General features: G+C 49.8%; 5 protein-coding genes and 1 pseudogene across 7 annotated transcripts in view; 4 read left to right on the top strand and 2 right to left on the bottom strand.

The window, feature by feature from the left end:
• The window catches only part of Rpl3 (ribosomal protein L3), a 5,936-nt gene extending 5,746 nt beyond the window's left edge, over positions 1-190 (bottom strand). The window contains exon 1 of the mRNA XM_057792632.1: positions 104-190. Coding sequence (XP_057648615.1) covers positions 104-106 — 3 coding nt within the window. The 5' untranslated portion in view covers positions 107-190. The remainder of the gene's footprint in view (positions 1-103) is intronic.
• Positions 191-3,651: 3,461 nt separating this feature from the next.
• Positions 3,652-4,250, top strand: LOC130889054 (NEDD8-like; annotated as a pseudogene).
• Positions 4,251-7,086: 2,836 nt separating this feature from the next.
• LOC130889025 (protein transport protein Sec61 subunit gamma) lies at positions 7,087-7,506 on the bottom strand. Its single transcript, XM_057792476.1, has one exon. The coding sequence runs from the start codon at positions 7,451-7,453 to the stop codon at positions 7,247-7,249; it is 207 nt and encodes a 68-aa protein (XP_057648459.1). The 5' UTR covers positions 7,454-7,506; the 3' UTR covers positions 7,087-7,246.
• A 5,192-nt stretch (positions 7,507-12,698) lies between these two features.
• Positions 12,699-41,966, top strand: Syngr1 (synaptogyrin 1). 2 transcript variants are annotated; one of them, XM_057792475.1, is made up of 4 exons: positions 12,699-12,870; positions 33,294-33,531; positions 34,473-34,618; positions 35,920-36,604. In XM_057792475.1, the coding sequence occupies exons 1-4, from the start codon at positions 12,772-12,774 to the stop codon at positions 36,010-36,012; spliced, it is 576 nt and encodes a 191-aa protein (XP_057648458.1). In that variant the 5' UTR covers positions 12,699-12,771; the 3' UTR covers positions 36,013-36,604. The 2 variants fall into 2 exon arrangements, with proteins under 2 accessions (XP_057648458.1, XP_057648457.1); XM_057792474.1 differs by lacking the exon at positions 35,920-36,604 and adding an exon at positions 38,530-41,966 and having other exon boundaries at positions 12,709-12,870.
• A 9,050-nt stretch (positions 41,967-51,016) lies between these two features.
• Tab1 (TGF-beta activated kinase 1 (MAP3K7) binding protein 1) lies at positions 51,017-78,675 on the top strand. The gene is made up of 11 exons (XM_057792473.1): positions 51,017-51,068; positions 63,621-63,757; positions 64,093-64,246; positions 64,988-65,074; positions 65,506-65,644; positions 67,771-67,884; positions 68,821-68,932; positions 71,016-71,160; positions 73,162-73,384; positions 74,366-74,522; positions 76,517-78,675. Exons 1-11 carry the CDS (start codon positions 51,036-51,038, stop codon positions 76,722-76,724), a joined length of 1,509 nt encoding a protein of 502 aa, XP_057648456.1. The 5' UTR covers positions 51,017-51,035; the 3' UTR covers positions 76,725-78,675.
• Positions 78,676-94,858: 16,183 nt separating this feature from the next.
• On the top strand, positions 94,859-138,913 carry Mgat3 (beta-1,4-mannosyl-glycoprotein 4-beta-N-acetylglucosaminyltransferase). Of its 2 annotated transcripts, XM_057792478.1 has the most exons (3): positions 94,859-95,384; positions 102,537-102,633; positions 134,298-138,913. In XM_057792478.1, the coding sequence occupies exon 3, from the start codon at positions 134,299-134,301 to the stop codon at positions 135,910-135,912; it is 1,614 nt and encodes a 537-aa protein (XP_057648461.1). In that variant the 5' UTR covers positions 94,859-95,384; positions 102,537-102,633; position 134,298; the 3' UTR covers positions 135,913-138,913. The 2 variants fall into 2 exon arrangements, with proteins under 2 accessions (XP_057648461.1, XP_057648460.1); XM_057792477.1 differs by lacking the exon at positions 102,537-102,633.
• Positions 138,914-139,883: the final 970 nt, after the last annotated feature.

Genomic DNA, 139,883 nt, shown 5'->3' with positions numbered 1-139,883 from the left:
CTGTGCTCCGAAAACACCTTCTCAGTGATGATGAGACCACGATGGCGCCCACTGAACCACGCTAACAGAGAACCAAGTGGCCACCCGCCATTGACACACGTACCATATCTCGTCACACGCCGCCGCCGATAGAGGACGGCCAGGCCGTGGGGCAGACTATATAAAGCCTCCTGATGGCTCCGCCCACTCAGCGTGCGAGCGTGATGCCGCAGAGGACGTCGGATCGAAGTTCGCACAAGGAACGTCCCTTTCCCGCCCACTCCGGATTGACAAGTAGCGTCGGTACGGCAAGTGGTTGGGTTCAAACGTTGCAGAAAGCCTCATAGACGCTGCAATTTCTAATGTAATGAATCTACGGCGTTCTGCAGCAGCCAAAATTGATGGTAATGAAGCAAAATGGCTGCATTGTTTGTGTCGGTGTGCTACGCTGTCACCTCTAGAATTCAGTCTTCAGGTGCTGTCCCTTATAACTACAAAATGTCGAAAGTGACGTCGTTGAGGCAGGCTTTCGTTAGATGGAACTGGATGAAACTCGTTTGCTCTCTGACTAGCTAGCGATTTTAATGCAACAACGACCTGCCTTTAATACGCCATGATTTCGGGCACACCTCTTTCAAGTTCGGTCTCTGCCATTCCAATACCTAGATGTCATGTCCCGTTCACATTTTGTTTTCTTTCCTTTCCTTTCCTTTCCTTTTTTTTTTAAACGTGTATTGGTGTTTTGCCTGTATGTCCGCCTGTCTGTCCTTGTGAGGGTGTTAAATCCCCTGGAACTGGAGTTACAGACCCTTGTGAGCCGCCGCGTGGGTGCTGGACTTGAACCTCTGGTCCGGAAGAGCAGTCAGTAATCTTAACTGCTGAGCCATGGGTCCAGCCCCATATTTTGTTCTTAATTTTTAGATTTATTCATGTTATGTGAGTGTATGAGTATTTTGCCAAGGTGTATGTATGTGTACCATGTGTGTGCCTGACGTCTTCAGAAGTCAGAAGAGGGTGTCAGACCCTGGAACTGGAGCTACAGACAGTTGCGAGTGCTGTAAACCAAACACCGGGCCCCTGGGATAGCAGCAAGTTTCCTTTACGACTGAACCATCTCTCCAGATAAAGAAAAAAAATATTTATTCATTTTTAGGAGCGTGGATATAGCTTTATTTTATTTTTAGGAGCGTGAATATAGCTTTATTAAAGAAAAGTAAGAAAGACATTGTGAAAGTAGGGGTACTGAGTGCAGAATATCCACTAAGCCGTTATCTAGCACAGGACTTCAATCCCAGCACTTGGGAGGCAAAGGCAGGCAGATTGCAAGCCAACCAAGGCTATGTGGTGAGACTCTGTCACAAAATAATAAAATAAAGGGCTGGAAAGATGGCTCAGAGGTTAAGAGCACTGACTACTGTTCCAGAGGTCCTGAGTTCAATTCCCAGCAACCAAATGGTGGCTCACAACCATCTGTAATGAGATCTGGTGCCCTCTTCTGGCCTGAGGGCATACATGGAGGCTGAACACTGTGTATACAATAAATAAATAAATCTTTAAAAAAATAAATAAATAGCACTCGGGAGGCAGAGGCAGGCGGATCTCTGTGAGTTCGAGACCAGCCTGGTCTACGGAGCTAGTTCCAGGACAGGCTCCAAAGCCACAGAGAAACCCTGTCTCAAAAAACCAAAATAAATAAATAAATAAATAAATAAATAAATAAAAATAAAATAAAAAATTAACACTTAAGAAACGTAGAGCTTCTGGGTTAGAAATTGTGCTTCAGCCGGGCGGTGGTGGCGCACGACTTTAATCCCAGCACTCGGGAGGCAGAGGCAGGTGGATCTCTGTGAGTTCGAGACCAGCCTGGTCTACAAGAGCTAGTTCCAGGACAGGCTCCAAAACCACAGAGAAACCCTGTCTCGAAAAAAACCAAAAAAAAAAAAAAAAAAAAAAAAAAAAAAGAAATTGTGCTTCAGTTGGTAGAGTCTTTGCCTAGAATACATGAAACAAGTACAGGGTAAAAACAGGCATGGTGTTCATGTCTGTAATCCTAGTACTTGACAGATAAGAGCCGGAGAATCAGTATTTGTAGGTTGTTCTTGGCTACATATTGAGTCTGAAGCTAACCTGGAATACGAAAGACCCTGTTTCAGAAACTAAAATACAGGCTCGACAGATGGCTTGTTGATTAAAACTGTGTATTGCTTTTCCAGATGACTCCAGCTACCGTGAATCAGACATCTTCTGGCACTCTCAGGCACCTGTGCAAGCATGCACACATGGAGACACAAAAATAAAATCTAACCCGGTATGGGGACACACAGTGCAAGGCCAGCCTGGTGTACCCAGTGAGACTCTGTATCAAAACGAACAAGACAAGGTTTCCCTGTGTAACCTGGACTGTCCTGGAACTCCGTAGCCCAGATTGGCCTTGAACTCACAGAGATCCACCTCCCTCTGCCTCCTGGGATTAAAGACCTTAAAGGCGTGCTGTTGCCTGCCTGGCCACCTGGCCAAAAATCTCTTAAACACAAGAAAACAGAACTTTTTTTGGAAGAGATCTGAATGTGAGACAAGCGCTCTCCCATTAAGCTACATCCTTAGCCCTTGGCTATTTGGTTTTTTGGGTTTTTTGTTGTTGTTGTCATCCCTCCCCCCCCCCCACAGGGTTTCTCTAAACCTTTGGAGCCTGTCCTGGAACTAGCCCTTGTAGACCAGGCTGGCCTCAAACTCACAGACGTCCACCGGCCTCTGCCTCCCGAGTGCTAGGATTAAAGGCGTGTGCCACCACCACCACCACCGCCTGGCTTGTCTATTTGTTTTTGTTTTGTGGCATGGCCTTGAACCCTCTGTGCAGCCTAAGGTCCCCACAAACTCTAGGTCTTCCTAAAATGTCTCCCAAGTGCTGAATTCCAGGCTTTATATCGCCACATCCAGTCCCAGCTTCAGACATTTTTGAAAACACCAAGTCAAGCTGGAGACTTGCTTTACCAAAAATAGTAAACATATTACAAATTCACAGTAGTGAAAACAATGTGGCAGGGGAAAAGAAAGAAAAAAGGAATCGAATATAGACATCAGAAGTGTCAAGTGTCAATTTTTGTTTGCTTTTGTTTTTGTTTTTCCAGATAGGATTTCTGTGTGTAGCCCTGGATGTCCTGGAATTCACTTTGTATACCAGTCTGGCCTTGAATTTTTGTGTGCACACACGCATGGATGCACATAGTGAACAACAATGCTAACACACATTGAAAAAGATTTTTCAAAAAAATTGTTATTTTTATGTGTATTGGTGTTTTGCCTACATGTATGCCCGTATACCACATGCATGCAATGTCTCCAGATACCCTGGAACTGGAATTATAGCTGGTTGTGAGCCTTCATGTGGATGCTGGAATTGAATTCCTGTCTTCTGCAAGAGCAGCTAATGTTCTTAACCACTGACCCAGTTCTCCAGCCCCCACCACCAACAGATACTTTTGACCCCAGAACCTTAGAAACACAAGCCATGCCGGGCAGTGGTGGCGCACGCCTTTAATCCCAGCACTCGGGAGGCAGAGGCAGGTGGATCTCTGTGAGTTTGAGACCAGCCTGGTCTACAAGAGCTAGTTCCAGGACAGGCTCCAAAACCACAGAGAAACCCTGTCTCGAAAAACAAAAAAAAAGAGAAGTGTCCCTAGCCGTGGAGTGCTGGGAAGCGGCAGCGGTGACCACAGCAGGAGAAGCAGCACTACAGCCGCCTGCAGCCCCAACCTGGGAGGAAGATGCTAATTAAAGTGAAGACGCTGACTGGAAAGGAGATTGAGATCGACATTGAACCCACAGACAAGGTGGAGCGAATCAAGGAGAGTGTGGAAGAGAAAGAGGGCATCCCCCCACAACAGCAGAGGCTCATCTACAGTGGCAAACGAATGATGAGAAGACAGCAGCTGATTACAAGATCCTAGGTGGTTCAGTCCTCCACCTGGTGTTGGCTCTTAGAGGAGGAGGTGGTCTTGGGCAGTGATGAACCTCGGTTCCGTTTTACCTCCTTGCCCTGTCGCTCATAATGAAGCATCACATATCCTCTCACACTCTGGGACACCAGAACTTCTGCCCCCTCCCTTGGATGCCCAGTCTTGTGTGTCTACTGGTGGGAGAATGTGAGGACACCAGGGTGCAGTGCTCCTGGCCCAAATGACCATTACTGGCTGTTGGGTTTTAGTTTGCAGTCCTGTGTGCTTCCCTCTCTTATGGCTATAACCTTGGTTGTCAATAAAATATTTCCTGGCCAAAAAAAAAAAAAAGAAAGAAAAACAAAAAAAAACCAACAACAGCAAAAAAAACACAAGCCATAAAGAATAAAGTAATTAATTATATTTGGTTATGTCAAAATTAAGGGTTTGTTTTGTTTTTCGAGATAGGGTTTCTCTGCATAACAGTCCTGGCTGGCCTAGAACTCACTTTATAGACCATGCTTGCCTTGAACTCACAGACATCTGAAGTCTCAGCCTCCCTAGTGCTGATATTAAAGGTGTACATCGCTATGCTTGGCTTTTATTTTTCTTTTGTATCAGACAGATGCTGTACCACATACTTTATAAATATTAACTCTAGCAGGTTGGTATGTTTTACATCCTCTGTAAATGTGTAAATGGATCCACAGAGAGGCAATATAGAGAGCCATACCAAGTCCAAGTCCGGCAAAACCCAGGCTGTCAGCCAAGCAAATGCTCTTCGCTTTCTTTGAACGATCAGCCAGAAATGACCATTTTTGAACATACAGTGGCAGAAACATTCAGCTAAAATCATCTGGACAGGTTCTGCAAGGTGGCTGAGCCTGTGAAGGAGCTTGCAGACACTCTGGAAGACCCGAGTTCTATCCTAGGGACTCAGAACCAACGCCCAAAGGAAGTCCTAAGCGCTGTGACACACACAGATACTTTTCTGAAAATCTGAACAGACACTACTTGCAGGAGAAAGACAAAATAAAAACCCAAAGTGTAAAACGTCATCTAGACTTCTCAGCTGATTCAAACAGAAACTGGTAAAGGATGTCACATGACTCCCCTCTCTCTGGGGTGCTGATAGCCCGTGAGATGAGGAATGCTTCTCTTTTCAGGTCACTTTTGAAAAGCCTGTCAGTAGCATGTGCTAGTTACACGTAATAGTGGTTTTCTCTGTGACTCCTTTGCGCATGTGTATAACACACTGCAATCGAGCTTACCCCTTATTGCCCTCTTTCATCCCCTCCCACTCTTGCCGCTCACCTTTCTCTTCCCAAATAGTTGTTTCCACGTTCATGTCTTTCCTGTTCTAATTGTTAGTGGTCCAGTGAGTTTTATCAGAATTACTTCCGGGGTCATGGGTAGTAATTTATATATGGGCGAAGCATGAGTATCTTAGCAGTGGCTACACCACTGAAGAAAGTGTCCCTCTCCTAGCAACCATTTAGCGGTCTTTAAATCTTCTTGGAGAGATGGGTGAAGTCTTCTACTCTTCTTTTTTTTTTTTTTTTTTTTGGTTTTTTCGAGACAGGGTTTCTCTGCAGCTTTGGAGCCTGTCCTGGAACTCCCTTTGTAGACCAGGCTGGCCTCGAACTCACAGAAATCCACCTGCCTCTGCCTCCCGAGTGCTGGGATTAAAGGCGTGCGCCACCAACGCCCGGCGTCTTCTACTCTTCTTGTAATTGGATGGTGACAGGTCAGATCTTGTGCAGGCAATCACAGAGAATTCAAGACTGCAGTGGCCTCATCATTCCCGGAGGACCACATTCTGCTACTCCACCACCGTGTTTGTTGTTGTTGTGTGTGTCTATGTGTGCTGTATGTGTGTGTTTATGTATCTTTGTGTGGTGTGTGTGTGTTTATTTTTGAGGCAGTCTCATTTAGCCCAGGCTGGTCTCAAGATCATTACTTTTATAGCTAAGGATGGCTATTCCTGATCCTTCTGCTTCTACCTAAGAGAGCTAGATTACATACATATATGTGCCTTCACACTTATTTTTGGGGTAGTGCTTGGGATTAAACCCAGGATTTTGTGCTTGATATGGAAGCCAGAAGAGCTATATATCTGTCCAATTCACATTTGTTTTTATTATTGCATTTATTTAGTATATAAGTGTTTTGCTTTTGTATGTATGTGTGTGCCTGGAGCCCATGAAGGCCTGTAAAAGGTATCTGGAGTTACAGAGTATTGTGAGCAACTATATGGGTGTTAGGAATTGAACCTAGGTCCTCTGGAAGAAGACCCAGTGTTTTTAACTACTGAGCCATCTTTCTAGTCCCTTATTTATTTTGTTTGGTTATTTAGATTTATTTATTATAGTGTTCTGTCTGCATGTATGCCTGCGGGCCAGAAGAGGGCACCAGATCTCATAATGGTTGGTTGTGAACATCCTGGTAGCTGGGAATTGAACCTCTGGAAGAGTAGCCAGGTCTCTTAACTTCTAAGCCATCTCTCCAGCCACCCCCAAGATATGGTTTCTCTGTGTAGCCCTGGCTGTCCTGGAATTAGTTCTGTAGATCAGGTTGGCCTTGCACTCACAGAGATCCTCCTACCTCTGCCTCCCTGGGATTAAAAGAATGTGCCACCACTGCCTGGCTTAGTTGTTTTTTTAATTTTACTCCTTCCCCTCTCTATATATTGTTATTATTAGTGTGTATGTATGTATTTATGGTGTGTGTGTGTGTGTGTTGCTTTCAAGGAGATCAAAAGGGGATCGAATCTTCTGGAATTGGAATTACTAAATGGCAATGGTTGTGAGTCACAGTACAGGAACTGAACTAAGGTCCTCTGCAGGAGCAGCAAGTCATCTCTCTTGACTGCTGAGCCCACTCTCCAGCCCTTCTTTTAATTTTTTATCTTTTGAACCGAGGGCTCACCAGGTAGCTGCACTCTGTGTGTACGCTAGGCTATTCTGAAACTCACTCAGCTCCACCAGTCTCTGCCTCCACAGCACTGTTTGTTTCCGCCTTATTTGTTTATTTTGTTTTTTTCTAGATAGGGTCTCTGTTAGGTAGTCCTGGCTATCCTGGTACTCACTTTGTAGACCAGGCTGGCCTTGAATTCTGAGACCTGCCTTCCTCTTGCTTCCTCTTTATTTTTTTTATTTATTTATTTTTTTTGTCATGGGAAAAATGTTTATTTTGAAATTATTTTAGTTTAGAAATACAAAACCTCTTGGGGAGGGAAAAAGGAAAGGAAAACACAAAGTATACAGGCAACTTTTTACTTCATAAGCTTCTCACACCCTTATTTGCTCCTAGTTCCCGCGAAGAGAAAGCATTCAGCCACCCACAATAATGTTATTAATAGGGATATGGATCAGTTTCACAAAGAATCCAATGAATCCCATGATAGCAAATCCTATGGCTGTGGCCATGGCAATCTTCTGGAATTCTTTTCTGTCGGGCTTGGTGCATCTTTTAACCAGCCGAATTGAGTCCTTTACGAACTGCCGACTTGGCTCAACAAACTGCATTACCTGATCCATGACTGATTGCGGGACGGCGGCTTGAGGAGGCAAAGACACGTAGCTTAGGAGAGGACTGATTCCTCTTTATTTTTGACAGAGTCTCTCAAAGAACCTGGAGACAGAAGCCATTTGAGGTAGGGAATATGGCTAGCCAGTAAGTTCTCAAGATTTGTCTGTCTCTACCTCCTAGCTCTGGGATTACAAGTGTGTCCTACCATATATATTTTTTTAATATGAGTGTTTGGGATTGAAACTCAGGTATTCATGCTTGCAATGCAAGCTCTGTACCTATTGAGTCATTTCCCTGACTTGATAGGAAACTTTTTTTTTTTTTTTTTGGTTTTTTTGAGACAGAGTTTCTCTGTGGCTTTGGAGCCTGTCCTGGAACTAGCTCTGCAGACCAGGCTGGTCTCGAACTCACAGAGATCCGCCTGCCTCTGCCTCCCGAGTGCTGGGATTAAAGGCGTGCGCCACCATCGCCCGGCTCTTTTTTCTGGTTTTTCGAGACAGGGTTTCTCTATGGTTTTGGAGCCTGTCCTGGAACTAGCTCTTTTTTTTTTCTTTTTTCGAGACAGGGTTTCTCTGTGGTTTTGGAGCCTGTCTCTGGGAGTTCGAGGCCAGCCTGGTCTACAAGAACTAATTCTGGGACGGGCACCAAAGCTACAGAGAAACCCTGTCTCGAAAAACCAAAAAAAAAAAAAAAAAGAGTTTTAATTAAAAATAAATGGAACAGCTGTTGCTGGACTTTAAGTTCAGCCCAATCCCTTGCTGTTGACATGGCTTACTCCTGAGCCCATTTGCCTCCCCGGCGGTTTGAACCTGGAGTTGTTCCTGTCCTTTTATCCCTGTATATGGCTCCATCTTCACTCTCAATGCTGATCTCCAGTGATCTCTACAGCAATATCCTCTTCCCTGAAGCTGGTTTGGTTCCTTATCTGATTAAGGCTGACTCTATTTGCATTTCTGTCAGGCCTCTTCTGAAACATCTTCAACGACAGCGACGCAGTAGCCTGTTGAACTGCACACTCCTTGTGTACAGCACTTATGTGCAGCTGCTGGCTTGAGTGAGTTACTGTGCAATGTGTGACAAGAGAGTTAATTTTAGTAAGTAAGATTAGAATAAGAGCAGCTGCGTTTACCTTAGCTCAATCACCAAGGTAGGCAGGATTATCTGGCAAACAGGTGCTGTTGAAACTGCTCCACCTTATGAATTTATTGTTATTGAATAAATTCTGATACCAGGGAAAGACAGCAACGTGTTCATCTACGTTGTGGCATAGAACTCGGGACAAGGTCGAGACGGACAAGAGGGAGAATGTTTCAACAACCTTCAAGAATGCGTAGTAAGGGACTGGAGAGATGGCTCAGTGGTTAAGAGCACTGGTTGCACTTCCAGAGGTCCTGAGTTCAATTCCCAGCACCCACATGGTGGCTCACAACCATCCATAATGAGATCTGATGCCCTCTTCTGGCCTGCAAGCAAACATCCAGAAAGAATGCTGTATAAATAATAAATAAACAAATCTCTCCAGCTCCAATAAATAAATCTTAAAAAAAAAGAATTGGCAGAAGAACAGACAGGAGATCAATGGAACCGAACAGAAGACCCGGATATCAATCCACACATCTTCGAACACCTGATCTTTGATAAAGAAGCAAAAAATATCAAATGGAAAAAAGAAAGCATATTTAACAAGTGGTGCTGGCATAACTGAATATAAACATGTAGAAAAATGAAAATAGACCCATATCTATCACCATGCACAAAACTCAAGTCCAAATGGATCAAATACCTCAACATAAAGCCAGTCACACTGAACCTCATAGAAGAGAAAGTGGGAAGTACACTTGAATGCATTCGCACAGGGAACCACTTCCTAAATATGACCCCAGCAGCACAGACACTGAGAGAAACAATTAATAAATGGGACTCCTGAAACTGAAAAGCTTCTGTAAAGCAAATGACACAGTCAACAAGACAAAAACGACAGCCTACAGAATGGGAAAAGATCTCCACTAACCCCACATCAGACAGAGGTCTGATCTCCAAAATATACAAAGAACTCAAGAAATTGGACAACAAAAGATCACATAATCCAATAAAAAAAAAATGGAATACAGACCTAAACAGAGAACTCTCAACAGAGGAATCTAAAATGGCTGAAAGACACTTAAGGAAATGTTCAACATCTTTAGTCATCAGAGAAATGCAAATCAAAACAACTCTGAGATTCCATCTTACACCTGTAAGAATGGCCAAGATCAAAAACACTGATAGGCCTGGAGGGATGGCTCAGCCGTTAAAGGCTAGGCTCACAACCAAAAATATAAGAGTTCGGTTCCCAGCACCCACGGCTGTCCCTCCAGGTATTTTAAAAAAAAAAATAAAAAAAAAATAAAAAAAAAAAAAACAAAAACACTGATGACAACTTATGCTGGAGAGGTTGTGGGGAAAAGGGAACACTTCTGCATTGCTGGTGGGAATGCAAGCTAATACAACCCCTTTGGATGTCAGTGTGACGATTTCTCAGAAAATTAGGAAACAACCTTCCTCCAGACCTGGTAATACCACTTTTGGGTATATATCCAAAGGACGCTCAATTGTACCACAAGGACATGTGCTCATCTATGTTCTTAGCAGCTTTGTTTGTCATAGCAGAACCTGGAAACAACCTAAATGCCCCTCGACCAAAGAATGGATAAGGAAAATGTGGTACATTTACACAATGGAGTACTACACAGCAGAAAAAAATAACAACAGCTTGAATTTTGCAGGACAATGGATGAAGCTAGAAAACATTATTTTGAGTGAGGTAACCCAGATACAGAAAGACAATTATCACATGTACTCACTCATAGGTTTTTTTTTTAAATATTTATTTATTATGTATACAATATTCTGTCTGTGTGTATGCCTGCAGGCCAGAAGAGGGCACCAGACCCCATTACAGATGGTTGTGAGCCACCGTGTGGTTGATGGCATTGAACTCAGGACTTTTGGAAGAGCAGGCAATGCTCTTAACCTCTGAGCCATCTCTCCAGCCCCCTCACGGGTGGTTTCTTAAACATAAAGCAAAGAAAGCTAGCCTACAAACCACAATCCCAGAGAATTTAGACAACAATGAGGACACTAAGAGAGACTTACATAGATCTAATCTACATGGGAAGTAGAAAGTAGAAAAAGACAAGATCTCCTGAGTAAATTGGGAGCATGGAGACCTTGGGGAAGGTGAGAGGCAGGGAGGGGAGCAGAGAAAAACACAGAGCTCAATAAATATCAATAAAATAATTTAAAAAAAAAGAATGTGTAGTAAGCTGGAGTGGTGGTGGCACACACTCCCAGCACTAGGGAGGCAGAGGGAGGCAGATCTCTGTGAGTTCGAGGCCAGGGCTACAAGAGAGAGTTCCAGGACAGACTTCAAAGGTACAGAGAAACCCTGTCTCGAAAAAAAAAAAAAATACGGGTTGGCTGCTCAGTCCAGGAACCCTCCTGGCCACACACAGCTTTGTGCTTCTGAGCAAATGCTGAGCCAGGTGTGGTAGCTCATGACTGAGATCTCAGCTCACAAGATTGCCCCAAGTTTTTTTTTTGTTTGTTTGTTTGTTTTTTTGTTTTTCGAGACAGGGTTTCTCTGTGGGTTTGGAGCCTGTCCTGGAACTAGCTCTTGTAGACCAGGCTGGTCTCGAACTCACAGAGATCCACCTGCCTCTGCCTCCCGAGTTCTGGGATTAAAGGCGTGTGCCACCACCGCCCGGCGATTGCCCCAAGTTTGAGCTGAGCATGGGCTACATAGTGAGTCTGATGACAGTGTGAGACCTTGTTATAAAACAAAAGAGCTGGAGAGCATTTGTTGCTCTTGTGGTGGACCAGAGTTTGGCTCCCAGCACCCACAAAAGGTAACATCAGTTCTAGGGGATCCCAGCCCTCTTCTGGCCTCCCCAGGCATTGCATTTATATGATTCACATACAAACATGAAGGCAAATGTTAATGCAAAATAAATGAGCTGGGTGGTGTTAGCACCCAACTTTTGGGAGGCAGAGGCAGGCAGATCTCAGTGAGTTCGAGGCCAGCCTGGTCTACCAAGCAAGTTCCTGGACAGCCAGGACTGTTACATAGAGAAATCCTGTCTCAAAAAATGAATAAATAAATAAATGAAGGAAGAAAAAAGACAAAAATTCTGCCTATCCACAAAGTTACAAAGATTTTCTCTTGCTTTCTTCTAGAAGTTTATATATATAAACTTATATATATATATGTATATATACACTTTATATATAGCATAGTATAACAGCTGCCTCAAAGATTTCTCATTGCAGATGTATATGGTAACACAGGCCTGAAACACCGTAGCTGGAATGAAGAAGCAAGAGGATTGAAGTTCAAAATCATCCCCCTCCATACGGCATGGTGAGCTCCAGAAGTCAGCCTAGACTACAAGAGATGCTGTCTCAAAAACAAACTCTGGAGCCCTTAGGTCAAATTGTGTTGGGATAGGTGGGGGGTTCGGGGGAGAAGGGTAGGACGATGATGAGGGCTAGGGTGTATTTATTGACCACCCATTGTTTGTGAGGACTTTGGATATAGCAAACAAGACATAACTTGGCCAGATGCGCAGCCCACAGACACGCAGAGGAGACAATGGAAGAAATAATTACATAATTAATTACTTGATTAAGGAAAGAAGCAGGGAGCTGTGGTGTAGGGGAAGGGAATCTCACAAGATCTGTGGTTTCCCGCTTCCCCAGCTTTTGCCTCCCTTACGGGTCCCACTAGACGGGGGTGGGGGGTTGGGGGGGTGCGCAAGTATGACGTCATCGGTGGAGCTAGGAGGCAAGGGGGTTCTGGGGGCCAGAGGTTCTGCAGGTCTCTTAGAGCGGGTCATTCCTGAAGCCAGCGATTTACCGGCGCGTTCATTGAGCCACGTACTGTCAAACAGAGCCCCTTCACTCTATTTGAGGAAGACAGCGACAGGAAAGGCAAATAAACAACAAGCAAACAAACAAATAACGAAGAGGGTTTCCTGGAGAGCTACAGCTTGGAGTGCTCCCGAAGGCGGGGACGCGTCTGCATTTTCTGTCCACACCCCGACCCAGCACCACCTTGCAGACAGATCATCCCGCTGACGAGGAGCTAGCCGGGCACCGAGACCCCCACAGCAGCACGCGCTCCTTAAGCGCGCGCTTCCGAGAGCCTCTCCTGCCCTGCACGAACGCCCCCTAGCGGGAGCCCTGAACAACAACACCAGCCGCGCACAGGAGAGGGGGCGGGGGCGCCGCGCACGCGCACGGGTTGGCGGCGCGCGCCGAGCGGGGGGCGCCGCGCGGTGCAGCCACGATGGAAGGGGGTGCGTACGGAGCGGGCAAAGCCGGGGGCGCCTTCGACCCTTACACCCTGGTGCGGCAGCCACACACGATCCTGCGTGTCGTGTCTTGGGTAAGGACGTAGTAAGGCGGGCTCGGGCTCTGGGCGCCGGCGAGCGGCGCGACCTCACCTGGCCGGGCCGGCCCTGCCGGTGCAGCGGATCCCGGCCGCACGCTGCTTCCCCGGCCATCGCCGCCGAGTTCCTCAGCCCTATCGCCGTGACCTCCAAGCTGTCGCTGCTTTGCGGCTAGCAGCGCGGCTCGCGCGAGTCCGTGGGAACGGAGCGCGAGTTCAAGGCCGCTTTTGGGGGGCGCGGATCAGGGCGTAGATCTTCTTGGTAGGGCGCACGCCGCACCTGCCGCTCGCGTTCGGGGCGAGGACCGCGAACCAGGTTTTGTTGCTCACCCCACACGCTGCAGAGTCCTTCCTGAGTGTGGTGCTGGATACCGGGGTTCCTCCAAGACCCGCATCTGCTAAGCCGCGTGACCTTGGGCAGGGAACCACCCTAGAAAACGGGGAAACGAGGGATTCAGTTCCGAGCTGGGTGGGGAGCGTCACCTCTTCTGTCATGCTTTAGTGTCTGGATTTATAGGGGTGGGAGGAGCCTCTTTGAGGCCCCCTTGGGCTCTGACATTTTGTGAATCAGCGATACTCCCACCCCCATCCGCAGCATACACCTGAGTGGCGCCTAGGTGTTGTCTGGAGAAAGGTCCCTTCCACGCAATGGACAGCAGGGAGGGCGGTCTGTTCGCAACCTTCTGCTCAGCTAATCGGTGCAGGACCCCCAGAGCTGAGTGGGGCTCAGCTCAGACCTGGGGTGTGGGGCAAAAACAGCTTGAAGGGAGAGGCTCTGGGGCTTTGCACCGGAGGGAGAGGAGGTCTGTGGGCTGTGGTGCCCTTTGGGGTTGGCTGGCTTCGTGGAGGAGGGTTTTGCTACTGCAAGTCTGGGGCTCGCTCCTGAAGGGCTAAGACCGGAACAACCTGGATTGGTGACATAGGTTAGGGACCCTTGAGGTTGTGATTGAAGTCAGCTGTGACCTAGGCTTGCTGAGGTGCCCTTCTCTCCTGGTTTTCAGGGCCATGTCAGGGTCTGATGGGTGCAATGGCTTGGGATTTATTCTGATCTTAGAGAATGTTTAAATGTCCTCCTTATGGGGAGCCTTATTTCTGGCACTCTTTATGGCCGTACAGCCCAGATATGTCCATGAGGATTTGTGACCCTGAATTTATTTATTCTTGGCACTCCCCATGTTGCAGAAGTCCCTGCAGGCCCTAGGTAAAGTGGGAATCCTGGTCAGGCGGGTTGACTGCTGCTTCTTCTGACCTCTCTGGGGCACCTGGCTGGGAGGGGGAAGCACAAGCTTGGTGAGGGGGTGTGGGCGTTTCTTGTGCTTGGGTCATTTCTCCCCGCGATAGCTTCATTTAGCAAACCTTTATTGAGTCTGCCAGGCCCGAAGGGAAGGCAGCATGACTCAGGCTCAGCCCTGATGCTCAGGGAGCCCACAGTCCTACCGGGGAGGGAGCCAGGACAGGGTGTCCCTGCTGTGGAATTGGGGTGCTTCGTGGAGGTGATGTCGTGTTGGGTCTAGTGGGATGCAGAGGCCATACACTTGTATACACGGGGTAAAAGGAGGACGTGGTGAGCAAGAGGGGGGGAATTAACTAGATCTAGCACCTACTCAGTGATCCTTGAGAATGGCAGGCAAGCATTTGAATCCAAGTCTTGTTGCCAAAGGATTGGGTTTCTGCTGCAGGGGAGATTGCCAGTCCTATAGTTTCCAGGTTGTGAGTGATCAAGTCTAACGCCAGCCCAAAGATCTCCATGATCTCCCAGCCCTGCTCAGGCACCTGGATTCTAGGTGCTTTATACTTTTAGCAAAGGTGTGTACTATAGGCTGGAGAAAAATGTTTTTAAAATCTAGATTAAAAAGCTTTGACCCTGGGTGACGGTGGCACACACCTTTGATTCTGCACTCTGGAGGCAGAGGCAGGTGGATCGTTGAGTTCAAGGCCAGCTTGGTCTACAGAGTGAGTTCCAGGACAGCCAGGGCTGTTACACAGAAACACCCACCCCCCAAAAAGAAAAGCGTTGAGCAATGACCTCTACCTTTAATCCCAGTACTCTGGACTTAGAGGCAGGAGGATCAAGAGTTCAAGGCCAGCCTCAATTACTTAGCAAGTTAGAGCCAGCCTGGGCTACAGGAGATTGTCTAAAAATAAGATGAAGACCTTCCCCCTCTACCTGATCATTAAAGTAATACCTGCTGGTTATTGGAAAGCACAAAAATCGTGCATGGTGATTATAACATGGGATATATAATACCACTGACATACACCTTTAGAAAAGATGAAGATGGGCCTGGGGGTGTGGTTAGTGGCAGACCACTTGCCTAACAAGTGTTAAGGCCCTGGTCTGTAACCTCAGTTCTGGGGTGGAAAAGGGAAAAGAAAGAATGACAGAGAGCGTAAGTTTCATGTCATGCGGTCTTTTTTCCATCCCACCGTATTCCGTCTGTGGTATGTAGAGACATCCTAACAAATTCTGGAGTGGGTCCCCAATGCCCTCAGCAGTCATGGGTGTTATAATTTAAAAACTCGGCATGGAGGGGCTGGAAAGATGGCTCAGAGGTTAAGAGCACAGGCTGCTCTTCCAGAGGTCCTGAGTTCAATTCCCAGCAACCACATGGTGGCCCGCAACCATCTGTACTGAGATCTGGCGCCCTCCCTTGGCGTGTGGGCATACATGGAGGCAGAATGTTGTATACATAATAAATAAATAAATCTTTAAAAAAAAAAAACTCAGCGTGGGAAGATGCCAGGTGGCACAGTTCATGTGGAGGTTTTTTTTTTGTTGTTGTTGTTTGTTTGTTTAATTGGGGGAAGGGAATGGGGAAAGGGGAAGGAGAGGGGAGAGACTGGTCTCTGGGGACAGGAGCAGTGGAAGAGAAGAGAGAGACAGAGAGAGACAGAGAGAAGGGGGAAGAGACAGAGAATAAGAGACACACAGGCCCACCTTTTTTTTTTTTTTTTTTTTTTTTTGGTTTTTCGAGACAGAGTTTCTCTGTAGCTTTGGAGCCTGTCCTGGAACTCCCTTTGTAGACCAGGCTGGTCTCGAACTCACAGAGATCCGCCTGCCTCTGCCTCCCAAGTGCTGGGATTAAAGGCCTGCGCCACCACCGCCCGGTTCAGGCCCACCTTTTAAAAGGGAACGTAGTGAATGTGCACAGGAGCTGCTCTTAGTGGCTGCAGTTGAGTTGAGGATGCATCCTGTCAGAACCCCAAGGGCAGGCCAGTACTGATGCCTGAATACTAACAATGGGGCCACCAATGCCCTCTCTCATCTACTGTGGGGTCTGACAGCCCTAGACTTTCTCCATGGAGTTAAGGGAGCCTGGGTTCTGGGTCTAAGGGCACCGATTTGTTCAGGTTTGCTGTAATTTTCCTGGCTTTAGCATAGCCCCAGATTCCCAGGCCACTTAGTCCTGTACGAACTGGAACCACTGGTACCCACGACTCCACCGCAGCCGCGGTCCCAGCACACTGACTAGTGGGTTTGTAGAAGTTGTACCAGATCTTTTTTTTTTTTTCTGTTTTTACAAAAGATGTCCTTGAGACCCTTATCGTACAAACATTGGGGCCTCGCTCAATGTGGACCTTGAGACCCTGAAGCCCCTTGACTGAAGCTGTCTCACTCCTTCCCCCAGACTGGGCAAGGCCAGACTGCACCTGATGGGGATGGCTGGGTTGGACATCGTCCAGGGCAACTGCAAGCTGTTGTCTCCATCTGCTTTTTAATCCTTCTCTCCTCATCCCCACATTTTTTTTTTTTTTTAAAAAGACAGGATCTTTTATAGCTCAGGCTGGCCTCAAACTTGGTCTGTAACTGAAAATGACCTTGATGACCTTGAATTGATTCTCCTGCCTCCCCCTCTATGGCTAGAATTATAGGCTATGCGGCAACACTTGATTTTGTTAAGTGATGACAATGGAACTCATGGCTTCTTGCATGCCGGGCAAACCCTTTACCAACTAGGTCACATCTTTAGTCCGTTTAAATGTTTTTAAAGTTTATTTTTTAGTTTTAATTTTTTTTTTTTCTGAAACAAGGTTTCTCTATATAACATTCCTGGCAGTCCTGGAACTCGCTCTGTAGACCAGGCTGGCCTTGAACTCACAGAGATCCACCTGCCTCTGACTCCCGAGTGCTGGGATTAAAGGCGCATGCCACCACCGCCAGGCTAAGTTTGTGTTTAAGTGTGCGCACCTTTGTGAGGGGGATTCGGGAGACAAAAGAGATCGTCTGATACGCCGGAGTTGGAATTAGAGGCATTATGAACCTCCTAGGATGCTGGGAACTGGGTACTGGCACTCCAAAGAGCAGCAGGTTGTCCTAACTGCAGAGTGGTCTCTCCAGCACCTTCCACTTTTTGTGGTCATTTTTTTCTTTTTCTTTTTCTTTTTTTTTTTGAGACAGGGTTTCTCTGAACTTTCTTTGTAGACCAGGCTTTATAGACTTTGAACTCAGAGATCCACCTGGATTAAAGGTGTGCGTCAGCCACTACACCCAGATGGACTGATAGACTGATTTTTTTGAGTACTCAGGGAGAATTCAGTAAGTATAGTGGGGCTCCCCCCCCCTCCCGTGACAGGCTTTCTCTGTGTAGCGCTGGCTGTCCTAGAACTCACTTTGTAGCTGAGGCTGGTCTTGAGATCCTCCTGCCTCTGCTGGGATTCAAGGTGTGCATTTCCACACCTGGTTTCTTTCCCCCATTTTTAGTTTAGCAGCAAGCTCAACCAGGTGATTCTCTAGGTCGAGGAACATCCGGGCTGCAGGACTTCATGCTCCTTGCGCTCTCTGCAGATGTCTCCTGGAGTCCTGGGCTCGCAGTTGCATCTGGGGGCAGGTGCCCTGGCTGGAAGTATGTTGTCACATCCAGTCGGCTTTTTCCCTGTTCCAGGCACGCTCTGGCACCTAGACAGGAAGGCTTGACATCTGTGACTGTCCACCCTGAAGCCCTCCTGGCCTCTCTGATGGGGCCAACTCTTGAACTCCTGTGTGTGTCTCGGGTCTAGGGTGTGGTGAGTTGTACACAGGAGGTAAGAGGTTGGGCCCCTAGGTTTCTGATGTGTATTTTGGTACTTTCCTTGGTGTGTAGACAGCTGGAGGCCTGAGGGGCCTGACAGCCTGGATTTTAGCCTCAGCAGCAAGTCTCTTTCCTAGCCTTCATTTGTGGCTTAGGGTTGGGGAACCTGGAAGGTTTGTGGCAGTGGTAAGCTGGTGAACTCTTCCTTGCTTATATCTTTTCTCCATGTTGTTATTATTATTATTATTTTGTTTTTGTAGTTCCGAGCTTCATGCCTGCTAGAAAAGTGCTTTAACACTCATTGCATTATACCTTCAGTCAACAATTTTTGACTTTTTTGTTTGTTTGTTTGTTTTTTGGTTTTTCGAGACAGGTTTTCTCCGTAGCTTTGGAGCCTGTCCTGGAACTAGCTCTTGTAGACCAGGTTGGCCTCGAACTCACAGACCTGCCTCTACCTCCTGAGTGCTGGGATTAAAGGTGTTCACTATCACTTCCTGGCTTTTTTTTCTTTTCTTTTCTTTTTCTTTTTTTTTTTGTTTTTGTTTTTTTTGTTTTTCGAGACAGGGTTTCTCTGTGGTTTTGGAGCCTGTCCTGGAACTAACTCTTATAGACCAGGCTGGTCTCGAACTCACAGAGATCCGCCTGCCTCTGCCTCCCGAGTGCTGGAATTAAAGGCGTGCGCCACCACCGCCCGGCTTCTAAATTTTTAAATTTTTTGTTTGTTTCTTAAGATAGAGTTTCTCTGTGTAGCCCTCGCTGTTCTGGAACTCTGTAGACCAGGCTGGCCTCAAACTCAGAGACCCACCTACCTTTCCCTCCTGTGTGCTGGGATTAAAGTTGTGCACCACCACACCTGGCTAATTTTTAACTTTTTTTTAACACTAATTTTTATTTATGCTTGTTTGTGTGTGCATGCCATGTAAGTGTGGGTGCTTACAGAGGCAGGAAGAAAGAATCAGGTCTCCTGGCCTTCTTATGTGAGCGCTGGGAACTGAACTCGGGTCTTCTGGAAGAGCAGTGAGAGCTCTTCACACTGACCCGTCTTTCCTGCCCCAGTTCTTCACTTTTTAGTTTGAGACAGGGTCTCTTGCTTGTTTTTTGTTTTGTTGTTGTTGTTTTGTTTTTTGTTTTTCGAGACAGGATTTCTCTGTAGCTTTGGAACCTGTCCAGGTTGGCCTCGAACTCACAGAGATCCACCTTCCTCTGCCTCCTGAGTGCTGGGATTAAAGGCGTGTGCCACCACCACTTGTCTGTTTGCTTTTTTTTTTGTTTGTTTGTTTGGAGACAGGATTTCTTTGTGTAGCTCTGACTGGTCAAAGGTGTGCGCCACTGCTGCCCAATTTGAGACAGGGTCTTGATGTTTAGCCCAGGATATCCTGGAACTTCTCACCGTCTCCCAATGAGATTAGAGGTGTGCAGTCCCCACTTCAGATGGCAGCTAAAGCCCAGAGCCAGTAACTGAGGCTGCTGGGATAGGTGAGCCAGTCCTCAGACTAAGAGGAGCAAAACTGAGCATGGGGGGGGGGGGGAAGGCCTGGAGGACAGAGAGGAGAAGCCCGGAGGGAGAAAAGAAGAGGCAGATAACAAGGCAGTTGGAGAAGCCAGGCTTGGAAGCCAGACCTGAAAAACCTGCTGTCCAGTGGGAGAGAAGGTAAGCAGGGCACAGGGCAAGTCTTCAGTGGTGTGGCTAGAGCAAGATGTTCTCTAAGCCTCAGTTTCCCCACTCATTAAATAGGAAAGACAGTGACTTGGATTTTATTTTATTTTATGTGTATGAGTGTTTTTTTTTTTAAATATTTATTTATTATGTATACAATATTCTGTCTGCGTGTTTGCCTGAAGGCCAGTAGAGGGCACCAGACCTCATTACAGATGGTTGTGAGCCACCATGTGGTTGCTGGGAATTGAACTCAGGACCTTTGGAAGAGCAGGCAATGCTCTTAACCGCTGAGCCATCTCTCCAGCCCTGTGTATGAGTGTTTTATCTCTCTTGATGTTTACCCACTACTTGTTTGCCTGGTGTCTGTGGGGGTCAGAAAGACCTAAGGACCTGGATTCGGATCCCTTACACCCTCGTATAAGCCGGATGTAGCAGCATTTGTCCGTAACCCCAGCACTGGGTGTGGGCAGACATAGGCAGGTCCCTGGAACTCTGCCAGCCTAGCTGAATCAACGACCTGCAGGCTCACTGAGAGACCCCGCCTCAAAAAAATAAGATAACAGCAGAGGAGGGTGCCCTGTGCTGACCTTCGGCCTCCACTTGTGTGCATCACACACACTGCAGCAGAGGGAGGCTCCTTGCACACATGTGTGTCGCTGGAGCTTGGCAGGCTGGTCATACCTCCTTATTTCTGGGGGAGCTTCCTTTCCAGGCATGGAGCTTGGCTCATCTCCTCTGAGGAGGCAGGTGCAGGGGAAGTGACTTGGGGGAAGAGATAACTCTTTGGCTGCTACAGTCCCAAGCTGTAAGCCCAGGCTTGGGGGAAGAGTAGCTCTTTGGCTGGTATAGGCCCCAGCTGTCAGCCCAGAACCGTGAAGGACCCCACAAGCCAGATTGCTGAGGTAGCCCACAGTCACAGAGCAGATGGACATGGACTGTGGCCTGAGTTTCTGTCTCTCCTGAAGTCCTAATCCCTGACCTCCTCATGTAAATTCTCTGTAAGGTTACCCAAGCCCTTATACCCTGAAGCCACTCAAGAGTAGTCATTCTCTTCTTCCCACCTTCCCTTTGTCAGGCCTGAGGTGAGCAGGCTCAGGGTCCTTCTGTCCCTGAAGCATCTTGGACTTGAAGGCCTTCCTCCAGCTTGGGCTGCCCAGCAGCCCTGAGATCTCCCTTCCCTTCTGACACACCAGGGCCAGGGTAGCTCCCTTGTCCCTGGCCTCACACCCCTTCCCTGGCTGCAGCTCTTTGGTTCTGGCCACTGTGCCTACCTCTCTCCCCCTGGGCCTGTCCTCCTCCATGTCTCATCCTCGTCTGTGTGCATCCTCATGCCATGTCCAGTTGTCCTCTTGTCTGCCCCCTCACCTGAGCCCTGTGATCTTGTACCTTCACCTTGTCCCCTCTCTGGCACTTCTGCACGGTTGCACTTACCTGCCACCACTGGGTTAAATCCAGTCCTGCTCTCCATCTCTGCCCTGGGCCAGCTCCCTGTTTGGTGGCTCAGCCTCCTGGATATTGGCCCTCTTACCTGCTCAAGTTCCAGTGTCTGCATCTGGAGCTTCCCCCCATTCTCCTATTGCCTCTCCACCTTCAGGTTCCCCTCTCTGCTCCTGGCCTTTCCCCCTCTTCAGCCACTCCCTCCCTGTTTCCCTGGTCTCTTGCAGGGCTGAGAGGGCTCAGTCCAGAATGGCATTCAGCAGGCTCCCTTCCTCCCTCCCTCCCACCTCCCTCTGGTCAGGCTCATCCGTGACCTTCACATTGCCAAATCCTGTGACTGATCCTTATAAATGGATCTCCACGGCGCCCGGCTGGCAGCGAGGTCCTCTGTGCATCCTTCCCCTGAGTCCAGATGCATAGGATGTGGGCACTCTGCGCTTCGATTTCACCTGGACTCTGTGTTCTGCCTGCTTTAGGCAATGAAGTCTTCCACACTAATGCGAGAAATATGGTCCAGAATCTAGTTAAAATATGGTGTTGAGTGTGGAGAACCAGGAGGAAGTGCATACCCTTTGAGACTTTGAGACAGGAATGTGACACTAGAGTTAGCAGGATAAGAACCAACCAGCCAGAAGGAGCTGATGGCATAGACTGAAGGGCATAATAGAACTGAGTTAGGCTGTAAGCCATGGGGACAGGGAATCTGTCAGACCCCCAGCACTGGGGGTGATGGCTAACTGGGGAGGACTCTGAACTGTGGGTGTGTGTGGTGGAACCTGTCCTACTCTGCCCCCTTGTTTTATCAGAACGGTCACCTCCCCTGGGAAGCCTTCCTGGGTTCCCCAGCTCGCTCTCTCCTCATTGCCCTTGTCCACTGGGCAGATAGTTGAGAATTGGCAAGGCTGCAACCTCTTCTACGTTGATTGTCTCCAAAGGGGAGCCAGGCGAGGAGAAGTGGCGGTGTCAGCTTGGGGCTGACATCATCTGGCAAGGCAAGAGGCAGCACCTGAGTGGTGAACCCTGTCCCCACTAGCTGAGGAACTCCAGAGCCTCGGTTGTCCCGTCTCTGAAGTGAATTCACCAATGCCACCTTGCTGGGTGGACTGGGTGCTTGGGTTCAGCAGTGACAGGGTCAGACAGGATGGACATTCTCCACTTCTTCCTTCCAGAGATGGCACTGATGGAGGAGCCCTGGCCAGTCAAGGCAGCCAGCCCTCTGGGTCTCAGTTTCTCCCTTCTTGGTGAGGCTTTCAAGCCCTGTGGTTTTTTTTTTTTTTTTTTTTTGGTTTTTCGAAACAGGATTTCTCTGTGGTTTTGGAGCCTGTCCTGGTAGACCAGGCTGGTCTTGAACTCACAGAGATCCTCCTGCCTCTGCCTCCCAAGTGCTGGGATTAAAGGCATGCGCCACCACCGCCCGGCAAGCCCTGTGTTTTCATAGCCTCAGGAGGGGGTTGTTGGTTTGCATCTCTGCACTCTGTGAGACGTGGTCCGTGTGCCCTGCCCAGCCAGCTCACCCCCACTACTGAGACCACGTGAGGACAGCCTATGGGAAGATTACCACCTAATCCCCAGTGGCTACATCTGAGGCTGCCAGGAGGAGAGGCCCAGGCTCTCTAGGCAGATGAGCTGCTGCTGGGCGCTGTCACGCGTCCCTGTGCTGGCTTCTCTGCTTCCCTCACATGATCTTGTGGGCTGTGGACTTGTCTGTAGTAGGGCCCTTGGCAGCCTGACTCATCTCAGCATGGTTGCCTGTCCCGGGGTGCAGGAGGCAGGATTGGGCTGGGAAGGGGACTGCAGCCCAGATGCTGGCTGGAAGCCAGGCTCAGCTCACAGTCAGTTTAGGGTGTGAGTACCTTGTGTTCAGGGGTGTGCACGTGGTACACTACCGTCCAGGGGTACCGAGTTCTCTCCTGGAGCTTTGCATTGCGTGTGCCTGTCATGCTGGCTCCTGCTCCCCTGCAGGCCTCTCTTGACCTTCCTGCTGGGCTTGGGGAGACTGAACCCAGCTATTGAGTGAGCTATAGGGAACAACTTACGTAATGATGCGACTAAGAGAGCTGATTGGAAGCTGCCCTGGATCTGAGAGTCCTGAGGGCTTCCTGGGGCCCTGTAGTTCCTGTGGAGGTTCAGAAGCTGCCGAGCTGGCCTCCTTGGGAAGATCTGGGGAAAGATCCAAGGGCCAGTCAAGGGTAAAGGCTTTGAGGTTTCATAGCCTCAGGAGGGTGAAGTTGATAAAAGCCAGAGGAAGAGGGTAAGGCCTGGTGGGAAGGGTGAGTTCACTTCCTGAGTGTCAGTTTAGCAGAATAACTAGCATTCCCCTGACTTAGGTTTAATGAAAGCATCTGGTGTGACTGGAAAGATCTGTGGAGGTGGCCTGGGTCCAAGCTGGCAACACGAAGTGCTACAGAATTTTGTGGGGAAGCCGAGGTAACAGGGCCAGGTGGCCAGATTGGTAAGGGTTGAGGTCTGGCCCAGGTCTGGGGTCTGGTAAGTAGATGGGACCCTGTGAATGAGTGGTGGATGGGGTCTTGGAGAAGGCTAGGAGCAAGACCCTTGCTTGCCTCATAATTGTGCTGGGTGATGAAGAGGGTATTTGGGGTTCATGATATTTGCCTAGCTGTTTTCTGGGGCTGGGGGCTCAATTAGAGAAGACCTTGAGGTGGTGAGCAGGCTGTCTGCCTACACCCGTGGAGGGCAATAGGGACCAAGCAGGCTCCTCCCAACCACCCGACTTAGGAATCAATGTCTATGCAGGGCCAGCGGAAGGTATTGTTGGGAACTTAACAGGGGTGTTTAACGGATGCTATCTGCAGCTTAGCTGGGTAAACCTGACATTCATCTACAGACCTTTCCAGACTAGTGTGGTGGCACATGCCTGTAGTTCCAGTATGCAGAAGATTGAGTCATCAGGGGGAGGGACTGTTGCGAGTTCAAGGCCAGACAGGGCTACACAAGCAAGTACCAGACTAACTAAGACTGTCTCAGAAAAAGAAGAAGAGGCTGGAGAAATTATCAGTGGTTAAGAGTACTTGCTGGGAGGGGCTGGAGAGATGGCTCAGTGGTTAAGAGCATTGCCTGCTCTTCCAAAGGTCCTGAGTTCAATTCCCGGCAACCACATGGTGGCTCACAACCATCTGTAAAGAGGTCTGGTGCCCTCTTCCGGCCTGTAGGCATACACACAGACAGAGTATTGTATACATAATAAATAAATAAAATAAATATTTAAAAAAAAAAAAGAGTACTTGCTGGGGGCTGGAGAGATGGCTCAGAGGTTAAGTGCACTGGCTGCTCTTCCTGAGGTCCTGAGTTCAGTTCCCAGCACTCACATGGCAGCTCACAACTGTCTTTAATTCCAGTCCCAGGGGCTCTGACACCTCATACAAACACACACATAGGCCAAACACCAATGCACATAAAATAAATTAATTAAAAAGCATAATAAAAATAGATCTTTAAAAAAAAAAAGAGTACTTCCTCTTCTGGAGAATCCAACCAAGTTCAGTTCCCAGCACTCGAGTTAGGTGGCTCCCAGCTGCCTGTAACCCCTGTTCCAGGGGATCTGATATCATCTTTTGGCTGCTTGCGCGCCCACACACACACGTGGCATACACCAACACCAATAAAAATAAATCTAAACATAAGGATGCAAAGAGAGAGGAAAGTAAAATACCTTACCTTTAATAGCTAGGACTTTAGGAGTTGCTGGTGCCCCTGCTGGCTGAGGGACGGGTTGAGACGGGGAGGTGTTCTTAGAGTCCTGCAGTTGACTCAGGCACAGACCTCCTGGCTCTGTTCTCTAAGAATACTGACCATTTGGTCCCTCGGGAATTACTCAGGGCTGTCTGTCATGGTAGCCTGGAACTGCGGTCTGGAATTTGCCCCTCTTTGGGAGCAGCTATAAGTTGGGTGCTGGTTCTATCCTAGAGTGCTTTGGAGGGACAGGCTGGGTCAGAGGCCATGCCCCACCTTCTGGTGAACCTCAGCTTCCCCGTTGGGTAGCAGCTACTTTGTTGGGATATCTGGGTCTCAATGAAGACTAATGATCAAATCTGTGAGGTACTTTATTTGGCTTCTGACCCTCTGGAATTACAGGCTGGCACAGGGTCTCTTGGGGAGACAGACAGTAAACATCCCAACCCCTGAGATCAGGGTGGGGAGAGTCACTAAGGAGGTGTCCAGAAGGTTGCTGGGGTCGCCACATCTTCATAGGGTCCCCAAGAGTGAAAGGCGTTGCCTCGTTAGATGAAAAAAGGAAGGAAGCAGTGTTCGGAGTGGGAGCTGCATGTGCAGAATTTTGCAGCACCCTGCAGCTGTGCATTCTTCCCCTCCAGATGACTGACAGGGCGCAGAGGCCAAGGGTCCCAGAGGCTCCGGGCTTCTGGGTTGTTGGATGCTCTGCACCTCTGAATTTAGCAGCTCAGTATCCTGAACTTCTCTAATCTGGTTTTTCTTCTTGCTCTGAGTTGGCTGTGGGTCTCCACCAAGCATCATCTGGACTCTATTTCTAAAGACAGGACAGATGGATCCAGAAGCGGGCGGAACCCATGGCAGAGGCACGCTGTCTACCTGGCCATTTCTTTTCTATTTTCTGACTGTATTCTGGAGTGTTCGCCACAGCACACATGTGGAGGTCAGAGGACAGCTTTAGATTTCTCTTTCCCCTGTGTGACTCCCGGGATAGAACTTAGGACTCTATCCAGACTTTGACAGCATGGGCCTTTTACCTGCTGAGCCACCTCACCATCCCTTCCTCGCCATTTTCTCCAGCTAGTTGGACAGAAGGAGATTTCGTTCTGAACCTGCCACAATCAGGCAGCCCCCTTGGGTCCTAGCCTCCTGTCTGGGTCCTCTGCTGTTTTTTGGCCCCTGGTTCTGCCCGTGAGGACCGTTTCCTCTTCCCCGCAGCACAGCCAGCTACCACAATGTGTTTTCCTATATCCTGGCTTCCACTGGATCCATATAGAGTTTCTGTCTGGTTTAGTTTCCGGTTCTCTGGTGTCTGCTTACGTTATGTGTTCCCTGCGGTCTCTGCAGACCTGGCTTTAACAAGCTACCCAGGGAGGCTGCCTGGCACAGGGCACCAGCTCTGGATTCAGAGAGTCTGGCATGCCAGTGCTGGGCTCCACTGCAGCCTGGGTGACCCGCGAGTCCCTAGGCACAGTCCTAAGATAGGAATGAGTATGTTGGTCTGGTGGGTCTGAGCATACCTCAGTACATGCTGTAAGCCCTTCTCTCCATATCTGTGAGAGGCCGAGTGGCGACACATGAGGCCCTGTCCCCTGCTCTGGGGCTTCCCACTCAGATGAGAAATTAGATCATCGCTGCAGGTGAGACTGAGAGAATCCGGTAGGTGGCTCTGGAGACTTGAGAGATGGTAGGTCCTTGAAGGCCGCCTGTTCATGCACAGGCCTGGGCCTGCAGGGTGTAGGTGTGTTCAGGTGCACCTCTGTCTGTTTGTCCTCAGGTCTACCCTTGAGTTCAGTATTCTCCTTCACTGTGTGGGACCTGAGCAGGTCTGCAGGCTGCACCACTCCTGCAGTCCAAGCTCCCCCAGTTTGTTCCCTGGCTCTTTCCAGCCTGGATTCTGCAGTAGCTCCCTGCAGTCTCTCTCCGAGCTGACCAGCTGGTTCTTTGCAAACCCAGGTCAGATCAGGTCAGTTACTGCTTCTGAGTCTGCGTTGGCTGTTAGACCCACCCTGACCCCAGGGGACCAGCCTTTGCTTACCTTGGTGACCTTAATTCCCAGATGTCTTCCTCTGGCTCTGTGTCACTTCCCTTACCTCCCTCTTAACACAATAAGTTTGTTTGCACCCTAGGGACTTTGTGCTTGTTGTTGCTCCTCCCTGGGCCATCATTTTTGAGATACCGATTAGGGCGGGGGTGGGGGGGTGGTGTTTGCTGCTGCCTGACTCAGTGGTCACTTCATCAGCCACCCTGGCTGTCTCCCCTTACGCTAGTTAATGCTTCTTCGTGGTACCTTTCAGAACTTACATGAATACCTGTCTCCTTCGGTGTGAACAGGGACATTGGCTGCCTTGTAGTTTTGGTGTAGGTCACATATGAGGTGCTCAAGAGTTGCTGTTACTGACCTCTAGGAAGAGGCCTCCTGGCCCCCCAGACGCAGTGCAGATCTGTGTGTGACACAGTCAGCTCCCTGAATAATGCACCCCTGCCGTTTGTGTGCTTTCCCTCCACCTGTCACAGAGGCCACCATTAAGTTTGGGGTGGGACCTGTGCTAGGAACAGTCTCCAAGGAAGAAGACCTAGAAAGGGGCTTGGGACAGTGGAAGGGGAGCACATAGCTGAGGGGGAGCAGAGCCCCAGAAGTGAATGGGGCTGGTGCCCAGTTGGCCTCTATACCTAGATACTCAGGATGTATCCAGATGGTAGAGAGGAACCCCAAAAGTGATTTTTCCGTCTTCCATCTTCCCGTGGGGACATCAGAAGGAGCAGGACCAATGGGAAGGGATCTGTGATTCAGGCCTTGTCCCCCAGCTCCTTCAAATCCCATGCTTATTGCACCTGAAGACGGTGGCCACCCCACAGTCCGTCAGGCCTGTACCCCACTGATCACTGCTACTCTCCCTCCCACTCCCCCACCGTATCCTCAGTCCACCTCCTGCCTCTGCTTCCATTCCCCTGCCCGGATTGTGTGCCATCCATGCAGGGCTGCTCTTTCTCAGTCCATCTCAAAGGGCCCAGCTGCAGAGCTCTGCCCTGACCACTGATGCATCCTCTTGACTTTTTCAGAACCTGCCATCACCCTAAGCATCCATTCCTCAGAGTATCTTGGGAGCCCCGGGCTGTTGTTATTCCCTAGACCCAAGGCCAGGCAGGGATTGTACCCCAAGGATCTCTCCCCACTGGAAGGTCCTAGTGTCCTCGGTGGCCCTTTCTGCAGAGTTTCAGGCACCAGGAAGCTTACAATTTGTGGTGAGTGCCTGACCAGAGCTGGAGCCTGCTGCTGTTGTGGGGTCACAGGCCGCCCTGTTCCTGTTTTTGAGGGTGTTTTGATCTTGCTCCTCACCCTCCTGGGGACACATGTCTCCAACACCTTTTTCCTGGCCTCTCCAAGGACCCCCTTCTTGATTCCCCTTAGAGACCCAGTCTTAATGGTTCCTCTTCAGCTTTCCCCAAGGCCCAGATTTCCGCTTGCCTGCTTCCCCTCCCAGCCTTTGGGGAGCCCGTTTTCCTTGCTGTTGACAAGTGGGGCTCACTCTTGTTCTCAGCCCCTGCTGCAGCAGTGTGTTTTCCGGCCACAGGAACAGGCAGTATTGCTCAAGAGAGGCCTCTGGTGTTCCATTTTGCCCAAAGCCTCCAGGGAAAGGAAGCAACCTGAAAGGGCCTCTTTCTTTTTTTTTTTTTTTTTTTGATTTTTCGAGACAGGGTTTCTCCTTGGCTTTTTGGTTCCTGTCCTGGAACTACCTCTTCTAGACCAGGCTGGCTTCGAACTCACAGAGATCCGCCTGCCTCTGCCTCCCAAGTGCTGGGATTAAAGGCGTGTGCCGCCACCGCCCGGCAAGGGCCTCTTTCTTAATCCTGGGAGGCATGCCCTGCTCTGGGTACTGGTGTGCAAACCTCCCCGAGAGGAGAGGTTGGTGTTGTGTTTTTTTAAGTGCCAGGATGGTAAGTGCCTGACCTACCAATGAACTACATCCCCTGTGTATATATGTGTGTGCGTGAGTGTGGCTCTGTGCACCCGCGGAACCAGTGAACTACAACCCCTGTGTATATATGTGTGTGCGTGAGTGTGACTCTGTGCACCCGCGGAACCAGTGAACTACATCCCCCATGTATATGTGTGTGTGCGTGAGTGTGACTCTGCACCTGCGGAAGATAAAAGACAACTTTGCCGAGTTATTTCTCTCCTTCCACTTTTGTGTGGGTCCCAGGAATCGAACTCAGCTCACCAAGCTTGTGCTACAAGTGCTTTTATCCACTGAGTCTTCTCACTAGATGATTATTTTTCTAGAAGCCCATTGTATGGGGCTGCACCTAGCAAGCTCCAGATTTGAATGGAGCAGGCCTGTCTGACCCCAGGGTCTGAAATCTCTCTAATCAAGAGACTTTTCCATTCTGTATGTTTGGTGGCATCTGGGGATATGAAGGACTGCTGGGTGTAGTTGACCGGTAAGCTAGAATTAACCAGACAAGCTCAATACAACAGATCTAGTTTAATAATTGGAAAACAGGGAAACCCACACGACCAGGGTCAAGCGAACACAAGCACAGCGAAGAGAGAAGAGAGAAGAGAGAGATTCCCAGGTCTTTCTTCTCTGGCCCCAGGTGGCCACACCCTAGCCAAATGTGATTGGCTGAGCTTCCCCATCATCTCCCCCTTTTGTCTAAACAAGATCGAACCAAACCCAATACAACTATATACAATAGGAACAGATACTGAATATAAAATTACAAGCAACAAACAATATTAAGCAAGAAACATATAACAAAAGTTTTACTAAGCATTCTATTTCAAGGAGTCTAAATAATGTATTGAAGGGCTGGAGAGATGTCTCAGTGGTTAAGAGCATTGCCTGCTCTTCCAAAGGTCCTGAGTTCAATTCCCAGCAACCACATGATGGCTCACAACCATTTGAAATGAGATCTGATGCTCTCTTCTGGCCTGCAGGCAGACACACAGACAGAATATTGTATACATAATAAATAAATAAAATATTTAAAAAATAATGTATTGAAATTAAGTTTAGCTAAATCATGAGGAGGGTAACAGCATTATCTAATCTTCAACTCTATCAAAGATGTGAGAAGGGAAGTAATATTACTTGAGCAACCAGGAAGTACAAACGAGAAACTTCCAAAATGTGCAACAAATGATAGAGACAACTGACTACCTGGGCAATCACCCAAAGTCTCATTTGCAATGTTGAAGCAACCAATTTTGGCTAAGGCCTAACGTAACTGACATATCATTTTTAAAGGCAAGAAACTTTTTAGAACTATCTTACCCTGTCTTGGCAGAATAAGACAATCCTGTTTTTATCCATTTACAGATACTCTGTATCTCTGTCAGTGGTCGAGATATGGGCTTTTCTTTGCCCAAAGTCCAGTTCTGCCAAGAAGACAAGCTCCAAGTGGAGTGTCTTTGGTGCTCAGCATTCTCTCGGGAGTAGAGTGGTATTGCCAGGAGTGATTGTGTCTCACTTCTACGGAACTCTAGGTTGAATTAAAGGCCATTTTTACAGCTCTTTGAAGAGGTTGTTGAAGATTATACTATCTATACTAAGTATAATCTCTTTCTATCTAAAGAACCTGATTAGCGCCGGGCGGTGGTGGCACACGCCTTTAATCCCAGCACTTGGGAGGCAGAGGCAGGTGGATCTCTGTGATTTCGAGACCAGCCTGGTCTACAAGAGCTAGTTCCAGGACAGGCTCCAAAACCACAGAGAAACCCTGTCTCGAAAAAGCAAAAAAAAAAACAAAAACAAAAAAAACAAACAAAAAAAAACCTGATTAGCCTATATATAAATATGACAAACATAGATGACTATTGATCTATAATTCTCGATACCTATCTAACTTGAAGACTAAGAGAATAAAAACTGTGCAATAAATGAGGACAATGACCACCAAATGTAAACAATGTATATCATTACATAAACAATGTATAAGTATCTTAATCAGAGGTAGAAATGTACACTGCAATATGGTAAATATATATATCAATACATAACAAATGTTTTAAACAGGTTGAAGCATACTTGCATACAATATTTAATATAATTTAACTTTGTATCAACATACAAGAGTCGATACCAATTTAATTTTCTAAAAACCATAACTCACAAATACCAATGTATTATCCCATCACCAATTATCCACTTAATGGAGATTCATATAATAAAAAGATCAAACACCTCAGTGTGCTGAGGCCTGGAGGGTGTCATGAGGCAGCAGATGAACGGAATCACTGTTGTCTGATGGTAGACATGCAAGAAAACACTGTGAAATTGGCTCTTCCCCTATTCCACAACGTCTCTGCCTTACTACCCCTCCTGGGTGTGTCCACTGTGGCAGAGAGCATGTGGCTGATAACGGAAGGAATTTTTTTTGTACCCACATGGAGGCTCACAACCATCTGGGAATCCATTCCCGGGGGAATCGGACGCCCTCTTGTGGCTTCCATGAGCAGTACACATGTGTACAGACCAAACATCCATGCATGTAAAATACATTTTTAAATAAACGGAAAGTAGGGGCTGAGGAGATGACTCTCTTGGTAAGTTCTTGCTATGTAGACACGAGGACCCAAGTTCAGGCCTTCATAGTCATTTAAAAGCTGACTACAGTGGCCTGAGCCTGTAATAGCATAATAGCTGTGCTGGACGGGCAGAGATGGCAAGATCTCTGGGGCTTACTGGCCAGACGGTCTAGCTGAGTCAGTGAGCTCCAAGTTTAGTGAGAGATTTTCTTTCTTTCTTTCTTTCTTTCTTTCTTTCTTTCTTTCTTTCTTTCTTTCTTTCTTTCTTTCTTTCTTTCTTCTTTCGAACTAGGGTTTCTCTGTAGCTTTGAGCCTATCTTGGAACTAGCTTTTGTAGACCAGGCTGGCCTCGAACTCACAGAGATCTGCCTGCCTCTTCCTCCCGAGTGCTGGGATTAAAGGCGTGCGCCACCACCGCCCAGCTCGAGATCTTGTTTCTAAAAGTAAGGTGGAGAGTAGCAGAGGAAGCCCCCAGACATTGACTTTTAGCCTCCACATACACGTGAGCAGTTGTCTGCATTTGCTGATGATACTGATATATCGTTTAGCCATTGCTACATAATACATTGCCCCCAAATGTATTTCCTAAAACAGCAGTCACAGGTTACCTCAGTTTCCGTGGGTCAGGAATCTGCTAAGGTGGGCGCTGTTGCCTTCAGGTCTCTCACGGGCTAAAGCCATGGTGTCAGCCAGAGCTGTGGTCTCATTGGCTCTCCTATGGACATGTCAGTTTCAAGTTCACAAGCGGGTGCTCTGGGTTTCAGCCCATCCCCACTCCATGGGCTGCTGATGGAGAGGGCTTCAGCTCCCTTCAGGCCATCAGCTAGAGACTTTCCTCCGCCCCTTGTCACAACAGCTGCCTTCCAGTAGAGCAGGCAGGGACAGGAGGCCAAGAGAGTGAGTGAAGTGGGAGCCAGAGGCAAAATCTCATCGCTTAAATTAATCCTTTTGTAACTTCAAACTTATGTAATGTACTTTGATCATTTTTCCCCAGTCATTCTTCCTTCTCCCTCCTGCCAAACCCCTCTTCCCAACAAGCTCTTGCAGTCATGTATTTGATCATTCCTGTTTTATTTATGTGTGTGCATTTGTGTCTATGTATGCCGTAAAGTGCAGTACCCACAGCGGCCTGTGGAGAGCACCAGATCCCCTGGAGCTGGAATTACAGATGGTTATGAGCCACCGGAAATGGGTACTGGAAACGGAACCGGGTCCTCTGGAAGAGTAGCACGCACTCTTACCCGCTGGGCTGCTCTCCAGCCCTGTGTCTTTGTATTAAGGTTGCTGGCATGAGCACAGCAGGGCCTTATTTACCTGGCAACGGCAGTTCACCATGAGGAAGATGGCTGCCCTTCCCCTAGCAACCACCTGTAGCTACAGGGTTTCTCTGTCCTGTAATTTGCTTTGTAGACCAGGCTGACTTTGAACTCAGAGATCTACCTGTCTCTGCCTCCCAAGTGCTGGAATTAAAGGTGTGCGCCACCGCTGCCTGCCCAGCTCTGAGACACCTTGTAACCACATTTTGTCTACCAGGTCTAGTCACCATGGGGTGTGGCCTGCAGGAGGCAGAGTCACTGTGGCCTGAGCTAGCTGCCAGTCCAGCTGAAGTGATCCGGGTTTGTTAAGACCGTGAGTGAAGTGGCTCTCGTGGGACACCTCTGGCAGGATGGCTACCGCTATGAGCTTTTGACTTCTCACTTCATTCACCTGGGGTAGGACCAGGACTCGTGGCCCGAGACACCAGACTAGAGCAGCCCTTCCTAGGCTGTTCAGAGAGGGACACGATACTGGGCTGGGTGGGTGCTAGGAACTGTAGAAACTGACCTGGAGGATGGGAGTTTGGCAGGGAGCCCTGGGGACCATTGGTGTCAGGAGGTAGGAGGGACTGCATGAGCAGTAAGAGGCCCTTGAGCTCTGTAGCAGTGTTAGGAAGTGATTAATGCTGCCATGCTGTGTGACCTCAAGCAAGTCGCCCTCCTTTTCTGGGCTCCCTGCTTACATACCTACCTGTCTCGTGTTCGTGTTTGCAGCGGATCAGGCTACAGCTGACAGGGTGAGGGAGCCTGGCTGTGCTCACACTTGCTCCGCCCTGCAGGTTTTCTCCATTGTGGTCTTTGGCTCCATCGTGAATGAGGGCTACCTCAACAGCTCAGAGGAGGAGGAGGAGTTCTGTATCTACAACCGGAACCCCAATGCCTGCAGCTACGGCGTGACCGTGGGCGTGCTGGCGTTCCTCACCTGCCTGCTCTACCTGGCTCTGGACGTGTACTTCCCACAGATCAGCAGTGTCAAGGATCGCAAGAAGGCTGTGCTGTCCGACATCGGTGTCTCGGGTGAGCCTGCTCGGGTGGTACCCCCTAATAACCTCCCGTCCTCCTGTGAAGTGTGGGTGTGAAGCCACAGATGAGGGGCTGCGGCTGACGAGGGGAGGGGCTCAAGTCAGCTCTGGTCTCAGTGACCTTCGGCTCCCTTCCCTGGAGATCCTTGATCCCCCCTTCCCTTGGTCTCAGCAGAACTACCTCCCTTTGCCAGTCTCCCGCCCATGGGAGTCCCAGATCAGGATCTGGGCAGGATCAGGAGACTGTGGGCCCTGCTTCCTAAGGAACTGGGGACCTTTTGACCTTCTAGAAAGACCTAGGACTAAGTGACTGTTCCCTTGCTTCCATGGAGTTCCCAGAAGCTCCTTTCAGGGATAGGCTGGCACATGCCCAGGCTCTGTCCTGGACAGTTCTTGGGAGACCCTGGGTACCCACAGAGGATCTTGATTTTCTACCCAGCCCACACACCTCAGCTTCAGGGGGCTCCACTTGGGAGGCTTCTGGAAGTTGCACATGTGGGAAGTGGAGGCCCAGGCTGTGCAGTCACTATTGTCCTTGTCCCAGTTGTCCCTCTTCCCAGTTCTCCAGAAGCCTGAGCAGGGCTGCTGTATCCTGCTCCTTGCATTAGCATCTGGCTGTCCAGACCAGGCCAGGGATGTGGCAGGCTTTAAGAGAGGCCCCTGACCTGGCCGCCCACCTCCTCCCCATCATCCTCTCGCTCCATGGTTTGCCCTGTGCATCTGCTTGCTTTTGACCTGCCCTCTCTGTGGCCCCCCAACCCCAACTCCATCATTCCCAGTCTGCTCCTTCTCTCTGTTCCACCTCCTTGCTCATCATTTGGGGGTCGGGAAGCATGGGAGCATGCTCTTGACCTGTGTCCCTGTTCCTTGGTACCCTGTTTTCTCCCCCTTCTCTGTGTGTGTCACTGACATCTGGCCTGACCCTGGACACTCCAGCCTTCTGGGCCTTCTTCTGGTTCGTGGGTTTCTGCTTCCTGGCCAACCAGTGGCAAGTCTCCAAGGTCCAGGACAACCCTCTGAATGAAGGGACGGATGCCGCCCGGGCCGCCATCGCCTTCTCTTTCTTCTCCATTTTCACTTGGGTGAGTATGGTGCCTGTATACTCCCCACTGGCCCCAGCCACACCCCAAGCTATGGCCTGTTGAATAGGTAGGCTGAGCTCTGCCTCCTGGCGGGAACCTCACTCCGGCACCACCCACAGCCTCCCTGAGCAAGGCAAACCCTTGCCTTTTGTGGAGCAACTTTCCTAGGGTTGTGACGTGAACGTCACAGTGCAGCCCAGTCTGGGCCTAAACTCAAGGTCCTCCTGCCTGGTCTCTGCACACAGGCAGTGCCTTTGCTGCTTCCCTTGTTTTCTTTGCTCATGTTGAGTCTTCGTTCATGGGGGTTCCCCACTTCAGAAGGTTCCTATTGACACTGCTTTCCAAACAGGGAAACTGAGGCTCAGTCACTTAGCAGTGTGTTTGTCTATTTTTGGTTTTTCAAGACAGGGTTTCTCTTTGTAGCCCTGGCTGTCCTGGAACTTGCTCCACACACCCGGCCTAAAAATAATATTCCTTAAAAAAGACAAAAAATAAGCTGGGCATTGGTGGTGCACACCTTTAATCCCGGCATTTAGGAGGCAGAGGCGGGTGGATCTCTGTGAGTTCAAGGCCAACCTGGTCTACAGAGCTATAGGACTCTTACACAGAGAAACCCTGTTTCCAAAACTAGAAATCTTGCAGGTGGGGGAATCATATCTAGGGGTCTTGGATTTGCTGCAGTCTGTTCTTTGCAGGGCTAGCCCAAGGTCTCAAGGACCCCATGGCATAGTAAGGCTAGCCCCTCTTTGTGTGGGTCTAGGTCATGTCTATTTTTTTTAAGATTTATTTATTTATTATGTATACAACATTCCTTCCGTGTATGCTTGCATGCCAGAAGAGGGGCACCAGATCTCATTACAGATGGCTGTGAGCCACCATGTGGTTGCTGGGAATTGAACTCAAGACCTCTGGAAGAGCATTTAGTGCTCTTAATCTCTGGGCCATCTCTCCAGCCCTGGCCATATATATATATATTTAAAAGGACCCCAACACCCATTTTCTGGGGCATCCTCAGCCCCCAGTTTTGGGAGCTAGAATTTTGTGGTTCCTGGAGACCAGCCATGAGTAACCATAGCTCTTGATGCCTTCAGGACTGGGCAGGACAGTCAAGGTGACCCCAGGGGATCTCATTTGGGAAGAAGGTATCTGAAGGAGAGTGGGCCTCTGACTGAGATGGGCAGAGCTGACCGGAACTTAGTGACTGGACCTGAAGGACTGGTGCTGCTGGCCACAGCTGGCCTTCTTGAGTCAGCTCTGCCCTTCCACCTCCTCAGCTGCCTCACCCCTGCTCTCTCCGGCAGAGCCTGACAGCAGCCCTGGCCGTCCGCAGACTCAAGGAGCTTACCTTCCAGGAGGACTACAACACACTGTTCCCCGCCTCAGCTCAGCCATAGCCCATGAAGGGCAGGGAGTCCAGGCCCCAGCAGGGCTCAGGTGCAGGAGACGGCTGACCGCTAGGACAGGAAGGACAGGCTAGCTGGAGCAGTCAGCTAAGACTCAGCGCTGGCTCACTCATGCTGCATCGCTTCCTCGGTTTATTCTTTACGTTCACTCCTTCAGTAAACATTCATTGAGCAACAGTTTGGTGCCTGTGTGGATTAGACTGGTCCCTGGTCCCAGGAGCCTGTAGGCTGGGAGGGAAAGGTAGCCGACCTTCCACAAAGTGGGGTAACCCCTTAGAGGGTCTGAAGTGCCTTCCTGGAAGGGGCTGAGCCTGGACAGTGTGATAACCTGTCCGTGATTGTGGTGTGAAAGGCCAGCTTACTGTCCCCCTGGGGTGACTTCCTGCAGAGGGCTGGCCTGGAATGTTGGAGGACCTTTGGCCCAGCTCAGCTTTCCTGTGCTGTGTGACCAAGAGCAAATTCTTGCACCTCTCTGAATCTTGGTCAATTTTCCTAGCCTGACTGATAATGGATGCTTCAGGCAGCTGAGCAGGTTGAACAAAGGCCCGCAGGCCTTGGCACAGGGATGCTCAATAAATGTCAGTTCTGTCGTTCATTCATTTGTTCACCCATTCATTCATTCATTCATTCCTTGAGTCAGGTCATCCCCATAAACTCTCCTCGGGGAATGGGTCTTCTAGTGAATACTTGTTCTTTTTTGTTTGTTTGTTTTGTTTTTTTTTTTTTTGGTTTTTCGAGACAGGGTTTCTCTGTGGTTTTGGAGCCTGTCCTGGAACTAGCTCTTGTAGACCAGGCTGGTCTCGAACTCACAGAGATCCGCCTGCCTCTGCCTCCCGAGTGCTGGGATTAAAGGCATGCGCCACCACTGCCCAGCTGTGAATACTTGTTCTGTCGAAAGACTTTGGCCTCTAGATCCTCCTCATTGCCTCCTCTGGGTCCCTAGAATCTGGACAGCACCACCCAGGGCTTGTACTCTCTGCAGGCGATGAGGATGCAGTAGGTGCAAGCGGACTCCAGAGCATTGCTTCTGCCTTGGTCGCTGAATGCAGAGAGTGAGCCAGCAGGCCTTGGCGGCATGCAAGTACAGACAGCCTGCTGCCCAGTGAGATATCACGTGGACTACAGGTCCCAGAGTGCTGAATAGAGTCCCTCAATCTCTCTCTTATGATTGCTGGGGCAGGACCTTCTCCCTTTGCACTGGGTGGCAGGGGACTGTCTCCAGTGTCTCTAGAGCAGTGGCTCTCAGCCTTCCTAATGCTGCCACCCTTTAATACAGTTCCTTATGCAGAACTATTTCATTGATACTTTACGACTGTGATTTTGCTGCTGATATAATTGTAATTTAAGGAACTGACACGTGACCCCCAAAGGCTGAGAACCACTGCTCTAGCTCGGAAGGATTTGTGGGAGTCCTCGCTCCAGCTTCCTGCCTCCGCGTCATCACGAAGCCAGGGAGTACAGGGAGAGCCTGGCCTCCATACTTCTCTTTTGTTTCCTGCCCTCTCACCACTGCCCCAGAGAGCCCTGACAACTCCTCAGTCCCACACAGGCCAGGGCCCCTGGCTTTGGGGCTGAGTCTCGGCACTCCTCCTCTCTGCCTTCATCTTCCCAGCCATGACCCAGGACTGTGGGCTGGAAAGGTCTAGGGAAGGCTTTCTCTGTGAATTGCAGAGCCAATTTGAAGTGGTCCCTGTGGTCAGCATCCTGTCTTCTCTCTGTGCAGCTGCAGGCAATCTTTGTGCTGAGACAAACAGGGCCCATCATGTATCAGACAGTCATGTGGTTCATGAGTCCTGTGGTTCTGAGACGTGTTTTACTGCTTTGTTCATTTCCCAAACTTGTCTGGCTGTGTGTTTCAGCTGGAATTAGCTTTAGTGGCAAATGATTTCAATTCCAAATAATAATAATAATTTAAACAAATTTCAAATCTGGAGAAATAGTGTGGGGCTTGCATAGTGGCTCTGAGTGCCTTCAGTGATTAGACACACCCTTAGCTCTTACCCATCATCCATCTTAGAGCGTTTTAGCTATTGGAGCACCAGCTATCACATCTGTTTTCCAGGCATTAGACCTGACAGTGAGTCATGGGATATGGCTGCGCCCCATTGGCTAGAAGTTAACCACATGACTACCTAGCTGCAAGAGAAGCAAAAAGATGGCTTTAGGCAATGCGAAGAGTTCTGTTTTAGGAGGCTTTTTCTCCCATTTCACATAACACCCCTGAGAACACAGTTTGGGAGCAGGCTGTGGGCCTCCGAGGCTAAGTTGTCTTGGCTTGGGGTACTGGGGCAGGTGACTTCTGAGGTTCTTTATGGCTGAATGATGTGGTCCTGGGCCTCGGAAGGGGTGGCTGTGTGAACAGTCCTTCCCCTTAGTCAGGCTTGGTGGTTTGAACATCTGTAACCATCTGTATCCTGTCAACTAACCTCTACTAACCCAATACTCTTGTCTGTCTCTCTCCTAACCATCCCTCCTACCTGTCCTCGTCCCTGCCTGCCCCCATCCCAGGCGGGCCAGGCTGTGCTGGCCTTCCAGCGGTACCAGATTGGCGCCGACTCGGCCCTCTTCTCCCAGGACTACATGGATCCCAGCCAGGACTCCAGCATGCCTTATGCACCCTACGTGGAGCCCAGCGCTGGGCCGGACCCTGCTGGCATGGGTGGCACCTACCAGCATCCAGCCAACGCCTTTGATGCTGAGCCCCAGGGTTACCAGTCACAGGGCTACTGAGCCCCCATGATGGTGGTAACAGTGACCGCCTACCCTGCCCCTGCCCTTTCATCCTAGCTCCCCTTTCAGACACCCTGCTCCCTCCCAGGTGACCCTGCCTAGCACCTGCTCAGCCTCCAGGTGACTCCACTGAGGCCCAGTGCAGCTGGGGTGGGTCGGTGGGGGGGAGCTAGGTGGGGTGTATCTACATGTGTGTGCAAGTGTGTGCCCAGCAGGCGTCTAGAGGGTGGGGCCCAGGGGTTACAGTCATTCATTGTGTCCTTGAGCATTTGCTGAGCACCTACTGTATGCCAGGCCTTGCTCGGCTTGGGAGTGAGGGATGGGGGACAGTGGGCTGAGGAGGCCCTGCTCCGGGTGCAGGAAAGGCAGGACAGACAGATATGGGCAAGTTTGGCTGCAGGGGCTCAGTCACAAGGTGAGTGTGGTCAATCACAGGATGGGGACCATCATCCCCAGAGTCCTTGGTATGGAACAGTCGGTCCTCCTGGAATTGCCAGGGACATCTGTATTTTATAGTTGAGGGAACCGAGGTCTGAGAGGTCAGAGTACTCTGTCCAAGGCCATTCAAGGAGCTCAAGGTAGGCTAGGTACGGAGCTCCTGCCAGCCTTTCTATTCCTGCACCTAGGCCTTGCCTCTCAGTGTTACTCTAATTCGGGGGTGGGGGGGCGCTTCAGGACCTGAGTCCAGCAAGACACACGATCTGCTGCAAACCAAGGGCCTCTTCTGCCTCAGTTACTTTCCCCCATTCAGGTTCTCTCCTTAGTCCTGGCCTTCTAGAGGGCTCCCCAGACCTCCCCCTGTCCCCTTGTGTTGCTCCATGCTCAACATGCCCCACAGGGAACTTCTTTGGGGGGTGTTCCAGCAACCTCCTTTGCAGTCTCCCAATGGAGTGGTGGCCATCCCTGCCTCTTGGGCTTGCTGGGTAGACACATGACTGGGTAGACAGAAGGCTAGGGGGAGTGGAGACCAGGCCCAAGGTCCCTGTGCTGGTCTTGCTGCCCGAGTTCATTGACTCCACCCATCCAGCAGGTGACTCCACCCTTGTCACCACCTGGGACACTTCTCTCTGCTTGTCTGGGTCAGCCAGGGTTCAGGACTGGAGCTTTCAATGACGGGTTCAGTTTGAGTGCCATAGCTAAGGTCCCACTGCCCCAGACGACTCGGAAGTGAGACACGAGAGAATGGACTCAGGGAGATCTCAGGCCACAGGAAAGAAAATAGCAGGTTATCTCAGAGACTAGAGATGGAAGAGTGGGTGGGACCTATAGAGACAGCAAGGCCACATTCTCACACCAGGTGCTTCCCTCTGTGTGACAGAGGGAGTCCAAAGGGAGGGTGTCTATGCCATCGTCCTGTGTACCTAGTATACACCAGCTGGTTCTTTGTGAAGCAGGGCAATGGGCTGCGGGTCAGTTTCAGCAAGGGTGTCCTCAGCATCTCACCCCGTGCCCTACAGGCATGTTCTCTCTTCTGGTACCTATGTTGGTGAGGTGTCACCGAGGATGTCTGTGACGCCTGCCTGCTAATAGTCTGTGAACTCCTACATAGAGGTACAGGGCCATTACCGTAGGAGACCTGGCATGAGTGCAGGCCTCAGGAAGACAGCCAGGGAGGGGCCACGTGCTTCAGAGGCACAGAAGGAGCACCACTGCCCCCTTCTGAGCAGAAGGGGAAATTGAGTCTCTGTGAGTATAGAGAGTTAGCGTTGGAGATTGGATCCTAACTGGGGTCTCCAGGTTCCATAGGGGGCTCCAGTGTTGGGAGAGGACCCCAGGCAGCTGAGTGACAGCTGGCGGTTGCTAACTTCCACACCTGGGAAGGGGCTCTGTGTACAGCCCCATGCCCCACCCAGGTGGGTCAAGCAGGGACAGCTTGGGTGACTTAACTGGTTTCAGACCAGAGGGGAGACAATGGCCACAGAATGTTTCTGTGCCACCAAGAGGCTATGAGAAGTCCTGGCCTTTGCAACTCCTGCTGGTGAACGCTAGAGATCTGAGGATGGCCCATCGATGCCTCCCTAGGAAGCAACAGGCCGCTGGTGATGTCAAGCAGAGGGCAGAGTGCTGGTTAAACTCTGCCCAGCCTGGGGTGTCTATCATCGACCTTAGACCTCAGACTGCGGAAGTTTACAGGAGCTGGGCTGCTAGGACCTCAGCAGACACTCCCCTCCTTTTCCAGATGCATGCCACCATCATGGTAGCCATGTCAGACAGCGGACAAGAAGCCTAGGAGGATTTGAGTCAGACCCAGGCTTCTGACTCAGTGATTTGGGAGGGATCACCGCCCCATACCTCCTTGGACAGAGCATAGTCCTTGTAGGACCCAAGGCCAGCAGCACCCTGGTTTCCTTCCCCTCTCCACTGCATCTGCTTTTCTCTCCCCCACTCTCCATGGAGACACCCCCCACAGCTGGGCCCTATGGACTTGGGGCTCCCTTTTCCCTGTCAAGCACAAAAGAAGGTCTGGGAAACATGGCTTCTACAGGACTTTATAGTTGCAGGGGTCTTTCAAGAGACTCAGGTCTCATCCAAGGTTAAACACAGAGTGAGAGATTGGGAGCCCCATCTTCTGCCTTCTGAGATGACATAATCTGCACAGTCACAGGCCATCTGGCCTGGGTGGTGGAATGTAGCAATCAAGGGGCTAATTCCCAGGGAACCGGCACCAGTCTCCGTTCCATCTGCCCTAATGACTCTTGATCTTCAGAGACTCTTGGGGTTCCAGGCTTTTCCCATGTAACCAATAGATCCCACTTGTTACCCCTGGGGCACCCCAACCTTGATTCACAACCCCTTTGAGTGTGAGCAGGAGTCCCCAGAGTTTATGGAGGATGGGCTGGGTTAGCCATCTCCTAGTGCTACCCCCACCCCGACACTCCCACCCCCTGGTGCCCACAGCTCTTGTCTGGGTGCCCCAGCCCCTCCCACAGCGTTACTGCCTGTGTATAGTATAAATATATATATTTTCTATATATAAGATGTATAATATAAGGCTCCACAATATATCTGTGAGTGTGTGTGTGTGCGTGTGTGCGGTGAAGGGCGGCCCCCAACTTGGGCCCTGCTCTAGACCCTCCCCCACCTGGTTAAGCCTCTCCAGAGTGGATCCAGTGGCCCTGTGGCATCCTCCTCTATGACATCCATCCATCCGTGGTGAACCAAGTGAAGGTGGTGACTTCTGGTGATATAGTAATAAAGTGAAGACTTCCAACTCACCAGGGGCTGTGTCACTGTTTCTTCGTCGGGCCCCGCTTGTGGCTTCAGCTTGTTTATCCCCTCTGTTTCCCCGGCCCTGGGCCAAAATTTTTCTGTTTATCATTGTTTGGTTAACTTGTTTTTTTCCAAGACAAAGTTGCAGGTCTTCTAGGCTGGCCTCAAATTTGCTCTGTAGCTGTGGATGACCTTGAACTCGGTGTGTGTGTGTGTGTGTGTGTGTGTGTGTGTGTTTGACACACATGCCATGATGTGTCTGTGGTAAGCAGAGGACAAGTCTGTTCTTCTACCTTTACTTGGATTCAGGGGTCAAATTCAGATAGCCAAGTTTGTGCAGTAAGCACCTTTGCCCTCTGAGCCATCTCACCAGCCCTTAGTGTTCTGGGACATGATCTTCTCCTGAATTTGGAGTGCACCAATTCAGCATTTCTAGCTGGTCAGTAGTGCAAGAGCTCCAAGGATCCTCCTGCTTCCACCTTCCCATACCAGGATTATAGACATACTCAGATCCTCGTACTTAGATAATTTCGACCGTTCTGATCCTGCCTCAACCTCCTAAGTGCTAGGATGATAAACACTTGCCAGCACTCCTTGTTTATGCAGCATGGGAGAGAATCCAGGGCTCCACATGTGCTAGAGCACTGTACAGACTATGCTATATTCCCAGCCTAAATAGATTTTTGTAAACATTTACATATTTACTGGTGGGGGGTGCTCTAGCACACATGTGGAGGTTGGGGGACAACTTCAGGGAGCTGGTTCTTTCCTTCCACCATGTGGATCCTAAAGATTAAACTCCAGTCACCACGCCTGACCCCAAGTGCCTTTACTCACTGAGCCACCTCACCAGCTCCACACAGATTCTTTGTTTGAGTCTTGTTTTTTCGAGACAGGATTGTCTCACTATGCAACTTTGGCTGGCCTGACATTCATTACATAGATGAGGCTGGCTTTAAACTCCCAGAGATCCTCCTGCCTCTATCTCCTAATTGTTGGGATTAGAGGAGTGTGCTACCATTCTCGGCTCATTGTAAATGTTTTAACAATTTATTCATGTAATTATAAATATTTATTCATTTTTAAGTGTGTGAGTGTTTTGTCCGTATGTATGTGAAAGCGAAGGCGTAAGTCACAAACAAACCCCACACCAGTTTGGAATTATGATTAATAGAATGGTTATTTATTTAAAGGGGAAAAAACTTACAGATCACCATCCCAGACATCAGCCCTCTGCGCAATCAAGAAGGGAGTCTAGTGGCCGGAAGCAGAGCAGGAAGTAAGAGAGAGCGAGGAGGGAAGTGGCCGCTTTTTTAAAGGGAGAGAGACCACGCCCCAATGGGCTGGTATCTCAGCGGCTATTGGCTGGAGGAGCAGAAGGACCTCCTGCAACATGTATGTATGTGCATCATGTGTGTGAAGTCTGTGCAGAAATTAGAAGGGGGCATTGGATCCCCTGGAACTGGTGTTCTCTGTGGCTGTGAGCCATGATGTGGGTGCTGGGAATGGAAACCAGGTCCTCTGCAAGTGTAGCAAATGGTTTTAACTGCTGAGCCATCTCTCCAGCCCCCAGTTTGTTTATGCAATTTGATTTCCTCAATTACAAAGGAAAGGTTATTGTAAAATTGCCTTTGTTAATGATGAAGCATCTTGAGGACACAGTTCTCTTCTGCAGAGTGTGGTGAACTTTTAATTTGATTTCTGTGTCTGATGTTTGCTTTGTGATGTTGTAAATTCTTTTAAGAATTCTTTCCCGGGGCTGAAGAGATGGGTCAGTGGTTAAGAGCACTGCCTGCTCTTCCAGAGGACCCAAGTTCAATTCCCAGGATCCACGTGGCAGTTTAAAATTGCCCATAACTCCAGTCCCAGGAGATCTAGCACCCTCTTCTGGCCTCTCTGGGTACCAAGCAAGCAAGTGATTCACAGATAAACATTCAGGCAAAATAACCATACATGTTAAAAATAAATAAATAAAAGACAAAAAGACTTTCCTTCTTGGTTCTTTGAATCAAACCATGAGCTTTAATGCAACCTTCAGATTCATCTTTTATTTTACAATTTGCTATCAAAAGTCCCTGCCCCTTTGCTGGCTGTGCTGCCCGATCCTCGGCTCCAGCGCTGTGTTTGTGCACACCCCACACCGTCGGGCACTTTTAGATGAAACCCCTTTTCTTACCATGGCCCTGCTGGGCTTGTGCCACCGCTCACTCTTTTGTTACTCTCCATCTGGGCACAGATCCTTCCTCCCTGTTCTCTTGCAGCTCCACAGAATCACAGACTGCTCAGCCATACGAGTGCATGCCAGATGGGCAGTCCAACTCCTAGGGACCTGTGCTGCCCGCCACCTACCACACTTGCTGGCCTGAGCCTGTGGAGTGCCATCTGGCATATCTCCCCTGCTCCTCAGCATACTGCTTTGTATACTGGATGTACTTACAAAATACAAGTGCAAAGGTAAAACCAGAGGCTGGGGAGATGGCTCAGTTGGTAAAGTGCTTGTGCAAGCATGAGGACCTGAGTTTGACTCCAAGCATCCGCAAGAAAGGTTGGGTGTGACTGCGGGCACTGATGGCTTGTATTCTCAGGACTGCGGGCAGACGGTGACAGCAGGGCCCTGGGCTTTGTTGGCCAGCCAATCTAGCTGAATGTTTGAGGTTCAGTGAAAGAACTTGTCTCCAAAAACAAGGTTGACATGGTCAACAGCTCCTGAGGAATGACATTAGGTCTCCACATACAAAATCAGATGCGCTTGCACACATGGGAACACACACATGTGCACAAGAATAAAGTTATTTAGAAATTCAGGATGGCTAAGTCAGAGTGCTGACTCAGGTTGTTGTAATATGAGCGGCAGGGCTGCGTCCCCGGCACCCAGCTGCCTGCATGGCTAGCTTATGCCCCAAAATAATTACACGGAAACTGTATTCTTTTAAACACTGCCTGGCCCATTAGTTCCAGCCTCTTATTGGCTAGCTCTTACATATTGATCTAACCCATTTCTAATATTCTGTGTAGCACCATGAGCTGGCTTACCAGGAAAGATCTTAACCTGCGTCTGTCTGGAGTGGGAGAATCATGGCGACTCACTGACTCGGCTTCTTTCTCCCAGCATTCTGTTCTGTTTACTCCACCCACCTAAGGGTTGGCCTATCAAATGGGCCTAGGCAGTTTCTTTATTAATTACCAATGAAAGCAACAGATTAATACAAGACCCACCTCCATCATCAGGTCTTCTGAGGACAGGACCCTGTCTAACGACATAGGTGGCATGCCCACAGTCTGCCCTGCTTAGAATGTTAACTCCAGCCCTTCCATGTCTCCTTTTTTTTTTTAAAAAAAGACTTATTTATTTATTTATTATGTATACAACATTCCGCCTCCATGTATACCCACATGCCACAAGAGGGCACCAGATCTCATTATAGATGGTTGTGAGCCACCATGTGGTTGCTGGGAATTGAACTCATGACCTCTGGAAGAGCAGTCAGTGCTCTTAACCACTAAGCTATCTCTCCAGCCCCCCATGTCTCCTTTATATGATTTTAGGCCTTCATTTTCTTCTTTCAGTTTTCCTGTCTGCTCCACCTGACCGTGGGCACCCTGGGCTGGAGCTAACCCAGCACAATCCACTTCACATCTTTCAACGTCCGTGACAGGTCCCGTTTTATAAAGGAACTGGGCCATAGCACAGGGTCACATGAGCAGAACCTGACCTCACCCCACCCCTGACTCTTGCTTTGAAACCTTCTGGGGACTTGGCTCCTTTCTGCTGAGTTCGTTCTGTTACACTTCATAAGCTGGATGTCCTTAGCTTGTTTAGTTAGTTTTGCTTTCATTCGTGTGCTTATTGACAGTGCCAGGGACAGAACCCAAGGCCTCATACATATCAGTGAGCCACATCTCAGCCCCTTAGAGCTTGCTTTTAGAGTAAAGATTCCCAGTGACTTCCTGGTGACTTCTCCCTTGTTCATTATCTGTCTCCTTTGCTTCTCTGCCAGCTGTGTCCCATTTGTTTTTTTTTTTTTTTTAAGATTTATTTGTTTATTATGTATACAACATTCCTTCCATGTATACTTGCATGCCAGAAGAGGAGAGGGCACCAGATCTCATTATAGATGGCTGTGAGCCACCATTGGTTGCTGGGAATTGAACTCAGGACCTCTGGAAGAGCAGTCAGTGCTCTTGACCTCTGAGCCATCTTTCCAGCCCCGCTGTGCCCATTTGTATGCCCTCCAAATGCTCCTTCAAACATTAAAGAGAGCTGGGTGCTGGTGTTGCACGCCAGCACTCGGGAGGCAGAGGCAGGTGATTCTCAGTGAGTTCAAGGCCAACCTGGTCTATAGAGTGAGGACAGTTTCCAAAACTACACAGAGAAACCCTGTCTTGAAAAACCAAAACCAGCCCAGATCCTTTAGGGATCAAGCTTCGACCCCACCAGCTCCATCCCTTCCTGGTGCTTTGCTTCGTTAAGGGATGATAAATAGTCCCCTCCCCATACATAGTTCATCATGCTGCTCTGGAGCTGGTTATAGCACTGCAAGCAAGTTTGCCTGTGACCATCTCCAATAGCAAAAGGAATAGATGTATCTATTAAAGTGTCCGGTACTGGATTCCAGCACTCGGGAGGTGGAGGTAGAGGCAGGCAGTGAGTTCAAGACCAACCTGGTCTACAAACTAAGTTTCAGACAGCCAAGACTGTTAATATAGAGATATCCTGTCTCTGGCGTGGGGTGGGTAGGGTGAAAGAAGCCAGTATTGACACCACACAGGCACATGGCAAAATCCTGCAACAGAAAATACAGAAAGGAAGGAGCCTTGTCTAGTACTTGCTCTCTTGTTGGGCGACAAGGCTACAATTACTCCTTGGGGTCCTAGGCAAAATGAAGCAATCCAAGGGGAAGATGAGGATGGAGGGGGGAAGATGACAAATCTTTTATTGATGTGGGATTGCAGCCTCCCTTCAACATTTTACTTCTTCTCAGTGTCCTCTAGGGTCCCTATATCACCTGCTCAAGCCAACATCTGCCTGCAGCAGCAGAACACCAGGTCGGGGATTGACTAGAACCCACAGGTGGGGTGGGGTGACAGGTGCACAGATGGCCTCAGTGCAGACTTCTGACCTGACTTGAGGTTTTGCTAGCCTTCGATTGCTTTGTGTGCTGTCGGGGGTGGGGAGGTCATTGTACAATTATTGGATGTTCCAGAAAATGTGTGCATCCAAAGGCAGCCTGCCCATCTGGAGACCCATGATACGGCCATGAACCAGCCTTAAATGGTTATCAGGACCAGCAGTTGCAGTAGAAGCAGATCTTGAACTGATCAGAAAGAATCTGCATGTGATACATCCGTCTTTCCTGGGGAAAACAAGCCCCATTCTAGAGCTGGGCTTCTAGGCATACAGAGGGCCAGCAGTCCTCCTTCTATGAATCAGCCAGTCCTTGGAAGCTTAGAACCTGGCAAACAGAAGGTGCTAACTTAATGCTTATTCTACCAAGTGCCATGCTGAGCCCATGGTTGTCTTCTTCATGTCTGGAAAACTATAGAGAATCTGGTATGAAGAGACGATTGTGAGGAGCTAGGGAGGCTCCAAGCTGTAGTTCGAGCTCCCCACTTAATCTCTTGGGGACCAGCAAACCGGCATGCCTCAGTCTCCTTTATCAACGTACTGATTCCTCTGTGTGGGCCTTTAAATAATTTGATGCTGTAAACATTTGCTAAGCCTTAAGGAAACCTAGGATCAAAACCTATCAACCAACCAATCAAACAAAAAGAACCTGGGTATGATGGTGCTCACCTTTAATCCTAGCACTCCGGAGGCAGAATCAGGTGGATCTCTGAGTTCAAGGCCAGTCTGGTCTGCAGTGATTTCCAGGACAGCCAAGGCTACACAGAGAAACCCTGGCTTGGAAAAGAAAAAAGTCCCCCTTCAGTGCCACAATTCCTTCTCTGTCTCCTGTTCACCACCCATAAATCTGGAAAGCTGTGTGCTCTAAGGTCTCCATGTCTGTATTCCCAGCCAGCCCTCGGATCATTGCAGCTCACACTATTTCACCTGAATGATCTCAAGGCTTCTAAATGGAATCCAGTGAGCTGCCAATCAAATCTTTCTGAAAGACCTCACACCGTTCCTCACATCCTCCTTGCACGCTCATGTCCTCCTTGCACACTCCTCCATGATCCTGCCCACCGCCCACCCTTGCCATCCTGCCCCTTCACCTGCACCATCTGTGTTGCTTCTGCAGGCTCAGCTTCTCTTCTGATCTCTAGCCTCCTATTGGCTTCTCGTCTCAGACACAGCAAGCTCAGCATGCTGGAATGGAGCGCACTTTCTTCTTTCTCCTTGTAACTCTGCCTGCTCCTGAGAAGAATCTGCAGGGATCTCTGACACCTCTTCCTATCACACTGCCTTAGGCCGTTTTCTTTTTTTTTTTTTTTTAAATATTTATTTATTATGTATACAATATTCTGCCTGTGTGTATGTCTGCAGGCCAGAAGAGGGCACTGGACCTCATTACAGATGGTTGTGAGCCACCATGTGGTTGCTGGGAATTGAACTCAGGACCTTTGGAAGAGCAGGCAATGCTCTTAACCACTGAGCCATCTCTCCAGCCCCCTTAGGTCGTTTTCTGTTGCTTTAACAAAATACTTGATACTGGATTGTTTATTTACTGAAATAGGGTGTCATGTAGTCTAGGCTGGTAGCAAACTTCTGACCCTCCTGTCTCTCAAGGGATGGTGTTACAGGCAAGTGTTCACCATGCCTAGTGAGGCCAGATAATATAGAAAGAAAAGAACTTGTGTTCAGCTCAAAGTTCTAGAGGCTGGGAAGCCCGAGAGCACAGCCCCGTATCTGATGTCTTCCTACTTCATCATGGCATGACAGAGCATCACGTGAAGAAGGAGCAAGCGTGTCATCTGGTCTCTACTAATTTCATCACTGGGCCCTGACTTCATTTAATCCTAATGCAGCCATCTCCCAAAGACCCTGCCTCAATTACAACGACCAACTACTATTTGAGTTTTAGGTTTACATTTCCAAGAGCTGAACTTTTAGAGGCTGCAATTCAGACTACCTGAAACCAAGCCCCAGTGATTTTATACCTTAAATAAAATCCACCCTCTACCACCAGCCACGTCAATCACTATCATTGCTCTCCTACAATAGCCCTTTTTACTTTACCTTTCTATCCATTCAATTTCTGTAAAACTTTATTTAGTTCTCAGTAGTCAGAGAATCAGTGGGCCTGTGTCAAGAGCTTGCTTAGCAACCAATGGTTTTCTCTTTCTTTCTTTCTTTCTTTCTTTTCTTTTTTTTTTTTTTTTTTTTGAGACAGAGTCTCTCTACATAACTCTGACTGTCCTGGAATTCCCTATGTAGATCAGGATAGTTTTAAGCTCACAGCGTTGCCTGCCTTTGCCTCCCATGGCCTGGGATTAATGGCATGCACCACTGTACCCTGCACATCTCAGTAACTTTCCATTCGACCTCCAAGTGAGCGTCCAAACTCCAGCCTGAAGCCACATTCTCTTCATTCCTCCTTTCTCTGTTTCAGCCTTTGGGATGTCTGTGACCTGGCATGCTTCTGTTGTGTTTTTGAGATAGGATCTTGTTATGTAATTGTTACAGGGAGGTCTCCAGTTCCCTTTGTTGTCTGACACCCCAGCTGCAGTCTTGGTTCTCATGCTCTTGGGAAAGATGAATTCAGGCAGGACATAGTAAGCAAGTTGAATTAGAGCAAGCAAGGTCGCATACAAGAGAAAGAGCAAGTGAACCCAAGCATCAACTGCCCCATCTTAGTGGACAAGATGCTTGTATACTTCTGTTCCTTATTCCCTCCCCTAGGGTGGGCATTTCCAAGAGAGGAGCCCATTTTCTCCAGAATTCACTGTGGCTGAATTCTGAATATGAGATGCAGGAATACGTATGAGGCCCAAAGTACCATTAAAACAGAAAAGTTCACTAGGGAAGAGGGTAGCCGACCTCTGCCCTCCTGAAGAGGACGGTCCCTAAGGTTGCTTTGGTCAGACGTGGTTAAGGTCCACCACTGTCACTCATTCTTGACTTCCTGTTGTTGGCTTCCTGGAGTGGCCCATCTGGATTCAATCACTGTCACTATCTTTATGTCTTGATTGTCAGCCCACCATTATCTTTACATCCTGTTTTTGGGCCCCAAGCTGCCCCAGCAGAGGGACCTTATTCTTCAGGTCTTATTTTTGGGAGCCTATTTGTCAGTCTCTTCTAGAAGGAACCTGTATAACATAGCCCAGGCTACCCTCAAACTTGTTATCCTCCTGCCTCAGGTCCCTAAACTCTGAGATTACAGGTGTGACTGGACGCTTTCCACGCCCAGCTTCTGCACTGTTCTTTTTTTTTTTTTTTTTTTTTTTTTTTTTTTTTTTTGGTTTTTCGAGACAGGGTTTCTCTGTGGTTTTGAAGCCTGTCCTGGAACTAGCTCTTGTAGACCAGGCTGGTCTCGAACTCACAGAGATCCACCTGCCTCTGCCTCCCAAGTGCTGGGATTAAAGGCGTGCGCCACCACCGCCCGGCATCTGCACTGTTCTTGAACAAACATACTCCTGCTTTGGGCACCAGCAGTTCCTGTCAGGTGCCAGTTGACGCAACACGGCCTTGCTACTGTCCATAAACTTCACTTCCGAGCATTTACAACTACCCGGAATTGCAGCCTTCCCCAATTTGAAGGTCAGCTAGTTTGGCTTCCTTTGGCCTCCACCATAAGGTCAAGAGGTCACCCAAGACTCTTGTAACCCGAATCATTCGCTCTTCCCTCCCCCACAAAGCGCCTTAAATGGGCTCTCAGGATCCCCATCTCAAAGAAACCTGGAGAAAGCGAGCAGAGAGATCCCAAGGAGTAAGAAAGTGGACAGCGAAGGTGCTTTGCATGCTTTCCACTGGGGGCGGAGGGTAGAAAAACGCGCCCGCGCAACGCTCCTCTGCTGCACCTCCTCCGTTCCGCAGGGGGCGCTGTGGATAAGGGGGTGGGAACACAGTCGGGGACGCTCTAGCAACCCATTTCGCTACTCGGAGAGACTGGCGCGCCGTGGGGTCCTCCAAGATGGCGGCGCAGAGGAGGAGCCTGCTTCAGAGTGTGAGGAAACCGACCCGCTCTCCGGGCTGGGAGGGTTGGGAACTCGGGTGTGTCCTCGGTGCAAAAGCGGTTATCTTTAGATGGCAGAGTGTGGACCCCTCGCCCCAGAAATCAGTGGGTGCTTGCAGCGCGCCCGCGACTCGTGCGAGGCTAGCGACTCGCCCGCTCTGCGCGTGCGCACCGCAGGCCGAGCCTTTGGGGGTCAAGGGCGCCGGGGTCCTGCGGAGTGGGATAGTCCTGGTGCCGGAAGGGGACGTGGCTCCGCGGAGCGGGCCATCCGGGGCGCGGACACGGCTAATAATAAATAGCCCCGGTTGTGTAAGGCGCGTTGTATCTCAGGCATTGTGTGGACCTCTTCACGGTGTGGACCTCTTCACGGTCGTGAGCTTCGCAGCAGCATCAACAGATAGCTAGATACAACAGTTATTTCTGTTTTCCAGATGAGGAAATCGAGGTCACACAGCTGGTGAGCGGCAGGGGCAGAACTAATATCAGTCTGCCTCTACAAAAAACCCCCAAGCTTTAGGTTGCCCAAAGAAGTGATGTCTGTTCTGCCTCCCAGTTCATCAGATCCCCTAACTCGAGGTCCCTTCTCCAAGGTGAGAATAGGTAGGACTCAGTAATCTGGACCTCTTCCTGCCCCTGCATCGTTCTCACACGTGCGCACAGTTACACATAATGGTAGCCGCACAGAACTTTGACTCTGACGGAACTGACAGGACGCTGGTCCCCTAGTCGTGGTACTCTGTAGGAGTTGCCTGTGAATGTTGGGCTAGGTTGTGGATTCCTTGAAGACCGGGACTTATCACCTTTTGCTTAGCGTGTTGACTCCACCGTTGACCGCCCTTGCATGCTAGGTGCTTGGTCGGTGCTTGGTCTGGAGCTAGGCCTTGGCTTTACAAGGATGAGAGGAAATAGCACTCCTGTCCTTGAGGGTCCGAGGCGTGAGAAGTGGAGGAAGAGTGATGGCCTTTATTATTGCGTGCCTGTGCAGGCTTTTGTACAACTCTGGGAGGCCTGGCTTTCTGCTTTGTTAGGTCCCGGAGGGACAAGGCCCTTGTATAAATGTCTCCATTGTAGAAAGCATCCCGGGAACAGTGATATATTGTGGTCCCGAGAGAAAGAGGGGCTGGAAGAAAGAATAGTAAATGATGCTATAATATAATGAGAGAATAATCACCTGGGTCAAATAGCTTCTGTATCTGCTAGATGTGATGGGCCCAGAGAGCTCAAGTTTGGTAGAAGGTAGACTTTCCCCTGCACTAGAACGGCTTCTCTGCTGGAGGACTTAAAAAAGGGGGTGGGGACGGAATAGCTTTTAACACATAGTATCTGTTTTGTTTATTTTTTGAGACAAGGTTTCTCTTCATTACAGCCCTGGCTGTCCTGGAACTTGCTCTGTAGACCAGGCTGACCATGAACTCAGAGATCTGTCTGTCTCTGACCCCCCCACACTTCCCCCAGTACTAGAATTAAAGGTGTGCACCACCACTGTCCATCTAATTTAATTTTTAAAAAATTCTACATGTATGAGTATTTTGCTTACATGTAAATGTTGTAGGTGCATGCCTGGTGCCTATGAAAGCCAGAAGAAGGCACCAATTTCTTTGGAAATGAATTCAGACAGTTGTAAGCTGCCATGTGGGTGCTGGGAACTAAACTTGGGTCCTCTGGAAGAGAAGCAAGTGTTCTTACCTGTTATCTTACCTGTTAAACCATCTCTCTAGTACGGAATTTGGTTGATTGGTTGTTCATCACTCAAACAGTGATGTAGCATTGGCTTGCCTCCAGTTCTCTACTTAGATCAAGTTGGCCTTGAACTCAGAGATCTGCTTGCTTCTGTTTCTGGAGTGCTGGGATTAAACACTACATCACCACACCCAGGGAAGAAAAGTGGTTTTAAAGAAAACTTTAGATCAGTGGATTTCAACCTTCCTAATGCTGTGGCCCTTTAATACAGTTCCTCATGTTGTGGGGACCCCCCCAACCATGAAATTATTTTATTGCTACTTTGTAACTAATTTTGCTACTGTTATGAATAGTAATGGAAGTATCTGATCTGCAGGATATCTGATATGCAACTCCTGTGAAAGGGTCATTCAGCCCACAGTGGGGTGAGACCCACAGGTTGAGAAAAAGCTGCTTTAGAAGAACTCAGCATATGGAAGGCAGAAGCAGGCAAATCTCTGAGTTCAAGGCTAGCCTGGTCTACAAAGTGAGTTCCGGGACAGCCAGGACTGTTATACAGAGAAACCCTGTCTCAACAACAACACCACTACAACAACAAAAACTCAAAACCCAGTCCTTGTGGCCTGGAGAAACCAAGTCCCTGATGGCTCGATTCCCCCCCAATCCAGAAGGACTCCCTGGAGAATTGATGCTATTAAGTAAACTGTCAAAATACTCCCCAAGTTTGGTAACACTCAGCTGTGGGGGCTCTGCAAACACCAGGGCCTGCAGTGTCTGAGTAAAGCAAGAAGGAAAGCCACTTCCACATGACTTAGCTGTGTTGGTTCAAACATCTGGAGTGTAACTCTGGGCAGTTAGTTTATTTTAGATATGTATAAGTACAGTACAACTTTGGAAGAAAGTTTCCTGGTGACAGTTATCACAATCATGCTCAAGGCGTGACTACTCTTTTACAGAGTCCATAAGAATAAGTTCTGCTGACTGAGAAGCAATGCTCAGGACAAAGGTCTAGGGAGGAAGAGTCTGGGACCAGATTCAGCGGTGGCCTGGCCCTGCAGATAGCACAGGTCACCAGTCTCTTATGTACATCCACCCTCAGCTTTCCAGGCAGAAACCGGTATACGGCCTTTCCATTGAAGAGACAACCCCGTGTGTTTAACATTCCTGGTCCCTAGTGCTCACCTTTGAGTACAAGGATCTTGTGCTCTCTACACTCAGCCACAAACTTGTGCCTTCAGTGCTGCTGAGAGTGATCCCCTGAAGTGTCTGTGAGTGTTCCTGCTATGGCAGGCGTCGTGCCGATGCTGGGGACACTGCCCTCCTGAAGCTTCTGTCCTAGTGACGGAGACAGGTGGTAAACAGCAAGTACAGATTATGTATGATCTAGTAATAGCTAGTGCACGCTAAGGTCCAGAAACAGTAGGGCAGGGGCTGTTCCCAACAGGGTGGTAGGGATAGTATCTCAACCTTTGTTGAGACAGGGGTGGGAATGTGGGAGAAGATGAAGTACTTGAGAGCCTGCCCTTTTCAGGAGTCGCCAAGGAAGCTAGTGTGGCTGGAGCACCTTGGGGAAATGATAGGTGTGGTCTGAGGTGCTGTTGGCTTAGTGATTGCTGCTCTAGCCTTCAGATTCTGAGTGGTTTCAGCAGGGGCCTGAGGACATCTGACTTTTGGTTAGAGAAAAATTACTCTTGGGTTAAGAGTGGAAGCCTGGCCAGGCGGTGGTGGCGCACGCCTTTAATCCCAGCACTCGGGAGGCAGAGGCAGGCGGATCTCTGGGAGTTCGAGGCCAGCCTGGTCTACAAGAGCTAGTTCCAGGACAGGCTCCAAAGCCACAGAGAAACCCTGTCTCGAAAAACCAAAAAAAAAAAAAAAAAGAGTGGAAGCCTGGGGCCTGCTGAACCTCTGGCTGGTGTGAGAAGACATTGGTTTGGCCAGGATGATGGAGTCGGTGGGAAATAGCAGTATGGCTGCCCTTTGGAGACAGCTGTTGTGATTACTGGTGAATGGAGTTGCCTGCGAGGTGTGTGACGGATGGAGAAGAGCCAAGGACTCCAAGGGTCCGTTTGAGCATCACCTGTGCTGTGGGTGAAGTAAGGAGTGCCTTTGGAGTAGGGAGAACTGAGAGTTTGGTTTGTGACGGTGGCGCATGTCTGTAATACTGCTGCTCAGGAGGCTGAGTTGGAAAGGTCGCTCGAGACCAGGAGTCTGAGGCCAACCTCAGCAACATAGTAAGATGCTATCTTCAAAAATATAAAAAAACAAAAAAATGAGTTTGAAAAAAGAATGTCAATCTGAAATCATTTTTAGACTTGGATTTGTCCTGAGAAATTATATTTACTAAATCACAGGTGCTACCTAAGATGTTTTTTCTTTTGGTGTACCTTAAATAAGTACTGGGCTGGCGGGTTTACTCCATTGGTAGAGTGTTTGCCTAGTGTGTGTGAAGTCCTGGGCTTGATTCCCAGCACCTCATAAAACGCGTGGTGGTACAGGCCTGCAATCCTAGCACTTGGGAGGCAGAAGCAAGGCTATGTGAGACCTTGTCTCTAAACAAATTTGTCCACTGAAATGAAAACATTTATTTTGGAAGAAGAAAAAAAAAATTCAGGGTTGATGTATAGCTCAGTAGAAGAGTGTTTGCCTAGCGTGCACAAGGCCTGGGGTTCCATCCCAACACTGGGAAGAGGAGGGAAAGGAGGAAGTCAAGTTCACCAGGCATCAGGAATGAGGTCCAGCTGCTGTGCTGGTCTGCAGAGACCATACCACGGTTATTAGTAGACCTTTGAGCATATATCATGGAGTCTAGCAGCAGCAGGAGGGCAGTGGGAGCCTGGAGTGACTTGGCCTCAGAGAAGTGGGTCACATAGGAGGTTTTTGTGAAGAGAAGAAACTGCTGTCCCTTACCCTAAGCCATCTTCCCCGGGGCATTGTTCTCCCTCCCAAGCTTCCTTTTGGTCTCTTTAGCAATGGACTGCTTTCACCACAGAACACTCGGCCTTTTCATACCATAATTTGATATTCATGCTGTGGCCTGAACTGGGAACGGGGCTTTGTCCACTTGTCTGCCTGGGTTTTGAGATGAGCCCGGGTGGGGACAATTATGTACTCCTTGATTTCGATAAGAGTGCATGAGAATTTGAGGAACTCATGCTTAAATAAACATGCACATGTGTGTGTGTGAAGCCCCTGAGGCTACACATGCAAGGGTCGCTTTTCAAACTACAGCAGACTGTAGGAGGCTCCTTCTTAAAATCAGGCTGGAGTTAGGTCCTTTGAAGTGGCCTAGTCTCTTAGCACGTTTTCTGTTGAATTTTATGAATAGTTCTTTTAAATGATGGAGGAGTCGTGTGTGTGTGTGTGTGTGTGTGTGTGTGTGTGTGTACACGGCTCTGTACTGAGGGCTTAGAGTGTGAAACACCCCCTTCTCAGCTTCCCTAAGGCTAGCGCCCCCTGAGCTCACGGGGCTGGCATTTGGGGACGTGGGAGAGAGTATGCATCAGTCAGTACAGGGGCGGAGGAGTGGGCGGTTTGTGTGAGTAGCAAATATGTGACCTTTCCAAAAATTGTTGAGCAGTGTGGAGGAAGGACGAGACTTGGCAGATGTCGCTGGGGATGCTGCTCGTGGATAGTCCCTGGCAGAACAGGAGAGGAGGAGAACACGCTCTTAGCTTGCTCAGCCATAGCACAGCAAGAGCACTTCTGAGTGGGTCAGTAAAGTCAGGAGGATCAGATATTCCCTAGCTCACACTGACATAACCTCCTGAGTGGGTCAGTAAGTCAGGAGGACCAGATACTCCCTGACTCACACTGGCTCAAACTCCTGTCATTCTTTGACTACTTGCTATTAAATCAGTGTCTGAGACCCAAGGCCACTGGGCCTCTCGTTGAAGGATCACCCTTCAGGAGAATCTGCCCATGTGTCACAGGGCCTGAGACCCTTATGAGACCACTGTACTAAGGTTGAAACTATCCTGTACTACTAAGAAAGGGCACATTAACTACCTTATAACACTGTATCCAGGAATGATCACACTTGAGTAATACAGGCCTTCAAGTAGTCAACCATTTAACAGTGCAGGCTGTAGCATGACAGTGGCCGGAGGCCCCATGTTTAGTGACCTGAGAGTGGAATGCCCAGTACCCATGCTGCAACCACTGAAAGCAGGCTCTGGGACCTTATGCAGTGTTCTCCTGGAGCCCGTGTCTCCATTATGAGGTTTAGTATGTGTTGGAGAAGCAACAAAGAAATGGTGATTGGGAAGGCATTTGATTTTTCAGTTCCCTTCAGACTTCAGATGTTGGCAAGAGAAGGCTTCAATTTTTTGTTTTTTGTTTTTGTTTTGTTTTTTCGAGACGGGGTTTCTTTGTATTTGTTTTTTGAGACAGGGTTTTTTTTGTAGCTTTGGCACCTATCCTGGAACTAGCTCTTGTAGACCAGGCTGGCCTCGAACTCACAGAGATCCACCTACGTCTGCCTCCTGAGTGCTGGGATTAAAGGCATGAGCCACCATTGCCTGGCTCAATTTGACCTTTTTATGTTCTCAATACTTTTATGACATTTGCTGTTCTCTCTCTCTCTCTCTCTCTCTCTCTCTCTCTCTCTCTCTCTCTCTCGACTTGCTGGGCAGTGGTGGTTTATGCTTTTAATCCCAACACTTGGGAGACAGAGGCAGGTGGATCTCTGTGAGTTCAAGACCACTGTGGGATCTACATAGTGAGTTCCAGGACTGACTCCAAAGCTACATAGAGAAATTCTGTCTCAAAAAACAAAACAAAAAAAAATTATTTGTGTGTGTGCAGTTATTAGTGGAGTCCAGAGAGGGAATCCAATTATCTGGAGCTGGATTTCAGGTGTTTGCGTGTGTGTGTGTGTGTGTGTGTGTGTGTGTGTGTGCGCGCGCGTGTGTGTGTGTGTGCGCGCAGTTATTAGTGAAGTCCAGAAGAGGGCATCCCATCATCTGGAGCTGGAGTTCAGGTGTGTGCGTGTGTGTGCGTGTTTGTGTGCGTGTAGGTGTTAGTGGAATCCAGAAGAGGGCATCCGATCTGGAGCTGGAGTTCAGGTGGTTTGGGCCATCCTGTGTTCTGGGAACTGAAATTTGGGTCCTCTGGTAGAGCACCACTGAGTGCTTTCCTTCTGCCTCTCATCCCCCCACTTTGAGCATGGGCCAATTTCGAGACTAGCCTGGCTAGCCTGTACCAGGTTGAACTTGTGGTGGTGATCTTTCTACTTTTTCCTCCTGAATGCTAGATCTAAGCTAATCTCCTTTAAAACCTAGAGGGTGGGGCTGGAGAGGTGGCTCAGGAGTTAAGAGCCCTTGCTGCTCTCTCAGAGACTGCGACAAGCAATGGCTTGAGTAGATTCTCATTTTTTGTCTTCTAGATACTACTGTAAGTCACACTGGCTTTCCACTTAGCATAATACTGGGAAAGTTTGCATTCAAAACAAAGCCATCTGATAAAGAAACTGACAGTTTAAAGATAAAATTGGAAGTAGCATTATGGCTTTTAGATTGATCTCAGCGTTTTGGCTAAGGTCAGATGTGAAATTGGAAGTGTATAATGTATTGAGAATGGTCTGTGCCTGACATGGCTGTTCTCCCCAGGTGGGTTGGAGCAGGGACTTGCGGGTAGGTGAGACTGAGAAATACAGGCAGGCGAGTGTTGCCTCTCCGTGCTTGTCGGGTAAAATTTGTCTTTATCTCACTAGAAAGCCAAGGCAAACTGGCCAGGAACTTACTGCCTAACGATGACCAATGTAAAGTAAGTGGGGCTTGGCTTAGTAAGGAGCACTGGCGTTAGTTGGCTTAAGGGTAATGCTTATCTCTGTGACCGAAGCACTGAGACCAGAAGCCTCTTCGTTTGAGGCCCCAGTGTAACAGGCTTTGTGAGTGAGGGGTGGATGGGGTGCATGAATGTTCTGTAGAGGTCAGAGGACAACTTAAGAGTCGTTTCTCTCCTTCTACCATGGGGGTGGATTCTGGGGTTCAAACCTTGGTCTTCTTGCTTGGAAGCAAGGGACTGAACCATTTTGCCCACCCTGTATTGGGCTTTTCTTTTGTTGTTGTTGTTTCGATTTTTGTCTTTGTTTTGTTGAGACAGGATCTCTCTACGTAATCCTTTCTGTTCTCAAACTCACTCTCTAAACCAGGCCGGCCTCAGACTCAGATCCACCTGCCTCTGCCTCCCAGAGCACTGGGATTAAAGACGTGCGCCACCACACCCGGCTCTGTGTTAACCTTTTCAAGAAATGTAAACCCTTGGTGTGGATCCCTTGTGCCAGAAGTGAGTTTGCTTCCCCTGCCTTTTGTCTGGGCAGGATTTTAGAAGTCATTTGAAGGGGCTGGAGAGATGGCTCAGCGGTTAAGAGCACTGCCTGCTCTTCCAAAGGTCCTGAGTTCAATTCCCAGCAACCACATGGTGGCTCACAACCATCTGAAATGAGATCTGATGCCCTCTTCTGGCTGCAGACACACAGACAGAATATTGTATACATAATAAATAAATAAATATTTTTTAAAAAAAGAGTCATCTTGGTTTTAAAAAAAAAAAAGTGATGTTAGAACCATTGACCACCCTAATGCAGGGGGACATTGACCTAGAGCTGCCTGCTATAGAAATGAATTCAAAAGAGGTCTTGGGTGTAGGCGTAGAACTGTAAAACTTCACTGGGCTGTGGTGATGCATGCCTTTAATCCCAGCACTCGGGAGGCAGAGGCAGGCAAATCTCTGGGTTCAAGACTAGCTTGGTCTACAAGAGCTAGTTCCAGGGCAGGCTCCAAAGCTACAGAGAGGGGCTGGAGAGATGGCTCAGTGGTTAAGAGCATTGCCTGCTCTTCCAAAGGTCTTGAATTCAAATCCCAGCAACCACATGGTGGCTCACAACCATCTATAATGAGGTCTGGTGACCTCTTCTGACCTGCAGACAGAATATTGTATACATAATAAATAAAAATAAATATTAAAAAAAAAGACATCAAAAAAAAAAAGCTACAGAGAAACCCTGTCTCGAACCTCCCCCCCCCGGAAAAAAAAAAAAACTGTAAAACTTCTAGTGACTATGAGACTCTCATGGCCTGGGCTGCTCAAGGAGCCTTTGGATATGACTCTAAAAGCACAGCCCATAAAAGGAAGAAATCAATAAAATGGAAATCATTAAAAGTTTAAGTTTATTCTACCAAAATCAATATGGGGTAAATGGAATGGCAAGGTACTGACTTGGGAAAATATTTACAAGTCATATAGTCATCAAAGCAGTGTGGGGCAAAATATGTGAAGAACTCTCAGAGCTCTGTTGTTAACCCAGTTTATTTTTTTTATTTTTTATTTTTTTTTTGGTTTTTCGAGACAGGGTTTCTCTGTGGCTTTGGAGCCTGTCCTGGAACTAGCTCTTGTAGACCAGGCTGGCCTCGAACTCCCAGAGATCCGCCTGCCTCTGCCTCCCGAGTGCTGGGATTAAAGGCGTGCGCCACCACCGCCCGGCTGTTAACCCAGTTTAAAAGGAAGTGTAAAATAAAAACATTTCCCAGAGGGGACCAGTTGGTAGCAAGTGAGCACTTGAAAAGATGTCAGTGTCGCCGGGCGGTGGTGGCGCATGCCTTTAATCCCAGCACTCGGGAGGCAGAGACAGGCGGATCTCTGTGAGTTCAAGGCCAGCCTGGTTTACAAGAGCTAGTTCCAGGACAGGCTCCAAAGCCACAGAGAAAGCCTGTCTTGAAAAAAAAAAAAGAAAGAAAGAAAGAAAGAAAAGAAAAGATGTCAGTGTCATTAACTATTAGGGAAATACAAATTGCACCATGAGATCAGGCATATGTTAGAGTGCTGAGAGCAGACCTAGTGATGACCATGATGCTGTCCACTTGGAGTGCTGGCTGCTGGCGGGAGGACACATGGCACAGATGCCCTGGAAAATGGTTTGACAGTTTCTTCTAACACTAAATACCCAGGAGCTGGAGAATGACTCAGTAGTTAAGAACCCTTGTTGTAGCCGGGCGGTGGTGGCGCACGCCTTTAATCCCAGCACTCGGGAGGCAGAGGCAGGCGGATCTCTGTGAGTTCGAGACCAGCCTGGTCTACAGAGCTAGTTCCAGGACAGGCTCCAAAAACTACAGAGAAACCCTGTCTCGAAAAACCAAAAAAAAAAAAAAAAAAAAGAACCCTTGTTGCTCTTCTAGAAGATTTAAGTTTTGTTCCTGGCACCCATGTCCAGTGACTCACCACGCCTCAGGTTCTAGCTCCCTCTTCAGGCTTTCAGGAGCATCCACACACGTGGGGCATTTAAAGTAATAAATATCAACCTATCTCTGTCCTATTTGCGACAGGGTCACTATATAGCTCTGGCTGGCCTGCCACCCAACTACTGGGACTAAAGGTGTGTATTATCATTCCTGGTCCAATAAAGATATTTACAAGAAAGAGAGCTAAACATTCATTTACTTGGACCTGGTGCTTTTTTTTATTTTTTATTTTTTGTATGTATGTGTGTGTAGCACGTGTGTGTCAGCCTTCCAGTAGATGTTTGTGACCCAAGCAGCCCGAACCCTAGGTAGTTACCAGAAGAAATGAAAAGTTACACTCAGAGTGTTGCCCGAATGTCCTTCAGAGGATGCAGGGATAAGCAGGCTCCTCCATGGTCCATCAGTGGGAAAGGAGAACCACACAGTACTGTGGTAAAGATGAGCAAACTAGTAATGTGCACAGGCACCAGTGTGGCTGAATCTCAGGGGCAGCATGCACGAAAGAAGCCAGCCTTACAGGGTCATACACCACATGCTTTGACAGATGCTGTTCTTAAAAAGGCAAAACCACAGGATGGCAAACAGGCCAGTGTGCCAGCCTAGGGTGGGTGGAGCATTTGAAGTGTCCTGACTGGAGGTAGCAATACAGATGTGTAGTGTATCAGCATGACTGCGTACCCAAAGACATCATTTTACTCCCTGATCATTTAATAAAATAAACTCCCATACCCAGTAACAGTTGCTCCAGGGCACTCAGTACTGAACAAAAGCTTTGAAATAGATGAATGTGGCATAAAAGCAATTAAAATTGGAGGCTGTGTATATCTATAAACTGAGTTCTCACTATATAAATAAGCAGAAGGTGAGATTTGCCATAGAAGCTAGACCCATATCTGTTTGGACCAGCCAGCTGAAGTGGTTTTACATTTCTCTGTCTCTGTCTCTGTCTCTCTCTCTCTTTTGGAGACGGAGTTTCTCTGTGTAGCCAGGACTGCCCTGGAACTTGCTCTGTAGACCAGATTGGCCTTGAACTCAGAACACCTGCCTCTGCCCCCAAGTGGTGCCACCACCACCCACCTGTTTTTACACCTTTTTTGAAGATCATTACTAGTAGTATATAAGAAGTTGCATCTGGTGGTCATAATTGTTTAATATTTCAATAAAACTTTACAACTTTTTCAGGGTATTTTATGTGCATGAGTGTTTTGCCATGTGTGTGTGTATGTGTACCTGGCATATGATGCTTGCTTTCTGGACCTTGAGATAGCCTTCCAGTGTGTCTTTAATCTATGCCTTCTCAGTCTCGGCTTCAGATGCACATGGAACCTCAGGGCACACTGGCCACTACTTGTTTACCTTAGCCAGGCCCTTCTGTCCATCCTCCCTCACTGCAGGATGTAGAATGTATAATTGGGGCCTTGAACAAGACCAAGTTCCCTGGCTGCCAGAGGGGCTTTTCCTAGTTTCATGCATATGAGTCTGAAGACGTGGCTGATCCCATCCTCAGATAGTCCTGAGTCCTGCACTCATGAGGACTTGCATTGTGCTGTTTCCTGCTGCTGGGTCTTGCTTACTAATAAGTCCTACATCCAGAAAGAAAGGGGAAGAGAAGGAAAGAAAAATGAAATACACATGCTTGGGGCCATCTCTAGGAACCTTACAAAATTAAAAGTTGCCTGGCAGTAATGGCACACGCCTTTAATCCAGCACTCTGGAGACAGAGACAGGTCTGGTCTACATGACAAGTTCCAGAATGGTTAGGGCTATACAGAGAAACCCTGTATTTAAAAAAAAGAAAAGAGTTGGGATATTTAGGCCAAGATTGGACTCTGTGTGTGTGTGTGTGTGTGTGTGTGTGTGTGTGTGTGTGTGTATAAATGTCTGTGGTGTCTGGGTGTCTGTGTGTTTGTATGTAAATGTCTGTGGTGATTGAGATCTCGTGGGATAGGATAAAAGTCAGGTATAGGCATGAGAGATGGAATTAAGGTGCAGTATAAGTACACAAGGCCATGACCCCTGAGTCGGCGATCCCAGCAGACCGGCCTAACAAGAAAAAGGATATGCACAGGCCTTCAAGCTGTAGCTATTGGAGAAGGAAATGGGAAGGGGCACAGGTGGAGGCCTCCATACTAGGAAGAGTGACAGACTGACTTGCAGGCTTGAATTTCTGATGGCCAGGTCCTCACTACCTTCCTGAGAACATGTGTGGGAAGCTGTTTATGACACAGACATCCCGGGCTGCACACAGGTCAGGCATTGTGCCGGCAGGGCATACATTCTGCAGTTGGTTTCCTTTGTGCTGCCCAGCCCGAACCTTTGTGTGAGGAGTGTGGCCAGAGTGTCCTGTGTGTTACACTAGCATTTCCTGCTTTGTAGTGAGCTCTCTCTTAGAAGCCATGCTGAGCTTTCCACTTGGGAATGCTGCAGCTTTAGGATTCCTGTGGGAACCAGTTTGTGGATACACCATAGAAACAGGAAGCCTTTTGTAAGTGTCTCTTCAGAGAAGCATCTTTTCCCAGACATAGCCATCTTGTGGGATCCAGGCCCTCCTTTGTCCTTGTGGGAGAAGCAGGAGCGATGGGATCTGGGGACGATGGTAGGCTTTCAGTTTCCTGATGTTTCCCAGGAGCAACAGCCAAGCTGGACAGATGACTTGCCACTCTGTCACCTCTCTGGAGTCGGTTCAGCTTCCAACCGTAGCTATTCTGCTGATGGTAAGGGCACCGAGAGCCACCCTCCAGAGGACAACTGGCTCAAGTTCAGGTATGTGTGGCATTGCTGTACTGGACAGAGAAAGTCAGTTCATGAGCAAGAAAAGATAAACTGTCTTGACACTACCGTGTACGAGGCTTGCCTGTGAGGTGGGGCCCGTGGGAAGTGACCACTGCTGGGGTCCTTTCTGTGTCTAAGCCAGGGGCCTGCTATGGTATAGGGATGGAGTAGACTAAGCAGGTCATTTTCCTAGTTAAGTGATGACTACCATGTGGGTGCCCCAGTGAGTACCTGTAGCCTTTTCTGCCTGTAATCCCTCCCCCGTTCCTTCTTCCCCATCACCTTCATGCCGGGTCTCAGTCCTCTTCCTGCCCTCCCTCTGCTAGAAGTGAAAACAACTGCTTCCTGTATGGGGTCTTCAATGGCTATGATGGCAACCGGGTGACCAACTTTGTGGCCCAGAGGCTCTCTGCAGAACTCCTGCTGGGCCAGCTCAACACTGAACACACTGAGGCTGATGTGCGGCGGGTCCTGCTGCAGGTAAGGGGATTGGCCTGGCTGCCGGTGGCCTGTTCTGCCTGTGTGTCCTCTCCTCCCTGGCACTTGGGCCCTGCAGCTCTAAGTGTGGACAGGATGGTCTGATGATTGCCTGCTTCTTCATCCCCTACCAAGGATCAATTCTAGGTACAGTTCATGGAAGCAGGGGTTCCTTGCCCCCAGGAGTCCAGGACAGACAGGCACAGCAGTTTTTCCACTGGTAGCAGGACTGAACTGGGAGGAGGCTCACTGGGAGTGGAGAATGGAGGCCCTGTGGGGATATGGTCCTTAGCAGTGACCCCTTGACTTGGGGTGTGATCCGGTGCTCCTTCTCCAGTGCTGATGGCACCCGACATGCTCTGCACCTCTCCCCACTCCTGTTCTGGCATGCACCTCACTGGCCAGGCCTGGGTTTCTTCTGTTGTCTGTTGGGATTTCCTTTTCCCCAGGAAGGCTTCTTGGTCTTTGAGAATTGCCCCATCCCTTTCCTGTTCTCTGTGGCCTCAGGGCTCCTGGCTGGGGCTTTACAGAGGCTGTTCCAGGAGAAGCTTTCAGCTTCGCCATTGTCCAGCAGGTGAACAGAAAAGCCCACATATGAGGCAGCAATGATGTGTGTTGCTTACCCATGGTCGATCTTGTGATCTACCATGAATGCTGTGGATCTGTTACTCTCCATAGGGACATCTTAGCAGGAGGTGATGGTATTGTTTGAGCCAGCCCTTGCCTTGCCCTGTGTCCCCTCAGGCCTTCGATGTGGTAGAGAGGAGCTTCCTGGAGTCCATCGATGATGCCTTGGCTGAGAAAGCCAGCCTCCAGTCCCAGCTGCCAGAGGTAATAGTCTATACTGCTGGGTGCCAGCATTAATCATCTGTGTTGCTTGCCACCCTCGGGCACAGCAAGGTCTGCAGCAGGAATCAGGAGACAGCATCCTGATGGGGAAGTTGGGGTGGCAGTGGGATATCCCTGTGGGGACTCTCCGAGTTTCATCCTTGGATGGCAGCAGTAGATGGAAGGAAAGGCCTTTCTAGGTCCTGTGTTCTGGCTTAGTCCAGAGCCAGGATCACCTTCAGGCTGCCCCTGGTTAAAGCACCAGTGGCCTTCCCGGGCATCCTACAGGTATCCAGCCTGGCTGTGTCTTTGCTGATAATCTGTCTGTCTTGGCTGTTCAGGGCCCCTGCTGCTTTATCTCAAGGGATGGAGGATTGGTTAGATGGTCCCCGAGCACCTGCGCTGCTCTGATCTTTCTTGATGATGACTTGCAGGGTGTACCCCAACACCAGTTGCCACCTCAGTATCAGAAGATCCTTGAGAGACTCAAGGCACTGGAGAGGGAGATTTCAGGAGGGGCCATGGCTGTTGTGGCTGTCCTTCTCACCAACAAGCTCTACGTCGCCAATGTTGGTGAGCCGCCCACCCACCCCGTGCCAGTCTGCTTCTGTACAGGCATACCCTGAGCTTCCCAGGGCTGTGGGCCGCTTTCCCCATCACTCTCTTGTGTGTGTCAATCCTAGATGGAAGGCAAACAGAGGAGACAGGGGTAGGTTTCCTCCCTTTGAATGAACTGCATCCATTTTATTTTTGTTTATAATTTATGTGTATGAGTGTTTCATCTACATGTATGTCTGTGTACCACATGTGTGCCTGCTGCTTGTGGAGGCTATGAGTGGGCATCTGATTTCCTGGAACTGAAGTTAAAGATGGTTATGAGCCACTGTGTGGGTACTGGGAATAGAACTGTATTCTTTGGAAGAGAATTCAGGACTATTAACTACTGGGCCATCTTGTTGCGGGTGGTGGGGCAGTCTCTGCAAACACCAGGGCTAGCAGAGTAATGATCAGTCCATGTGAGGCAAGAAGGAAATGCAGTTCAACATGATTCTGTTGTTGGTGCAAACTTGTAGAGCAATGTTCCCAACCTGGGGGTCACCTAAGACCGGAGGAAAACATAGATATTTACATTATGATTCATAACAGTAGCAAAATCAGTTATGAAGTAGCAGTTTTATGGTTGGGGGCCTCACAACGTGAGGAACTATATTAAAGGGTCACAGCACCAGGAAGGCAGAGAACCCTGCTCTAGAGTTTGCGACCAGGCAGTTTATCTTGGGCATATTTAAGTACAGTATAGTTTAGTATAACACAATCCCCTGTGCACAGTGAGGCTCCTTTTCTCTTTTGAGATAGGATCTCTCCTAGCTGTCCTAGAACTCCCTATGTAGACCAGGTTGGCCTGCCTCTGCACCTGACTGCTGGGATTAGATTAAAGGCATGCTCTACCACACCCAGTGAAACTCTTTTCTAAGTACCTGTCTCTTCCATGAAGATGTGCTCTATAGATGGGCTACATATGTTAGTCTAGGGGAGAATCTGGTGCGATTTGGGGCATACAGGTAGCGCAGAGGTCACCTAGGCTATCAACCACTTTGGTCCTGTTTGGAGGAGCCTGGGAGAGCTACAGGCAGCCTAGCCCTACAGATAACACAGAGGTCATCTAGGCTGTTAACCAGCTCCATTCCCAGCCTTCTGGGTAGACAACTGGTTATTTATCTCTGCCTTTGAAGAGACACCCCTGCACATTCAACATTCCTGGTTTCCCTAGTGCTTATCTATGAGTGCAAGAGCCTCTGTGCTCCCAACACCTCCAGTCCCATGGCTCTTCTTTTGGAAGAATTTACATGGAGTGAAAGCCTGCTCTGCATCCTCAAAAAACAGCAGGAAACTGGGTGATAGGGACATTTGGGTTTAAGGCCAAAGGAGGAGCCATCAGGGGACCCAAGAACCTGTGCAGGTTGCATGTCACTGTAAGGACTGTCTTCCTGTTATTGTGAAGAGACACCATGACTGCAGCAACTCTTATAAAGGAAACACATTTAATTGGGGTGGCAGGGAGCATGGCAGCCTTTAGGGAGACATGGTGCTGGCTACATCTTGATCAGACGGTAACAGGAAGTGGTCTGTCTCACTGGGTGGTATCTTGAGCATATATGAGACCTCAAAGCTCACCCCCACAGCGACACACTTCCTCCATCAAGGCCACCCCTACTCCACACCTCCTATTAGTGCCATTCCCTTTGGGGGCCATTTTCTTTCAAACCACCACAAGGGTTTATGATGTCCCTGACCCTCCTCCTCCTTTTCTTAAGATTTCCTTAGGAATCAATTTGCAAAATGTAAAAGAGCTGATATCAGTAGTTAGTGAGCCGCCATGCCCCATTCCAGCCCTGGCAGTTACCATCCTGTGGCCAGTCTTGTTTCATCCAGAGCCCCTTATTCCCAAATTGTTTGAAAACAATCACATGATGATCTGAAGACTTGGTATGGGTCCCTAAGGACAAGCATCTTATTAAACTCAGTCCTGTGATCGCACTGTAGCATGTAGCCAGCTTCCCTCCTAACTCAGATGTCCTTGCCGGCGATTTACCCCCGCCTGAGCCCTCTGGTGTATGCCATCTGCTTGTCTTCCCTGCTGGGTCACTGGGTCCTGTTTCTCCCTCTGCTTAATTAATCTTGATCATATTGTGCTGCAGGTACAAATCGGGCACTTCTGTGCAAATCTACAGTGGATGGGTTACAGGTAACACAGCTAAACGTGGACCACACCACAGAGAATGAGGATGAGCTCTTTCGTCTTTCCCAACTGGGTGAGTAGAGTAGACTGGGCTCTGGGGAACCTGTGGGAACAGGGGACCAGCTCCTAGGCTCCCTCTGTGCCTACCTTTAGTAACTGGAGATGGAGGTACATGCTAGAAGGATCAGGCCAGGGCTGGATCTGCTGTTGGACAGCCTTGGAAACCTCCATCTGTATGCTGAGGGTGGTGGTAACATCGTCTTCAGAGAGTTAATGAGTGTCAACTGCTGCTCAGAGGAGTACCTGACACACAGCAGGCACACATCCCTGTTCCCGAGAGAGACTAAGAGAGCAGAGATGTCCTGCAGTCCCACTGTCCCCCGGGCCTTCCCTTCCCTCCCAGCTCTGCAGACACAGCTGCCTCCTGGACTTTGGGCAGAGGCAGACAGTGCTGCAGCACCTGCAGGGAGAGGCCTCTGTTAGAGCTGCTTTCCTCATTACTGTAGCAGGTACCTGACGTAGCTTAAGGGAGAAAGGGCCTTTTGACTAACGCTTTAAAGGATCCTGTCCATCATGAGAGCATGGCAACAGAAGGATTCTGTATCAGCCGATTATTAAATCTTAGCAAATCAGGAAGAGAGGGAACCAGAAGCGGGTCAGCCTACACCTTCCAGAGCCCACTCTCAAGTCCTCCTCTAACTAGACCCCATATCCAAAGGGTTCTGTAACCTCCCACAACAGCACCAGCTAGGAACTGATAGCTGAAACACATGAGGCCATGGGGACATGGCACCTTCAGACCACAGCAGGGCCTGAGTGAGGGATGTTCTGTGAAGGTTGGGCCGAGAACAGTGGGGCACGGGGTTGTTGTACTCTGTGGTACCCTGGCATCGTGTTCATTTCCTAATATTTTGTTCTTACTCACCGTGCGTGTGGACACCGCACCACCATCCCCTTTTCCTCTTCACTGCGGAGAAATGGGCCTGTTGAATTGTCCTCTCTCTGGTAGGTTTGGATGCAGGAAAGATCAAGCAGGTGGGTATCATCTGTGGCCAGGAGAGCACCAGGCGCATTGGGGATTACAAGGTCAAATATGGCTACACTGACATTGACCTGCTCAGGTAGGTGGCCATGCCTGCAGCCCCGGCCATTTGTGAGACCAGAGGACCTGGGGTAAAAACAGATCCCAGGCTGCAGCGGCAGGGGTGCTATTGAAAGTTCAGGCCCAAGGAGATACTTTCTGCCTCCAGAGAGCGGGTGTGGAGTGGGGCTTAGGCCATCAGCAGTCTGGGCCTGTGTGCTAGGCCCACAAGGGTCAAGGAAGGAGCTGACCAAGTCCAGGGCAGCAGAAGTGCCACAGAGCCAGGAAGGAGAATCCAGTGATAGCTTGAGGTACCAGCATGAACAGGAAATGACAAGACCAAAGGGCAAGGTAGAGCTGGGGGGATGAATCATCCATTTCTTTCTGGGCCATTCCCTCTGGGTGCTATCCAAGCCCCCATGGCAGTAGTAGTCGGGTGAGCCTTTGTCTTGTCTAGTGTGCTCACTCCTTATGCAGGACCTCTTGTTCACCTCTTACTCGGGCCCCCTAAAATGGGTGTTGCCACTGGGTGGTGGTGGCTCATGCCTTTAATCCCAGCACTTGGCGAGCGGGTCTCTGTGAGTTTAAGGCCAGCCTGGTCTACAAGAGCAAGTTCCAGGATAGCTAGGACTGTTACATAAAGAAACCCTGTCTTGAAAATGAAAAAGATGGTGTTATTACATCATCCCACAGGCATATCCCATGAGAGGACACTGAGTCATCCAGCACCCTGGCCAGTCCTAGCACTAGTGATGGAGCCTGAGTCCTTCACCTCTGGCTAGCTCTGGTTGAGACCCTCTCCCATTGCCTCTGTGGTGTTGGTCCAGCATTGTGTCACAGTCAGAAAATGTTACCAGGCTTCCTGGCTCAGTTAACTCCTCCTCCTCCCAGAATCTGAATATCCAGTATTTGAAAGCTTCGCCCCTAGTTTGCAGGGATCTGTTTACTTTATTGAGTAGAAGGTCTGTGACTTAAAACTCTTCAGCAAGGGTGCATGTAGCCTTCTCTCCCAAACCAGACACCCCCACCCAGAGGACACTAGTCCCTTATGTATCCCGCCTCTGATGTCTTAGTGCACACACGTGCACCGTGTGCTTGTGTGTGTTGTGGAAGGTGAGGTGCCCCTCAAGCTTTCCTAGGGCTCTGCCCTCTGTCTTCCCTCTGAACACTTTATTAGCATCCATCTGACGTGGAAAGGAGCAGCTCAGGGTGGTCAGGACAGGTCCATGAAGGTGTCCGCCCCTCCATTCTTGCTCGCCTGCCTTGAGCTGCTGTCCCGCCTTGTAACAAACACTGATTCCACCAGATATAATGGCACTGAGATGTTTCCAGACCTCCGTCCTCATGGCTTTGTCAAGAATGTCCTCACGGGATATATGTGCTAGAGTAGTTTGACACTATAATGATTGACACACATCTGCCATGGTATCATATGGGATCTTAGTTGGAATAGACGCTTATCTTGGCATAGTTCAAGTTATAGCAAGAGGGTAGGTATTTGTTTTTAAATTTATTTTTATTTCAAAATAGGCTGTTACTAGTAACCCAGACTGAGATGATCCATAGGTCATGCCTATGTTGTATTGACTTGGTGACATCCTCTGTCACAGCTGCCCGAGCCTGGGAATGCAGGCATTCATCACGTCAGCCATCTGACAGATGGGTTTTTGGAAGACAGCCTCCCAGCTGGGTGCTGTGGTGGTACTAGTTTGTCATCCAGCACTCGACAGGAAGAGAGGCAGAACCATTAGGAGACCAAAGTCATCCTTGATACATAATTGTAAATCAGTGGAGGCTACACGAGACCTTATCAAAGAACAAGTAAATAGCCATTTTGATGCTCGATTCCCACCCTGCCCTGCTGCAGCCAGGCTGAGGCTGTGGCAGGAAGCACAGAGTGGAACCCAGATCTGGCATCTGGCCTTTGTCTTCATGGCCCCTGGGCTTTACTTCGGTGGCTGCCCTCAGGAGACAGGCCCATTCTTCTTTTTCTCTTTCCCTCCATCCCTCTCCCTTTTATCAAGTCAAATGTTTTGTTCTGAGTGTAGATTCTTACCCTCAGCAGAAACCGTGCCCCCTGGGAACATTGCCACACAAAGCCTTCCCTATACTCTCTCTCATAGTGCTGCCAAGTCCAAACCCATCATCGCAGAGCCGGAAATCCATGGCGCACAGCCTCTGGATGGTGTGACAGGCTTCCTGGTGCTGATGTCTGAGGGACTGTACAAGGCCCTGGAGGCAGCCCATGGGCCTGGGCAGGCCAACCAGGTGAGCTGGGTAGGGCACACAGGTGACATGGAGCATAACAGGCTAGCCCATGGGCAGTATGCTGGTTACCTGGACCCCTGATTCTCAAACACTGTCACCAGGCATCTTTTTAGGGTTCAAAGCCAGGGCCTGAGGCAAAAAGGGGGAGGTGGGAACTATACTGCCCCGGGGCTTCAGGAAAGGAAGGTAACAGAGTCTGAGAAGACCATGACAGGGCTGGAGAAATGGTTCAGTGATTAAGAACGCAAGCTGATCTTCCAGAGGTCCTGAGTTCAATTCCCAGCAACCACACCACATGGTAGCTCACAACCATCTCTAGTGAGATCTGATGCCCTCTCCTGGCATAAGGTGTACATGCAGATAAAGCACGCATATATAAAATAAGTACATTTTAAAAAGAGAAAAAGAAAGGGCCATGATCTGCTGCCCAGAATGCTGCCAGGCTTCAGTCTCGTTCCCCTTCCCACTGGGGCGTCAGGGGCTGCCTTTCCTGTGTGGCAGATTCTCCCTCTGGGGACTATGGAGAGGTCAAGGGTAAGAGGATAAAATTACTCAGCTACTGGGAGCCCTTATTCCTCGACACCTTAGAGATACAGGACAGACAGCAGCCATCTGCGTGACTTCCAGGGTCACACAGCATTTGTGTATTCTTGAGGGTGCTTGTCAGGTGCTCTACCACTAAGTTACAGTCACAGCCCATTTTATTTTTGTTTCGTGACAAGCAGTTGCCTATGCTAGGCTTGAACTTGCCTTGTAACCCAGGCAGGCCTCAAACAGCATCCTCTTGCCCTAGCTCCTCAGGCCTGTGTGTTCCACAGAACTCCACTAGCACTTGAATGGTAGCTGGCTGTACTTTGAGCTGCTGGGTGGCCAAGTTCAGATATGCCTCTCTTTGGTGTTATTCCTGCACGTGTCAGAAAGCAATCCTTTTCTGCTTGCTTTCTTTTCTTTTCTTTTCTTTTCTTTTCTTTTCTTTTCTTTCTTTTCTTTTTTCTTTCTTTCTTTCGATGGAATCTTGCTCTGTAGCCTTGGCTAGGGTGAAACTAGTGATGTAGACCAGGCTGGCCTTAAATTTGGAGTTCTCCTGCCTCTGCCTCCTGAGTGCTGGGGTTACAGGTGTGTGCCATAGCATTCAGTTCTGCTTCCTCTTTAACTGAAGCCTAGCTGTCACCTAATCCCTGTGTTCAAGGTCTCCTGGCCATTGTATTCACTCCAGCAGCCTCTAGCTCTATGCCAGTGGTTACCTCCTCGCGAAGAAGGTCTAGAGTCCTGTCTCAGGTCAACAGCCAAACCTCAGTGCTAGGCCGAGGTCCTTCCCCTTCCCTATCCCTGTATTCCTGCTTCCATGAGGTGACAGTCTCAGGTAGAGGACTTGAGTTGGTGCTTTTGGTCTTTTTTTGTTTTGTTTGTTCATTTTTGTTTTTTTGAGACAAGGTGTGGAACTTGCAGTGACCCCTGACTTTGCCTCCTGAGTGCTGGGGTACAAGTATACACCAACACATATGCTGAGGTTTTGATCATTTGGGGTATGTGTGTGTTTCCTTTCCCTTTTGGTCTTCACAGTAGATGCCCTGAGAGGCTTCTACTAGATTGAGACAGAGGCCTTGTTGGAGGGCAGCTCCTGAAGATGCCTTGTGTGTGGAATAGGTGTTTTCTCCAGGGAAGAAGGCATAATCACAGCCTTTACCCTGTGTTTCCTAGCAGTCTTCTGAGTGCCCTTGCATCCGTTCTGTTACGTAATCCCACCGAGGTGAATGTTACCCATTTAGAGGCGTGGAAGCCAGTAGAGAGATCACAAGCTCCCACACCTTTTCTAATCAGTGTGTTCCAGATGGATTATCTGGAACAGCTTGAAAGGCTCAATTACAGTTTAACTAGCAGAAACTTCCTTCATCTGCTAGGCCAATGATCCCTAAGTCTCCTAAACAGGGCTCTGGAATTTCGGCCCCTTTCCTTAGGTCACCCTGCATTCCTCATCAAGTTCTCCCTCCACACCCCCAGGAGATCGCAGCAATGATTGACACTGAATTTGCTAAGCAAACCTCCCTCGATGCAGTGGCCCAGGCTGTGGTAGACCGTGTAAAGCGTATCCACAGTGACACCTTTGCCAGTGGTGGGGAGCGTGCCAAGTTCTGCCCACGACATGAAGACATGACCCTGCTGGTGCGGAACTTCGGCTACCCTTTGGGTGAAATGAGCCAGCCTACACCGACCCCAGCCCCAGGTATGTAGGCCATGTGCTGTACAGACCAGAGCATGTAAGAGGAGTCGTGGGCTGGAGGCAGCACGGAGTGGCTGATGAGATGAGCTCACTGCTTGGCAGGCCGGTAGAGCCTGTGGCCTAACCTTGCTCAGCACAGACTGTCAGGCTTGCAGACTCTGAGCTGCATGTCTGTCCTTAGTCCTTTTGTCTGTACAGTAAGGACATAAGACTTGCCTAGGCCACCCCTAAAGTCTTGATGCATGAGCACACCATGTCTAATCACAAAGGCAGGTAGCAGAGGTGCTAGCTGCCACCACTGATGGTGGATTTCCTCCTAGCTTGTGCCCTGCCAGGAGTTGGCCCCTTCTCACCCTCGTTAGCAACCCTAACAGCAAAGAGAAGGGCTCTAGCATGAAAGGACTTGGATGAGTCAGGTGTGGGGACAGATGGTCACCTCAGAACCTGGTACTGTGTCGAACTACTTTGGGCCAAGGAGACATTTCACTCTCTCCCCTTTTCCTCTTTAGTCCTTGAATAAAGTTGCTTGGACAGAGGTGAGACCTTCTGTACATTTCCTTTTCTGTTTTTAAACAAGCAAACTCTAGAGCTCCCGCCTCCGCACGAGTTTGCCCTCCCATGGACACCTGGGTTACTAGAGCCCCTCTGGCCTGTTACTGCAACCATATTTTCATTGGATCAGCCTCAACCACAAACAGACTACCCCCTGCATCAAGGCATCCATGCAGAGCCAGGCAGCCCTTTCCTTGAGCCGTGCAGCATTTCATTGCCTTCCTGCTTTGATCCAGTGGGCTTCCTGGCTGGAGGGAGGTCCTGCTGCTGCTGTGGAAGATCCTGGGCCACCCCAAGGGTAGAGGGCCATGCTGGGGCTTTAGAGGCCTCTTAGCTCTCACATAGCGCTTGTCACTCAAGAGCAACCTTGGGCCTACTACCCTGCCTCCCTCCAGACTGATTTCCATTTCCCTGCTCTCTCTTCTATTTCAGGGGGCCGTGTGTACCCTGTTTCTGTGCCCTACTCAAGTGCCCAGAACACCAGCAAGACCAGTGTGACGCTCTCCCTCGTCATGCCTTCTCAGGGCCAGATGGTCAATGGTGCCCACAGTGCCTCCACCCTGGACGAAGCTACTCCCACCCTCACTAAGTAAGCTGTCACATTCTAGAGACAGTCCTGGGTACCTAGAAAGAAACAGGTTGCACAACCAAGCCCTAGGGCTCAGTAGGGTAGGATGAGAGGGGCCCTGAAGTCTGGGACCCTGGGGTCTTGGGCCTCTCCAATTCCCTGCCTCTACCTCTGGAGTAGGGAGTCTCCTTGGACACAAGCAAGGAGGAGCAGTACCATTAGTTCTAGTAGGTATTAGAATTGGACCTGGGCAGGTGGAGGTTCAGGGTGGACAAGGAGACCTGAGAACGGAGCAGGCAGCATTTATCCATGGGCAGCTTCTCTGGTTTTTCTCCTGTTTTGGAACTTGTAACATAGGGTCATTGGTTCATGCATCTGTGGTTGGGGAACATTGCCTGGCCTGTACTAGCTCCTCGGGCTACTGCTCTCTCTCTGTGATTGTCATCGCTGTCAGCTCTCTATAGTTTAAAGGGCACTGGGGGTGGAAGTCATGGCCTGGGAGGAAGGGCACAGTGCAGACCTGCCTGACAGGTCTATTGTCCACCGGCCCCTTCCATTTCTGTGACTCTGCACCCTGCCCCTGCCCTGCCCAGATCCAAGGGGATCTGGTTTCCACACTCCAGCTCTGAACTGATGGAATAATACAGCTGCCACACTCAGCCCCTCTCCATGGATAGAGCTTAGCCGGATGTGGCCAATTAGAAGGGCTGGCAGAGAGAAGTGTCCCTGTTTTCCTCTGCCTCTGCCTCTTTAGAGGGCCTCCCTTCTATCCCCAAGTCTTTGCCGCTGCTGTTCCTGCACCCACATTTGTGGATGTAAGGGGCTGGTAGACATCTGGGCACCTGGGTAGCTGCGTGTTGTCCCAGCACAATCAGGGTAGCCTCTCCTCCCTACCAGGCTTCCGCAGGAGACCGCCAGCTGTGTCCACAAAGCCGACCAGGCAAAACTTCATGCTTCTCTGTTTAACTTCCTGAACCTCACAGATCTCCTACTCGCCTGACTCTGAGCCTTTTCTGTCACCTAGGCCAGCCTTGAGCTGGTTCAGGACAGCTCAGAGCTGTCACATGGCAAGCTAATGAATAGCTCCGTGAAGAAAGGAGGGCCATTGGTGGGTGTATCTTAGTGATCAAGCAGTGAACTAGCATACATGAACTCCTAGGTTCAATCCCCAATAGTATTTCCTGCTACCATAGTGTTAAGGGTGCTGGGGCAATACATTATGGTCTGGAGAGATTGCTCAGTGGTAAAGAGCACTTGCTGCCCTTTTTGGTTTTTTGAGACAGGGTTTCTCTGTAGCTTTGGAGCCTCTTTTGGAACTAGCTCTTGTAGACCAGGCAGACCTCGAACTCACAGATATCTGCCTGCCTCTGCCTCCCAAGTGCTAGGATTAAAGACGTGCACCACCACCTGGCTTAAGCACTTGCTACTCTTGCAGAGGACCTGAGTGGTTCCCAGCATCCATATCAGGTTGCTCACAACCACCTGTAACTCCAAGGGTCTGATGTTGCCTTCTGGCGTCTATGGGCACCCCTCCACACATAGAGAAAAAGAAGAAAAACAGATGTTTGAAGACTGTTCATAGTAGATGCGAGTGCTCCAGCGCTTGGGAGAGTTAAACAAGGGGATCAAGAGTTCTGGCTGGAGCCGGGCGGTGGTGGCGCACGCCTTTAATCCCAGCACTCGGGAGGCAGAGGCAGGCGGATCTCTGTGAGTTCGAGGCCAGCCTGGTCTACAAGAGCTAGTTCCAAGGCAGGAACCAAAAGCTACAGAGAAACCCTGTCTCGAAAAATAAATTAAAAAAAAACAAAAAAGTTCTGGCTGTATAGCAAGACTCTAAAGAAAAGCAAAACAATACACTTGCCCTTTTATTTATCTCTGAGAGCATCTGACCCAGCTGGCTTTTATGGGATCTTTGTCAGAGAGGCATGTTACTAAAGGGCCAGTCGTGTCACTAGGTTGGAAGTTGAGGTCCCTGATGCTGCTACCCCAGACTGATTTCCTCCCCTCTTCTGCAGCCAGAGCCCCACTCTGACCCTGCAGTCCACCAACACACACACGCAGAGCAGCAGCTCCAGCTCCGACGGGGGCCTCTTCCGCTCCAGACCTGCTCACTCTCTTCCACCCGGGGAGGACGGCCGTGTTGAGCCCTATGTGGACTTTGCTGAGTTTTACCGCCTCTGGAGTGTGGACCACGGTGAGCAGAGCGTGATGACAGCTCCTTAGCCTGGCCTCAGAATGCAGCCTTGGCACAACTCTGTGGAGGCACAGAAGGCTTGTGTCAAGGCAGAACATGCTTCCTGGCCTTTGCAGGTGCCTTGGAACCATGGGCAACTAGTCAATCATGCAGCAGGTTCTGTCCTACGGCTCTGGTTGGTAGCGTGAGTGCGGACTGCATTGCTGGTCCACACAGAAGGCTGGAGGCCAGACCACAGACATGCTTAGACAGGGCCAAGTGTGGAAGCTGCAGGTGGCTGGCAAACCATCAAGAGTGCCTCCTGACATGTTCAAAGAACAGCAAGAAGCTGTCCTGTGGACCCCATCTACCACAGGAGACATTGCTCTATCAAGACTGCCCTCCCTGCCTCAGCCTCCCCTGTGACCTCTGCTAGTACCCCTTGACCCTGGATGGCTATCCCCTTCCCATCTTTCAGCCTAAACTCCTAGCTCCCTAGAGCAGTTGGAGTGGGTGCCTGTCTCTGGGTGTTACTGGAAAAGTTGAGGAAAGCCAGGGAAGCAGTGGGGCCTGTAGCAGCCACAGGGGAGCAGGACAGGGGAGGACCAGAGAGAGCTGGCCAAGGAATGTGAGTCTCAGGCTACAGGACAGCCAGCTGGAAGCAGACCTAACCCAAGGGGAGTTGGCTTCTCCATGGGGTGCAGATGGTGAGGGCAGGCCAAGTCAGAGAAACAAATGCCTGCCAGCCTTCCTCCCAGCTGGTCCTGGGGAGACTGACGGGGAGTGCTGGCTGTAACAGCCTTCACGCCGCTGAGGACGCTGGTCGACTCTGGGCTCTGCTGGAAGGAGAGTAGAAGATGGCTGTGGAGGGAAGAAGTTGAGTCTTGCCCGCCCAGAAAGGCCAAGGGCACTGAGGATGTGGCGATATTTTTGGACATGAAGGGGAAAGATGGCGCTGGTCAGGCCCTGAGTTGGACCAGTTCATAGAATTTCCTGCCGTTCTTCAGGAGGGCTACCACGTGACTGCCTACAGCATGACTGCCCCCCCCTCCCCCCCCCCCGTGCTCAGAGGAGGAAGCAGGTCATACCTGAGCCCTACAATCAGGATTGGAGTCCAAGTTCAAAGCTGTGGCCTTGTAACTGGTATTCTGCAACCCCTTCCCCACTGTGTGCAGCTGCTGGACAGTGTCCAGTGTGTTTCTTTTAGGCAAAGGCCAGTTCAGAGCACTTCTTGCTCAAATTCCATTTCCCTAAAGTGCGGCTGCTCGCTCAGTGCCAAGGAGAAACGGGTTCCAAGCACTGGAGAAATAAGCCTTCCTTGCTTCTCTCCACTAGAAGTCACCTGCCCTACAGGCGAGCAGGGTTCCGCTGGTGCGTGAAGACTTGGGACAAAGGAGATTCCCTCCCAGGACAGTGGTGCTGTTTGGTCTCTAGAAATAGAACCATGTTCATGATGCAGTAAACTAAAGATGTTTGTCCTCTTGTCTGTCTTGTAACCCATAACTCATAAACACCCAGGAGGTGGCTGCCACTGTTCTGCTCAGCAGGCTTGAGAACCAAGCCTGCCAGACTGGTAAGTGGCAGTGCTGGGATTTGAACTCAGGTTTTCTGGCCGTCCACACCACTGCCCACATTCACTGAGCGTGGGTTTTGCCACAGGCCTGTTGTCTGAACTAAAGAGGGCAGTTCTGTTGTCCTCCCCAGGGAGATGGGGGTGGGTAGGCTCGGGTCAGGGGTCAGGTGCCTTGACCCCCTCACTGGCTGGTTGGTTTTATTTGGCTTTATTTGGTTGAAGGATATCTTTAGCATGCCTCTTTCTCGTCTGAGGACTTTACTCATCCCTCTCAGGATTGCCTGCCTGTAGGCAAAAAGCTGTGTCTGCTTGGGAACAAAGCTGGGCTTTGTCCACTGTGGTCACTGGGTCCTCCACCCTCCCCTCTGCTGGGCTCCACTTGCAGACCTCCGTATCAGGGTCTGCAGCCCTCCTATCCAGACCTCCGTATCAGGGTCTGCAGCCCTCCTATCCAGCTCTGCTCTCAGGTGTCCTGAGGGCTACTGTGGCCCTCAGTGCCCCAGTGCCATGTTCAGGGCCAGCTTTGTCTCACAGGGCTGGGGCACTGCACTCTTAGCCTTGTGCTAGCTCACCCTAGCTTTGGTTCTATTCCATGTACTATTCCATACTCTTTCTGTGGGGGAAGTATGTTCTTTCAACCCCCAAACTCCCTTGCTGTGAGATGGCTTGGGGCAGACTGGAAGAGTCTGGGAGTCTTTGAACTTCAGGAGGAGCCCAGTGTTAAGACCAGAAAAACCTCTCAGCAGCTAGACAGAGCAGTGTCAAAGCCCGGTGGGCGAGTGGCCTGTGCTGGGCTAGGGCCCTCTCCGCTCTTGGCCTCACCTCTCTGAGGCTAGATCAGACAGGGACACTCACACTCGCAGTCCTTTATACCTTGTCCACTCCCAGAACACAGTCCCAGGCTTAACTGAAACACCTGCCTGGATCAGACCCGTTGAAGTCAGGTCCTCAGTCCGAGTCAGTGTACCTGGATGCCTAGTCAAGTCATCCACACAACACCCTTGGGTATCAGCAGGCTTCTTGTGGCAAGGCATGGCTTCTGGCTCTTCCACCAGATAGATGCTCATGTTGACGGGGTTGCAGGCCTGCCTGGAGAGACCATGCAGAGGGTCCCATCCACTGACTTCAAAGGGAAGAGTTATGCTCCTAGCACTCTGGAGCCTCTTATCACAAGGGTTCAGCATAAATGCCAGCTCCTGGGAGAGGCCCCCTCCACCCTGCTCTGCTGCCTGCTCAGCCTCCTTACAGAAATTCACTGCGTGCCTAGTCCTAAGGTCCATGCGCCTAGCATGTAGTGATCCCTTACAGGTGCTAAGCAACTAGAGCACAGGAAGGGACAGTTGTGTGACCTTGGGCAGAGCCCTGGAACTGGATCTTAGTTTTTCTATTTGCTAAGTGAGGATAGGGATGGCTTCCTAATAGGATTGTTCAACCACTGTTGGCAGTCTTACAGTGAGATGTAAGTCCACCCCTGTTCTGCCATGCCACATGGGCCAGGGACTGGGACAGGTCACCAGAGTGTCAGACAAGATCTACCATGTGCCAAACTCAGATACTATGTCTAGTGGTAGCTTAGCCAGAGCTGTCACCGCACAGGTGCTGGGCCGGTACCTCCTGCAGTTTCATCTAGGGGCCCAGACGCGGGGCAGTGGCTTCTAAGCTGAAGTCCAGATGGACGCCTTTGGCCAGGCTCCCAAATCTTTCCTGTGACACAGGAATGTCACGATTCTTCCTTCTGGGTCTCTATTTGGAAACCAAACAAGAACACATCATTGCCAGTCTCCTCCCCCCAAACAGGCTCAGCATGAGCATGTGCTTTGTTCCCACACAAAGGTGACGCCAGCTCAGAGTACAGACAAGCTCTTGACATTTCCACAAGCCTGGGTGGCCTCATCGAGGACAGACTGCCTGGCAGCCAGCTTTGAGCACTATTGACCCCACCGACTGGGCCCATTTTTGCCCTTGGAGACTGCCTGAACTAGCCTTCTCTTTCACTGTCTTAGGAGTCTGGAGGAGCCTGGAGCAGGAATGGGACTTACAACCTGCCTCTCTTCCCCCTACCTGCCACGATGAAGCTCCTGTAGGTGTCGCTTCAGCCTGTGGTCCAGTGCTGAGCTCTAGAACCTTCATGGCTCCATCCCCCTGCCTCCTAGCACCTGCTCTGTGAGTCATTTGTCAGCCTGCTGGTCCCTCCAAGCCCTGAGTTCTGCACCACACATCTCTGTAGCCTAGGACCAACTGGGAAGTATTTAAGAAATGTCAGATGATGGGGATGGAGAGATTGCTCAGCAGTTAAGAGCGCTGGCTACTCAGTTACCTCATGGTAGGCCACAGCCATCTGTAAATCCAGTCCCAGGGAATCCAGCACCCTTTCCTGACCTCCTTGGACACTAGGCATGCGCCTGATGCACAGGTACGGATGCTGACAAAAACACCCCCACACAGAACTATTTTCTTTAGAAGCCAGGCTTGGTGGAGCATGCCTTTAATACCAGAACTCAGGAGGCAGAGACAGTGTATCTTAGTTCGAGGCTAGCTTGGTGTACATGAGTTTTAAGACAACCAGAGCTGTAGAGAAAGACCCTGTCTCACCCCCCCCACCCGCCCCACATCCACCCAGTGTCAGGTGAGGGCTGGAGGGCTGGCTCAACATTTAGTGCTTGCAGCTCTTCCAGAGTGCAGTTCCCAGCACCTACATCAGACAGCGCACAACTGCCTGTCACACCAGCTTTGGGGAGTCCAGTGCCCTTTCCTGGCTTCTCAAGGGGCTATCCTCCCCCACATACAAATAAACTTTAAATACTAAAAAGAAATGTCAGGTAGCCAGGTGTAGTGGCACATGACTTTAATCCTAACACTCAGGAGACTGAAGCAGGCAGATCTCTTGAGCTTGTGCCAGCCTGGTCTACTTAGCGAGCTCCAGGCCAACCAAGGCTATGTAGAGACCAGACCCTGTTTTTGTTTTTTTGGGTTTTTTTTTTTTTTTTTTTTTGGATTTTTCGAGACAGGATTTCTCCGTGGCTTTTGGTTCCTGTCCTGGAACTAGCTCTTCTAGACGAGGCTGGCCTCGAACTCACAGAGATCCGCCTGCCTCTGCCTCCCGAGCGCTGGGATTAAAGGTGTGCGCCACCACCGCCCGGCTCAGACTCTGTTTTAAAAGAACAAAAACCTGGGGGCTGGAGAGATGGCTCAGAGGTTAAGAGCATTGCCTGCTCTTCCAAAGGTCCTGAGTTCAATTCCCAGCAACCACATGGTGGCTCACAATCATCTGTAATGAGGTCTGGTGCCCTCTTCTGGCATGCAGGCATACACACAGACAGAATATTGTATACATAATAAATAAATATTTAAAAAAAAAAAAAGAACAAAAACCAAAGCCACAGTGACAGACAAAAACATGAACTAGCCGGGTGGTGGTGGTGGTGCACGCCTTTAATCCCAGCACTTGGGAGGCAGAGGCAGGCGGATCTCTGTGAGTTCGAGACCAGCCTGGTTTACAAGAGCTAGTTCCAGGACAGACTCCAAAACCACAGAGAAACCCTGTCTCGAAAAACCAAAACAAACAAACAAACAAACAAAAAAAACCACGAACTATCCAGAGGCAACTTCCCCAAACATGGCTACTGGAAGTATCTACAGAAAATTGTCCCACCCCAACCAGTGTTTTGGGCTTGGTGGCAAATTAGACGGTTCATGATTTATTCAGATTATTTTCACATTTGCCTACTGATTCGTGTATATGTGTGGGTGCATATATGCCACAGCACACACGTGGAGTCAGTTCTGTCCTTCCACCATGTCGGTCCTGTGGGTTAAACTCAGGTTGTCAGGCTGGGCAGCAAGCACCCTTACCTGCTGCGCCATCTCTCTGACCTCCCAAGAAACAGACCAACAAAAAAAGGTCTCCTTGTGCCGGTTGGTGGTGGTGCATGCCTTTAATCCCAGCACTCGGGAGGCAGAGGCAGGTGGGAGGTGGGTCACTGTGAGTTCGAGGCCAGCCTGGCCTACAAGAGCTAGTTCCAGGACAGGCTCCAAAGCTACAGAGAAACCGTGTCTCACCCCCCCCCCCCAAAAAAAAAGGTCTCTTTATCAGGTAAATTGATGTGACAAGATGAACACTATAGGTTAGCAGAACACACCACCTCAACACCTTTAACACCCTACCTCTCCCCCCACCCACCTCTGCCTATGAGGATAGCCCCTGAGGGCTAAGGCTGTGGGGCCCCAGTGATCTCAAATGCCAGTTGCTGTGTTCCAGGTCCCTGCTGGGAGCTTGCAGTGCCTGACTCAGGGATCCAGAGGCCATTCAGGCTGCTATAAGAAGACTGTCTCCAGCTGGCTGTAGATTTTGGAAAGAGTTGTCTGGGAGGTGGAGCATTAGCAGGTGCATACCAGCTGGTATTAGCTGGGGAGAGGCTTATATTGTTGGCCCCAGCCTGGCTGTACACAACCAAGTTTTTTGGCAACCAAGAGGGGGTGGCTGTTAAAAATATAGTTTCCTGGCTCTACTTGGCATCTGCAAAGCAAGCAGAGAGGGGAGACACTGGAACCAGTTAGACCCGTGACATCTGTCTGCAGGTGCATAAGAGGGCTGGGCAGGGAGGTGCCTTTCCACCATCTTGGTTTGGTGCGAGATGCCCTTGGGTGATCTGGGTAATGCCTGTGAACCTCACAGATCACCATCTTATCTCTAAAGGCAAGTTAAGGGCCAGATAAAGGCATGACAATACACCCCTGGAATCCTAGGCATCTAACTGAGGCACAAGGATTCCAGATTTGAGGCCACCTTAAGTTATATAGTGAAACCCTGAATGAAATAAAAATAGCTAGGGACATAGCTTTAGTGGCTAGTATAGCATGCACCAAGTCCCGGGTTCAAACCTCACTCAGCATCTCATAAAAACAGCACCAAGAAGGCGGAGCTAGGAGGATCACAGTGTCCAGATTGTCTTTGGCTGTACATGAAGTTCAAGGCTATCCCGGCCTCTAGGAGACTTAATAAATAGGGCCAATGAGATGGATTAGCAAGTAGAGATGCCTGCTGCCAAGTCTGATGACCTAAGCTTGATCCCTGGGACCCACAGGAAGGAAGGAACCAACCTTGGCTATGTTGTTCCCAGATCTCCACGTGCCTCCCTAACACACGAAAGGGATTAAATGAAAGGACTGGAGAGAGAATTCAGTGGTAGAATACTTGTCTACTGTGTCTGCTGCGTGCAAGGTTCAATCCCAGGTGCCAATAAATAAACAAACATATGAAGCATGCTTGTTGAGCCAGGTATGTGGCACATGCCTTTAATCCCAGGACAGCAGACTTACACAGAAACCCTATCTGGAAAGACAAGCAAAACTAAATGCTTGTGAGTGTTCACCTTCCTCATTGAGCCCCTCCTCTGTAGAAATCTGGGTTTCCAGTCCTCAGCCCAGATGTTTTGGAGTTCTTCAAACAGGGGAGCCTGATTAGGGGGTGGAAGACAGGCAAGGAATGGGGCCACTCCCTTGCTGCATAGTGCCCATTCTCTGGGTTCTGTGCACTCCTGTGGACTCCAGGCTCTCCCAACAGGGCCAAGAAAGTCATGGATGTTGGTGTCTAGGGAAAGTGTCACCCCTCCCTGCTCTAGCTGGGCGCTGGGCTCTTTTTTTGGTTTACTCGAGACAACGTTTCTCTGTAGCTTTGATGCCTATTGTCCTGGAACTAGTTCTTGTAGAGCAGGCTGGCCTCGAACTCACAGAGATCCGCCTGCCTCTGCCTCTAGAGTCCTGGGATTAAGGGTGTGCCCCACCACCGCCTGGCTTTCCAGCTGGGCTCTTAATAGTTACCTTGTAGGCAGCATCAGAGATGAGGAGCAACCTGGATGAGAAGCAGCCTGACTCCCCTTCTCCCTTGGAGCAGGAAAACACAAAGATGGGGTGCAAGGACAGCACAGCACCACAGTGAACCAGGTCTGGGTTGAGGGCTCCACTGGGACACTTTGTCCCTCAGCCTCAACCTCCTCTTGTAGGGCTGCACCCTATACCTCTGGAGAGGCAAGCCTTGCAAGGCTTTGTAATGGGTGGAATAGGACAGAAGCAATGTCTTTGTTTATGTTCAGGCTTGGCACACAGAAGCATCCTGTCGCTGCAACTAGCCCTTGTTGCCACTCAGGCTAAACTCCATGGGAAGTGTGCAACTGGTTCAGTCCTAGGGAGGTTTTGTTGGTTTGTTTTCTTGAAACAGAGTCTCAATATGATGCACAAGTCCTGCCTCCCACCTCTTAAGAGCTGGGGATGTAAGTGTGAAACCCCCAGGCCTGGCTTTATTGTTTCTCACCAGCTGGCCTGGAACGCACTCTGTAGACCAGGCTGGCCTCGACCTCACAGAGATCTGCCTGTTTCTGCCTCCTGAGTGTTGGGAATAAAGTGTGAACCACCTTGTAGTGTAGGCCCCACATTTCTGTATGGCACAAAAGCCATAGGCCTGATCTGAGGTGGTTACGTAGCTCTGCAGACAAGCTGTCTCTGCCTAACAACAGTCAGGATGTGCTGCTCCTTTCTCTTCTGTTATAAATGTAGATGGCCTGAGGAGAGGTGTTGGCTGAAGCTGGTGACCTAATGGTCAGGAGGCTTGGTGCTTCTTCCTTTGTAATTTGGAGGATATCTTACACGTGACAGCTAGCATACAGGTAGATGCGGATGTGACAAAAGGCCATTCACCTGGTTAACGTGACAAAAGGCCATTCACCTGGTTACCTAGGAAACAGCCTAATGTGTTTTCCCGCTCAACTTATGTAATGATATATAAGCTGTTTGGATAATAAACGAGAGGGATCTTCGGGAGATCAGGAGATCGTCAGGAGAAAGGACCCTGAGATGCCCTTCCATGATGACCATGTAAGTTGTGTCTGATTATTCCTCGCGACTCCGTACCAGTCCCAGTTAGGGAAAATAATTATCTGTGTTGGAGCGACATGGGCCCCAACATTGTAGGCTGTTTGTCTTTGCCCCACCCCACCCCATCTCAGGGAGCCCATATTGGCCTTGAATTCATTATGCAGCTTAGTGAATTCATTAAGCCTAATGCATTCATTAACGCAGCCTTAAACACCTCATCTCTCTCTCTCCCGTGTTGTGATTCCATACTACTGCCACCTGCCATCATGTCCAAATTTTTGTTTTGATTTTTTTTTTTCTGAGACAGTTTCACACTGTGTGCCCAGGATAGCCTAGAACACTTGTTTATCCTTCTGCCTCAGCCTCCAAAGTGCTGGGATCTCAAGTGGAGAAATGTTTTAAAACTCAAACCACCCAAAGTTCAGGAGCCTGGTGACTTTGATGAGGGTGGGTTGGAGACAAGGGAGAACAACTTAGGAGCCAGTATCTGCTGTGTCTAGTGGAGCAGCGACAGGAAGAGGCCATCAGCTGGTGAGACAGGACTTTTCTCCATGGCACAGCAAGTGGCCATATGTCTGATAGAAATGGCTCCTATTGCTAGCTAGAGCTCATCCCCAGGCCAGCCTGAGTTTGGCTCAGCACGCTGGTACCTCAGTACCCTCAACCTTCTCCCCAATAGCTGGATGACCACATGCCTTCATTTCTCTCTGGAGAAAAGAGTCACCTGAGACCTGGGGACTCAGACCTGGGATGTTCTGGTCTCTCTCACTTCAGAGTGATCAGATTGGGTCACAGCCAGCCCATGTTCTGGGAGGAACTGGGGAGGTGTGGCCTACAGGAAGAACCCTTTTCTACTCATGGTCCCCGCTGACAACTTCCTCATGGTAGACATGAGAACAAGCAATACCTTGCTGGGCAGGACAGGCAAGTTTCAGCTGGCCAGGCCCTGGCAAATCAATGGCTCTGCCCTTCTCCATGATCCCAGCTGCCCTGCTTGCTGTCACCCTTGAAGGGTTCAGTGAGGAAGGAGGCCAGGCCTGCTCCTGCTCATATAATTTCTCAGGCTAGTGAGATGGCCCAGCAGGTGATGACTGTTGGATCCCTGAGAACCACATGGTAGAAGGAGAAAACTGATTTCTGCAAATTGCCTTCTGATCTACACACACTCAAACAAAATTAATAACATGGAATTAAAAAGACTATTTCAGCCAGACGGTGGTGGCACACGCCTTTAATCCCAGTACTCAGAGGCAGAGGCAGGAGGATCTCTGTGAGTTCGAGGCCAGACTGGTCTATGGAGCAAGTTCCAAGACAGGTTCCAAAGATGCACAGAGAAACCCTGTCTGGGGGGCGGGGGGAAATCACAACTATTTCAGGGGAACACCAGTTGCTCCCCTTGCAGAGGACCCAGGTTTGGTTCCCACCATTCAAATGACGACTCATAGGCAGCCGTAACTCCAGTTCCAGAAGATCTGGTTACTTCTGGCCTCCGTGAGCACTGCGTGAGTGTGGAGCGCTTCCATACATGCAGACAAAACATCTATACACATAGAACTATGCAGTATGTTAGGGGCTCGAGAGATGTCTCAGCGGCTAGGGAGCACGTACTGTTCTTTCAGAGAACCTGAGTTTGGTTCTCGTAGCTCAGGTCAGATGACTCACTGCCTGTAATCCAACTCCAGGGAGATCCATTGCCTCTGGCCTTAAACACGTGTACTCATATACACATCCTCACACACAGATTTATATATCAGTAGACATTTAGGAAAGTAAGTAGCGACATCAATTTCAGCATATATTTGGGATCAGTAGGGGTGTGTGACAGTTTTTCTCCCTCCACCATGTGGGGCTCAGGGATTGAACTCTGGTCTTCAGAGTGCTGGAATTACAGGCATGCACAGCTGGGTTTGGGCTGGGAATGAGACCTTGCGCACACTAACCAGACACTCTTGTCTTGTTGAACTACACCTCAACCTCTAGCTGAGGGTGTTTTTTTTTTGTTAGTGTTGTTTTTATTATTATTATTATTATTATTACCACCACAATTGTTGCTGGGCATGACAGCTCATGCCTTTAATCCTAGAAACTCCAAGGTCATCCTGAACTTAATAGCAGGTTCCACGCCAGCCTGAGCTGTACAGAAACCGTGTACAAAAGCAGAATTGTTTGGGAGCCCTTAAGCCTTTCCAGGTGCCAAGCAATACACCACTACAGTGGCAGGTGGCTATTAAGAAATGTCTGGCAGGGCTATGTTAACCAGGGACAGGTCAATTGTGTGCCTGTTACATTGGTAGAGTGGCTGGGATGGAAAGGTCTAGAAACCTGTCCTTATTACAGGGGGTGCTGGAGAACCTTGGAGAGAAGGAAAGGATTTTGCCAAATTACCAAGGGAAGAACCAGACCTGCTTTGGCCAACCCCAGGCAACTGGGTCTAGAAATTTTAGTGTACAGAATCACTTCATACCCAGTGTGATGGCTAGAGCTGGTTTTTGAGAGTGAGCTCCACATGACAGGAGATGTGGCAAGCAAAGCTACATAGACTGGGACCCACGGAGGTGACCCCAATGTCCCCACTAAGTTCACAGGTGTGAGGTCAATCTACAGTCAGACTGTGCATGTGGGTTTTTTTTTTTTTAAGATTTATTTATTTATGTATACGGTGTCCTGCCTGCATGCCAGAAGAGGGCACCAGCCAGATCTGTAGATGGTTGTGAGACACCATGTGGTTGCTGGGATTTGAACTCAGGACCTTTGGAAGAACAGTCGATGTTCTTAACCGCTGAGCCATCTCTCCAGGCCCTGTGCATGTGTTAAATTAAAGGCCATTCTACCAGCCAGTCCAGGTAGACAGTAGGCCCTGTGGCCTTTTGTAGCTGATCTTGATTCATGGATAAATTCTGCTGCTTTTCTAGCTCTATCCTCTATCTTGGCTCCAGATACATGACCTAGACCCTTGGCCAGGACTAAAGCAGCATATAATATTTCATAATGTAAATATAATGGCATATTATATTTCTGCTCATCAAATGGGTCAGAGAAGTTTCTGAACCATGCAAGCCACCGCTGAGCCCATCCATGGTTTTCAGACTCAGATAAGTAGAGTGGATATTTCTGAGGTTGCCTTCAGGCCCAGCCCAGTCATCCTCCCTGAGATACCTGACTACTGGGTGAAACTCAGCATAGTGATCAAAAGGATGGATTGAACTGGCCAGCCCAGCCGCTGAAGCTGAGAGCAGGTAGCCAGGCCCCAAGTCAGCATCCTGAGCCTGTGTTTCCACCTCTGAGTCATGGGGACCCTTCCCTGAAGCAGGCATTGCTGTGAATACAGGAGGGACGTAGAGGCAGAAGAGGGATTCTGGGTAACTCTGTACCACTCCTGTCAGGGCCTCACGCCTGGTTCCCAGCCCCTCCCTCCCTGTGGTGATCTCGTGGAATGCTGTGGTGTGGGTTTTGGGGAGTGCCCAGTAGGGGTTTGTGGACTCAAGAGTATGTCCTGCTCACGTGGTATTTGTGTATGAAGGCTATGTGACTACGAGACAAATTGAGTGTGTCACACTAATAGGGAGAGAGCCAGTGGGTGCAGCTTGGGACAGGTGGGGGCTGGGTCTCTGCAGACACGAACACAGCAATGGGTGTGTCTGCATTTCTCCAAGGGTATTGGGGCCAAGAAGCAGCTAGGTGGGGGCATTGGTGTGACTCAGTCCACTCTCCACAGTCATCTGACCTCCTTCTGATAAGGCCACCCTCAGGGGTCTGTAGGAGAGGTCACATTGCTCAGTGGTTTCCCGGAGACACTCTAGCATCCGGGGCTTTCTCAGAGCTCCATAGGTTGCATCCCCCATCTCCTGGCTGTGGCTTGCACCACACTGTGAAGCCCCCTGCCTTTCTTATGATATTCCTCAGCCTGGATGCTGATCTCTTCCAATGCTGTGTTTCCACATCCGCCCTGACCTCCAAGGCCAGGCTGAGCTGCTGCCCAGCAACCGTTGCTCTTCTGCTCTCAGGGACCCAGGTTTTCCTGTTGACAGGAGGCTCGTTCATCCTGTCCCTTGATAATCTGGGGCTGGCCTGTAGTGTTCTCTCTGGAACTGACCTGGTGAGTAAAGTCCTGAATCTGGATCTGGTTGGGGTCCTGGCTCTACAACTCAGACACCGCGTCAGTCTCTTCTTGCCTCGCTTGTCTCCAGATGGAGGGCACAGGGCTAGGGTACCCTGGTTGGGATTGGAGATCGAGCAGTGGCCTGAGTTTTGTGGGGTAAGAAGGATGCTGCCACCCTAGGTGACACGCTGGCAGCACATGACAAGCCTGGGGGGTACTTTCCAGTACAGAGGCCTCCTTTACCGGGGGTTTTTCTCTAGCCTCTCACCTGTTAATAGCTCCCCACAGACCCTTCTGTGGTGAGGCATGCCTCAGAAAGCAGACACAGAAGCCAGGGAGGGTGCCTAGGGCTCCTGGCCATTTGGCAGTGTTTGTGGAGCTCCTGCTGTCTATGTGCCAGGCTGTGCTGGGTGCAAGCAGCATCAGCAAAGATCCCTGCCCTCCCAGCAGGGAGACAAGTGAGGCCACAGCGAACACATTGAATTATCTGCTATGCTTGCAGGTGAAAAGTCCATGGAGGGGGAGGAGAAGTGGGAGGGGAGGGGAGGAGGCAGAGGGAGGGAGACAAGAAGGAGAAGGGCAGACAAGGGGCCCAGGGAGGCTATGCCCGGCAGAATGATAGAAACTTGGGGTAGGAACAGAGGCTGAATAGGAGCCCTGGGCACCAGAGGGAGGATGGGCCTAGGATGGTCCCTGGGATGCTGAAGAACCTAGGATTCCTAAATCTGGGCTCACTCCTAAGAAGCTGACAATAGTCTTGAGCCCTTCCCTAGGAACACATACACTGAGCATGCCCATGTCCACACACCTAGTGTGTGTGTGTGTGTACATCACAGGCCTAAGTCACTCCCACATGCTCATGTACATGCTCACATATCCTTACAAGCACACATGCTTCTGAGAATTCTGGAATATTCCTGAATACCTTGCCATGATGGATCCCTGTCTGTCCACTGCCCTGGTTTGACCAGGATGGAAACTGAGGCTTGCAGAGTCACCCAGGTAGGAACTTCCTAAATGAAACCCGGGCTAGCTCTCTGGAAGCAAGATAGCCCTCAGGGCCTTCAGAAATTTGGCTTATCTGGCCTGGAGAAGAATGAGTAGGAAACCCCTCACCTGGAGACCCGGAGGCCAGGTGAGATGTCGCAGGGAGGGGAAATGCAGCTGCCTAGCAGGAAGAGCCGACGCTGGGCTAACAGACCCAGCAATTGTTCCCACAGCCAAATCAGCTCCAGGAAGCAAGCCGCAGCCTAAGCTGTAAGGTGACACCACGCAACGTGCTAGGGGCAGGATAATCTTGTATCTGGGCGGCTCCCAACTCCAGCTCCCACAGCCTTCAAGTCTTACCAGTCAGTCCCCAGGGGAGGGGGCAGGGAGGAGGACCACCTACCAAGCCCCTCCCTGCCCACACACAGGAAGTGACTGGAGGGGGAGCCAGATGCTGCTGATGTCAGTGGGGTGATGGATGCAAACATCCGACTCTACAGACGAAGAAACTCATGTGGAGGCCAAGGGTGCACAGTGGGGCAGGACAGAACCGCGGTTTTAGAAAGCCCGCATTTCCTGCCCCCAGCTGCTGAGTGGGACTGCTTTGCTGGAGGGAAGGAACCGCTGCCTCTCTCTCATCCCTGCCAGCTCCAAGGGAGGTGGGCTCCTCCTCCCACCAGACCTAGGTTGAGAGGAGGAGGTGTGTGCTGTCCCGAGCTGTACCAAGCCCTGGTTGAAAGTGGCCAAGGAAGTCCCTTGCTGTCTCTGAAGGCTAGGGAAATCCATACTCACCACTCTGTTCCAACAGACTGTGAGAGAAACGCTGAGAAACGGAGGTGGACTTTGGTATGACCCTAACCAAGGCAGCTCCCCCTCCCTCCCAGAGGCCTCCCAAGAAGCTTGGGAATCTGGAAAAGGCAGGAAAACAAAGACTCAAGGGTAATGGTGGGGGACAAAGTGCAAACAGCAGGTCCCCAGAAGTTTCCAGAAGTGGCCAACTCTGGGCAGGGCAAGGCAGAGCCGGCTCTTGTCATCCATATAACTGCCCTGGGTGGTGCTGGGAGGAGAGAGTACTTCTCACTGCGTTCTGAGAGCTGACGCTGAAGACTCACGACAGGCAAATATGAGTGTTTTGCATTGTATTGAAATCAGACACCATGGGAATTTTGTGTGGAATATAGGTCAGTGGAGGGTGCCTGCCTGGCATATGGGAGGCCCTGGGTTCCATTCACAGCACCACAATAAATAAATAGACAGACAAATAGATAATTCAGCCAGACAGTGGTGGCACATGCACTTAATTCTAGCACTGGGGAGGCAGAGGCAGGCCCATTTTTGAGTTTGAGGCCAGTCTTATCTACAGAGAGAATTCCAGGACAGTCAGGGCTACACAGAGAAACCCTGTCTCGAAAAACAAAAAAACAAACAAAAATAGATAATCCAAGGGGTGTCAAGCTATAGGGGTGGTGTATTGTTTTTTAGGTCACAGTAAAATGCCTCATATCAAGTGTCACAAAGACTTGTGCTGCCCCTTCAAGAAGATCTGAGTTCAATTCCCTAGACCCACATCTGGCAGCTCATAACAGCCAGTAACTCCAGTTTCAGGCGGTGTGAAGCCCTCTTCTGGTCCTGAGGGCACTTGCATATACACACAGCATGCACACACACTCACACAGAAACATAAATAAAAGTAAATATTTGAAGAAAAAAGAAGCAGAATTGAAGAGAAGGCTTAAGAGTAAAGAGCATTTATTATTCCTGTGAAAGACTTGGGTTTGAAGCCGGGCGGTGGTGGCGCACGCCTTTAATCCCAGCACTCGGGAGGCAGAGGCAGGCGGATCTCTGTGAGTTCGAGGCCAGCCTGGTCTATAAAGGGAGTTCCAGGACAGGCTCCAAAGCTACAGAGAAACCCTGTCTCGAAAAAAAAAAAAAAAAAAAAAAAAGACTTGGGTTTGATTCCCAGCACCCACATGGCGGCTCACAACCATCCATAACTCCAGTTCCAGGGGACCCAATGCCCTTTTCTGACCTCTGAGAGGACTCCACCCCTAAAAGGAAACAACTTATCATAAGGTTGATACTTACAGGGAACTTAAGAAGGGGGAGTCATGGGTGGGCTTCCTTTTCAATGAAAATTACCATCTGGAAACAACCTTTTGATAATCTTCCAGTTTACACTGTGTGCCGCAATAATCTATTAAATAATCAGTTAAAGTCATCCAGAAATGAAGAGACACGGGACTGGGGATGTAACCCAGGGGGTAGAACATTTGTCTGTCTGCCATGTGGGAAGCTCTGAGTTAGCTCTCTAACGCCACAGAAAAACCACACATGGTGGCCAAACGTCTGTGAGCATAGTGAGGTGTAGGCCAGGGGAGCAGGAGCTCTTGTTCATTCTTGGGTATATACTGGAGGCCTCTTCTCAGAACACAAAACGGCAAAAGTCAAGGAACATTCGAAGGTAGCTCAGCTTGTGGGCACTTACCACGAAAACCTAACAACCTGAGTTTGATGCCCAGATCCCACTGTGGAAGGAAAGAACCAGCTCTCAAAAGGCGCCCTCTGACCTGGGCAGGCAAGGCATAAACATGGTCTCTTGAGCTAGTGCACACATACCAATGATAACAAAAGATTTTGTTTTGTTTTGTTTGTTTGTTTTTCAAGACTGGGTTTCTCTGTGTAACAGTTATGGCTGGAACTCACTTTTGTAGACCAGGCTGACCTCGAACTCACAGAGCTCTGTCTGCCTCTGCTATAACAAAAGATTTTAAAGACTGTTTTATCAGTAGGAAACAAAAAGGGTCCTCCTTCTTACCTGGAAATGAGTTCGCCCTACAAGCATGAATTTGTCTTGGGTTCTTTTTTTTTTGGTTTTTCGAGACAGGGTTTCTCTGTAGCTTTGGAGCCTATCCTGGAACTCCCTCTGTAGACCAGGCTGGCCTCGAACTCACAGAGATCCGCCTGCCTCTGCCTCTGCCTCCCGAGTGCTGGGATTAAAGGCGTGTGCCACCACCGCCTGGCCTGTCTTGGGTTCTTAAAACATAAAGTCACAGCTGGGCAGGGGTGGCGCACGCTTTTAATTCCAGCACTCTGGAGGCAGAGGCAGGCAGATCTCTATGAGTTCAAAGCCAGCCTGGTCTACAGAGTGAATTCCAGGACAGCCAGAGCTGCTACACAGAGAAACCCTGTCTTGAAAAACATTAACAACAACAAAAAATAGCTTTACATAATAATAATAAGAAGAAAATTGAGGGTGAAGACATGGCTTAGCAGTTAAGAGCACTTGCTGCTCTTGCAGAGGACCTACTGGGTTCAGTTCCAGCACCTGAATGACACTTATAGCCATGCCTAGCTTCAGTTCCAGGGGATTTTACACTCTCTTCTGAACTCCATGGGCACCAGCCATAGATGCAGACAAAACACACATATAAAATAAATATACCTTTTAAAAAGTTATGAGTAAGACAACTAATAATTAGGGGCTATCCTGAGATGACTCAGCAGTTAAGAGCGCCAGCTGCTCTTCCTGAAGACCTGGGTTTGATTCCCAGCACCCACATGGCAGCTCACAACCATCTGTAACGTGTTTGTTCTAAGGGATCTAGTGTGTACTACATGCAGATACTGCACATCCGAGCAAAACACCACACAGGACATAATTGTTAAAAAGACATTAAAAAAAAAAAAGAAAGGAAAGAAAGGACATAAATCACTTTGGTGGTGGCATGAGCCTGCAAAGTTAGCAGCTTGGGAGATGAGCCTGAAAAGTTAGCAACTTGGGAGACTGGGGCAGGATAATCATGTTAGAGACCAACTTTGGCCAGGCAGTGAGACCTGTCCAAATAAACTAAATGAGTAGTAAAAAGGCACATTGTTGCTCCAGACACTTGTAGAGCACAGAGTCTTGGGGAACACAGCTTGTCTTCAGAAGAAAGAACCTACCACAACAAGCCAGGTGTGGTGGCACATGCATTTTGTACCAGCACTTGGGTGGGCAGCAGAGGCAGGTGGATACCTGAGTTCGAGGCTAGCCTGATCTACAGAGAGTTCCAGGACAGTCAGGGCCACACAGAGAAACCCTGTCTTGAGAAACCTAAATAAGTAAATAGGTCATAGTCCAGCACAGGAGACAGGAATGCTAGAGGTTGCCAGTCGTGAGCATCCTGAGAAAGGGAGGGACGGAGAGTGGGGAAACCTCCAAGCCTGGGGGTGAACCTCAGATCCAGCACATTGCCATTACCTTCACCATGACCCTTTGAACCTCACCTGGAGAGGGTATCATGGGTGGTTTTGTGCATGCCGTTGATGAAGCAGGGACAGAAGGATGGAGGCCAGTGTACAGAGGCCAGAGCAAGACACAAACCAGCACGGACACTGCGGCGACCCTGTCTTGAACACTTCCTACCACCAGGCCTCTACATAGGGCCACAGCGGTATGTACACTTAGTCACAGTGGTCAGGACCATGTGTACACCACCACACAGGAGGCCTGTGCCCCCAGCCACAGTGTGTTCACTATCACACCACAACACGAATCTATCTACGCGTCCATGCGCACACAGGGGCCGACCTGCCACACGCTGCAGAACACAGACACACAGGTTCACGCACACGCAGAGACGGACACGGGCTCTAGCCAGCCCCACCTCACACCGCACACACACCCATCACAGGACGCCAGGGCCGTGGGCCGGCGCACGCACGGTCACAGGCAGGGCACGCGCACACTCGCGCATCCGATCGCTGCACACACGCGAGGCGCGGGGAGGCGGCGGGAGCCCGCGGTCCAGGCGCCCCCGGCCCCGAGCGCGCGGAGCCCAGCTGGAGGGGGAGGGGACGCGGCCGCGCGGGGGCGGGGCGGGGGCCGGCGGGAGCGGGCACCTCCAGCGCAGCGCTCGGCCTCGCCGCCGCGCCCCCGCCGCCGCCCCGGGGTGCAGTCAAGCGGCCTCGCGGGGCCCGCGGGACCGGGTGGAGGTGGGGTGGGGGGCGGGGATCGGGCCGGGCCGGAGCCGCGCTGCCTGCGATGCCGGGCGCCCGCCGCAGCCGCCGCCGCCGGAGCCCGGGATGGGGCGAGGAGAGGCTGCGGCGGACGCCAGCATCTCCCCGCCTGGGGCCCCGGGGGCCGCGGAGCCGCCGCCGCCGCTGCTGCTGCCGCCGCTGCTAAGACCCAGCGGGCGATGGGTGAGTTGACCCTGCAGCCAGGGACCCGCGTCGCAACCCTGCATCCCCCGCGCTCCAGGCCTCGCCTCCGGATCCCCACCACCGCCCCCCGCGAGCGTCCCGCAACCCCGGGGCGGGGGCCTGGAGCTGAGGAGGGGCGGGATGTGGAGGGGGGCTGCTTAGCCGGTGCCCCCTGCCCCCACCCGCCTGCTCTCCGCAGCTCTCCCTGGCCGCAGGGCAGAGCCTGGCGCGGCGACCCTCTCCCCTGACTGGACTGGGGGTGGGGTGGGGGCGTCCCAAGGCGCGGGGCTCCAGCCATGCTTTGTGCGCCGCGCTCTCCCTTCCACCTCCGGTGCGGCTTGGGGCTGGGGGCGCGAGGCCTCAGTTCTTCCCTTCCCCACCCCCGACCCTGGGTTGCTGCTGTGGCTGGCCGAGGCCCAGGCGCGGTCCGGAGTGCTGGGCGGGTGCGGGGGCTGTGACTACAGCTGCCTTAGTGGGGAGCAGGCAAAAGCGAACGGTGAGAGAACTCCCCCCCCCCGCGCGCCTTTTACTGGGGAGGGGGCTCCCTCCCTTTGCACTGCACTGCCCAGGGCGGAGGAGGGCTCCTGACTGGGGGAGGGCGCTATAAATATCTGCAAATAGTTCTGGAACCGGTGGTGGGGAGGGAAGCTTGCTTGGTTGTGCTTGTTGCGGGGGGGGGGGGGGGTTGCCTGAGCTGGGGCTCAGCAAGCAGAGGTGCTGTGCCCCAGTCCTCTCTGATGGCCTGAGATCTGATGATACTCCCTACCCTACAGAACAACCGAGAAGGGGGATGAAGGCAGGAGCATTTTACTCTTCTATGGTCCTCTATCATCCCTGGGACATGGGTCCAGATAGACCTTCATAGGGGATTGGCCTGTCACCTGGAGGGACACAGTTATTAAAGGTCCAGGCACTGAGCCAAGCACGAGGATGGCAGGGAGAGCAAGAAAAGGCTCCCTCCCTCCCTCCAGGAGCTGACAACTCCAGAGTTAGTGCTACCCAATGCTAAGGAGATAGGCAGGGGCCCTGAGAAAGTTGGAGAGAGGGACTCTCTGCCCTAGGGAGACAGCACCTATTGGAATAGAGGAGGGGAAGGTGGGAGAGTTCCCAGGACTGGAGAACTAGCAAGAGCAAGGGCCTAGAGGTGTGACTCCCCAGTGTAATGAGAGATGGGGTTCAGGATGGTGGGAACTGGACCACCATGAGAAATGAGCTAGCGAGTGGGAGGGACTGGAGAGGGAAGCCGAGGCTTCAGGACAGGAGGGCCAGATGGAGAAGAGGTGGGAGGTCACACCAGGAAGCTGGTACTGGCTCTCAAGGGCCGCAGGGAGCTGTCCTCGGCAGCAAAAGCCTCAGTTGCCTCCTTAGAGAATCTGTGTGTCCTGTGCTCGGCGATACTCACTGCCTATCAGCTAGCTGTAATAACAGTTCTGCTGAAATAGCTGCCTCACTTCAGGAAGTCCGAGTTCTGAGCCTCAGTTTCCACCTCTGTCGAATGGAGAGAATCCCCACCACCACCACCACCAGGATTTTGGAGAGGATTGAAAGTGACGTGGCATGTAGGATGCCTGGCACCTAAACTGTATTGGGAAATCGCTGGCTGCTGCATTGGTATTATTACCTGTAAAATGAGGCCATCTCATGCCAGCTGGCCGTGAGGCCAGTTTCATGGGGAGAGCAGGCTGTGCTGAGGATCATGGGAGGGCCGATGTGGAAGGAACGCCGAGGGCTCTCTTCTGGAATTCTGGGAGGCGGTGGGTGGTGAGGAATGACTGGCAGGCGGGGGTCTACAGATAGTCTTCTGGTCCCTCTGGGTACCCCCAGTGTGCATCTCTTCTCCCAACAAGAGACTTGAGGTATATCGGCCGCTCTGTTCCTTGCGTGCAAATGATCTTTGTTCCTCAAACTGTATGATCCTTTTCCTCTTCCTCAAGCCAGGTCTAACTTTCCACATGCAGACCCAGGCTTCCTTCTAGAAGTTTCTTCAGACATTCAAGCCAAGAAACATGTTCAGGTGGGGGGTAGGGATGAGAGATAGGACTTCTTAGATTAACATCTAACTGGGGGCATTAGGTCCCATTGGGCACCTTCCATCTGCCCAGTCCTGTGCTGGCTGGAACCCAGGCATAATCACCTAAAGCAGACTCTTGATCCAGCCAGGTTCAGATCCTGGCTCTGCCACTTCTTGATTTGTGACTGTATCTCTGACCTCAGCTTCCTTGTCTCTAAAATGGGACAATGCATATGTTATTATTTAAGCAGCTTAGTATGATTTCTGCTGGGCATTTATATCTTCCTAGAGTGAGCCTTGGAAGCTGTGCAGTCTGTTCCAGCACATTGGTTGTGCACGTTCCTGTGGTCAGGGGCCTGCCTTTCTGTCTCATCGCTCGGGCAGGGGAGATGGGTATGCTGACATCTGACTGTCTGGTAAATAAAACCCCTGGTGATGAGTGTTGGTGTAAACCTTCCCAGCCCTGGTTTACAGGAGCTCTGAATGGAGGCGGTACACAACCATCTTCAACACCCAGGCAGACATTCAGGAGGTGTCTAATAATGACGGTTGATGAAAGAGAAGAGGACCCAGGGGCTGTTGATGAGATGAACCTGATGAGCCACCCGGCAGTGCCGTAGGTGATAGCTTTATCAGAAGGCATTGGACAGGCCTCTGGGCTGGGGGCAGAAGTCCACCCTAAAGAGCCTGATCTGCTATGGAAAAGTAGATGCAGGGCAAAGAGACCACCCTCCCCTGCCAATCACTGAGCCTGCCTTTCTTCTGTTCTAACTTCACTCACTAACAAGGGTTCCCTTCAGTCTTGGCCTGGCCACACTCTTGTTTTGTTTCATTTTACAAATAGGTCCGTCTGAACCCCCACACTGTAGCCTACGAGCTTAGAGATGAGCTTCAAAGAGCCCAGCTTTCATCCCTTACCACCCCTTCCTGCCCATCAGCAGCTTCCACATGCATCTTCTTCACAATGCCAACTCTCAATCTCAGGTCAGGTTGGCCCCCTCCCCGCTGCTGATGCCAGTGTCCACAGGTGTGCACATCTTCCCATGGAAATTTGTATGAAGTACTCATGTTGGTGTGCATGTAAAGACTACAGGTTGACATTGTGTGTCTTCCCCAACACTCCCACTTGATTTCATTTTAATATTTATTGCTGGGAAGTAGTGGCGCACACCTTTAATCCCAGCACTCTGGAGGCAGAGGCAGGCGGATCTCTGTGAGTTCAAGGCCAGCCTGGTCTACAGAATAAGACCAGAGCAGTCAAGGCTACACAGACACAGAGAAACCCTTCTCGGAAAAACCAACAAATAATAAATAAATACAAATAAATAAAAGTTTTACTGTATGTGTAATGCTTACATGTATGTCTGTGCACCATATGTGTGCTTGTTGCTCCCAGAGGCCAGAAGAAAGCATTAGATCCCCAGGAACTGGAATTACAGATGTTTGGGAGCTGCCACGTGAGTGCTGGGAACCAAACAGCAGTCAGTGCTCTTAACTGCTGAACCCGTTACTCCAGCCCTAGCCAGCTTACCTTTTGAGATAGTTTCTCCTTGAATTTGGAGTTACTGACTTGCCGCAGGCATCCCTGCCTCCCCAGCGCTAGGATCACACTAGGATTACAGCAGTGTGTGTGCTCTGTGTGTTTCCGTTTTTTGTTTGTTTGTCTATTTTTTATGATGTGGGTACTAGGTATTGAACTGGTCCTCATACATGGCAATTACTTTACTAACGAAGCCACCTGGCCATGGAAATGTTAATAATGTATATAGTATATGTAGGTGTACGTAGCAACCCATTCCAGGAGTATCACAGAAGTCCCCTATGCAGAGGGGGACAGTGAGGTTCAACTTTTTGTTCCCATTGATTCGCCCTTGTTCTCATTGCTTGAGCCTCACAGTGTCAGGAAAACCCGTGTGAGTCCTAATTCTGCCGTCGATCTACAGAGCAGGTGCCTCTTGCCTTGACAGTTTGCGTGTGGATTCTTTTCAGTTCTACTTCTGTGTACATGTCTGTATTTCTGTAAATGTGTGTGCAGGTGTTCGAGGAGGTCAGCGGAAGGTGTCAGATTCCCTGAAGCTGGAGTAACAGGCATTTATGAGCTGCTTTGATGTGGCTGCTGGGAACTAAACTTGAGTCTCTAGAAGAGCAGCAAGTGTTCCTAACCACTGAGCCATCTCTCCAGTCTTGCTTTTTTGAGACGGGGCTTCTCTGTGTAGCTTTGGAGCTTGTCCTGGAACTCGTTCTGTAGCCCAGGCTGGCCTTGAACTCACAGAGACCCACCTGCCTCTGCGTCCCAAGTGCTGGAATTAAAGGCGAGTGCCCCCACTGCCTATCTTGTTGTGTGTTTCAGTAGTCAGTCAACAGTAGATATACCGAGGCGGCCTTTGGTAAATGTGGTATAAGTGAATGAACAAATGAATACATAAATGAACGGTTCTTGGCCCGGTCCTTAGTGTTCTGACCTTTTCTCTCCGTCTGCATCCCCGATGGAGACCCTCACCTCCTAGAGGGTCTGCATTCCTGATGGAGAAAACTGACCTCCCAGAGGGCAGCTTCACCGTATAGAGAAATGGTCACAGGGACCCTGTTATTGTCCCTATCTCTCAGAAGGAGACAAGGGTGGGGTTTGATTGTCCGTGACCTCTCCTGTGGTCTAGCGTGGCGCAGAAAAGGGGCCCCTCAGCCTTGTCCATATCTAGAAAGTTTACAGGATCCCAAAATACTCTTGCTTGTGCTGCCTTAAGTGGCAGTACCTCTGCCGGCTCACATGTTCCATCGGTTCTACAAACATAAAACTGAAGCCATCGAGACCTTTCACGTACCTACTCACTCACTTGTTTCATGAACTTAGAGGTTAAATGTCACCAAAGTTTGGCTCCCGCCAAAGTGGAATCCTCCGTGAGGAGGAAGAAGGCCTGGGCAGCCTGTGTAGCCTTCCCGCTGTCCTGTCTCTCCCAGCATAGAACTTTCCAAAGGCAGCTGCAGAACTGAGGGTTTTATTTTTTTTTATTATTTTTTTTAAAGATTTATTTATTTATTATGTATACAACATTCCTTCCATGTTTGCTTGCATGCCAGAAGAGAGCACCAGATCTCATTATAGATGGCTGTGAGCCACCATGTGGTTGCTGGGAATTGAACTCAGGACCTCTGGAAGAGCAGTCAGTGCTCTTAACCTCTGAGCCATCTCTCCAGCCCCAGAACTGAGGGGTTTAAGTGGGCATCGTGGACTCAGAGTTTCTGGCTGGCAGAGACCCCCAGATGAGTGGCCACCTAGCTGCCCTTCCAGCTGTACCTCCCAGTTAATGACTTGCTCCTGTTCATGGGATGCTTCCCCACTGCCTGAGAGCCAGGTGTTTCACGTGTGTTCAGTGTGACAGCGGTCATAATGCCTGGGCGTAGGCGTGAGTTTTATTCCCGTGGGGCAGTATGGGCTGCCTGGAATGGAGGCTCCCAGCCAGGAAGTGGTAGGATTTGGTTTGCATTCCATTTGTAGGGACTATTTGTCTAGTTCCCTGAGTCCTCTTGATCTTCTAGACCTGTCCCTTCTCTCCCTGTGGGTTCCCAAGGGCCTGCACGAACCTTCCCCCCGAAAAGGTGACCACAGAGCCTCCAGGCTACTCTCCCTCTGACGCTAGCGCTTGCTTTTCTCTGTGCTCCATATCTGTCTCTGGCTCCTCCTGCCAGTGTGGGGAACATACTTCCCAGGCCCTACCTGGCTGTTTATTAGGGCTCCTCTGTGGCAGAGCTGGGAACCCACAAAAGAATGTAGCGGTGGGACATGGTGGTGATGATGTTTAATCCCGGCACTCAGAAGGCAGAGGCAGGTGGATCTCAGTGAGCTCCAGGCTAGCCTGGTCTACACAGCAAGTTTCAGGCTAGCCAAGGTTGCATAATAAGACCCTCTCTCAAAAGCAACCAAAATAAAAGTTTGATTACACTCATGTGTGTGTGTGTGTGTGTGTGACAGAGGACATTTTGGGTCAGTTCTCTCCTGCTATGTGGGTTCTGGGGACTCAGGTCATCAGACTCAGTGATAGATGCCTTTATCTACTGAGCTGTCTTGCTGGCCCTATCTAAAACTTTTGTTTCTAGGGATAGAAATCAGGGCCCTGCATTTGCTAGCTAAGCACCCTACCATCAAGCTACCTTACTGGCCCACAGAGCTTTAAAAATGCTGTCCTGAAGATCGGAGGGCCCGACTCCCATGAAGTCCAGGTTGCCTCACGATGTCTCTGGCCCTCTTGCTTGCTCTTGGTCTCTGTTCCCCGTCACTTAGGCCTTCATTCACCATGCTATTCTTGGACCTTCTTGCCTCTGTGGAGGCTGATTCTGGCCTGGGCTGATCCCTGAGCCTGCCTATACTGCGGGCAGATCCCGGTGGTCAGAGCGTTGTGGCAGCTGAATGGGGATGGCCACACGAAAGGGCCACAAGGAGAACTGTAGAGGATGGGAGGGGCTGGCACTGGGCCTCGCAGTGGAAGGCATTCAATAAGTATTCTTTAAACATTTATTGAATGTGATTGCAAGGACAGCCAGTGAGGGCCATTTCCGGAAAGGATACAACATGACTGGCATGGGTAAAAGATTTAGAAGGTGTTCCTGACCGCAGCCCAGTGAGGAGGTTTGTAGAGTTGCCTCCTGTCTCCAGCTCGGACCTAGACCCCGCCCCCCAAAGAATACAGTGGGCAGATGATAATAAAACAACATGGGATTTAAATGAAACAGATTTAATTCCCAGTGGGATGCCAGCCAGGAGTGGATACAGCTCTGAGAATGTACAGCTCGAAGCTCTCAAAAGCCTCAGGCTGCCAACCAAGAGCAGCTTTGGAAGACTCCCAGAAGGGCAGGTCTTTGAGGTGATGGGTAGTCTCGACACCTGGAAGCTGGAAACTGCCTCTTGTTGGCAGCGGATAACTGGAGTCTCAGAGGTTGTGGTGGTTTGGATAAGAACGACTCCCGTAGGCTCATATATTTGAATGCTTAGTCATCAGGGAGTGGCCCTACTTGAGAAGGATTAGGAGGGGTGACCTTGTTGGAAGAAGTGTGTCCCTGAGGTGGTTGAGGTTTGAAATTTTGAAGTTTCAAAAGCCCAAGCCAGGCCCAATCGTATCTCTCTCTTCCTGCTGCGTGTGGACCAGGATGTAGAACTCTCGGCGACTTTTGGAGCACCGTGTCTGCCCGTGTGCCACCATTCTCCCCAGCATGTTGATAATGGACCAAATTACCCCTGATACTGTAAGCAAATCAATTAAATGCTTTTTTTGGGGGGAGGGGAGTTTGAGGCAGGATTTTCTTCTGTAGCCTGGCTATCCTGGAACTTGCTCTGCAGACCAGGCTGGCCTCAGACTCAGAGATCTGCTTGCCTCTTCTTCTCTAGAGCTGGGATTAAAGGCGTGCAGCAGCATCCCCAGCTTTAATGCTGGCTTTTATAACAGTTGCCTTGGTCATAGTGTCTCTTCACAGCGATAGGCAAGTAACAGAAGACCTTCAAGATAGTAGAGTCTGTTGGTCTTCAGTAGCCTCAGGTTGAATCTGGAGGCTGTCTGGAGCCTCCCTGCCTGAGGTTTAAAAACAATTTTCTCTTCCTCTGTGGAATGTTAATGTGTTCTTTAGGAAGCCCAAATTTACAGATCACTATCTGGGTTCCCTTGGTTTAATGTATGGTATGCAAATAGGTTGAAAATAGGATCAGGGCTGGAGAGGTGACTCAGGGGTTAAGAGCACTGGCTGCTCTTCCAAAGGTCCTGAGTTCAATTCCCAGCAACCACATGGTGGCTTACAGCCATCTGTAATGAGGTCTGGTGTCCTCTTCTGGCCTGCAGGCATACATGCAAGCAGAACACTGTATACATAATAAATAAATAGATAGATAGATAGATAAATAAAAATTTTTTAAAAAGAAAGAAAAATAGGATCAATCAGAGAGAAGCAATTAAGTTTGATGGTGGAGGAATATGAATTCGAGGCCAGTGTGGTCTACACAGCAAGCTCCAGGACAGCCAGGACTATTTAACAGTGAAACCCTGAATTGAAAAAGCGAAGGAAAAAAAAAAAAGTTTTCCGGGCTCAAGCCAGCCCGATCACTGACAGACTTGTCATAGACCTCCATATGGGCTAGGACCTACCACTAACACCAAGTATTGTGAACCTGAGTGGTTATAACTCATATCTGTAGTTCTAACAGGACCAAGATACTAGAGTTTTATTTTTTACTTACTGATTAATTTGTTTATACAGTCTTACACTGTAGCCAGGCTGGTCTGGGAATGACTATGTAGCTCAGGTTGGCTTCATACCAATCCCAATCTTCCTGCCTCAGCTTCCTTGTTCTGGAATTTACAGGTGTGGGCTAACATGCCCTCTTCTGGGCTCTCTTTTTCTTTTGTAGTGCTGGGTATGGAACTCGGGGCCTTGTTTGTGTGAGGCAAGTACTTTGGTATCAGCGCTGTATTTCTTTGTCTTTATTATTCATTTATTTTTTTTTTAGATTTTTTGAAAGTTTTTTTCTTTCTTAGATTTATTTATTTTATATGTGTGAGTGTTTTGTTTGCATGCATGTATGTGCATCATGTGTTTGCCTTGTGTCCATGGAGGTCAGATGCGCCGAACCCAGGTCTTCTGCAAGAACAAGTGCTCTTACCCATTGAACCATCTCTCCGGCCCCTATATTTTATATATACATATATTTGGATTTTCGAGACAGGATTTCTCTGTGTATCCCTGGCCATCCTAGAAGTCACTCGTAGGCCAGGCTGGCCTCAAACTGAGAGATCCACCTCCCTCTGTCTTCCAAGCCCTGGGCCTAAAGGATTAAAGGCATCCATCACAATGCCTGGCTTCTTTTTTTAATTATTTGTATACATGGGTTTTTGTAGACATGAGTGCAAGTGTCTGACGAGGTCAGAAAAGGGGGTTGGGTTCCTGGGAGCTGGGGTTTTAGGTGTTTATGGGCTGTTTGATGTGTGTGCTGGGAACAGCATGGGTTCCCAACTGCAGAGCTGTGTCTCGGGCCATCATTGAGTGTCTTTCTGAGCTGTGTCACTGTAGGACCTCTGGAGTCCCAGGCACTGGTGCCGGGATAGCTGTCATGTTGCTGCGTAGACCTTAGCCTCCAGCTAGAGCAGTCACACGAACAGGGAGAGGTTCTGCGGAAAGCCCGCAGAATGGGCTGTGAGCATGCTGTTCTTGCTGCTTCAAAGCATTCCACGGTGGGTAGGAAGGGACAGCTCCGCTTCCTGACTTACTTGTCACGGCTTGCATTCAGTCCCCCCCCATACTGCATGTTCCCAGAATGTGAGCTGGAATACGACTGGCATGGAAGAGGTCACGGGAGCTGAACAGGAGGTTACGGTTTTGTAGAATGACCAAAGGACTCTGTGATGGGGTGCAGCCGTGGGTGGAAAGTGCACTCCAGAGGTCACACCTCCATGCTAGGGACTCTAGAAAGCAGGCATCCAAGAGCTTAGTGACTTGTACCCACTGCTGGGGAGAAAGTGACAGAAACCGTGGTGCCCAGGCCCGTGCTTCAGAGACTAATGGTGTGCCTCGTGTTCTTGGGGTGAGCACACTCATCTCAGAAATTCAGGAGCTGAGCAGGGTAGTGGTGGCGTAGGTCTTTAGTCTCAGAATGCAGGAGGTAGAGGTGGTGGATTTTTTTAGTTCAAGGCTAGCCTGGTCTACCTAGAGCATTACAGGACAGCCAGGGCTGTTACACAGACAGAGAAACCCTGTCTCAAGAAAAAAAAAAAAAAAATCCCAGGAGCAGGTTTTCCCTGCTGGCTTTGTCCCTTTGTCCGTTCCACCTCTTTTCGATATTCTTTGTCCATTTGTCATTGAAGCTCCGACCGAATGCCGAGTCTGATCCCCAGGGGCAGCAAGGATGGGCCTCTATCGCCCAAGGCTTTGGTCTGTCTGGCCCGTGGGATAGGTAGGGCACACGCGCTAAGAGCATTGTGCAGTCAGGAGCCTGGTGGAAACACTGTTGGAGCAAATAAGAGGATTGGCCGGAACTGGAGATGGGAGGGCCAGCAACAAGGCTCGTCTTGGGTCCCATGTGTCCCTGTGGCAAAAGGAGAGAACAATGGGACAGACTTTCTGGCTGAGCTTCTGAAAGTATAGGAAACGTGAAGTGGAGTCCAGGCTGCCCTTGAACTTGCTATGTGACTTTGGACTCCTGATCCTCCTGCCTCCGCCTCTCAGTTACTGGATTATGTAAGCACTTGTATGCTGCCTTTTAGTACTCATGGAGTCTTCCAGGTGAGAAAGTTAAATATTGATGGGGCAAGAATTAGCTGGGTGGTGGCCCCTAAAGCCCTTGTGTGGTAGCCCTGAGTTTTGTAAAAATAAATAAATATTTAAAAAAAAATTTATCTGTCTGTCTGTCTATCTATCTATTTGGTTTTTTGAGACAGGGTTTCTCTGTGTAACAGTCCTGGCTGTCCTGGAACTTGCTTGGTAGACCAGGCTAGCCTCAGACTCACAGAGAGATACCTGTCTCTGCCTCCAAAGTGCTGAGATCAAAGGCATGTGCCACCACTACCCAGCAAGATTTACTTACTTTAAATTGTCTGCATGTAGGTGAGGCCAGAAGGGGGTGTCAGATCGCCCAGGAGAGGGAGTTACAGGCCATTGTGAGTTGCCCAGCATGGATTCTGAGAACTGAACTTGGCTCCTCTGCAAGATCAGTGTGTGCTCTCAACTGCTGAGCTATCTCTCCAGCTCCATCCATTCCCTTTGATGACGGATGGCCTCTTATGTCCCCAGAGGAGGCAGTTAGATCCTAACCCAAGGCTTCTATTGCCGAAGGGTCCAATCTGCCTCTGCTGTGGCGTGACTCCCCCTTAGTCCTTGCCGACACTCAGAAATACCCTCCCGTAATATTGAGTCACTCTAGCGTCCTGGGTCTGCCCTATCATCCTTAGAGGCTCTGACAGCTTGGGAAACTACTTAGCTATAGTTTTCCTTCATTGGACTAGAAAGTGTGTGTGGAATTGGCACCGTATCTGCAAGAACACCCCCTGTTAGATTCCACACAGCTGTCTACCAGACAGGCCTGTCTCTCAGGAGAGCCCCAGGCAGAGAGCAGAGCTGGGCTGAATGGCCTGGAGTATTTGGGAAGAAGGAAGAAGAGTGCCAGCAGGCTGCAGGAAGCTCAGAACATAGTGAGGCCCAGAGCCTGCAGCTAACACTTGCTCTGTAGGGACCGTGTTCCTTCTGATGCTCAGGTTCCTAGACACGGGAGCACTGCAGGCCTGTCACCAGCTCTGTCCTCCCAGTTTGAGACTATTCTTTCACACAATGGCAGCAGCGGTGTGGGCACAGTGAGGAGCACTCTAAGACTCCTAGCCATTCCTCCTGATTTTCCACATTCTTCATTGGCCAGCAGTAACGATCCACAAGAGGCAAGAAGGAAATTGAGTTCAACCTGAAGTAGTTATCTATCTGGGCTGGTTCAAACTTCTAGACTTTGACACTGGGCAGTTTATTATAGTCATATTTAAGTATAGAACAAGTTGGAACAAAGTTTCCTGGTTAATGGTTTCCTTGCACTCAAGGAGGCACAATTACATTGAAACTTAAAGTACATGTCACTTCTTCTAAGATGGGTTCTAGGCCTCGAGAGGGATGTGCTGTGGTCTTGGTCATGCAGATAGTGTAGAGGTCTTTTGGGCCACCTCCAGTCCTGCTTGTGGCCTGGCCATAAAGATGCTGTAACTCCCCAGGTTATTAGTCACCTGTGTGCCCAGCCTTCCAGGTGAAGGTAGATTATATATCTTGCCCATTAAAGCTTCCTGTTTTCTTTAGTGCTTATCTGAAGGCAAAGACTTTTATGTTTCCCACACCCAATGGCACCTCCCAGTCCCGTGTGGCTCCTCTGTACCCTGAAGGCTGAAGTCTTTCCTTTTGTCTCCCTTCTACCCCACTGTCCCTCATTCTGGAAGAGAACCATAGGGAAGCCACTTCTCCAGGGGCTCGGGAGCCTGAGGTGGCATAGCAGGCAATTCTAGGACCTTGATTGTTTTTCTGAGCTGCAAACCAGACCTGAGAGCCCAACGATACTGCCAGAAACTTCAGGAGTGTGGCTTTGAAGAGGGCCATTTATTCACACAACTGACTGTGGTTCGTTACTTCTCCTCTGTGTCTGCTTGTGCTTGGGGCTAGGGCCACAGGTCATGGGACAGCACAGCAGGCTAGATGCCCCAGCTCTAGCAGGCAGGCCACACTATGGGACAGGTGTGAGGAGGGAGATTACCTGGGAATCTACAGCCTCCCACCATGTTTGTACTTTGTCCAAAGGACACTGGGTCCAAGAAAGATAAGAGCGGACTTCCTATAGTCCTGACCCCCTCAGAGAAGCTGTCCCTCAGACAGCTGTCGTTGTCATGGTGTCTGCTGATTGCCGATCAAGGGTCAAAGATTAGTGTCGGCCTGACTGGTTCCTGGAGACCTGGTTAGCAGTCCCTCAGAGAGTCCTGGGTGAGTGCTTGAATAAGAAAAAGAAAAGGAAGACATGGCTGTTCCTTGGTGTGGTGGAGGAGGTTTGTTGTAGATATGAGGAAGACCCTGGCCAGAGGCATCTGGGAGAGCGCAGACTGGACACGACCAGCAAGACTGAGCCGGGTATGTGAGGAGAAGCAGGGATGGGGAGAGGAAGAGAGAAGAAGCTGGAACCTTGGCCAAATGGGCCAAAAAAAGGCTTGTAACCAAAATGGCTGGGTTAATAGGGAAGAGCCTCTGGGGAAGGGCAGGTGAGCCCCTGGGCTGGAGAAGTTTAAGGTAGGGGATGGGGTCTACCAGCCAGGGGGACCCTGTAACAGGTAGAGATTGAGAGATGCTGGGGAAAATTAGCAGCCAGTGTTAGGTGGAAGGTTTTTGTGTGGGTTTGTTTTGTTTTGTTTTGGAATTCCCTGCAGGCCATGGGACAGAGGAGGGGAGATAGATAGTCAAGGAGGTTGGTTGTTGAATGGAAGGGACTGCGGACCTGGTGTGTGTGTGGCGGTCATCTCACTGAGTGGTCCTGGAAGAAAAGATAGCAGGGCATAAAGAAGTTGCCCAAGCCTCCTTTGGTGCCAGGCATGGGTCATAGGTTATCGGCTTCTTTGTTAGAATAACCCTTCCAAAGCGCTTTGCAGCTTGCTCGCAGAGGTTAAGTGACCCACAGCCATGCTCACTTCCTTTTTACTGCTGGGCCCAGGTCACTCTGTCAGCTCTGCAGCTTGCTCCCCCATAGCCCAGCTGGCAGTCAGGCTCCTACCGCTTGCCTGCCGTACAGATGGGCCTGTGCCCATGGGAACGTCTACTCTGACACCTGTCCCTCGGCCTGTGCATTGCCCCACCTCTATCTACATCACAAGGACAATGCTGGGAACAAAGCTGCCTTGCAAGGGGCTTGACTCCATTAGCAGAGAGGTCCTGAGAGGACAGCGGAGGGGTACGGCGTGCCCCCTCCCTCCTCCAACCCTCTGGGCTGGAGATGAAGCTAAAGTGGCCCCTTTGTACATTGTTCTTGAAGGTCTGGAGCATGGTGGGAGGGGCTGGCAGTGCTGGGACAAGACTGCTTATCTCAGCATGGGGGTTGAGGGGATTTTCTAGGGAGGGGGAAGGTGATGGAATTTTCTCAACGCTGAAGTCAGGGAGGGTGTTCCATCAGGTTTGAGCACTTAGTGTCTCTGGGCCTGTCCCCTGAGCACTTATCACTGTGGATGTGAGCCCGTTCCCCAGGGTTCCTTGGGTCTTTGGACTGCTCAGTTCCAGGCCCGAGCAGCTGTTTTACTGCTCAGCCAAGCTGTGTGACGGGGGTGGGGAGCAGAAGTTACCCTTCTCTCCTGTGGTTGACATTCCTGAAGGCAGGGAGACATAAACAAGGGCTAGCACCTCCCTCAAGGATGAACTGTAGGGTTGAGGACTGGAGGGAGAGAGGGGAGAGATAGAGAGTTGTTGGGGTCAGGGCTCAGGAAGCCCTGGGCCAGTTAACAACAGAAAGAGAGGCGGCCAGTGCTCAGAGATCTGAGGGCAGGGTGCTCCAGGTGGCAGCCACAGCCTCCAGGCTGGAGTTTATACTGGGGACGCAGGGTAGGGAAGAGGAAGGCGAACTTGATGAATTCATGGGAGCGATCTTGGCAGCATCTGCAGAATAGGTTTCATTCTGGGTGTGATGTGCTATGAGCAATGGGGACAGAGATGGATATTGCAAGTGACTCTTGGTTGCTAGAAAGGCAGAGGGAAGCCAGTGAGTAGAGCTTTGGGGTTGTAGAAGAGGGATCAAGTATCCTAGAAGGCACAGATGGGGGAGGCTACTTGTAGAGGGAGCACTGAGCCCATCCCAGGAACTAGTAAGGCAGGTCTTTGTCATGGCTCCCTGGGTGTCATCCCATTTAGTCCCCATGAAGTGAGAGGGTGGCTGGTTTTCCTGTGCAGATAGGAACTCTAAGGCTCAATTGTCTAGGATCCCTTGGTGGTGGGGGTGGAGAAGGGCCAGACTTTGACTCCAGACTTTTTCAGTTCAGGCTGCAGGATGCCTCAGAGAGCTGAGCTTTCCCCTCAACACCATTGCAGGGTCCAGAAGGTTTATTTTGCCTTTTTTCAACTCTATCCCCTCTGGCCTTGGCCTCTGTAAACTGAGAAGTGCCCACTCTATTTTTTTCTTTTTTCGAGACAGGATTTCTCTGTGAAGCAGTCCTTACTGTCCTAGAACTCACTTTGTAGACCAGGCTGGCCTTGAACTCACAGAGATGTGCCTGCCTCTGCCTCCCAAGTGCTAGGATTAAAGGCGTGTGCCACCACCACCCAGCCTGAAGCACCCATTCTTATACCACTACCCAATTTCAACCTAAAGATGCCCCCCCCGCCCCCCCCCCCCGCTGTGCCGGGCCATTACTAAGGCAGTGAGCACCCTGCTGTTCATTCCACAGCTGTGGAAAACGGTTCCTGGCAGAGCTGGCCTTGGCGTGACTCTTAAATTAGCCTGTTCTCTCTCATTTCCTACTGCTGATGAGACAGACCACCTTTCTGGGTGTGTAGCTGGTGGGTGGCAGGGAGTTGAGGGGCAGGAGCCCAGCCCCTGTCAGATTCATCCCCCACTGGCCCCTGGGTTCCTGAAGATGTCCCGGAGTAGGTGGAGTGGGATGTGGCTCAGTGCATGTTGAGGTTACGAGCTTCCCCAGGATCTCAGAGGAGCCAGGTTCACTTTCCCCTGATTGAAGCTCTTTGTCAGTAATTGCTTGTTCTCACCAATGCCCAGTCCCTCTGTGGCCTCTTCTGTTTTGAATGCCCGGCACTGCCCCTCTCCTCAGCTCCTTTCAGCCTCTCATCCACAGGGACTTCTTGGCTCCACGTCGCCTTCCCGCTGAGGGGCCATGGGCAGCTGGACCATTTCATGCCAAGTCATCTGGTGGATGGAGATGCTGACATACAGCGGCCAGGGCAGCCTGCCTGTGGGCGTCCTGTTTGTTCATTGGTCTGCAGGATGTTTATTGCACTTGCGATCACCATGCGTCAGCTGTTGTTTTTTTTGGGGGTGGGGGACAGGACTTGGTGGTTACAGTCTGCTGGGAGGGTCAAGGGTGAGGCTACCAAGCCATCTAACTGGAAGTCTGGGGCCTTTGAGTGGGCTGGACTTGGGGACTGCCTCAGAGAGGCAGAGGCTATACCGAAGTGTAGAAGTGAGGAAAGAATCCTCCACGAGTAGAGAGTTGTTTGCAGTGTCCGGCTAAGGAGTGGTGGTCCCTTTTCCTGCAGCGTGAGTGCTCACGGCCCTGCCCAGCTGCCTTCTAAGCCAGGCCTGACTTGTGTCCACCGCAGAGGATGAGGGATGAGTACTGGGCCAAAGTGGGACTCTAGGGTATGTAGTGGCTTCTTGGGGAGCTCCTCTAGGCTTCTAAAGTCTCATCTATGGCCAACTACAGCTCTCGGTTCTTCCGTAGAAGGGGAGACTCTGTTCCATTCTCCACCCAGGGGCTGTGGTCACAGGGCTGCTTTAAAGTTGGCAGAATGGCTTCCTGTCCTGGGTTTGTCGTCCTGGTTCCCTCTGCACAGAGACTTTGATCCAAACTAGCACTTGCAGGTTAAAGGCTGGAGGATAGAAGAGACCAGCCAGGGCCAAATGAGACCATGTCTCAATATGCGTGCTGACAATGAGACAGAAAAACAGAGAGCTTGCTTGCATGCTATACACATCCGCCCATTTTTATCTTCGGGTCTGAGAATACCCCCTGGGGATAGGAATAGTCTTCTGGGTGCTCTGCTCCGAGAATAGAATGAGGTAGGTCTGTGGTTGGTCACCTGGACTTGGTCCTGACAGCTCCAGTTTGCAGATTCTCCCTGCCCTGCCCAGCACCTGGCTTCTCTGGAAGAGTAGGGCTGCTCCTCCAGCTACCTGGTTACCTATTTTACAGATGAGGAGACCTGAGGCCTGGGAAGTGAGGTGCTCATCTGGGATGAGCTGGGATTAGGAAGCCAGTCCAGGTAACCAGCTGTGCTGACATTGGGCCTGGCTGAGATCAGCTTGTAGTCACGGAATTGACGTCTGGTTTGGCCTGGGGTGCCAAGGAAGGAGTCAACTGCTATAAAAGCCAGAAGCTAGGACTGGCCTGGGGGCTTCTAGACAGGACCTTGTGGTGGAAGGGTGGGCAGTGATGGCCTGTAGGAACCCAGGGGGAGGTAGGGGGAGCACATAGGCCTCCTTAGGGTAGGGTCAGATAGCCACGAGGAGGGCCAGGGCTTGTCCTTTGAGTCTGCTTCAGCCTCTCACCTGAAGTGGTAGTGCGTGGCTGGAGTCAGGGTGTAGGAGAGAGCGACATGAGCTTCTCTGAGCAGACCTGGGGGCGGTGTGCCTCCAGGGGTATCTCTGGGTGGTCTCAGGAAAGGCCCGCATATTCCCCACAATTGCAGGTCACTGGAGAGCTGTGGGCATAGGTTTGGGTCAGGCAAGCAAACATTAACCCCTGAGTAGCCAGTTCACTAGCCTCAGAGCCCTCCCTTACTGGCTTGAGTTCCCAGTCATCAGGGCTGGGGTGAAATCCAGCGGGAGGCTGTGGATGTAAGCAAGGAGGTTCCCACAGAGGGGCATGGACAGTCAGGGTAGGAGTCTGCACTGTGTGGCAGGGTCCTATCAGTCTCCGGAAGCCAGGTCTCCCCTTAGACTTTTCCCTAACTTCTTCAAGTATCAGTGACTCCCCTTACTCCATATCAAACTGCGGGCAACTTGACATGCGGTACAGTCCAGGATGACAAGTTCCTGTGGATGCTGGGTAGAGGCGAGGAGTTGCTGACTGTCCCTTCAGACCTCCAGAGAACTTAGGACTCTGTGAACTGTGGTTTTAAAGTCCTTGCAACCAAGCCTAGTAGATGTACCATAGGAGCTCACACCGGTTTAAGCTGTTGAGGCAGCCGCAGGCAGAAGTGCTGTTTGGTAGAGCAGACTGATTCAGGGGGACCTACGTCTCTGGACACCTCAAGATCCATGACTTTGGAACTGCAGTCAGATGCTGGGCTGCCCCCAGCCAGCTGTGTGTCAGATCTTCTGTCCCACAGAGGGAAGGAAGGGGGATGGCACATGATGTCTGACAGGAGACTGTCTACTAGGAGTCAGCTGTCAGAAACAGGAGGGTGATGAAGGTGCTGTTTCCTGATTTCACACTCTCTCTGTCTGTCCACCCTTCCTGGCTAACTGCATGGATCCTCCTCAGGAGATGCTCCTTAACCCTGAAGCTTCTGTTAACTTCTCAGCTATACTCCGTCCTTCTGTGCCGAGCTCTGGAAGGGCTTTGTCCTTCTGTCTGACCCCTGCTGCAGCTGCCCCCTAGCTCAGTAACCATTCTACCCTGTTCATCCATCCCAAGCCAAGCAGAGTACCAGTGTCCTAGACTGCAGTCCCCAAGTCCCCCCTGACCCTCTTGCTGCCTCAGATTGCCTTCCCTGTACCTCAGACAGGCCCAGTGATCTCTTTGCTCTGCATTGGGCAACTCCATAGTACATGTGGCTTCCGGGACTGTCTTCATGAAGGAAGGCCATATTTCTGAGAGATCTAAGTCCGGAGCCTAAATTAACACATGACTTGTTCTTCTGGTTTATCCATATCTGCTCTGGTCTAGGTCACCTCCTGGCTACCTTTGGCCTGCAAAAGGGTTTGGACAGGGCCCCTTCCCCATTCCTGTTTTTTGTTTTTTTGTTTTTTTGTTTTTCTGGAATGTTGTTCTTTCTGGCCATCTGTGTATTCAACCAGGGCTATGTGTGTGTAGAGTGGCAAGGACCCATTCATTACTGACCCATATGGGGCATCCATCTGTCCATCATTTGCCCTCAGATGTTCCTCAGACAGCTGGAGGCTGAAGATCCATCCCCTCACCCTTCTATGAGCATGATTAAAAATCTGGGTTTTACCTCCTGTATGGCTTTGGCCAGTTCACTGCCCTTCTCTGGGCTTCATCCTTTTGTTGATAGAACACAATAAGGCTAGCCAGACCTTTTTTTTTTTCTTCTTAAGATTTTTTAGGTGTGTGTGCCTGTTTTATCGCATGCATGTGTAACATATGAATGCCTGGTGCCCGAGAAGGTTAGAAAAGGGCATAGGGTCCTCTGGAACTACAGTTAGTTGTGAGCCACCATGTGGGTTCTGGGAGTCAAGCCCAGTTCCTTTGCAAGCCTCAAGTGTTTTTATTTATTTAATTTTGGTTTTTAAGACAAGGTTGCTCTGTGTAGCCCTGGCTGTCCTGGAACTCACTCCGTAGACCAAGTTGGCCTCGAACTCAGAGATCTACCTGCTTCCACCTCCCAAGTGTTGGGATTAAAGGCGCGTGCCACCACTGCTGGGTGCATTGAGTGTTCTTAAACACTGAGCCATCTCCCCAGTCAGAGTTTTCTTTTCTTTTTTTTTTTTTTAAATATTTATTTATTTATTATGTGTACAGCATTCCTTCCATGTGTGCCTGCAAGCCAGAAGGGGCGCCAGGTCTCATTATAGGTGAGTGTGAGCCACCATGTGGTTGCTGGGAATTGAACTCAGGACCTCTGGAAGAGCAGTTAGTGCTCTTAACCACTGAGCCATCTCTCCAGCCCCCCAGTCAGAGTTTTCTGTCCTGTGTCGCTTCTCTGCCTCTGAAGTGTTGGTTTCTCTCTTGTACCGAACATTCAGGCTCAGTTAGCCATGTCAGGCTTCACACGCTCAGCTGGCGCTGGATCTGCTGGGCAATTCCAGGCACTTTGATAAATCTTTGGGGCTGACATAATGGCTCAGTGGTAGAGCACTTGGCTAGCGTGCTTGTGTTAGGTTCAATTTCCAGTGCTGTGGAAAAAAAAAATGGAAAAACTCCTGAAGTTTCTCCCATGACACGGACCTTGTTATGTCCGTTTGATGGCCGAGGAACGGTCAAGGCCCTGGAGTATGGAGAACCCTGGCAATCTGGCTACAGGTTCTGAGTGTAGCCTCTGGCCGCCTCTGTGTAGAGAAAGGAACCAGGGCCATTTCCCTTCCCACATCTGCCCTCTTCTGATCCTGTGCCCAGAATCTCACCCTAGTCCCAGGTCACTCGCTGTTCTCCCAACCTGTATATTGGGTACTGCTTAACACCCCACAACCACTTCCCCATGACTCTGCTTCCCTCCTTTGCCCTCCCAGACATTCCTCAGCTCCTGTCTGCAGCTATGCAATCCTCCCAGGGTGGGGAGCATCACCTCCAGACTCTTGCCTGCTCTCCAGTGTGCCAAGCTGTGTCCTTGCCTTCTACAGTTACCTAAAATGTATAGGACAGCACTCTGCTAGGACCTTATTAGCCCACAACCATCCCACACTCAGGTCTTGCTCTTTATCCTGGCTGGCTGTCCCCTCGTCTGCTCCCATTGCTCCAGCTGGTGCAGTTGGCCTCCCTGCCTCCGTTCTCCCTGGACCAGTCTATGGAGAGCTTCAGTGCAGTAGCCCCTAGTGTGTGTAGCCACAAGAAACAGTTTGTTCCTCATTTGCCACAGTCGGGTTCAAGTACTCAGCAGCCACGTGTGGTGGGTAGATATTGTCTTGGACAGTGTAGGCCAGGCACATTGCCGTTGTCACCGGGTGTGCTATTGAACCATGTGGGCCATTCTCAGGAACAGGCTGAGTAGGTTCATCCTGCTCACAGCCTCCTGGAGCCTGTGACCAAGGCCTGCCACTTTCCCCACCACTTAGGAGGGAGCTGTGTGGGTCACAAGCCCAGGAGGACAGTGGATCTGCACAGGTGAATGTAACTGCCTTACCCCTCTGAGCCTCAGTGTCCTCAGGTGTAAGATGGGAGGGCAGCTCTATCTCTAATGATAACTGTGGGGCGCGGGGAATCAGGTAGAAAAGTCTGTAGCTGATGCCTGGCATACCTTTAAGGCTGCAGTGAATGGTAACTGTTACTTTTAGCATGGGTGGGTCATGGAAGTCCCTCGACAGTCGCTGCTTCATTGCTCGCAGTGAAAGCCACGAAAGCCGCTGAGCAGCCACCAGCCTATGACTATGACTAATCTGTGTGACCTCCAGCTCTGGGAGGATTGTCCTATGTTGCCACTGCCCTTGGGTTTCTGCAGGACAGAAGCTGATGTGCTAGATAGGATTTGGGAAAGGGCAGAATCCTGGTAGGGCAGCTCTCCCAAGTACTTGTCAGTCTCTCTGTGAGAGAATTCTGAGGCATCCCGCAGGATGCTGAGCTCAGGCTGAGTGAGGAGGATTTGGAGGACAGAGACAGTCAGGGTACAGATGGTTTGGGGGTAGCAAGCAGGGACGGGGCTTATCTGAGGGTAGGTATGGATTGAGAGTTGTCAGTGAGACTTTAACTCTGGAACTGAGGCAGTGAAGGGAGCTGGGTGGCCTGGGCACCATCGCTCCAGAGCACTGGTTGGAGCAAAAACTGCCCACCCTCCCTGGATTTGATGTCTTTACCCACATTGGAGCACAGTGATAGCTGTCCATGGGGAACAGGATTTGCAAAGATCATCCGAGGGGGCTGGTGTCCTTGATGCCCTTGGCTACATACACCTTTTCCCTTGGAGCAGACCCTCCCTCTGGGTAAGTCAGGGAATCATTTCTGGAAGTTAGACTTGATAGCCATGGCTTTCCTCAGCCAGGATATTTGTGTTTATCCTGGGGCAGGACCCCAGCCCACAGCCCCTCAAATGAGTGATCAGATTTGCCTATTAGCTATTGAAGGATGCCTGGCTACTCTGGGCTTTCATTAGATTCATTTTCTTGCATAACATGTGGCTTGGCCCTGGAGCCAGTCCCTACTTTGTCTCTGGTGTTTGAAGCATCAGAGCTTGGCCTTACAAAGGCTTAGGAACCTGGATGATAAATGGGCCATGGAGTGAAACCGTATTGTTTAAACTTGGGCACGGTGGCTGCTCCACCCCAAACCCCACCCTACTACTTCTTGTGTTTCTCTACCTCTCCTCTGATGCTCTATGATTCCTTTCTGTCAAATAGTTGCTATGCAACTTCCTGATCCAAGGTTAATCAATGCAAATGCAAACTCAGGGTTCACAGTGTGGTTGAATATCCCTCAACATTTCCCTGTTTTTGTCTAAATAAAAAGGAAAGGTTTTAACTTTAACACAGTAAAACTATATGCAAGAGGAACAATGATCAGGTATTGCCTAAATAAAAATGAAAGGTTTTAGCTTTAATACAATAAAACTATATACAATAAAAACAATTTTTAAGTAAGGATTGCATTCACAGTGTCCAGTCCACTTGTATTTGGCAAATTTAGAGGAACTACTCAGTTATCTTTATTGTAACTGAGGATCAGCTTCCAGTACTGCTGCAACTATATCTTTCCAGCCTTGTGGGATAATTCTGTTCCTAGTGGCCCATGAGTTTAACATCTGTTTCACAAAGGGTGAATGAACACCATATGAAACACCTGCTTCCTATCTCTTCCAATCTAACGTCTCTACAGGATTCCAATTAACTTCTGCGTAGCCTTGGGGGTGCCTATCATCTGGTGATTGTTCTTGTATGGTAATGGGATAAATTAAGGCTGGTGTTCTAATAACTGTAGGCCACTCCTCTTTTGTTTCATAATGCAATGGTGCAGTAGATTCTGCTCTAAATTCCTTTGTCTGAGTCTGAGTATTTTTTTATTTTCATTAGTAGGTCTTTCTAAAGGTTGTATCTTATCTGTTAAATTATCATATTTGGCTCAGTTATCAAACCACTTTTTAAAGGATAAAATATTAATTATCAAGCTCATAATAAGTATAATCAACATTATGTCAACCCCAGCGTAGTCATTTATCCCCTCATTTAAATTTCCCATTTTCAAGCCATCCATAGTAACACTATACAGGATCCTAGCACCCTGCATTGTCATGTTCCCCATTCTTAATGTAGGAAAGATTTTTCTTTTTAATATTATTTAACTCTCTGTTAAAGGACTTCCCAGGTATCTCGCCAGATCTGCTAACTTCTCAGTAGTCTCTCTGGTGGTGTAGGCAGTGAACTCCAGCCCCTCCCACAGTTTCCAAGCCCAAGCCTGCCTGCTTTCCAGAGTCCCAGCAAGTGGCAGCTACCTGCTGTGAGTACTACAACTGTGACAGAGCTGACTAGTGTGACTCCACTGCCCACGGTCGTGCCCCATGTTGGGTGCCAAATGTTATTTTAATGTGGCTGCACCACTCCAAATCCCACCCTACTACTTTCTGTGTCTCCCCAGCACTGTATCACTATATATAACTATGATCTCTGTGGAGCCCAGCCCGATGCATACTCATCAAGGGAGTGGATAACGATGAGAATGGAAAGGATAAACCCAATGTCAGGTTTTCCTCAAATTCCACCAACTTCAGGAGTAAACTGTGTTCTGTTACTACAGGCTCTGCCTGTTGTTACACATGGGATCACTAAGCTTCACATCAGGAGGATCCCCGTGTCTCCTCAGAGACCAGGGAAGGTGTTTACTTTCTTCTAAGCCCAGAGACTCTGACTTTCTCTACTTTAATCCCAAGATAGAAACAGGAATTAGTCATGGAAACTCCAGAGAGCCTGATTTCCATGAATCACGAAGAATCTCCAGGAATCCAAAGAACCTACAAGGGATGTGCTGCCAATTGGATGAGTGGAGACTAAGGCACCCTAGAGGACACTGGCCTGGGATGAAGGCTTGGGCAACATCCTTATTTATATTACTGTATGTGGGGTATGCATGTGTTATATGCATGAGTATGTGTGCATGTGCATATGTATGTGTGCATATGGAGACCAGAGGTCAACATCTTCAATCATGCACCACTTTATCTTTTGAGTTATGGTTTCTCATTAAGCCTGGAGGTTCCTCATTGGCTGCACTGGCTGTTGAGCTTGCTCTGAGAACTGCCTGACTGTATCAGTTCTGGGGTTATAGGCACATTTAGCTGTGTCCATCTTTTTACATAGGTGCTGGGAAATAAAACTTAAGTTCTCATGCCTATGCAGCAAATACTACCCATTGAGTCATCTCCTTACAGGGCAGCATTCCCACTTGAGAGCCTTTTGCAGCTGAGAGGAGAGACCAGAGATTCCTCAAGGCCTGGCCCCAGGTCCTGAAAGCTCTCGGGTCACTCAAATGATCCTACAGGGTGATGGGTATCAGTCTCCAGGGTAAGCAGAGCCTGTTTGGCCCAGTCATTTATCAAAACCTGCCAGAATGAGGCATGTTCAGTGGGACATCTGCATCCCATTGTTTGGCAGGAGACCCACCAAAGTGAGCATTTACAGAGCAGACCCCAGCACTGGGCTCCTTGGAGAATGCTTTGATACAATGGTTTCTTCAGGTCACTTCCAGGACTGCAAAGAGGGTAACCTCTTTTCACCCAAGAAGACAGACTCAGAAAAGCAAAGAAAACTTGCTTGAGAACAGACAGCTAAGTCACAGCACCAAATTTCCAGACTTAACAGTAACTATGAAAGCCAGTACTCACTGAGAGCCTACTGTGTGCCTGGGCGGGCTTCCTAGCCCTTCCCAAAGACCAATGAAAGGAGGAACTAAGGCACAGGAGGCAGAGGAACTCCTTGAGGCTACAGGCAGTGTGTGGATCTTTGTGCCTTGTGCCTCAGGGACTGCTGGGTGTGCAGATTTGTTGCAGGCCTCCCAGTTCTGTTCTCAGATATGGACAGAGTCCTAGGGGACCTTGTGTAAGCCTAGAATAGGGTGGAAGGTAAGGCGGACCTCAGCTCAAAGTCAAGATACGCTTTAGAGCAGATGGACCCAGCAGATAGAGGTGTCAGGGTTCATTTCTTTTTCTTTCCTTTTTTCTTTTTTGTTTTTGTTTTGTTTTTTTGGGGGGGGGGTTTTATTGTTTTGTTTTGTTTTTGAGACAGGGTTTCTTCCTGGAACTCACTCTGTAGAGCAGGCTGGTCTTGAACTCACAGAGATCCACCTACCTGTGCCTCCTGAGTGTTGGGATTAAAGGCCTGTGCCACCACTGCCGATCTTGCAGGGGGGTGGGGGAGTTCATTTCTGAAGGTGTTTTTGAGCTGGGTTTTGCAGATGAGATCTGAGGTAACCTGATCCAATTCCACTTCATGCACAACCCAATACTGCCTATGGCTGTTGGCCTGTCCATTTCTCTGCCATGGTGGAATCTGGCCTCTTCTCCCAGTCGGAAGACCTGAAGACCTCATTGCTAGCCCAGAGCTGAGGACACCAGAGATCTGGCATCAAGGGGGAGACGGAGACAGAGACATTGGGTGTCATACAGGGGAATGACTGTTAGGTCATGAACCAGCTGAACTATAGCAGAGGCCAGTTAGCAGGAACCAGGACAAGGCCAGCCAAGGGCATCCCAGGTCCCAAATAGGACCCTGATCAGCTCAGGCTGGCTCAGGACCGTGGAGAGCTCCACAGGCACCTCTGTCACCCCAGTGACACCTGTCAAGTGTTTGTGTCCTAGAGCATGAATCTGGTCACAACCTCCAGAGGGTACTAGCCAGACTCAAGCTGAAGCTGACTCTGAGGTCATGGCTGGGTCATTGTGATGGCTAATTTTGTGTGTTACCCTAACAGGATTAAGACACTCCTGCCCCTGCATGACTTTTGAGGGCATAGAGCTGTCTCTGGAGGAGACGGGCGAGGGGAAAAGGTCCGTTCATCAGTATGGCGTGCACTGTCCAATGGGAGAGGGGCCTGGAGCAAGCAAAAAGGCAGAGAGTGAATTCCTCTCCCCTGGGTTTGGGGCACTACTGCTCTTGGACATCAAGACTCTAGCTTGTCTGTCTTTGGGACTCCAGCAGCTGTTGGACTCTCCAGTTTTCAGCCTTGGACTGGGAATCACACCAGGTTTCCCTGGTTCTGAGGCCCTGAGGCTTGGAATGAACCACAGAGCTGCCCACAAGGGTCTCTATCTGGCAGAGGCCCATCATCACACCGATAAACCTCCAAAATCACGTGAGCCAATTCTCCCAATAAATCCCCTGTCTCTCTTGTTGATCCATCTGTCTGAAGAACCCCGGCTCTCAGACTTGGGGCTGTGGCTTCTCAGATTCCTCATACTGTCATCTGCCAAGGAAAAGGATGTAGGAGGGAAGGCATGGAAGACGAGGGAGAGAAAGACTTCCCACTATCCTACTGACACTTTGGCTTAGCCTCAGCCTCCTGTGCCCAGGATACACTCATCTCCACCCTTTTACCCGCTCTTCCAGGAGGCCTAGTCCCAGGGGCAGGATGCAGTGATAGGGTGGCTATCTTGGGGCATCGTCCCATTCCCCAGCTCACATACCTGTCTTTGCAGGCTCAGACTTTGCCCAGCCTCCAGGGCAGAGCCCCCGACTCTGTTTCTTGTTACTTTGAGATAGGCCAGCACCTTCCAGGCCTGGAGTCCTGCTTCTGCCATCCCCCTCAAGGAAGGCTGGGGACAAATCACAGGTTAAGAAGAGCTAGGCTACTTGATGGGGGGAGGGGGGAGAGGCAGAAATCTTTAATAAATTAATTAATTAAAAATAAATTTAAAAATATTTTAAAAAAAGAAAAGAAACTGCCCTACTAATGAGCAGAAATAAAATAACCAGGCAAGAAAATTAAAAAAAAAAAAAGAAGAGCTAGGCTGATGGATGGAGCCCTTGCGCTGCCCGCAGCCCTTTTTGTGTGGATTTCTGTTCAGTGAGACAAAGAAGCAGGTGAGCATGCTCAAGGCTATGCATATTCTCAAACAGCAGAGCTGGGGTTCGGAGGGGCCGTTGCACCTGTGTGAGTGACAGGATACCCCATTCGGTCTGAGGATTTTGTAGAGGTAAGAACTAGTGGCTGACTACTCTGCTTCTCTGCTCTTTCAGTTTTCACCCCCTAATACCTGATTCCGGGTTTTTATTATTAAGACCAATTAGAAATCGTGCTACAGTTTCCCATCCAGTTAATCAGCGTATCTCTCAGAGTTGACAGTTCCTTGCCATCCTTGTCAGAGCCTGCAGAAGTTAGCTCGATTCGGGAAATAACCAGGCTAGGTAAAAGATAAATGATTATATATATATTGGATTTTTCGAGACAGGGTTTCTCCGTAGCTTTTGGTTCCTGTCCTGGAACTAGCTCTTGTAGACCAGGCTGGCCTCGAACTCACAGAGATCTGCCTGCCTCTGCCTCCCGAGTGGTGGGATTAAAGGCGTGCACCACCACCGCCCGGCTTAAACGATTATATTTTTATATATTATTTATTTATTATAAGGGGGGAAACTCACGAAACAGGACCGAGAAGTCCAAGCTCAGCAGTGCTGTGAGGGACCACTGAGAGAGAGCTCTCCGGGTCCCAGAGAGCTGCACCACCTCTTAAAGATAATTGGTTAGCAAAGCTTCCCCATCAGGAGCCACCCATCTGTCCACAACCTTCCGTATACCACTTTAGAAGCCAATTTATCGGTCAGGGGGCGGGGACAGCATAGCATATGAAGGGAGAGGACAGCTTGTACGCGTTGATTCTCTCCTGCCATGTGGATCCCAGTGATGGAACTCAGGTCATCGGGCTTGGTGGCAAGCTCCTTCACCTTCTGAGTCGTCTTCCCAGCCTGGTCTACACTCTGACCATAGCCTTGAACCCTATGTGTTCTGGCTAGCTCCTGCTTTCATTTCCCTTCAGTTCAATTCCATGGTCCCAGGGAGGCATCTGGGTGCTTTAGTCCAAGCCTAAGCCACAGAAACACAAAGCTAGCGGTGTGGTGCTCAGTCTGAAGCCAAAAGATAGGGGATTGAGGAAACTGATGACCTAAGCCCTGGAATCCAAGGTCATCAAGAGGAGAAGGGAGGAACTTGCCCTGGCTCTGCCATTTTGTTCCCTCCAGATTCCCTTCCCATTGGATAGTGTCCTCCCTCATAAAGGAAGGTGCCCCCTTTCCCTCCGCCTTCCCACTCCCTTCCCATCACCTCCAGAAATATATGATCAGAGGTAACACATGGCCAGTTCTTCACACGTATTCCTTAATCCAGTGTTTCAGTCATTTAACCCGTCAGGTCCCTTCTCAGGGAGCCTGTCTGGCCACCCCATGAATCTGTGCCTGTACCCATCTGTCCTTTACTTCCTCTCTGCTACTTCCCAGGTCAGAACGCTTTACCCTGCAGTATTGTGTGACTCACCCCACACTGACAGCAAGCTCCCCTTGGGCAGGGTTTGTCTCTGAGGGTCCTCAGTGCTTGGCCAGGTGTCAGGCTAAGGTGACCTTAGCTGGCTGTCCATAGTGTGTTCTCTGGGTGGACTGTGTCATCCTACTTGGGTTCAACTTGGCATATGACAAGGGCTCAAGACGGCTTTCCTCCTGGCTGCAATGTCATTGTTGGCCCTTCAGAATTGAGTAGGCTGTTGACCAGTTGTATTTGACAGCATACAGGTTAGTTTGTCCCTCTGGCTACAGTTTCCTCATCTCTACAGCAGGGGAGACATGGATACCTGCTTTGTGTTGAGGAGACTATGTGAGGTTGTACATGTAGCATGCTCAGGAGAGTAGCTGGCGTGTGGCATCACGCCTCAGTGAAGGCTGGTAACAGAGGCAGAAACATCAAACAGGGCCCAGTGTATTCCTGAGTGCTGACTGTACCTGGTCCGCCTGTACTGTTGAGAGAGACGGGTTGACCTGGGAATCTGCAGTTGTCTTCTAGCCGTGGCTCAGTCACTGTCGTGGTGCTCGGGGGAGCTCTTGTCGACCTTCCCACTCTGTTTCCCCATCTGTAAAACTGTGGTCATGGTGACCCCTTGAAGGCTGAGAGACTTAGCTGAGGCCCGGAGGACAAATGATTGTTTATACCGTTTTACATATATGCTGCTTTAGATCAAAAAGTGTATTTGAGGCAGTCACCTAAGTAAAGATTTAAAAAAGAAAAAGAAAAGAGTTGAACCATGAAACTCATGAAGCCGTGAATGTAGAAGTTCAAGGAAAGATGGTCTCGAATGTGCCCTGGGTGGACTGTCACCCCACTTGGGTTCAACTTGGTGAATGGAAGGGGCTCAATGCTTAGTCCCATAATTCCCAGCAGCAAACTTGACTTTTTTTTTTTTAATTTCTTTGGCTTTTTCACCCATCTGTGTTGATATCTTACCTCCCTCCTCCTTTCCTGAGGGGCCTCCCTTTTCCCCTAACAGAACTTGTTCTCCTGCTGTTTCCTTTGCCTTTCTCCCACCCTCTTCCCTCCTGAGTTTCCCTCCCCTTCCCTAAAGAGCCCTCTTTCCATCTCAGGCTTTTTAACTCACTCTGTAGCTCAGGATGGACTCAAACTTCAGATCCTCCTGTCTTAGCCTCCCCAGTGCTGGGGTGACAGGTATGGGCCATCCCACACTGAGATGAGAATCAAGTACCTGACTGCTCCGTATAAAACAGCAAAATTGCCTGGTGGTGGTGCGGGCAATAGCACTCACCTTTGATCCCAGAAGAGGCAGGCAGATCTCTGAGCACAAGGCCAGCCTGGTCCAGGACAGTCAGGGCTACACAGAGAAACTCTGTCTCAAAAACAACAAACAAACAAAACGCTACCACCACCCAAGTTTTCAAATGATTTATTTTTGGGGAAAGAAAGAAAGAAAGAAAGAAAGAAAGAAAGAAAGAAAGAAAGAAAGAAAGAAAGAAGAAGAAAGAGAGAGAGAAAGAAAGGGATTCAGCCTGACTTTTGGCAGGAAAAAAACAACGGGCTCCAGCTGGCATCCAGAGAAGAGTCCCTAAGGGTGTGGCTTAGTGGGTAGAGTACCTGAAATTACCTGGTACGACCTGGCGCAAGTGAGAAGGAAGCATGAAACACGCAACAAACCCACTTAGGAGTTTATTAGAGGAGACGTGTACTGGCCCGGTGAGGTCACTGTGCAGAGAGAGCGCGCAAGCTTGACCTTTATCAAATGGACTCATGAGGTCAGACTGACCCAGCTGCTCCAGGGCTCCCAGGTCAGCTCAGACTGGCTGCTGGGGTCTGGTTTCACCATTTCTAGCTCCACAAGGGGCAAGAGTGACCAGGCCACCATAAAAAGCCCCATCCTGGCCCCCAAGAAACCCTATATAAAGTCTCCTGCTTGGTCCTTTGCTGCTTCTTTGCCTGACAGAGGGGGCCACCCTCTTGTGTCTTTCCTAATAAACCTCTGGGAGGTTTGTTGTACAGTGTGACTTTGTGGTGTTCCTCGGCTCCTTACCGGTGTGATACCTTTCCCCTTGGAGCTACAACACTTACATTGTTTCCGGGACACGGATAGGCTCCCTTGGGGTCAGAGCCACATAGGGACTCTATCCCTCATCTCGGGTCCACCTCCAGCAGACTCACCTTCCAGCTCACTGATGGCTCAGCACCCCATCCACCAGCGGCAATTAGTTAAGTTTCCCCTTGGGTCGGAGTAAACACTTCCCTGAGTCCAAGGAAGTGACCTTGAGCACCTGGCACCCCTTTGGTACTCTTAGAGGTAGAGGTATCCCCAGCCACTGTCTTTTTTCAAAAATTATTTTTTTATCATGTATACAATGTTCTGCCTGCATGTGTGCCTGCCCTCCAGAAGAGGGCACCAGATCTCATAGATGTTTGTGAGCCACTATGTGGTTGCTGGGAATTGAATTTAGGACCTCCTGAAGACCTCTTAACCTCTGAGCCATCTCTCCAACCCCTCAGCCACGTCTTTAAGGCCGCAGCTGGCCTTCTTCACCTGACCCCGTATCCCCACTCTTGGAGTTGCAATCCTGCAGTTTCCTTAGGCTCAACTGGACCTTTGTATCCTTCCTGCCCTCTTTTCCCACCTGCCCTTTGGAGCTGCCCATAATCCCACAGCTCCTCTAAGTCCTTGTGGATTTTGTGACTCTGCTTACCGAGCCTTTCCGGTGGATGAGACCCCCCTCCTAGAGCTCCGTTTTCATCCTCGCCTTCTGGCCCCCTCACCTGGCTTCCACAAAAGCCCTGGTACCTGCTGAGTCTCTTCTCAGGCTTAACCAGGCTAAGCCCTTCGCTCCTCCTGAGTGTGGTGATGAGATGCTGAACCACTTGTGTCTCCCGCTGGTCCTCCCTTAGTCCTGGGGACACCCATGGCTACAGGCTGTAGTGACATTTTTCCTTCCCCCCTCGCATCCAGGGGAATGGTATCTTCCCATGTCCTCTCATTCCTCCTCCTTGGAATGCCTTTAGAAAACCTCCAGGCTCTCCACCTGGCACCTAACCCAAAGGGCCTCAAACTTATTAACTTTTGCAATAAAATTTGGCCTCAATATCCTTTAGATAACCAGTCCAAATGACTGCCTAACAGCACCCTAGACCCCAGTATTATCCAGGACCTTTACAAATACTGCAAGCGATTGGGGAAATTGTAAGATACCCCATTCCCTATGTTCAAACTTTCCCTTTTCTACCCTACAAGCCCTGTTCGGTTTTGTCTGGTTTCTACCCCCACCCCAGCACGCGCACACACACACACACACACACACACACACACACACACACACTCACTCACTATGTAAAGTTCTGGTCTTTTAAGTTACTGTTGATGGATCTTTAAGTTGTTTTGCAAGGTGGGAGCTGGAGGCCAGTTCTAGTAGGAGGGGAAGAATTGAGGGAGTAGGCCAGCTGTGTAGTGTGCACACCCGGCACACACTCCCCAGCAGCTGGTTCATCTCCCAGCTCCCTCCTGCAGTGTCCTCTGTCTATAGCAAGGGCTCAGAAACTTCCTATCTCTAAGCCTTCTTTGTTCTCAGCTTACTGAATTCCGTTTTACAGGGATTCAGGTGTCTTTTAGGTATGAGTAACATTGGACTGTTTTGTGTTGTCTCGCTTCATTAAAAGTTGTCTTTGGAGTTGGGGGTGTGGCTCCCCCTCCTCTGTACCGAAGCATGCTTGTTTAAAGGTTTCCTCAAAAACATCTATCCCATCTCAGACAAGACACCTCACTATGTGACAGAGAAAGGAAAGCAAAGCAAAATAAAGGGACCGAGTGTTCCCAGTGGGGACCATGGCTGCTCGTCTCATACTCTTCTGGTTGGGTTTAACTCTCTAAAACTTTTGCTAAGGTATATCTTATTTCAAGATTTGTAAGGTTATTGTGTAACTTTCTATACCTCAAGATTTGTAGGCGTATTGAATATAATTTTTAAAAAATCTGTAAAATTGGTATCAAAAGAGTTAACTTAGGAGTTGTAACATCAGGTTAGAGTTACTCTGAGATATTTTATGCTATTTGTGGCTATTGTGGAGGGTGTTGATTCTCTGATTTCTTCCCCAGCCCTTTTATCATCTGTGTACAGGAGGGTACTGAGTTAATCTTGTATCCTCCTACATTTCTGAAAGTGTTTATAAGTTGTAGAAGTTCCTTGGTAGAATTTTTGGAGTTTCTCTCCATTTAGTTTGGTGTTGGCCGTTGGCTTGCTCAATAAAAATCAATAAAAAAAAGTCTTGGGCTAGAGAGATGGCTCAGCGGTTAAGAGTATTGCCTGCTCTTCCAAAGGTCCTGAGTTCAATTTCCAGCAACCACATGGTGGCTCACAACCATCTGTAATGAGGTCTGGTGCCCTCTTCTGGCCTGCAGGCATACATGCAGACAGAATATTGTATACATAATAAGTAAATAAACAAACAAACAAATAAATAAATAGAAAATGGCCATTAAAAAAAAAGTTTTAAAAAAAGATAGAAAAGAGACCATGTTGTAATTTAAAAATGCTCCAAAGAGAAGTCACACCATGCAACAAGGTTCACATGGGAGGTTTATTGGGAGAGAAGAGAAAGGGGGACAGAGACAGGGGCAGAGACCAGTCCCTGGGGACAAGAGTGGTGAGAGAGAGAGAGAGGGCGGGAGGTGGGAGGTGGGTAAGGCCCACCTTTTAAAAGGGAACGTAGCAAATGTGCACATCTGTGCAGTAGTAGCTGCAGCTGAGGATGCATCCTATCAGGACCCCAAGGGTAGGCCTGTACAGATAGATGCATGAGTTATTACAGACCCCTGACTTGACAGGCAGAAGTCTTCATCGTGGCCTTTAAGCTGTAGCTTGGGAGAGATGAAAAATCCCCCAAACAAAAATCCCTGATGCTGAAGAAGGCCTTTGACTGGTCATAGCAGCTGCCCAGGCTCCTTGGCCTTCCAAAGCCCGAGAACCTCCAGGTCCCTGCTTCAAATGTAGTCAGTAGGGTCATTGAGCCTGGGTCTGTCTGAACCCTTGCCAACCATTCCGGCCACACCCACCAGTGCCATCAATGGGATTATTGGGCCACTGACTGTCCTCATGTCCCTCCCAGCATGGGGACGGCAGGCCCCGACTGCCCTCCATCTGACCTCCTAGGTCTGGTCATGGAGCTCTGAGGGGGCCCAGGCTCTCTTGGTCTGACCACTGCCCTCTCTGACAGAGAGCTCGAGATGTGAGTAAGGAGACTTCTATAATAGCTGTAACAGCCATTTCCAGCTGCTTGAGGCAGGCGTGTGGCCAGGCCCCTTCACTACAGGAAAAAGAGCTCAAGATTAGGCTACAAAACCCCACCAATCCCCATGATCAGGCCACCAATTCTCTCCAATCCCAGGCTACCCTGGAAAGCCTCCACACACACCAAGAAACCCTACCTAACTAAAATCTCTCTCCTGCTCAGTTCTTTGCTGCTTCTTCACCGAGTGGAGGCAGCCACCCTCTTGTGTCTCTTCCGAGAAATCTCTTCGGTGAGGTTTGTTGTGTAGTGTGACTTTGTGGTATTCCCAGGTGGCTCAGGACACCCAGGGTACCTCTCCCCTCAGAGCAGTAACACTTACACTCAGCCCACCCCAGGTTGGAGCCCATTAGAGAAGAACTGTCATCTGGAGGGATCAGGGCAGTGTGCCACAGAGGCATTCTTGTCTTCTTGCGTTCATTTGGCTTGCTTCCTTCTGCTCGACCTGCTAGCCTTGTGTGACTTCTGGTCTTATTTCTCCAGACTGGGGCTGGAATGCACTATGCAGAAAAGGGCTTCCCCCACTTTGGGATGTCGACCCTTTCCCTCACACCAGTGGGGATGACCCCATCTCTGCTCAGGCATAGCTGGTGTTTAGCTGAGGTCAGGCCCCCACCTGACTGTCTTTCCTGCCTACAGTCAGCTGTGCAGACACCACTTAGACACCTGAGGGTGCAGGCATTTGAACTGGAGGCAGAAGAATACCTTGTGTCTCTAATTCAGACCTTGCCCCGCCTCTCAGGACTAGCAGCTGGACTATTCCTTGCTTGCCTGCTCAGGAACCCTCCTAGAGAAATGCCTCTGAGGCCAGTTCCCACACTCCCTCCAGCCAGGGAACCCTGAACAGGCCCCTGGTTGGAAGAGAATGGCTCTTGGACTCCAGATTGAGCATGCTATGTCCCCTCTGACCACAGAGCTAAGAGAAGATCCTGCTGGAGGTTTCCAGTCTGGAACATTAGAACACCTGAAAGCTCACTGCACACCCACTGTGCACCGGAAACTCCATGTGTAGATCCCAAGTACAAAGACAGGTTGAGAATGCCGAGGAAGCTTGCTAAAGACCAAGAGCGTCTTTCTCTTCCACCCTGCTGCCTTCCGGCAGTGTGAGGACAGTAGAGCGGGGGCAGGTGACCTGGGGAAAGCACCCAAACCATGAGAATGAGCAGCAGAAAGGAATGTTTTGCTTTTCCTGAGTTACTGGAATTTGATCACAGGTCTTTTATGCTCAAGTCCTCTGCCCTGACAGGAACATTTTTAAAGAAAGGCCCAAAGGCCAGTTTTTTTGTCCCAGCCCCTCCGTGCACAAGCTTGTCCACAGTCTGACGCTCTGGAAGAAATATATTCTCTACTAAGGCTGTGGAAAGCATGCATGTTTAACATTCTGGAGGCCCCGGGTTGCACCAAAAACAACAAACTAACAACAAAAAATCCAAATAAAATGTGGAGTTCAGTTAATAGTGGCATGCTGGTGTCTGTTTCCTCTTTGCGTCAAATCTGTCATCACAAACTGTAGGGTAATAGCAGAGAATGGCTGGGCGGTGGTGGCACACACCTTTAATCCCAGCACTTGGGAGGCAGAGGCAGGCGAATCTCTGAGTTTGAGGCCAGCCTAGTCTACAAGAGCTAGTTCCAGGACAGCCAGGGTGGTTACACAGAGAAACCCTGCCTTGAAAAAGCCAAATAGTAGAGCAAGTGGGGGAGGCATGCAAGGGGCTGTCTGTCCTGTGTTTGAAACTTATCTGGTAAAATACAGATATTCCGAAGTTGAAGGTTTATTTAAGTTGTGGGGAAGAGAGATAGACAAACATCTCTAGCCTTGGCCAAAAGCTAATTGAGAAATTAAATGGTGCCAATGAATAGCAAGTGGTTAGGTTCCATATCATTTGTGAGTACAGTGGTTCATTTGGCAAAACAAAGGAAATGAAAAGGCTAGGCGTGTTTCATGGAATTTAAAAGGAAATGGGAGATCTATTTCTATCAACATGAAACTCTCTTAAATTCATGATTGATAGAAGAAAACAACTGGTTTGGACTTTGTGTGTGCCATGGTAAGATTTGTGAATAGTACCAAACCTGGAACCAAGAAATTGACTCTAATTGTTCATGCCTACAAACCAGTCTATTTATTTTTGGTTTTGTGGGTTTTTTTTTTTTTTTTTTTCGAAACAGGGTTTTTCTATATAATAGTCCTGACTGTCTTGGAGCCTGCTTCCTAGTCCAGGCTGGCCTTGAACTCACTGAAATCCCAAAGCCTCTACCTCCCAAGTGCTGGGATAACAGGTATGTGCCACCATGCAGATGTTGTGTGTCTTGTTCTTTGTTTTGTTTTATTTTGAGACAGTCTCTAAACTGACTGGCCTGGAACTGCTATGTAAAACAGGCTAGCCTTGGAGTCGAAGACCTCTGTCCACTTCTGCTTTCTGAGTGCGGGCCTGGCTGCTTGCTTGCTTGTTTGAGACAGGGTCTTACTGTCTGTCCTGAAACTCACAATGTAGACTAGGCTGGCCTCAGATTTACAGAGATCTACCTACCTTTGCCTCCTGAATGCTGGAATTAAAGGCATGAGCAACCATACCTAGCTATTGTGGTTTTCTCTTCTGACTCAGGGCACAGCAGCCCGGGCTGTCCTACCCTGGGTTTAAAGGAATGCACTGCTGCACCCAGCATGACTTCATTTTAAAAATGATCACATTGCTGGGATCTGGTGGCTCGCCTCTGTACAGAATCTCTGCACTAGAGGAGGCTGAGGCAAGAGGATTGCCTCAAATTCAAGGTCAGTTTGTGCTACAGAGGGAGACCCTATTTCAAAACCAAATCAAATATGTTCCTTGGAGATTTGTGGCAATTGTAGTCTAGGAGTTTTGTTTGTGTTTGTTTTCTCTACCAGTTAAAGAATTAAAAAGCAGGGAAAGTAAGTACAACAGATAGCAGTAGAGAACTCGCCAAGCCTCCTCCATAGGACCTCCCTCATAGGGCCTCTGTAGGGCCTCCTCCATAGGGCCTCCTCCATAGGACCTCCCTCATAGGGCCTCTGTAGGGCCTCCTCCATAGGGCCCCCTTCATTAGACCTCATCTATAAGGCCTCTATAATGGTATATTCTTTATGTTTTAATAAAGATTGACTGAAAATCAGAGTGCACAGCTAACCATACTAGTCAGCCGTAGAGACCAGGCGATGGCGGTGCACACCTTTAATCTCAGCACTAGAGAGGAATATAAAACGGGAAGAGGCAGAAGCTTAGTCTCAGTAGGCAGCCTGAGGTTTGGTGGGGAGCATTGCTGTCTGCAGCCACATTGAGGATAGGATTGTCCCTTTGTTTGTCTGAGCCTTGGTAGAGGTAAGAATTCTCCAGTGGCTTGGTTACTTTGCTTTTCCGCTCTTCAGCTGAAACCACAATATCTGTCTCTGGGTTTCTATTAGTCATGCTACAGACCTCCTCCATAAGTCCTACCCCATGTGGCCTTCTCCACAGGACCGCTCGGCTAAGGTGGAAGGCACTCTGGTTACCTCCTGATGTCCTAACAGATCAAGGTTAGGACGAGCATTCTGAGAGGCTAGCCAACAGGGAAGGAGGGAGTTGGGGTGGGGCTATTCTCCCAGTTTTTGTTTTTTGTGATGTAAACTTTAGTAACCTCGACTCCTGCAGAGTGGAGTAGGAACTCAGGAGACCTCAAATAGCAGCCTAAACTATGAAAAGGATCAGTTGCTTTGCCGGTCCCTGTGATTTCATGGCCTTTTTTTTTTTTTTAAGCTGTAAATCTTTGTTATTATTTGCTTGTTTTGAGGCAGGGTTTCTCTGTGTAACAGTCCTGACTGTCCTGGGACTTGCTTTATAGACCAGGCTGGCCTTGAACTCACAGAGATCCGCCTGCCTCTGCCCCCCAAATGCGGGAATTAAATGCGTGCACCAGCACCACCGGTCTGTATTTGTTTTTATAATCCAGACAGGAAGCAAGCATGATAAACACTCATGATTTTCTTTTTCTTTTTTTTATTGATTTTTATTGAGCGCTACATTTTTCTCTGTTCCCCTCCCTGCCTCTCTCCTCCCTGCTTTAACCTTCCCCCAATGTCTCCATGCTCCCAATTTACTCAGGAGATCTTGTCTTTTTCTACTTCCCATGTAAATCATATCTATGCAAGTCTCTCTTAGTGTCCTCATTGTTGTCTAAATTCTCTGGGATTGTGGTTTATAGGCTGGTTTTCTTTGCTTTATGTTTAAAAACCACCTACTTTTTAAAACCAGTGGCTCTCAGCCTTCATAATTCCGGGATCTTTTGATACAGTTCTTCATGTTATGGTGACCCCAACCTTAAAATTATTTTTGCTTCTACTTCATAGCTATAATCTTGATGCTGTTATGTATTATAATGTAAATAATCTGTGTTTTCCAATGGTCTCAACCCAAAGGTTGAGAATCTCTTATTTAAACAGTACTATCTAAATTAGGAGAACCTTCTCATAATTTATAATTAAGTCCCTGAAATCTAGGGTAGGAAACAGGAAACGAAACAGTACAACAAGAAGAACATTTATGAGAATTCAGCAGGTGATTAAGTTGGGTCCTTTTTGTTAACCTCTGTTGCTATGACTCAAATACTCAAAGCTAAAACAAAGGAGAACATTAAGGGGAAAAAAACCAAACCATCTTAGAGGCCTCGAGTTGCCTCCTTAGTCTTTTTTTTTTTTTTTTTTTTTTGATTTTTCGAGACAGGGTTTCTCTGTGGTTTTGGAGCCTGTCCTGGAACTAGCTCTTGTAGACCAGGCTGGCCTCGAACTCACAGAGATCCGCCTGCCTCTGCCTCCCAAGTGCTGGGATTAAAGGCGTGAGCCACCACCGCCCGGCCCTCCTTAGTCTTAAAAAAAAAAAAAAAAAAAAAATTGAACGGTGGTCAGCAGAAGCCACAGCAGGACTAGGAACTTAGTGCCCTCAGTTTGCCATGTGGTTACATTAACCAAAGTGGTGGCCACTTCCATGATTGCTTTGACCTTTTTCCCCCCTTAATTTTACCTGCACTGATGCCTGCATGTATGTCTGTAGGAGTGTGCCAGATCCCCTGGGACTGAAGTTACATGAGTTGCCAGTGGATACTGGGAATCAAACCTGGGTCCTCTGGAAGAGCAACCAGTGATCTTAACCACTGAGCCATCTCTTCAGCCCATGGTCACATGGTCTCCAGTAACCAGTTTAACTGACTTCCTAGGATACATAGCTATTAGAGGTAGAAGGTCTGAGGGGAACCTTTCCTTGTTAGAAGAAAATCAAACCGCAAGCCCATCCTAGCATGGGGGAAAGGTGCCAGCAGCTCAGCGAACACATCTTTCTATTCTTCTAAGGTTCAACATGATTTCTCACCTTGATGAAGTGGTCCTCAAATCCCAAGACAAGTCCCAAGAACTCCTAGTCTCTCGTTTTTCTGTGAAAATGTACTGACAGGGTTTTGTTGGTTCTTAGACACACACACACACACCAAATAAAAATAAAGGGAAGAAAAAAATACAAAAGGAACAGCAGCCTAGGACAGGGTACCAACAAACCCCTGAGCAGCTTGCAGCTGATCCACACCCCACCCTCTACCCCTTGGAGCCTGCCACCCTCTAGGACAGCATTTTCCCCTGATTGCATTTTGCTCTAGGAGCCAAGTTTAACCCTGGTGAGCGCATGTAGCTTCAGGTGGAGGAGCAGTCTACAGAGAGATGTGATGGGGTCTCAGGGATGTGGAAGCAGGGGGCAGGTGTGTGTGCATGTGTGTGTGTGAGTGTGTGTGTGTGAGAGAGACAGAAAGAGAGAGACAGAGAGACAGAGCTAGGGTTTCTCTACATAGCCCTGGCTGTCCTGAAACTCACTATGTAGATATGTAGACCAGGCTGGCCTACATCTCTCAAGTGTTGGGATTAAAGGCATGTCACCACACCCGGGACAATGGACTTTTGAGGCTAGATGGTGGGGTGACAGTACAAATCCAGGAGATTCTCACAGGTGGCTGCAGCTAGGTCTCCCCTCACATCCCCTTCCTAGGACAGGATCCCAGACAGCTGCACTGACATCTCGCTCTTTCTCTTTCCTGCAGGATGAAGATGAGACGCTACAAGCTCTTTCTCATGTTCTGTATGGCCGGCCTGTGCCTCATCTCCTTCCTACACTTCTTTAAGACCTTATCCTATGTCACCTTCCCCAGAGAACTGGCCTCCCTCAGCCCTAACCTGGTTTCCAGCTTCTTCTGGAACAATGCCCCTGTCACTCCCCAGGCCAGTCCAGCACCGGGTGGCCCGGACCTGTTGCGAACCCCTCTCTACTCCCACTCCCCATTGCTCCAGCCGCTGTCCCCCAGCAAGGCCACCGAGGAATTGCACCGAATGGACTTCGTGTTGTCGGAGGACACCACTGAGTATTTTGTGCGCACCAAAGCCGGTGGTGTGTGCTTCAAACCAGGTACCAAGATGCTGGAGAAACCTTCAGGGCGTACAGAGGAGAAGCCCGAGGTGGCGGAGGGCTCCTCAGCTAGGGGCCCTGGTCGAAGGCCTATGCGGCACGTGTTGAGTACACGAGAGCGCCAGGGTAGCCGGGGCACTAGGCGCAAGTGGGTTGAGTGTGTGTGCCTCCCAGGCTGGCACGGACCCAGCTGCGGGGTGCCCACCGTGGTGCAGTATTCCAACCTGCCCACCAAGGAGCGCCTGGTACCCAGGGAGGTGCCAAGGCGGGTTATCAACGCCATCAACATCAACCATGAGTTTGACCTGCTGGACGTGCGTTTCCATGAATTGGGCGATGTGGTGGATGCCTTCGTGGTGTGCGAATCCAACTTCACCGCCTACGGGGAGCCACGGCCGCTCAAGTTCCGAGAGATGCTGACCAATGGCACCTTCGAGTACATCCGCCACAAAGTTCTCTATGTCTTCCTGGACCACTTCCCACCTGGTGGCCGGCAGGATGGCTGGATTGCAGATGACTACCTGCGCACCTTCCTCACCCAGGATGGCGTCTCCCGCCTACGCAACTTGCGGCCTGATGACGTCTTCATCATCGATGACGCAGACGAGATCCCCGCACGTGATGGTGTGCTGTTCCTCAAGCTCTATGACGGCTGGACGGAGCCCTTTGCCTTTCACATGCGCAAGTCCCTGTACGGCTTCTTCTGGAAGCAACCGGGCACGCTGGAAGTGGTGTCAGGTTGCACCGTGGACATGTTGCAGGCTGTGTATGGACTGGATGGCATCCGTCTGCGCCGCCGCCAATACTACACCATGCCTAACTTCCGACAGTATGAGAACCGCACAGGTCACATCCTAGTGCAGTGGTCTCTCGGCAGCCCCCTGCACTTTGCGGGCTGGCATTGCTCCTGGTGCTTCACACCCGAGGGCATCTACTTCAAGCTTGTGTCCGCTCAGAATGGCGACTTTCCACGCTGGGGTGACTATGAGGACAAGAGGGACCTCAACTACATCCGCAGCTTGATTCGCACTGGGGGCTGGTTCGACGGCACGCAGCAGGAGTACCCTCCTGCAGACCCCAGTGAACACATGTATGCTCCCAAATACCTGCTCAAGAACTATGACCAATTCCGCTACCTGTTGGACAACCCCTACCGGGAGCCAAAGAGCACTGTGGAGGGTGGGCACCGGAACCTGGGCTCCGAGGGAAGGTTACCTGCTGTCAGGGGCAAGTTAGATGCAGTAGAGGGTTAGGGCAGGCTGGGGTGACAGCTACCCCAGTGTTATCTCTGGCCTCTTGGGGACTCTTGAGAGAGCTAGGAGCCCTTATAGGTGGTTCTCTCTGCTCAAGCCCTCTGGAATTAAGGGTCAGGCCTTTTAGCCCAAAACAGAAAAGAAAAATTAATCATTTCCAGTAGAGAAGAGCAAACCCAGACATCTATGCAGCATTTTGTCCCCAAGAGTGCTGTGGGCAAGAGGTGTCCCTGGAGAGCATAAGGTGGTTTTCTGGGGCTGGGAGGGCTGTGGAATTTCAGTCTAATTGAGAGAATTCCATCTTTGACATTCTGCATTATTGACCTGCAGAGAAAAAGGGGTTAGGAGAGACCATGTCAGGAGTTCCTAGGAAACTGTAAATAAATGCATTTGGGTCCAGGAACAAGAAAAGATACTTAGTAGGGAGGCACTAGAGAGTATATCTGCTCTTGATCTTGACCAAGAAGCTAGGGAAGCGATGGAAAATGGCACCCACGAGACAAAGCACTTTGCATCTTGCTCAGAAGTGCTGGACCCAAGGAATGAGGTTTCCCCCGCTGGCTGGGAGGGTGGAGCCAGTGGCTGTCAGTGTCCCTCCCTCTGTAAGCAGACATACTGGGGGCCTGAGGAAGCTTCCTCTTGGTTCCAAATCTAGCTCTGATGGCCTTTTCACTTTTCCTATTACTGTCTCATGGGATGCCAGCTCAGCTGCTTGCAAAGGGCCCTAGGAGCCCAGTTCTCAGGGTGGGACCGGAGCTGGAGACTGTATGGATAGCCCATATAGTAGGTGGGACGGGAAAGGAGACTGACATAAGGCCTCTATAGCTCTCCCCCTCCCCCTCCATCACTTTCTGCTGGCATCCAGTCCCATTCTACCACCATCCCGGGTTATTCCTGTGCCCCCTCCCTCCACTGCCCCGCTAAGAGCTGGCTAGGGGCCAGGAAGGGGCCACAGGTTTTCTGGGGCCCAAGAAAGGACTTTAAGGTCAGTGGTACGTCAACCTATTCCTCTTCTTAATTTGCCTTGTGGGGGGCACAGGGTGTATTTGTTGGAGAAGATTCTAAAATGATGTAGAAGCCCCTTGGCAAACAGCAGTCAAGTGAGACCACCTTGTTTCTAATTAAGTAGTCTAGGGGGAGATGATCCAGAGCCTGTAAGACAGCAAGCTTAGCTTCATAAACAACAACTTCCAGGTCTGGATAGAGTGGCTGCATCCGCTCACATGATAAGGCAAGGAAGGGTAAACTTTTCCCTATGACGGGCAGGAGTCAAATATGTCTGTTGCTTCTGATAGCATCTTGCTGGTCAGGACTTAGCTGCATGGCTACAGGTAGTTGCAAGGAAAACTGGGAAATGTAGTTTTGAGCGAACTGCTGTGTCCCTGCCTCCGTTTGAGAGTTCTGTATTACCAGCAGCACCTTTGTGGGAAGGGTGCAAGTGATTGCGCATCATGGGACCCTGCTCTCTCCCTGCCTGCCCCACAGTTGAGGTCCAGTAGGGACTCGCAGGTGTATGGGAAGAGTGGGTGCCTCTCCCTGAGGCTCCTAATAGTCCCCTTGATGCCAGTATGCAGGGCTGTCTGTGGAATGGCCAGTGTTTGTGCGTGTGTGTATATTTATGGGCATGGGTGCATGCTTGTGTGTATTGTACATGTCTGTATCCATGTGTCCCTGTACTAAGATGATGTTCACACGTGGGTGTAGGAGCATAGGCTTGGCTGTCCTCTTCCCTAGGACCTGGAGCCCATAGTTTTGTCTCTTGTGGCTCCTCAAGATGCCTGAGGCAGGAAGTCCTTAGGGGACCTTGAAAACAAGGCTAACGGGAGTACAGGGTCTGTCTGTCTGTCTGTCTGTTTTTATTTTTAGACTGAGGAATGGAATCTTGCTAGCTAGAGGGCTATGCAGCTGAGAACCCAGCACTCCCCCAGCCTCTCTTGGCCTACCACATCCTCCTACTGATACCCCAGAACCTCTTAGATGATCTTATTGGAGGCGTCCTGAGGTTTCCTTTGATGTAGCTCTGTCTGGAGCAGTTTACTTGGCAGTGGGCATGGTGTGGGGACCTGTGGTGAGCAGGCACGAAACAGGCCGCGGGGCTCTATGGCCCCACTCCTCCCATTGAGGGACACCTCCATGAAACTTTCCCTTCAGAGAACTTCCTTCTCTGGTTCCTCTTGGGACTGAGAGATAGTCCCAGAAGTCAGGGTATCCCAGAGACTTAGGGGTTCATCTGTGCCAAGGCACTCTTCTGAGATGCCTGTGGGTGTTCCTGTGTGCTGCCTCCCCCTCAAACGAAATCCTCACCCCCATACTCCTAGTAACCTTAGCTGCTTCATAGATACCCCATTTCAGGCATTTCAGGGTTCCTGCCCACAGGTGACCAGTTCAGAGACACTGGGAAAGCACAGTTCCTGCCTGGGCTGGCCGTGTCTCTCAGACCAGTAGGGGAAAATAACGTAGCAGTTTCAGCCAGGCAGGAAGAGGCCTCGTCATGAGCTGAGAGACCACCTGTGAGAGATGAGGGCTAAAAAGTTTCACATCTAACCACGGCATACACTGGGAATTTGAGGGCCAGGGGACCCAGGACCATACCCTCAATATGGAGGGAAAGTGAACTGAATGTGAATGTGGGTGCATTCTCCAGGAACCGCTGGCCTGTGGCCTTCAGACCCAAGGAAGCCTGTTCATTCCAGGCATCCAGCTGACCTTGTTCACCCAAGAGGCTCAGCGGTTATAGGGGGCAGGCATGATGATGCTTTGGGGACAAAGGTGAGATTCAGGGTGGAAAGACAGGACTCATCCAAGCAGAAGGTAGGGCCCTGGGAAATGTGTAATTTAAGGACACCAATAATAATAATAGCATTATTTTTTTTGTAAAGGAAAATCAATATGTACATTCTGAAATCATTTTCTCTGTAAATGGTTGGATTTCATTTCACCCTTAAAGGGATGCTCAAAGGAGAAGATAATATTAATAATAAAAACAGCTGCCAAGTCTGGAGGCATTGTGTGTATGTGGCCGGGTTGTGGGTGCTCCAGGGCAGAGGTGGGTGTGAGCAGACAGCTCTGGTCTTGCTGCCAAGTCAGGACCCTGCATGGCATGAGGCCCTCACAAGGACTGGATGTGTAGGAAGAAGGAAAATGTACCCAGTCCCTTCACTTAGGGGTGTGGTCACCCCCAACTTGGGCATGTGTTTCCTGCCTGTGGATGGAATTAGAGCTACCAGGCCTCTGTTCAGTGGGAGGAAGAAGGAAGCCTGTATTCTAAAACTGGTGGCTCTTCTTCTGGGGTCAGGAGGACCCTCTAGGGATCCAGGTAAGAGCATTGGTGGTAACTCACACAGTTCTGCTTGGAGTATCAGACAGCATTTGGGTACCCCTCACACCCGTGTCTGCCAAGGGTTCTCAAATGCCTCAGCCATGATCACATGGCTGCTAAGTTCTAGACCTCTTGTTTGGGGATGACCATCTCTGTCATGCTACAGTAGTCCTGAGGCCTTGGTGTACAGAGCCTCTTGTCCCTAGCGGGGTTCTAAGGACAGTCTCGGAGATGGCAGATCAGACTCTTAAGTGTTGCCTGGGTCTTCTGTGGGACAGCTGTGTAACCTCCACATCAGACTGAAGGTCTAGAAGCCAGAAGGTGACAGCAGTGCCAGTGGCCTGACCTGGGACGCGAACTGCCCAGGTCTCTGGCCACACTCCCAAAGTCCAAAAGGAGCTGAGTAAGTGCTTGGGATAGGCTGGAAAGTGAATTCTGTAGACCCCAAGATGTGAAGAGGAAGATACACCAGCCTGGCCAGAAGAGGGCGACAGCAACCCACTTGTCATTAAAGTGTTAACAATTCTAGTTTGTGTTGGGGGTGTACCCTCATTACCATCAATATTTACAAATAATACATATATTTTCAGGTATTACTTATTAAATAGTTAAACATTTTCAGTCAAATTCTAGAGTGAAAAACTGCTCCACT

The sequence above is a fragment of the Chionomys nivalis genome, chromosome 17 (genome assembly GCF_950005125.1).
Source record: "Chionomys nivalis chromosome 17, mChiNiv1.1, whole genome shotgun sequence".
In the NCBI taxonomy this organism is placed as follows: domain Eukaryota; kingdom Metazoa; phylum Chordata; class Mammalia; order Rodentia; family Cricetidae; genus Chionomys; species Chionomys nivalis.
Note: the sequence above shows the minus strand (reverse complement) of the source record. Positions and strands in the feature narration are given on the sequence as shown.

What these genes read in the sequence shown, in the direction of transcription:
- Tab1 (XM_057792473.1), top strand. Translation starts at nt 51,036, where the DNA reads ATGGCGGCGCAGAGGAGGAGCCTGCTTCAGAGT. An exon ending in TCCAGTCCCAGCTGCCAGAG is followed by an intron (nt 65,075 to 65,505) that starts GTAATAGTCTAT and finishes GATGACTTGCAG; the next exon opens with GGTGTACCCCAACACCAGTT. An exon ending in GGCCTGGGCAGGCCAACCAG is followed by an intron (nt 71,161 to 73,161) that starts GTGAGCTGGGTA and finishes CCACACCCCCAG; the next exon opens with GAGATCGCAGCAATGATTGA.
- LOC130889025 (XM_057792476.1), bottom strand. Translation starts at nt 7,453, where the DNA reads ATGGATCAGGTAATGCAGTTTGTTGAGCCAAGTCGGCAGTTCGTAAAG.
- Mgat3 (XM_057792477.1), top strand. Translation starts at nt 134,299, where the DNA reads ATGAAGATGAGACGCTACAAGCTCTTTCTCATGTTCTGTATGGCCGGC.
- Syngr1 (XM_057792474.1), top strand. Translation starts at nt 12,772, where the DNA reads ATGGAAGGGGGTGCGTACGGAGCGGGCAAAGCCGGGGGCGCCTTCGAC. An exon ending in TCCTGCGTGTCGTGTCTTGG is followed by an intron (nt 12,871 to 33,293) that starts GTAAGGACGTAG and finishes TCCGCCCTGCAG; the next exon opens with GTTTTCTCCATTGTGGTCTT. An exon ending in TCTTCTCCATTTTCACTTGG is followed by an intron (nt 34,619 to 38,529) that starts GTGAGTATGGTG and finishes CCCCCATCCCAG; the next exon opens with GCGGGCCAGGCTGTGCTGGC.